General features: G+C 46.5%; 1 protein-coding gene and 1 long non-coding RNA gene across 2 annotated transcripts; one reads left to right on the top strand and one right to left on the bottom strand.

Moving 5' to 3' along the window:
* The first annotated feature begins 48,939 nt into the window (after positions 1 to 48,939).
* On the top strand, positions 48,940 to 107,242 carry MAPK4 (mitogen-activated protein kinase 4). The gene is made up of 5 exons (XM_046671140.1): positions 48,940 to 50,375; positions 93,952 to 94,096; positions 95,983 to 96,144; positions 101,578 to 101,779; positions 104,609 to 107,242. Exons 1-5 carry the CDS (start codon positions 49,830 to 49,832, stop codon positions 105,303 to 105,305), a joined length of 1,752 nt encoding a protein of 583 aa, XP_046527096.1. The 5' UTR covers positions 48,940 to 49,829; the 3' UTR covers positions 105,306 to 107,242.
* On the bottom strand, positions 68,081 to 70,264 carry LOC124244517 (uncharacterized). The gene is made up of 3 exons (XR_006890062.1): positions 70,154 to 70,264; positions 68,286 to 69,035; positions 68,081 to 68,180 (listed from the first exon to the last, which is right to left on the bottom strand). It is a non-coding gene; the product is annotated as an uncharacterized LOC124244517 (long non-coding RNA).
* Positions 107,243 to 144,179: the final 36,937 nt, after the last annotated feature.

Below are 144,179 nucleotides of genomic sequence, written 5' to 3'. Positions count from 1 at the left end.
GAAAGAACTCTTTTTTAACAGAGAAAACAATTTCAACCTTTTCAATCCAGAAGGAAAATGTTTCAATTTTTTAATGCTGCACATGGCAGGAAATCAGGTGCAGAGTTTAAAGCACTTTAAGTAGTTAAAGAGAAGGATAAGCCCACGGAAAACCCCATGATATTACTTTTTGTCAAATTTGACTTTCCAGGGATTAAAACTGCCTTTGAGTTTAGACCCCTGCTTATTCCAGTTTGTTAAACCCTTGACAAACTCCAGTCTGTTCCACTCAGTAGTTCCACATGAGGGGGTCATGTTACAGTGTCCGTCACAGAGACGATGGAGCTGTTTTTCTCAACTGTATGATCCTGAAGCTGAGACAGCTTGGAGATCATTGATTGCAACTCTCCTTGTGGGCCAGCTGGATGTTCTACCAAGGATCAAATGGAAGAAATGTGACTGGACTTCTGATCCACCCTCTCATCTTGTGATTTAAAATGCTCTTTAGAACATTCCTGTTAAATTCTTACTCCGACTTGTAACCATGAGGCCTTTAACCACTCCCCATCCATCTTGTTTTCTAGCTCTGTCGCTATGCTTATTTATAGAATCTTAAAATTTTAGCACTGATGCGATGCTCACGGTGTATCCGGTGCGAGTCTTCTTCTTAGCATCCTTGACGGGTTGTGACCGCTCCTTCTCGAACGTGACCCGTGATGGGGAGCTCATTGCTTTATAAGAAGTCAGCCATTCCTTTGAAGGAGAGCTCACACTTACTTAAAACCTGTCTTACTTTGCCCTGAAACTTGCTTTTCACATATGTGTGTATATACCTGACAGCCCTTTTTTACCCTCTGGATCAACTCCATATAAATTTGATGCCTCTTCCATAGGTAGTCTTTCAAATATTTGAAGCCCACCCACCTTCAGCTCCAGCCTTAACATGCTCAGTTTTCTCATCATCCTTCGTGTGTCATGATGCCCCTCACCTGCCTTGTCATCGCCCGGTGGGCTTCTTTGCTTTTGATAAAAGTGTGCTTGTTAAAGTGAGTTTACTAAACTAGTTATCTTACTCTCTACCTACTCTCATTGTTTGTTTTCTGTTTCTCCCCATTTCACTTTTAAAGCTGTACAAGATACCCCAAATAATGGCTTGATTAATGTTGGGAAAGATAAGAGGAGGAATATATACAGGCTCTTGAATTCTAGATCTCTTCATACATTTCTGTATCAAGATGGCTTTTAAAAATAGTATTACCATAATAATTCAGATATTAATCTGGGGTCCTCCAAGACCCTCAGGCCTTTATTATTGGTCATCCCTGTATTTCAGATCTTTATAATAAAACTAGGGGTAAATGCAGCATCTTTTATTTTTCCCTACTAAATTTCCTTTGGCTTTGAGGATGCTTGTGTTTTTTAATTATCTCTAAAATGTATTGAGATACTTTAAAAGTCTATTTCTATCTTTAGAAGTGTTAGAGACCGCAAGCAATTAGGCCCCATCTTCAAGCCTGATGAAGAGCCTTTGCTCTGTGGATAAGAGGGTCATCATCATAATGGAGTGAGCCCCACATGGGAGCCATGTTTGAAGGGATGGATCAGGATAAATAAGACCATCCCAAACCTTGAGAGAAAATGCAAAGACTATGCCCTACAGAATACTATCTGAAAGTCAACGTGTTGGACATCTGACCCTTCCAAGACTCAGGCTCCTGGCTTGGGTAACCGCCTTTCTGTAACATGACTTTCTATGACCCAAGTGGCTTACAAGTCATTACATGTCACTTATGCAAGAAGGTGAATATAAACTGACAAATGCAAAATGTGTCATTTTAATTAGGACATTTTCCTGCAAAAACAACACAACTATTGAAGAATCTTTTCTGAAGACTCAAATTTCTGTAAACCTGGATTACCATGACCCAGCAGAGACTCCTAGTTTAAGGTGTACAAGGTCTTATATTATATACCAATTTGTCTGCAATTATGACGTATGTTACTCCTTCATCAGAAAAATGAAATGATCAGCAATGATTTGTTTTCCTGTGAGTCATTATGATATTTACCCAGCACATGAACTACCTGATCAAAATTCAGGAGTTTACTTTAAACTGGACCTAGAATCCTTGACTCACCCAATGAGGCATTATCATTAATGACTGCCCCTCTCTTCCATGTCTTTTCAGTAATCTTCCCTTCCCCAACACAGTGAGCATGCTCACACTCATGGACATCTCCTTTTAGGCATTATTTTTCAGCACTTCATGTTTTTACCAGCTCAGAACCATAAACCACCTTGATGTTTCTCTCCCTTTCCCCTCCGCAGTGCTTTCTCTCTGCAGTGTTGGTGACAGAGGAAGTGTAACCTCAGGCTGGTCCACAGGGAGTTTGGTGTGCGTAGGGATCCTGGCCTATGCTGCAGAGTTGCCAGCTGTGGAACAGAACTAGGGTATTGGCTCTCCCAAGGAAATGCAGGCCGTGCAACTTCTTTATTTGGGTTGGCAACAGCAGTCATGCATTTCACTTTTGCTGAGGCCTGATCACTTGCTGAATATTTATTTGTCCCAAAGATTATTTAGTTATCCTCAGGAATCCAGGCTCTCTGGCCAACTTTTCTCCTTTGGCATGGGTTCCCAGTGGGGAATGTGACTGACCCCTTCTCCTTTCAGAAGGGGCCTTAACGATCATCGAGTTGGAAGCATGATAGTAGATAAGCAAAATGGGACCCAGGAGGACACATGACTTGTTAAAAGACAGCAGCAGAGTGAAGACTAGAAGTTGGATCTTCTGATTCCAAATCCAGAGTGCTTTCTAGAATCTCCCAAACTTTGGGGAGCATATAATCAGCTGAGGAACTTATTTAATAAAATGCAGATTCTTAGGTCCCCTCTTTAGAAATTCTGATGTGGACTCTGCTTGTTGAACATACATCTTCATGATCTGAGGTGGCCTACATGCACTAGATCACTCTGCCTTAGCAATGTTTACTTTCTCCTTGTATTCACCTGGGAAGGGAAGTGAGGCTACACAGTTAAATATGAAAATCATCTATGCCCTTATTCGTTTAAAAAAATTATAGCACAAAGACCATGATAACAACATGAAAATAACTTACAGAAAGAAAAAAATCCACCCATAGCCCAGCCCCCACATCAAACCATCTATCTCCTTACCCTTCCATCTTTGGAGAGGTTATCTGTGTATTTAGGTAACTATCAACCTAATAATTATTTTATCCTGTTTTTTACTTCTTTTGAGCCAAGTGACATCTTTGTTACTTGACTTGCTAGGAAACAGGGCCCTCGAAAGCTATTAAAGAAGAAAAATAGTATTTAATTTTATTGAGCATTTGCTCCATTACTGGGGACTGTGCTCAGTGTTTTACCTGCATTCGCTCACTTAATCAAATCGATCTTGTGAAGCAAGTCCTATTATCCCCATTTTCCCGATGAGGAAACCAAAACTTGGAAAAGCTAAGTAGCCTGTATCAAGTTTTCTGGTTAATAAACAATAAAGCTGTGATTCAAACCCTCCAACTCCAAAAGCTTAGGCTGTTCCTCACCACACTGCTTTCCAGACATGCAGACAAAAGACAGAAGACGCCTGACCTTCAGATCCTCTTCTCCATGAAGAAGGGAGACCTAAATAGGAAACAACCAGAGGACAAAAATAACAAGTGTCCTTAAGTTCCAAAATGTGTGCTAGAGATACACAGTGCTGTAGGGAGTGAAATCAGGGAATATCTATTGGGCTGGAAGCTTTGAATGCAAGGGAGAAAAGGGGACTTTATCCTAGGGGCAGAGGCTGCGATTATAGATTTAGGGCAGGGGAGTGACTCAGTGAAATGAAAAGTTACAGAGAGCCCCAGTCTGCCATGAAGGCATCAATTTTGGCTGACTCCCCAAACAGACCCTTTGCCAGAGCCACTAAAGATTTGAGATTTGACGCCTCTTTCTCTCCAGAGCTGTTAATTAGCATAGACAGGACCTCACATGGTAGGAAAGAGGGATGACAGGCTCGAGAATTAAGCTCTTAATAATTCAGGGTTTAGGTGCTACCAGCAGCAAAATTTTTCCTAGAAATGAAATCTCCATTGTTCCCAGTGAGTTAGTTATTATAAAAGTTTTTCTTATGATTTTCCTGGAGTTTCTCCAGTCTCTCTTCTCCAAGTATCCATGACCCTTTCTGTCTGTACCGTTCATTTGGCACTCAGCAGAGCACATGCCGTCGTCTCGTAGGCTACTCATCACCACCGATGACGTCCACTGACATTTACTATCTTGTGTCCTGCACTGTGCTAGGCATGGAAGATACTTAGGTCCCTGCCACTGGGTATTTACAACCTGTCTGGGGAGACAAGATGCATCCATAATACCAATTAATAGCCCTTGTAGATCACTGTGAGCTCAGTGGACTTTATTATAAGGGGAGGCAAGATGTAGACCACAAATGAAGAGAACAGATCCAAGTGAGCCAAAGAATAGAAAGAGGGAGAGGCCATGAGGCATGGGGGTGGCCTGGGGTGTGAGGGACTTATCTTCTAGAGAAGGCAGGCCTTGAAAGAGGCTTAGCAGGAATGACTAGAGTTATGCAAGAGGCAGTGACAAGGGTGCTTCAAGCAGGTCTGTCTGCTTGTCTAGCCAGAGGCTTTGGGCAGGGTGCAGGGTCAAACTAACAAAGATTAGTGCAAAGTGCACTTGTTAGCAGGGCTCTTGGGAAAGGAGAAAGAGAGAAGCAGGATCGAGGATGAGTTGGGCTGTGGGGCAGTCCCAGCAACAGCCTCGTCTGATGCTCTGGGGACTGCTGCAGCCGAAATGGTCCTTCAGAGTTGAACCTCTATACCCTCATGTTGGAGGCCTCTGTACCCTCATGTCCATCTGTCCTTGGATGTGGCCATCCCGGGAAGGGAGAATGCCTTCGGTTGTGTTCGGCCGAGGCAGTTCTTAGCAGGGGCAGCCCCTGCACCTGGTGCAGTACATCCTTCATTCCTGAATGGGGATCTGAGTGGCACCTGCAGGGTCCCGCTCATCGGCTCTCCTTAAACACAACATGTTGACTGAGAACAGTTCACTTTCAGAGGGCACTGGGTCTCTGACTTGTGGCTGCGACATAGAGCAGGTTTGAAACTGCAGTGTTTGTTTAAAAAACGATTTACCAGGCCAAGAAAGACCATCTTGGGAATGGTTGAGTAGCAGCCACCACAAACTGCCAGGTGTATGGGTTTCAGACTTTCTAATACGAGCATCATTCGTAATGAGAGTGAATGGCAGTGTTCCCAAGCCAATTAACGATCGTCGGGGAGGAATTAGTGACCTGTACAGTCAGATAAATGGTATCATTTCAGATACTGTCCTCCGAAGATTTTTTTTCAGAGACAGAACCTTTGGAGTAAGATAAATATCTCCTGTGTACACACAACTGTTAGTTAATTCAAGAGACAGCTAAGGAAACAAAATAATTTATGGTATGCCTCCTTTCCAGAAGCTGAAATAGCTCTCTGGGCATCATTTTTCAGCCTTTAAGAGGGCCTTAGGAGGTAAGAAGGGGGCACTTATTCTATTTATTTTGTCAGAGCTGGGGGAAATCTCCATGGACTGAGGTAAATTCACTGAAGTCTCGGGTCACGACGTAGCTAATCCTGAGGCAGCACTTGGCGAGCCAGTACTCAGTGCTTGTACCACCAAGTTCCTTGGAGCCTGGGAAGAATGGATCTCCAAAGAATTATAAACATTGTGTGGCAGTGTAGAGTTGTCTACAAACTCTTTTAGACTCTTCCCAAATCTGCTCGTCCCCTAGACGTCCCCATCTGTGTAAATGGTACCATAAACACCCAGTCAGTCAAGTGAAATAATTAGGAATCTTTCTTTAGTTCCTGTCCTCATTCCTGACAGTTAGTCTGTCAGCAGATCTTATTAGTTCCACTTCCAGAATGCATCTTGCATCTCTCTCTCCACCCCTCCACCTCGACCCTGACATCCAAGTCCGAGACCATCCTCCCCGACCTGGAGCACCCCAGTGGCCTCCTTACTGGTCTCCTTGTTTTCACTCTTGCCTCCCCCTAGTCTATTCTTCCTATTTCAGGAATCAGCCAGAGGGAACCTGTAAACATGCAAATTAGATCATATCACTCTCCTACTTGAACACCTCATGGCTTCCTAGGACGCTGGAATAAAGTTAAAACTCCTCACTGTGACATGAGACCCTGTGTGATCCACCTCTTCAACCTCGGCCCTCGCTGCTCTTCTTGCTTCAGCCCCACTAGTCTCTTTCATGAATATACCAAGCTCTTTTCTGCCCCAGGGCCTTTGCACTTGCTGTTTTCTCTGCCTGGATTGCTTTTCCTCCAGCTGTTACGTGGACAGCACCTTCTTATCTTTCAGGTCTCAGCCCAAATGATATCTTTCCACAGAGGCTAAAATAATCCTCTCCCCTGAGATATGCTGTTATATCGCCTACCTCTATTTATTTTCTTCATGGCCCTTATTGAAATCTGATTTTATTTTGTTTATTTCTGTTTCCTTATATATTGTCTGGCCTCTCTCACTGCAGTGTTCCACCAGAGCAGGGACCTGTCTGTTTACTGGTTTACCATTGTATCTCAGTGCTAACACAATGATGGGAACACGGTAGGCATGTAATCAGCACATGGTGAAAGAATGAATATATGAATATATGGGTTTTTAGGGCCTGTTGTACAAATGGAAGCAGAATATAAGAGCACCAGCCAAATTATGATTTCCTAATTACATTGCTAGAGATTTGTACATTGTTATAATTTGCAAATATTTTATTTAAGTTTCTAGAAGAGTACATTATTTAAAGGAAATTAACACATGAGGAAATTGTAGCACACTATCTGATGATGCTGTGGGGCTATTAAGTGATGTAGCAATGTCCTTGTTTACAGAATTTTTTTTTGTAGTATGTTGCTTATAAAACAGTATATACTGTGTGGTCCTATTTTTCTTTTTTAAAAATGTTATTATGTGTGTATATATTTTATATATAAGGCTAGAAGAATGTTACCAGAGTGTTAACCAGGTTTATTTGAGGTGTTAGGGTTATTCTTTCTGTTTTGTTTTTCTTGTCTTTATTATCTTATTTTTATACAGTGAATTTGTAATTTTAAAAAAGCAGTAATTATTTTTTTGCTTTTGTTTTTAAACATACCAAGGATGAATCCTTTTGCGCAGTAAAGAATGAGCATCATATGTGTCTTTTGCCTAAATCCAACTTCTTATATCTTGGTTTACCTGCTTTTTATATATAAGCTCTGAATTAAGAGTTTTGTGGAGGTGGTGGTGGCAGTGTCATTGATATTAATATTGTTTTAAGACAAATCCCTTCCAAGATATGGAGGGGTCCTTCCTGGAGGGCCCTGTCTGGTACGCTCTCCTGGTGCAGCCTCCTGGGAAGTTTTGGCTGCCTCAGGGTCTTTGGAAAACTTGCTGTGTTCAGAAAATGACACTTGAGAGCACCCAATGGCATTCTTAAAGAGTGTTGAGTCAGCTGTAAGTTTTGTCAAAGTACATGGCTGGGCCAGAGAGCCATATCTTCTCTCTCATCCTGTGACACTGAATATTCGAGTTCACTCTCTGGGGTACCTGGACGATGGAAAATATCTGGAAATGAAACTGACATCCTGGCTGACTTGTGCTCACGCCAGCACACCAGCGTGAGAAGCTGAAGCTCAGGCTGCCCTGAAAATTCAGCGAGCTTTGTGCTTCCCTGAGCTGACTCAGAGCACAGAGGAAAGTGCCAGAGAGGGTGCAAGTCAAGAGGAACCAAGGCTGGCCCTGGAAAATGCATGGTCTGCATCAAGGATGGCTGCCCTCTGTGACCTCAGGACACCGAGACTTGAGTGACCGGTATCCTGGGATGCTAAGGGAGCTGGGGCATGAAATGTGGCTAGATTTTCCTCCTTCCTCCCTTCACCCTTGCCTCCAATCTTTCTCCTTTCCTAGGTTCCCACCATTGTTCTTTGAGAGCCCCCATCTAGCCTTCTCCCTCCAAAGACCCACAGGAGTCAAGAACCAACGTTCTGTGAACATCAGGAGTTTAGTGTGCACAAGGGCTATGACATTGACTGCAGAGGAGGCCGGGGAGTGGAACTGTTCCCTCCTTCCTAGAGCTTATACCTGAATTCAGGAAGGAGATGTGCTCATGTGGGCCAAAGTGTAAGGCACAGACACCAGGTAGACATGAGGCAGTAAATGCCCACATGAAAAGCCAGGCTGGTCCAGGATTGGTGAGACCTGAAGTTTACACCATGTTGGAGGCCCTCCTAAAAAGAAGAGCTATAAAACTGCTAAGGCCCCTCCCAGGATTCTGGAAGGGGCCTCTGAAAGAGAGGAGCTCTTAGCTTAATCTTCATTAGTATCCTGTATGTCAGTCAAGGTTCTCCAGAGAAATAGAAATGTATGTATAGGATATGTGTGTATATATAAAGAGATTATATATATATATAAAGAGAGAGAATATATATGTATATATATAAAGAGATTAAGGAACTGGCTCACTTGATTATGGAGGCTGGCAAGTCCGAAATCTGCAGGGCGGGCTGGCAGGCGAGAGCTGGTGTTGGAGTTGAAGTCTGAAGGCAGTCTGGTGGCAGAATTCCCTCTTGCTCAGGAGAGGTCAGCATTTCGTTCTGTTGGATGAGGCCCACCCATATTATGGAGGGCAATCTGCCTTACTCGAAGTCCACTGTTTGAAATGTATATCTCATACAAAACACCCTCCCAGAAACTTCCAGAAATAGCATTTGACCAGATATCTTGGCACTGTGGTCCAGCCAACTGACATATAAAATTAACCATCGCACTTGGTAAATCTGCCTCTGAATGTGAGGTCAACGGAGGGAAGGAATGCTGTGGACCAAGTGGTCAGAGAAGGCTTCTTGGGAGAGGTGGACTTGAACCAGCCTTGGTAGATGGATTGGGCTTTGTGGTGCCTGCTGTCCTTGCACATTAAGCCAGGGGAATCTGTATCCTATAGCCCTCCACCAAACATCTCTCCCTTACCAGAGGCTGGGAGGATTCTGGGATGGCTAAAGGGGCTGGTTGCCTTTGGCCCAAATGGTCATCGAGGTCGTTACTTGTGGCCCACTTGCCCCCATACTGTCCCAACACAGGAACCTGTTTTTCCTTTTTCTTGTCCTCTTTCCCCTCTGTTTTCTCTTCTTCACCTTTTCTTCCTGTCTTTGCCCTCCTCCCTCAGATTAGACCTCAGGGAGGGAAGGCCTGTCTGGCTCGCTGGAGGTCACAAGAGGCTTCAGCAAATGAGCTTCATTCCAAATCTTCAGAACGAACCACAGCCTCGGTCCATGGGGTTGCTCATGCACCCAGGTCTCTGTGATGTTCAGAAGGAGGCTTTGTGCCCTATTTGCCGACCCTGTGCCCAAGTGGCTCTTTGCTAATATTAATTGGTGTGTGATGTCGTTCATTGTGTAGGTATGATTTAGGGGAGCCTCTCTGCACTCCCTGCACAGGGAAACCAGCCTCCTGGCTATCCTCCACCCCCCCATCCATCTGCAAGACAAACAGGCATTTCATTAGGCCCTATAACCAAGGGAGGGAGGGAGAGCATCAGCATTGCAGCTGGGCACTTTTGCCTTCCCCCTTAGCCAAGTCGCCTCCATTTCAGTTCCTATTGTGTTTCCTCAGCTGGATCCTGCCAGACCTCCCTCTGGGGGAGGTTCTGAAAGCAAGGAGCTGACAAAAATCATCTGAGTAGGGTACAAAGGATAGCAAGGGCCCAATGAGGCCACAGGCACTCCCTTCCGGAACATTGCTTTCCGCTCCCCACCACCAGCTTCAGAGTTGGCCTGGACTCCAGAGAAAGGAGAGGCTTCAACCATATTTTCTACTCCATGCCAAAACCCAGCCTTGAGATCCTTCTGATTTGAAAATGGAGCCAAAACACCCTACCACTAGGGCGCATTCACACCATAGTCATCTGGTTGTAATGGTCCCCTGAACCAAAGTCTTCTTGTTGTAATTGTCCCTTGCCTGCATTTAAGTGCTAGCAGTGTTCAGTGTTCACTGTTCTTCCTCATGGTAACTTGTTGATGACAGAGCATGTTATCATCCCCATTCTAGAGAAATGAGGCCCCCAGGTGCCAGACTTGAACCAGATCCCTTGTCCAGTGTTGCTGCCCACAAATGATGCAAAGGGCCGGGTCTCACTTGGCCATGAGTTTGGATGGTATTTATAAGCACACCAGAGACCTGGCTACATAAGGTGCTCTCTCCCAATTGCATGGGGCCGAGTGGGAGAATCTTCATGAAGTTAGTGAAACAACTGTGGTGACGGCAACATTTTCCCTGAGATGTTAAATTCTGAGTGTGAGCTGCAAGGCCTGGGAGTGTGTGTGGTGTCAGCATTACCGTGGGAGAGGTGATACAGGGCGTTCTCTCAAAGCAGAGGAAACAGAGATTTAGTGACTGGGGAATGAGCTCCCACATTCCACCCCCACCCATCTGTCCCCCATGGTGACTTCTGACTCTCACACTGAGGTAAGGTTCCCCTGTGGTGGGGATTGGGGAGGAGGGAGGCCCGGTTCCCATTGTAGCTCTCCCCAGATGCCAAGTTGCAGCCAGCTCAGCTAATTGGCAAGAAAAGGAGAAGCAAAAATAGTGAAAAATCTGTGAATTAATAAAACAGCCTTGAAGCCACTGCCAAAATGTGTACAAATCATGAAGTAATTAGAAGTGTGAAGAATTCTATCGGGTTGGCTGTTTCCAAATCCAGCATCTGATCGCTTTAGGAGGCCGAGGGCTGGCAGGCCACAGGGAGTAGAAATTCTTTCCATTGCATTCTGATCTTGCCTCCCTGGAGCCTGGGTTCCTTGAAATCCTTTCAGGGGCCTGGCAGTTGCCCTGGGACCTGCTGGAATCAATGGGGACCTTATGAAGGCCCATTAAGTATGTATGACATCTTGTTCTAGTAGCGTCTTATATTTTAGAATAAAACTTTAAGGTTTCACCAAGTGCTTTTTGGATCCATGATCTTATTTAATCTCACTATCACCAAATATGTTTATGTCAGTGTTTCTCAGAGGAGGAAACCAAGGCCCAGAGAGTGAAGTGATATAAATCCAACTCATGAGCTAATCAGTAGCAGAACCAAGGGTACAACCAGGGTCTCCTGACAACCCCTCCACCCACTCCCTCTCTGGCCCACATTCTTCCTTTGGACGCTGCTGTGTCTCTCAACAGTGCCAGATATTTGTGTCTCACAATTCTCATGTCTAACAGCCAACTGCTGTTGTGTTTGGCCATGGTATTAAATTTAGATAAGTTGTTGTTAACCCATTTGTTTGACTAGTAAACTAAGGTTCAGGCACGATTAGCTATTTGTTGACTTTAATTTCATTTTATATTCAGATTACATTGGGGAGGAGAGAAGGATCCGTTTTCTTTATCTTTTTGGAAACACTTTATGGAAAGAGATTTCAGGACTTAAGTCTTGTCGTGTACCTGGTGTGGAAGGATGGAAACAAAATGTGATTAGAGTTTCATTATTTGGCTTTGTTCTTTCTGATGTGTGTGGACTTTTATAAGAGTAGGAGCTCACTTTCAGTAATTTGAGAGAGGGCGTTGCTCAGGGCTGAAATGCAGCATGCCCAGGGTTAGAAATTCTGAGAGCAGAAATCGGAGCAGAACGCTGAGGGAGTCATGTAACAAGCTTGACGTGTGTTGTTAATTCCCCAACCGGTAGCAAAAGCTCCCGGGAGGATGGAGTTTACGTGGTTTACAGCCAGATTGAGCAAACAACAGTGTGATTAAGTTACACGCATTTGTTGGCTCCATAACCAGAATAGAAATATACGTGTTAATTTGGGATGGAAAGTTTTCAACAAAGCAGTGCCTGCTTGCACAGACTTGTCTTGGGTCTTCATATTTGGCCAACAGCAAAGTGCTCTGTGGGAGAGGAGATTGGGGGAGTCAGGAGCAGGACTGGCTATGGAATTTGAGGGGCCCAATGCAAAATGAAGGTGCTGGCCCCTTGTTTAAAAATTATTAAGAATTTCAAGATGGCCACAACAGATCATTAAACCAAGTGCAAGGTCCTCCTGAGCGTGGGTGAGGTGCTGTGGGACTGCATAGGTCACACGCCCTTGAAACTGGCCCTTGTTGAAGCCACTGGAGAAGGGAAGATAAGAGCAGGGGCTCCTGGGTTCTGTGTGCACCAAATGCCACTCGCTTGGAAGGTCAGAGATGAAAGTCCTTCAGCTTATATTTCTGGAGTCGCTTGCATGCCCCAACTCTGTTCCAAGCTGCAGGGACTCAACAGTGAGCAAGCCAGAGCTGCCAGGTCTGTGGTTACGGCTGATGACTCCGGCATCAGACCATCAGCTCCAAGAGTTGTAAGAGCTCCACCTAAACTTGTCTGTTTCCTATCTGTAAATGGACTGGATAATAGTAACGCTCACCCTGTTGCGAGGACTAAGCACATTATCAGGCATGTGCAAGTATCTGGACACACAAGGGTTTTAATGAGTGTTAGCAAAGAAGACAGGCAGGTAAATAGCCTTGAAGTGTGCTGGGGTGTGAGGGGACACATAGGAGGGAGCCAGAAGACGAGGGCATTTGGCCTGCCTAGATCCTGGCTCTGTTCCTCTTGGATGGATACTGAGACTTGGGGGTCTTATATCATAAGGCTGTTTTCTCCTCTCACTCCCAGTAGATCAGCCTCTCATCACCATCCTGGGGACCTAGGGGTGCCCCCGAGGTAGGTGCTGACCTGATTTGACCCTCTGTACACAGCATCCTCTCCTGACACATCCTTCAAGGTCCTGAAATTCTGCTCTCCTCTGGTCCTGCACTTGCCAGGTTCTCAGTGATCTTCTGGGGAAAGCTCATTCTCCTCCTGACATTCACAGCCCTCCCCCATCTGACCACACCCGCTGGTCGTGCCCCTTCCAGTCACTCTGTTACACAGAATCAGCTTCTCTCACCTCATCAGCCTCCACATTCATTTTCTCCACCTGAGAGCCTCGCCTGTTTTTGCAGTTTCAATTCAATTCCATAGATATGGATGGAGTGCTTCTCCTTACATCCTTCTGGAACAAAGTACAGTCGATCTTCATTATTCGTGGGTTCCGTATTAGCCAGTTCACCTACCTACTAATATTTATTTGTAATCCTAAAATCAATACCCATGGTGCTTTCACTGCTATTTGCAGACCTGTGCAGGGCAGAGTGGAAAAACATTTGAGTCGCCTGACGTGCACTTTCCCAGCTGAGATCCGTGGCCGTGCTATGCTTCTTGTTTCAGCTCTTGTACTGTAAACAAGCATCCCTTCTGTGGTCTGTTTAATGCCACTTTGTGCTTTTTTGTTGATGATTTTGCTGTTTAAAGTGCCCCTAAGCCTAGAGCTGAAGTGCTGTCTAGTGTCCCTAAGCACAAGAAGGCTGTGATGTGGCTTACAGAGAAATACGTGTGTTAGAGAAGCATCCTTAGGCATAGGTTATAGCATTGTTGACCATGAGTTCAATGTTAATGCATCAACAATATGGTACATTCAGAAGGAGGAAGAGAAAATTCCCCCAAATGTATGTGAGGCTGCTCCGTTGTTTTGACCAGGAAGAAACCTACCCCTGAATTTCCCCTGGGAGCAATAGTGCGGTAGTCACTAATTCAGTTTTCTTGAACTTTATAGGACGTAACTGTCTTGAATAACGAGGACTAAGTGTACAAAAAAAGTTTGTTTCTAGTAAGTATCAGGCGTTCAAACCCCTATGGTACTTTGTGGCTTCCTGCTGGCCCAGGCCAGTGCTTTCTCTGTCCTGTGAGCTCATTTTGCATCAGTGTTTGCCCTTTTTATTTGATACTCACTCAAACACTGCTTTCTGATGCCCCTTCATTGTTATTTTAACTCTCCAAGTGTGGCCCCCAGATTGACAGTAAGTCCTTTTAGGGCAGAAAAACCATTGGCCCTCCCAGTGTCCTGCCTGGGGACTTGGACAATGAAGACGTGCTGAAGCCAGAGGTGGAGAAATTCTTTGAAGGGAATGTGCTTACGGAGAAATACTAGGCACAGCAGGAAATCATACAACAGAACCTTTATCAGCAAGAAAAACTTCAGAGCGCCTGCCCTCTCAGGGATGTGGTGAGAACCAGAGACATTTGTAAAAGCACGAAGCAAACTTTGGAAGTGCCATGTGAGTGTTAGGTGTTCTTTGCTGTTGACATCTGTGGGTGGCCTTGAGGAAGGGACCACCAGGGGGCTGTCGGTGATCTCCAGGCTGATGGGGCCCTAGTGTGGCTTGGAGGGGCTTACTGGGCACTTTTCCAGCCAGGACCCCACAGTGTCAAATCCGCCAGCGTTTCATGCTGCTGAGGGGAGAAGTGTGAGTTCAGATGGCCCTGAGTTAGATGTCCTCAGCAGCTGCCTGCTGCGACTGCCTCCTCCTCTCTGGCGGAGGCTGTGTATTTTCCGGTCAACCTTCCTGTGGCCTGAGTGGTGAGGGGAGGGGGCTCCGCTGCCCGGTTACTACAAGGATTCCTGAGAGCCAGGAGGCTGCCCTCGGGGGGCGGCAGAGCACGGACGCCTGTGTTTCTTTGTCTTTTCATTCTGGAGAAGTCAATTTTTCTTGTTGTTTGATTTCTGTGTAGATTTGCAAGGTTTTTCTTTGTGTTTTGTCAGAATCTACTGCCCGCAGTCTTTCCCTTTGGGATGAGTCACTTCAGTGTCTCCTCTGCCTATGGTATTTCCCTCAACTGTTTCTCTGGGATTCTGTCATGTTCTGTCATATTCCATCTCTCCTTATGGATATTTGTGAATAATGTTAAGCACCTTCCGGACTTGAATCATTCTTTGAGGACACAGCCTGGGTCTAGTTTGTTTTTTTTTGTCTATACCACCATGCCTAGTACAGTGTCCAGAATGTTATAGATTTATTATTATCATGTATTGAACTGATGGAATAATTTCATGAAAGCCTTAACAAAAATTAAGGTTCTATACCGGGGTCCCCGGGGCAATAAGGAAATGGGTGTGTCTAAGTCACACTGCTCTTCAGCCCCAGGAGTCTGTGGGACGGCAAAGAATTAGCTCTGCTCCTCTTTACTGTGTGGTGAGGAAGAGGCTGGTTGAGGCACCAGAGAGGTGGGAAGGATGCAAGAAAGCTCTTCTTGAGCCTAGAAACTCCTCGAGGGCACTGAGGAATCCGTTTCACTGGAAGTCTTTGGGGAAAAGTGACATCCATTGGTCTGGAATGGTTGCCTGGAAACAGGGGCCTGCTGAGGAAAGGACAGCTACTCTCATGCAGCCTTGGCTGGGCCCAGCCAGGGCAGTCTGGGCCTGAGCTGTTGTGGCAGAAGGATCGGAGGAGGTCCGGCTTCCTGGAACGGGGAGCAGGTACCCTAACTGACTTAAATATCGTAACGTTCACTGGCTCTGAGAATGTTCTAGTGCATCTCTGGTATACTTGATGACATGTGGGCTTCTGAGAGTTTGATTCTTGTCTGTGCCTCTCTTTGTTTAGTGGCTTACCGGGCCAAGCCACTTGGGCACAACACTGCCAGAATATTCTCACTAACACCCCTGGATCCTATCACTCAGAAAACGTAAGTGGCTTCACATGGACTAAGGGATAAAATCTAAACTCCTTAAATCTTACTCTAAAGTCCTTGAGGTCAGGGCCTCCTGACACTCCTTACTAGTCGCCTCAGGACACTTGACCTGGTCCATGATGAAAGGCTAAGTGATGGTTTGATTTTATCTGTGGTCACTTCCAGAGAATTATGAGACTATGGAACTGCCTGTCGGTCAGCCAGTTCTCCACTGTAAGGTGGAAAGCACAGTCCAGCTTGTGCAGGGTTTCACTGTGGGGTGTAGGTGGGGACCTTAGGAAGAATTCAGGAAACGTTGGGCAGTAGGCATACAGTTTGAATTGAGGGCAGTGTGGAGACCAGTAGTTCTATTGGAAGTTGAAGTTCAGGGTTTGTTTTTTCCAGATCCCTGGTGCTCCCTGGCAGATATGCCTTTTTCTTTCTCCCAGGTGCATCATTTCTCTCCTTTCCAAGTAAGCTTAATGAAAACCGGCTCCTCCCTTCCCATCAGCCTGCAGAAAAGATGAGTGGGAGTGTTCTGAGCAGGGCTGGGGCTGCTCCTGGAGAGGACGTGATGTGAGCACCTGGCACAACAGTTGAAGTGTTGCTTGCCTGGCACATGTAACGTTTTTCAGCCTGGCTGTCAGGTTTTTTCTTTCCAGGAAAATTGAGGAACGTGTGTTCTCAGACTGGGTTTAAGGGCAAGGTGAATTCAGTTCTAGAGGTGAGAAATCCACGTGCTCCATGTAGTGGCTTGGAAAGAGCAGTAAAACACAAGAAGTCTCTTGCTTCTCTGACATTCCTTGGCAGTTATTTTGCTTCTCGGTCACTGCACTGCAGCGCATCCTGCCTTGTGTTCCATTTGACTGATATCTTGTATTAGAGCACTAGCTCTCTTAGAGAAGGGATCATCTGTCTCTTTCATTTTCTTATTCCCCTGTAGGCATAAGAGGTCTTTCTATGTCATGGAAGAAACTATGATCTGACACAGCCAGGCTCAGTTTTTAATAAGGGAGCCAAGGACAACTAGGAGCCAGGAATTAGTAAGGATGAAAATGTATTGCTTTAATATTCAAATAATATTATTCCCATCACACCCATGTGCTTCAGTATTTCAGTTCTAAATCGAAGGCCTAAGACCTTGAGTCATTTTGCTACTTCCCCTTTCTATGTGATTAAATGCAGGCCACGCTGGGTCTTGCAACCTCCAGAGCGGTGGTTCTCAACCCTGACTGCATGCTGGCATCACCAGGGGGGCTCTTACATGCCCTGACGCCCAGTTAGCTGACCCTCCCTGCGGATGGGATCCAGCCATCAGTGGCTGTCAGACTCTCAGGTGATTCCAGTGTGCAGCCAAGACTGAGCATGAGCTCTTTGAGGGCAGGGCATCTGTTTTGTTGATCACTTTCTCTCCAGGGCCTCATAGAGTACCTGGTGCAGAGCGAGTGTTCCGCAGATGTCAGTGCCTCCTATCAACATTTCCTCATGGGCATGTTGATATTTAAACAACATGATTCTGAGACTAAGCCTGGAGCCTGTTCCTCTTCCAGGGTTCCCTGTCTCAGTATTAGCATCCTGTCCATCTAGTAGTACAAGCCAGAAACGAGATTCGTCTTTGATTCCTCCCTCCCTTCTCCATATTCTGTCCTTCACTATCCTTGGTAATTTTACATATAAAATCTCTCTCATATCTGTGTGTTTGTTTCCACACTTAATCCACATCTTAATCCAAGGTACTTTCCACAGTCCCCTGAATTACCTGCCTATGTGCAGCCCAGCCCCACCAATCCAGTCTCCACACCACGGTCAGAGTCATCTTCACAAAACACAAATATGATCTGTGATCCATTGATTAAAACCCTTGGGTGACTTTCCACTGCTGTTAGGAGACTAAACTCCTTAATCTGGTTGACAAGGTCCCATGGTCGTATCCACAGGCCCCTGGAGTTTGATACACAAGGCCTCTGTGGTCTGGTCCTCAGGTCTCTATGGTCTGCTCCACAAGGCCTCATGATTTGGTCCACAAGGCCCCATGGTCTGGTCCACAAAGCCCTATGGTCTGGTCCTCAGGTCTTTGTGGTCTGACCTACTTTCTCAGGCTCAGCTCTCTCCACTCTCTGCCACATTCTTTGCACGCCAGCCCCCCTAGCCTTCTTTCACTTCCTTGAATTCCATGCTCCCTCTAGCCTTGGGGCCTTTGTACATGCATTTCCCACGGTCTGGAACACTCTCCGCATCTCCCTCTCTCTTTGCCTAGTTAATTGCTGCTGTTTTTTCAGTTCTCAGCTTAAGTGCCCTTATCTTGGTGAAGACTTCTCAGCTCCCAGCCCCAAACTCGTTTGTCTGTGCTCTTGTGGCATCAGGCTCACCTCTCTGTAAGTGGTTACCTCAGTTCGTAGCTCACCTTCCATCTGCGTGGTTATGTGACCCATGTCTCTCTGCCCTCCTCACTGAAGCCCCATGAGGGCAGGGGCTCTGGCTGACTTTGCTCATTTTATCCCCTGGGCTGAGCAGAGGGCAGAGCACCCAGAAAGTGCTCAGTAAATACCTGTTGACTGAACACCTGGACCTCTTTGGTCCTGGAGCTCTGTGACCAGGTGTCGCTGCCGGCTTCTCTTGTCCCCTCTTCTCTTAGGCAGGGGCTGCCTCTCCTGCCTGCGACCCCTGTGGTGGTTCTAACAGCACAGTTATGTAGAACGTTCCACAGGACATGTCTTCTTTGCCCCATTTTCATCAATCTCCTACTATAAATATCCACGTCCATCAATTGCCTTTCTGTGGGGTTCTTTTGGTGTTTCTTACATGCCTTAGAAGTTTCCCAAATCTTAATTCTTAGGGTCTTAACCTAAAGTGTATCCTCTCTTCTGCCCTTTAGCCCACAAGGAGTTTCAGGAGTTGCTCTTTTTTTGTTTTGAATCCCATGCCATAGTGTCCTGTGTCATCCAGGTACTTTCACATATTAGCGTTTGTGGCCTCAGTGTTGCTGGGGTGGCCGGGTGGATGTGAGAGAGTATTTCTGTTTCAGATGAGTACACAAGGCCCAGGGTCACAGTTCCATCTCCTATCCCAGCCTCCTGATGGCCTTTACTCCACTGCACATCCTCCCTTCATCTTAAAGGCCACAGGAAACTAAACCTCCCATCTAAACATTTGTTTCATTGAGCACCCCCAAAACAATGGATAGAACATTGGGCTAGGCCTTGATTCCCTGGTTTTCTGACCTTCTAAGATATTTCCCGTCTGGGTTTCACTTTACAGATTTTGTAAAATGAGAAATTTGGACCAGATTATCAAGGATTCTTCAGTAATGATAATGGTAATAGTAATAGTAATAATGTTAATAATGTTAGGAATAATATTAGCTAACATTTATTGGGCACTTACGATGTGTCAAGCACTAAGTATTTTGTGTTGTCCAGGAAAAACGCAGTATTTTTCCCTTACCCTCACTCACAACACTTCTGACACCAGATGCATTGGGGTTTCCTCCCACACTGACCAATTCTGTGACACCAGCTGGGCGTCCTACAGTTCAGTTCAGTTCTGACACTGTTTACCTGAAGAGAGCATCAGATCTCATAGGCCAAAGCTCAGTCCCACAAGACTGCCACCCATCCCACTTCAGATGCCAATTTCAAGTCTAAGTTGTCATCTGTGCTTCTGACCAACTGGCTGTAGTGTGAAAGTTCCCATGACCCCCTCAGCTTCAATTGATTTGTTAGAACAGATCACAGAACTGAGGAAAACAGTTGCTTACTAGATTACCAGTCTAGTCAAAGGATGTGAATGCAGAGCCAGATGAAGAGATAGGTAGGGTGAAGTCCAGAGGGTCCCGAACACTAAAGCTTCTGTCCCTGTGGAGTTTGGGGTGTGATACCCTCCCAGCACATGGATGCATTTTTGTTTGCCAACCTAGAAGCTCTCCAAACCCCGTCCATACTTTTGGGATTTTTCTGGAGGCTTCATCATGTAGGCGTGATCGATTATTAACTCCACTCCTAGCTGCTCTCCCCTCTCTGGAGAATGGGGGCTGGAGCTGAGAGTTCCAAGCTTCTAATTATGGTGGTTGGTCTTTCTGGTGACCAGCCCCCATCCAGAAGCCCACCAAGAGTCACCTCATTAGAACAATAGATGCTCCTATCACCTGGGAGATTCCAATGGATTTTCGGGAGCTCTGTGTCAGGAACCAGGGTCAAAGAGCAAATATTAGCAGGAACCGGGTACAGAGACCAATATACAGTCATCCCTCGGTTTCTGCAGGGACTTGCCTCCAGGACCCCCCAAGGATACTAAAATCTGTGGATGCTCAAGTCCCTTATATACAATGGCATAGTATTTGCATACATTGCATACAACCCAGGCACATCCTCCCGTATACTTTAAATCATCTCTAGATTACTTATAATGCCTAATACAATGTAAATGCTATGTAAATAGTTGTTATACTGTATTGTTTAGGGAATAATGACAAGGAAACAAGTCTGTACATGTTCGGTACAGATGCATCCCTTGTAGGCCTTTCAATCCGAGGTTGGTTGAATCAGCGGATGTGGAACCCACAGATACAAAGGGCTGACTGTTCATATTTCTTATTGTTTCATATACATGTATTAGCTCGATTTTTAAATTCTTTAATCCCCTCTACAAGCATCAAAGTAGAGGTTTCTGTGTCTCCATTTTCTAGATATTGAAACTCACCGAAATTAAGCAACTTGCTCATAGCTGCAGAGCCAGGAAGTGCCAGAGCCAGGATTTGAACCCAGGAACACGCCTCCAAAGCACCCACTCTTCACCAGCTAATGTAGAGGATAGAGACTGGGCTTTGGAGTCAGGTCTGGCTTGAGGACTCATTCCGCCACTCACCAGCTTCGTGACCCCAGCCAGACTCCTCCTGTGCACGTGCTTCCTCATATGTAAAATGGGAATCATACCTGCCTCGAGGTGTCTCGGTTTGCAGGGCTGTCATAACAAAATACCACGGACTGGAGACTTGAACACCAGACATTTATTTTCTCACAGTTCTGGAGGTTAGAAGTCCAAGAGCAAGATGTCAGCAGGTTTGGTTTCTCCTAAGGCCTCTCCCCTTGGCTTGCAGATGGCCACTTCTCACTGTGTCCTCACAGGGTCTTTCTACCGGCTCGTGCATGTCTGTGTCCTGCTCTCCTCTTCCGATAAGGACACCAGTCATATTAGATTAGGGCCCACCCATATGACCTCATTTTACCTTAATCACCTCTTTGAAGGCCCTATCTCCAAATACAGCCTCATTTTGAAGTCCAGGGCGTTAGGACTGCAACATAGGAATTTGATGGGGGGACACAGTTCAGCCCATAACAAGGGAGTTTTGTGACCTTCAAGGACATCGTGTTGTGTAAAGTGCCTGACAGAGTGTAGGCACTGGGTTTAATACTGAGTCCTTCCTCTCTCGCTCCAGTTCTAACTTCATATCCATCCCTTTACTCCTGGGTAATGATGCGATGTGATGCTCTGTTGGCAGCATATGAGTGAGCATTGGGTGGAATCTGTCTGTTTGGCAGCTATTTCTAGAGTGGAAAAAATCTCTCCTTCATTTTACATCACTTATGACATGGTTTACAGTCCTAGAGTTAACACTGGAGGCCTTGAAATCTTAGGAAAATATTATGATAAATCACAATCCTTCAAACTTGCATGACATATTTTATCCAAGGACGTTAGCCTGGCTTTCATATGTGAATTTATCCTTCTGCCCCGAGTAAGGCAGCATCTCCTTCCCCTCGGAGCTAAACAGCAGAGGCGTAAGCACTTTTCATACAAACAACAGCATGCGTCTTGGAGCTGCCAAGAGCTGCTGTCCCCTGAAGGTTCCTGTGTTTACTTCAGGCCTCACTTTCCCTCCTGGAAACCCACCTTTCCAAAGTCGCAGAAGGTTAGAGGTGAACTTCTGAAGAGGAGCCAAGAGAGTTGAAACGTAATTTAGCACTATTGAGTTAATGAAGCATGGTGAAGGAAACATGAAAAGAAATGTGGGAGCCTTGTAGAGAAAGATCAAGTTCTGGAAGGAAGAACCGAGAATCAGCAAGAGCATTGTAAGACTAATAGCAGCCAATGTTGACTGACTGAGTGGCTGTTACATGCCAGGCACTGAGCAAAGCTCCTTAACAATACTATCTCCAACCTTTATACCCTGAGAGTGGGTTTAATGTTCCCTGTTCTTCAGAGAAGACTGAAGCTCAGAGATGCTAAACGACTCACCCAAGGTGCCACAGCTTGTAGCCAGCAGAGCGAGGATCCAGAGCCAGGGCTGCTTATCTGCAGACCTCCGCAGAGGAGGAAGGCCGCTCAGGAGGCACAGCTTGGGAATGTGACCAGATGGATGCAGGAGAACAGTCAGAAGGGAATGCCGTGGTGCCCAGACCTGAAATGACCTTGCCACTTCCGATATCTGGGGAATGGAGAAAAACACAGCTCAACCTCAGCCTGTGGGTAGAAGTAAGCAGCCTTGAAGAAACTAAGTTCCGTAAGGGCTGGTGCCAAGCTTGATGACTGGAAATGGGAGTGAACCTGGAAAGCAGAAATCTTTACACTTGAGCCAAGTTAGCTAAGTTCTGAGACAGGAATTTGTCATCTGTTTTTCTGTGTGTGGTTTGCACCCTGAAAGGACTCTATTCCACAGTTGTTCATTTGAGTCGGCTCGGAGAGTTTGATGTTCTATTAAGGGAGGTTGGGAGGAAATGGGGAAAAGCTGTAATCTTAATGTCAAACCATTTTTCTTTTATTAAATTTTTTTCTGGCTGTAAAATTGTGATCATTCCAGAAAAATCGGGAGAAAAACAGAAAACTATAAAGGAAAAAATTTTTATAATCTACCACTTGCATACAACCATGAAAATTTAAAAAGACCACACTTCCAATCTCTTTTCTAAACAATTTTAAAACAAAAGAGGAATCATACTTTGCATCATTGCTTAACTTTTATCACTTAGTACTATATCATGCACATTTTCTAATGTCTTTAAATGTCCTTTTCGAACAGAACTTTTTCTCTCCCTTTGGATGAGGTACCATAATCAAGTTAGTCCTTCCTTGTTGGATATTGGGATGGCTGAGAATTCCTTCTCTTGATTAGCTCACCTGGTAGGATACCCCGTTAGGAACCGCCCAACAGCAGAACAGGGTGTCTATTTTGGGAAATCTATGCTACTTCTGTACAGTTCGCTCTGTTAATAATTATTTTTAATAGCAACTTACCGAGGTCTGAACTAGTGTCCATATCTGGTATTTATAGCCACTTCACATTCTTTTGTCCTCCTAATAGAAACAGTTCAAATGTGTCACAAACCTTTTATTCTGGAAGTGCATATTAAAGAAAGATGATTCATCTTGGAACTGCGGGCACAGCCCAATGTTATTTATATACATCCACGCGCATACGTGATCTTTATATGTGCACATATGTAGGAGCAAAAGGGCAAGTGGCAAAAGCCACCACACTGGGAATAGGAAACTTCCCGTAACAATGAGGTGTTTGGAAGGAAAGGGACAATCAGAGACATACCACAAATAGACTTTTTACCCCCTTGGGGTCCATATTAGCAGTGGGCCATCCTCTGCCACAGGGTGTCACACCAAGGAAACTTGGGCTTATACCCCAATCCCAATTGGCTCTGGTTTCCAGGATATTCTTTTTGCTTACAATAAAGTCAAGTGAATGACCTTGCCAAAGGAGCAGGAATTATGACTGCTTTTATCCCTTCCATGGGCCTTAACACACGCACACACGCACACACACACACACACACACACACCCTGCAATGTGTTAATGGCTGAGGAACCATTTGCAGACTGATGCAGCAGACCTCTTGACTGTATCTGAAAAATAAGAAAAAGGCAAAAGTCCTATAGCAAACAAAAATGCTTTGCAAATTCACAAGTCAGTGCTGTTGTTTTTTTAACTTTGCCCAAGATTTGCTATTGCCCAAGATTATTTGTCAATTTCAGGAGAATCATATGAGCTGCCACCTGAAAAAAATTGTTGGTTGTATGAGAAGTCCACTTTGTGACACACAAAATCAGGCTCCGTTCTTTATTCTTTCACTAATTCACTGAAGACCCTGGAGGAGACACTTTCCATAAAAAATCTCCTTGAGGGGCTGGCCCGGTCGCGCAGCGGTTAAGTTCGCACGTTCCGCTTCTCGGCGGCCCGGGGTTTGCTGGTTCGGGTCCCAGGTGCAGACATGGCACCGCTTGGCATGCCATGCTGTGGTAGGCGTCCCACATATAAAGTAGAGGAAGATGGGCACAGATGTTAGCTCAGGGCCAGGCTTCCTCAGCAAAAAGAGGAGGACTGGCAGTAGTTAGCTGAGGGCTAATCTTCCTCAAAAAAAAAAAAAAATCTCCTTGAAGCATTTCCTCTCTGAAACACGGAACATAAAAAGTAGCCTGAACGTATTGTCAGGAGAAATTGGTTCTAACCTCACCCTATCACTAAAATCCAAGTCTCCCCACCTTTCTTGGGCCTCAATTTCCTCCTCTATAAAAAGAAGTTCACATAGATTTGAAGTTTTTAACTTGTATTTGAAAGGCACTTTGGTGTCCCATAGATGTTTGATTTGAACTTCTTTTAAAATATATATTTAATTTCTTTTAAGAATTATAACTGAAAAACACAAACTCAAATGTGTCGCTGATCAAATGTTAAATATTGAAACCCTCAATGTATTACTTTGGTTTTAGCTGACCTCAAAGTTTATTTTGCCATCTCTCTGTTTTTTTTTTGCTGAGGAAGACTCGCCCTGAGCCAACATCTGTTTCCAATCTTCCTCTTTTTTTGCTTGAGGAAGATTAGGCCTGAGCTAACATCTCTGCCAATCTTCCTCTATTTTGTATGTAGGTCACTGCCACGTTGTGGCTAACCAAGTGGTGTAGGTCTGTGCCTGGGATCCAAACCAATGAACCCGGGCCACTGAAGTAGAGCATGCCAAACTTAACCACTGTGCCATGGAGCTAGGCCCCCTGCCATGTCTTTTTAACTTGAAAATAACTTGAGATTGTTGATGTGAACTGGTTTTTTCTTTTTTATTTTAACACTTTTTTTTTCCTGAGGAAGATTGACCCTGAGCTAACATCTGTTGCCAATCTTCCTCCTTGTTATTTTTTATCCCTAAAGCCCCAGTACATAGTTTTGCATCCTAGTTGTAGGTCATTCTAGTTCTTCTATGTGGGACACCACAGCATGGCTTGATGAACGGTATGTAGGTCCACGCCCAGCATCCAAACTGGCGAACCCTGAACACACAAACTTAACCACTTGGCCATGGGGCTGGCACCAATGTGAACTGTTTAAAAAAAAAACAAAAAAGGCTGTCAAACATTTGCCATAACTTCTCTCTGTGAATCAGGATTTTCTCAATAATATAAATTAGACAAAATTTAGAAATAAACTGGATAAGTATTACATAAGAATCAGGTTCAGTGTTCTCATCTATCGTCTTTATAATTAAATGGTTAGAATTTATACTAAAAATGGAGTAAATTAAATAGCATAGCCCAGTGTCTGTCTTACAGTAAGCATTCAGTAACTGTTAGAAGTTCTCCACTGTATGTATTTGGATTCCTATAAAATTTTATTTTTTTTAAAAAGGTGTTCTGCAACGTTACCTCTGAGAACCCCTCAGACCTGACATTCTATATAAATTATATTTTTACTTGTAAAACAAAATATATTTGTGGCCCTCCAGACATGACAGTGTATACTAATGACCATTAATGGTTTTAGTAAAAGGCAGGGGATTAAAATAAGTAAATGGTAACCATTATAAAAGAAGTGTAAGCAGTATGTTAATTAATGAATTTGCTGATTATTTTTCCACTGTTTGGCTGCTGTTGGGTGGTCAGCGGAAACGTGATTGTATGTTTGGGAAGCGGAAATTGACTTGAAGACTAGGAAGGCTAGCCTACCAACCAGAGCTAAAGAATTCCACCCCAGGGCATTTGAAGGACTAGGTTCTGGGTGATTGCTCAATCGATCATTCTAAATTAAATTACTAAGTACTGACTCCCAATTTGGGTTAGAAAAACTTTGCTGGTACCTGCATTTTGCCTGCCTTCCTTTATCTTATTTTATAAAACAACCACCCCAACATATTTAGTGAAGAAAAACTCCAAGAAACTGCCTAAATTCAAGTAGTCAGTACTATCAGGACGTTGTTTTCAGGAACAACTTTGCCCTATAATATAAATTCAGTGGAGCATGAAGTAGAACTCCTTTTTAAGGTGGTGTCCCTGGATGGGGATGCCCCTCATGTGATTACCTTTTTTTTTTTTTTCAGGAGTCAAATGATGCTGGGGTGTGGAATCTAACATGGCATATCTGAACGGAGAACATTGTAAATGGGTTCAACGTGCAGTGTTGAAAGCTCAGGTGGTCCCTCTGTGATAAACGACCTGCCGGGGGTTGTTGGTAATCAATCAACCTCAGTCTTGAGCCTCTAAAGTGAGACTAGAGGGGCTATAGCGCCATCGTCATTTTGATGACTGCCCTTTTGCCTTGGGGAAGGGGGGTGTCTGCATGCTCTCCTCCAAGTCCTCCTAGGTCAATGGTTCTCGAAGTCCGGTCTTGGGACCAGTAGCATCAGCATCCCCTGGGAACTTACTAGAAATGCAGATTCTCAATTCTCTCCGCAGACCTCCTGAATCAGACACTGTGGGAGTGGGGCCAGTCATCTGTGTTTGAACCAGCTCTCCAGAGATTCTGATGATCACTCAAGTGTGAGCACCACTGCTCTGGGTCATGGCTCACATGGGAAGGGTGACCATTGAGGGGACGGGTATGCAGACTTCTGTTGATGTCATACCAACTGACCCTTGAGGAAACTTGGGCTTCGACCTTAAATCCACTTGGTTCTTGTTCTGGACAGTCCTCTTCTTGCTTACAAAAATGATATGAGTGATCTTGCTGAAGGAGAAGGAATGGTGCCTGCTTTGATATTGGCCTTAATACACATGCGCGCGTGCGCACACACACACATACACACACACACACACACACACAGACGTACACCTACACCCACCAGGGCACTCTATGATTGTCTATAATAGTGAAAGAATAGTTTCCTCCCTGCTGCATGCTGTTTAAGAGAATAGCTGCTCTGTAAGCCAGTCTTCATCTTCTGCTGTGGTCCTCAAACTTGGCTGTACATTGGAATCACTTGGGGATCCTGCTCCCTAGAAATTCTGATTTAATGGTCAGGGTGCAGGCTGGGCTTTGGGATTTTTTTTTTTAAGAGCAGTTTTAGGTTTGCAGCAAAGGATTGAGAATCTCTGAAGAGGTTTTTGAGAAGAAGGATCAGAGATTTCCCATATACTCCCTGCCTGCACACATGCATAGCCCCCCACCCATTACCAACATCCCTGACCAGAGTGGTACATTTACAATGGATGAACCTACACTGGCGCGTCATCATCACCCCAAGTCCATAGTTTACATTACGGTTCACTCTTGACGTTGTACATTCTGTGAGTTTGGACGAATGTATAATGACATGTATCCATCATTATGGTATCATACAGAATATTTTCACTGCCCTAAGTATTCTCTATACTCCACCTATTTATTCTTCCCCCACTCTCCCAACCCCTGGCAACCACTGATCTTTTTACTGTCTCCATAGTTTTGCCTTTTCCAGAATGCCATATAGTTGGAATCATACTATGTAGCCTTTTCAGATTGGCTTCTTTCACTTAGTAACATGCATTTAAGGTTCCTCCATCTCTTTTCATGACCTGATAGCTCATTTCTTTTTAGTGCTGAATAATATTCCATTGTGTGGATGTACTACAATTTATCCATTCACCTACTAAAGGACATCTTGGTTGCTTCCAATTTTTGGCAATTATGAGTAAGCTGCCATAAACATCCACGTGCAGTTTTTGTGTAGATGTTAGCTTTCAACTCCTTTGAGTAAATACCAAGGAGAATGATTGCTGGATTGGGTGGTAAGAGTATGTTTAGTTTTGTAAGAAACCACCATTCTGTCTTCCAAAGTGGCTGTACCATTTTGCATTCACACCAGCAATTTATGAGGGTTCCTCTTGCTCCACATCCTCCCTGGTATTTGGTGTTGTCCATGTTCCCAATTTTGGCCATTCTAAAGGTGTGTAGTGGTTGTTTTAATTTGCATTTCCTTGATGGCATATGATGTGGCACATGTTTTCATATGCTTATTTGCCATCTGTATATCTTCTTTGTTGAGGTATCTGTTAAGATCTTTGGCCCATTTTTTGAGTTGTTTGTTTTTTTATTGTTGAGCTTTAAGAGTTCTTTGAATATTTTGGATAACAATCCTTTATCAGATATGTCTTTTGCAAATATTTTTGCCTGGTCTGTGGCTTAGCTTCTCATTCTCTTGAGGCATCGGGATTGTAAGAGCTTCCCAAGTGGTTCTAATATGCCACTGAGTTTGAGAATCAATGAGTTAAAATCTCCAGGGCACCTGATGGAGGTGAGGATGAGGATGGGTTAGGCTGTGAGGGAAAAGCCCAGTCACTGAGAAGAGGCACAGGTTCTCCAAAGCTGGTCCCCAGGCAGCTCTCATAGGAACACTTGAAGGAACCCAACAGCAAAACTTGAACTGGGTCCTTCCCAACATCTTGTCCCACAGGACAGAGACAGCCTCCTATCTCTGGAACATCCTTCCTACTTTGCAATGGTGACCATGAGGTTGATAATAAGTGGATGACTCCTAGGTCTTCCTAATTTCAATCAATGCAAGTTATGGTTTTAAAACAAAGTTCAAAGGGGGTCTATAATGAAAAGCTGCCATCCCCTGTCCCATCCCTGACCCCAAACTTTCAAGCATTTCTTTATTTTAGTTGTTTTGTTGGTTGGTTTCATGTCTCCGAATAATATACTTCACTTGCTTTTTTTGTGTGATTTTGTTGTTGTTGTTGCTGCTTGTTTTTGTTGTTGTTTAAGGAAAAAAGAATAAGAGAAGGAAAGGAGTAATTTAAATAGGGAGGGCAAATCTGCTAGCCTCCCCGTTAAACGATCTGATTCTTATGTTGTGGGTATTTCTTGGTGAACCCTTAATACCTCCCTCTCTACGACGTTAACATCATGGTCAGCATCTTTATTTGATTTGGATGATAATTATCACTTTTTAAAGTGCTCATATTTAGTATCTTTAAACTTTAAGTGCTTATGTTCTTCGTCTTTAACTTCCTTCTCTTTCCATCAGCTTTCAGCAGTAGCTCTCAACTCAGTATGAGAATATTCTATTTCTTTCCCTTCCCTCTTGCTTCCCTTCCACCCTCCTGACATACTGAATCTTTTCTTTTACGTCAAAGTTAATGACATCTACATTTTGTTTGTGACATATTTATTTATAGATTTGAGTCAAAGTTGAAAATCGGTAAATAGCATTCACATTATGAATTTGTAAAAATACATATGGATGTGTTTATTTCCCTCCTCTAACTCTCATCCCGTCCCTTATTCTCTATTGCAGCTCTCAACACTGTCCCCTCAGAATTGCCACTTGGGGTTTAAGGAAGAGGATGGGAAGGGGAGGGAGGCAGGAGCTGCCTGCTTTTCCACTCACAGAAGTTGGGGTGGTGGGCAAGGGCATCCAGTGATTTCACATGCAAACCTTCAAGTAATTCCGGAGTTTCAGGCCCCTCCCATCTTTTTGTTGACCTCAACCTGGGGCCTCTCCAGTTGTCAGTGGAGCTGCTGAGCATCCTCCTCAGCTGCCCCCTGCTCCTGCCCCCCATCCTCACCATGCATTCTGGGCTGAGATTTCCAAATTCTCAACTTTTCAGAAATGTGTTGAAATCCCCTGTCTTCTGGTTGTTCCCCTCCTGTTCTCTTCACTGTTATGGGTTTATATTGATTTGAAGACCCCCCCCCCTTACTATCATTTTAATGCCATCTAAGTGGCAGGAGAGATGAATGCCTGCTTGGTACAGCATCTGAGTTGCCTCCCTCTCTCTCTGCAGCTGCCTCCCAGCAGGACTTGGGTGCACAAAGATTTGGGATTTCTGCATCGGAGAGGAGACCTTGCTTAGCTAACTTTTCATTTGGGTCGAGGGGGAGCGAAGGGGAGAATGGAGTATGATAGTGTAAAATAATGTCCACGTTCGGTTGCCTTGGTAACAGCCTCCCTCTGTAAATAACACCTGTGAGGTTGAGGGAGCAGAGGAGAGCTGCTGTCAGCTGGTCTGGCAGGGGGACTGATGGGGGTGGGAGAAGGGAAGATAATCACCATATTGGAACCACTCAGTGCCTCGGATCAGCTAGATGGCTGGTAACAAAGTCATGCCTGTCATTGGTATCTGGAGGGCCCCAAACCTGTTCAGTCATGCAAGCAAAAGACTAGGGAGTTGTTTGAACAGGGAGAACAGACAGCAGTGCTTTTGGGGATGGGACATTGCTTTAGTTACATTATCCTTTACCCTCCTGCTCAGAGGGGCTTCTTGACCCTCTCTTCTACTTTTTCCTGGCAACCCAGGAAATGACCTCTGTGATATAATTTTTAAGGTGCCAGGAACCATTCCCCCAAAATGCCCAAAGTGATGCCTAACCTTTCCAGGACACTGGTTTTCATTCCATGGTTGAGACAAAGCTTAAAATACAGACTCCCTGGGAGCAGAAACTGGTATCTTAGTCATGTAGAAGAGATGGCTGGACTCAAAGGCACTAATGGGGAAGAGTGTGAGGGTTTGGAAAGGAGGTAGAGAGGACACTGCAGAGAAAGACAAGGAACAGAAAGTGACCTTGGAACCACACAGGTAGATGTTTCTTCACCATTTGCCTACAATTGGCTGTTCCCCCATCCTCCTACCCACTCCCACTTCCCATCCTCTTCTCTAGACTTGCAAGTGGCCTTTTGAGGGAATACTGTTCAGAGTTGCAGTGGAGAATATGGGATGGATGAGGGTTAGCAGGGGAGAGCCATCTGGAGAGGGGGAGGACAGAGACAGCAGGAGAGAACGGTGCTCACAGAGGGAATGGGGTGGCTAGGAAAGAGTGGGAGAGAGGAATGATGGAAGGTGGGATATGGCAAAAAGACAAAAAGCTGGAAGGTGAGGGAGCTTTCTGCTGAACATTTAAAGCTATGGGATTAAAGATGAGGGATGAATGCCAGCATGCCATCCAAAATGGCCCTAGAATTTGGCAGAGTGCCACGAGATTCAAAGTCAGCAGAGATGATTTTGCTGTGTTGGACTGGAAGGAGAGATGGGTTTGTGAGAATCCACACAGGATCTTGCTGCCGTGTGATGATTAAACACTATATATAGCCATTTGATACTAGCAGCGGGAGCCAGTTACCTTTTTGGGGTTTCCTACGACGAGCTCATTAATCTGATTGCTGTTCCTGCCTCACAAAGGGAAACAGAAGGCAGGAGAAAGGCAGCCCCTTGTCAGGGGCACATGGCACACTAATGGCAATTTAGTGGTGTCACTCAGCACACCAGCCCCATAATCTGATTGCAGGACAGCACTAAGCAAGTGTCTGGGGCATTTAATTCACTCAGGCAGCATAGCCTGACGGTAAGGGCTTGGGGTCTGGTGGTAAACTGCTGGGGTTTGAAGCTCAACTCTGCCACCTCCCAGCTGGGTACACTTGGGCAAGTTCCTTTACCAATACGTGCCTCAGTTTCCCCACTTGTAAAACGGAGGTAATACTACTGATAGGTTCCTAGGAATATCATTGTGAAGTTAGATGAGATAAAGGACATTGTTACCTGTTACTGTTTAGTGTAGGGAGGCGAGTAACGTCCATGTGATTAGTATTTCAGCATTCTTTTGTATGGTATTTTTACTTTTCACGTGGCCTTCGTGGCTACTGTTTTTAACTTTGACAAGAGCCCTGTGAGATAACTATGGAAGACATTAATATTCTGGTTAACAGATGAGAAAACTGAGGCTGAGGTCAGACTTGAACCCAGAGTTCTTTTCCTAAGCCAGAGGTTCTCCATTCCACCGCACCTTAGACTCACCTTCTCCCAGAGGTCCCATTCCCTCAGCTGAAGCCAAGGCAGTCCCTAAAGACTCCTTTCCTGGGAGATTCTTCTTCCTCCCATGAGCTTTCAACAAATTACATGAGGCTCTTCATAAAAAATTAATGGGAGCCCTCAAGGGTCATTTACCCTTGCCTGATTTCTGGTTGTTGGAGTGACTTTGTTCTGCTTTGAACCTGCGTCCTCTGCACCTGGGAGCTTACCTGGAGCTGGCCGGTCAGAGTGAGGGGGTCCCACCAGGAGCATGGAATGGAGCGGAGCGGGCCACCTCAACAAGCCCTGAGCCCAGCCCAGCTTAGACTAGTGGAGCACAGATAAGGTAGAACCACAGCCTGTGGGTTTATGCAAGGACTGTCAGAGGACCTGCGATGGGCTGCTCTCCCCAGGGCGTCCAGCTCCTCCAGACCAGGCAGCACTTGGGAGAAGGCGACCTGGAAACTTTTCCTCCTCATAGGACAGATGGGACCACATCTCCTGCTCAAGCTCTCATAGAGGAGAATGAAATACATCCTCCCGATCCAGCCTCACCGTCCTCCCTGGCCTCATTTCCCACCACACCGCCTGTGGCCCAGCAGATCCACCCCACCGCCCATCTTTGCCCCTCCAGCATCAGACTTCTCAAGGTGCTCATGTACCTGACCTCCTGCCCGGAGTGTTCTCCATCTCCCCGCTCCATCTCCTGAGTAGCCTCTACTTACTTTTCAGGTTTTAATTTAAATGTCACTTCTTCAGGGAATCTGCCATTTTCCCGAAAGTGATTGTCTCCTTGTCACCCCTGCTTCTAGGACCCTGTACTTTTCCATCGTATGTTTATCACAGTCATAATCATACATGTGTGTTATTTATGCCATTATTTGTGTCACATCTGCCCTCCACCCCTGGAATGTAAATTCCTTGAGACCAGGGACCGTGTCTGCTTTATTTGCCCCTGGGTCCCCGCTGCCTGGTACATAGCGATGCTCGATAAATATTACATGAAAGTATTAAATATTAAATAATACCACAAGCAAATGCTTTGGGCAGTGGAAAGTTGCTTTGCAAATGTGTTTTCATCTTGATTTTATTGCTAACCATGGGGTTACCAAACAATAAAGGAACTGTCTGCGGCAGCTGAGGTTTCCAGAAGAATCAGGTTGATAAGGAGAAGTCTCGGCTACGCAATTTGTGGTGTGACTGTTACTGAAGGAGGGGAGTAGACAAGGGAGCCCAAGGAGGTAGCTTGTACTCAGTGTCAGTAAACAACCCAAATTTAGCATTCAGAGTTTGTCAGTGCGATGATCTAAACGCTGGGAGAAGGAAAAAAAAAAAAAGAATGAACACCAAGGGAATGACATGTGGTCTCTGTCTAGGTCTATTTTTGCTTAAGTTAGTCTGTTCCTTCCGTGTTGATGACGCCCTGCCTTCAGTGTGATGTCCTAGAGAACGTGCTCTTACCAGGATTCTACCAGCAAAATGCCTTCTCTGGTCCCGGTTTCTTTAAGTTCTGCTGGGCTCTCTGCAGCACTCCTACTAAATCTGCTATCTGTTTTCACACCTCCGCTCAGCTCCCACCTGACCTCACTGTCATCTGCACCCTTGCCGCAATTCTTCTGTGCTGTCCCATTGCAGTCTGTAAGCCCAGCCTGGTCTTCGGTGCTCACCCATTCAACTGCTGCCTTGTGTCATTCCACCTAAACATCCTGCTCTTGTCCTAGAGAGCTGACTATGCTTCCCCCAGCAGGTCACCCCTCCAGGGGAATGCACTGTTATGAATCCCTTCTAAGCACCTCTTCCAGACATTTTCCACTCTCAAGTCCCTAGCCCCATTCCCACCCCCGTCTCTTCAGTTGTTCATCAACTTTTTGTTGAGCACCTGCTGTATGCCAGGAACTGTACAAAGATGAACCAGCCACTGTGCTTTTGCTCTTGGGATTCCCAGTTGAGTGGGAAGAAAAATCCACAGGGAGGTAGAATCCCGTGAGATCACTGCTATAGATGTAGGCATTGTGCTCCCTGAGCTCGGCGAAGGCAGAGTTCACTCTGAAGATGGCAGAGTGACATTTGGGCACAGCATGGATAGGGTTGCTCCAGGAACGCAAAGAGTACAGTATCACCAGCAGACGGGTTGCATGTGCTGGGGACCTGGTGAACCAGGGACGATCGCCCCAATCTGTGTGGCTGCAGCGTGGGGTGCAGTTTATGGGAGTGGTGGACATGAGGTGGGAAGACAGATGCAGGTCTGACATGGAGGCTGTGTGAGGAGCTGGGGCTTAAACTCTGGGCAGTGGAGAGCTATTAATTTTTTTTTTTTAATGGGAGAATGAAATGATCAGATGTGTTTTAGGAATAACTGGAAGCAGAAGGGAGAATGGATTGGAGAGGATGCAGGAAGGTGGCAGAGAGCATGTAGAGGCTGTTGGGACTCCATTCATTCACTTGTCCATTCTAAACCCATTCACTGAGGGATGCCACAGATGCTACAGTGCTCTCAGCTACAGGGAAGCAAAAGTGAATGGATCTGATGCTCTGCTGCTGCCATGGGGGCAAAAGCTCGAGGTGGCAGGATGCAGAATCTGGACACGTAGGGATATGCAGGACCTAAGCTAAGACAGTAGGGGTGAAGAAAAGGAGACAGATGGCAGTATTTCTAAGACAAGTTCTTACTGCCCTCTCGTATCACCACCTTACCCTGTTCTCCCTGGTCCCGGCCCTCACCACGCTTCCCCTGGGAGGTGATCTCATAGCGAGGCCTTGGAAGGGGATAGAAAGAGAAAGAACAAGTCCAGGCTGAGAGAACATCCTAAGCGTAGGCACAGGGATGAAAAGTCACCAAGATTTTTCCTAGCTTTAGTCCCAGCTGCTTTATCTGACAATTCGAAAGAGATCAGAGCAGATCTTTGATCCTTGGAGCCTGGGTGAGTGTGGCGTTGAAGCTGGCACTCTACCCCTCTCTGCAGTTGTGTCAAAGAAAGACCGAACAAATTGATCCACGGGGTCAAGGAGATCACTATCGAAGTGAGTGTTTTGTTTTGCTTTTTGTTTTATTTCAAAGAATGACTTGCCTTATATAACTAAACAAAGAGACAGGCGGTAGGCATTGGATCCCAGACCCTCCACCTCAGTTCCGGTTGATCAGAACTCTTGGCTCGGTCCTGATGAGACTCTCATTGTATTTCAGGCTTTCTGAGGCCAGGCCTCTTGAGTTGTCCCAAGACTCTGTGTCTGCCCACACTTGGGATCCTAATTTGCAATTTAGGGGTTGAAACAGATTCAGAACTAAAAACAATTGATATTGCTACTTGAAAAAAGAAAGTGGTTTTGTTATTGGTAATATAGAGCCTTAGTCTAAAAGCAACCTTCTTCCCACCCAGAAGGTTCTTACTGGAAGAGTAGGGATTCTGTCCCCTCCCACCACCCTCGGTGAGCAGCGCCCTCTGAGTGGGAGGTGACCAATGCTGGAGCTCCTTCCAGCCACCCCTTCTCACTATCCAGCCTTTGTCTCTTCCCTCATGTTCTAGAGGGCTGCTCTGTCCATGATGCATATCTAGTCAACTGCCTTACCTACTCCTTAAAGCCTCAATTTGCCCTGGGCCTGTGGCATTGATAGATATTGAGGGCACTGTCTATCAAGCAGCCTTCCTCCCAAAGGGTGGCTTGGAGGCTAGGTCTGCCTATAAGCCTGGGGGTGGCTGAGACCTTCCACAGGCAGCCCCCTGCCCAGACCCACTGACTTCCCTCTTGTTCCTAGCACTTGAGAACTCCACATCATAACAAGGAAACAGAGCCTGGTTTATGCTGGTTTTTCAGAACTCGTTGAATCCCGAGGTTCCTTTATCTGGAGTGCGTGGAGAAAGGGAGAGGCAAAGGAATGCTTTACTGCGTCACTCTCCAGCCCAGGCACTCACACTGCATCAGCTGGGGTGCCAGCCCTGCTCTGGGTTTCCAGCTAACTACATTGTGCAGGTAAAATCCAGTTCCTACCCCAGGACTCCCTGTACCTCGGAGAACTGTGGAATTCTTGGCTGCCGGCACAATTCCATTTGTCAAGTGAATGTGCTATATTATGTTGGTTATGCTGTTGCTATTGTCAATGTTCCAGGATTTTCTGCAAGGAGGACTTTATCGATGTGTATGTCTAAGGCTCCCAAGCAGTGAGGATGGGCTGTGTGTGCCAAGCACTAACAACAGCTGAGCAACTCAAAAAGACAGCAGGCAGCCGCCTCTGGGAACGGAGGTGGGGTCCCTCTTTCTTCTTGTTACTCTCCCTTCCTTTCTCCTCATTCCTCCTCTCTGATCTCCTCCCTCTCTCACCCTAGTTCCTCCTCTTCAACCCTGCTCTCCCTCCTTGGGCCCACACGTTGCCTTGTATCCTCAGGATTCTGAGTGCTCAGTTTCTCCCTGATGTATATAAGCTACATATAAAACAGTCCACATCCCCATGACTCATTCACTGTCTTAGTTACATCTCAACAGACAGAGGAGTCTCTTGCTCCTGGCCTTATGGGGGCCCAGCTCTCCTCAGACTAAAATGAAATTGGAGCTTTCCTTACTCAGCAAACACAGGCTCAGCCCCTACGGAGATCCACAGGATCAGGGACCAATTCACAATCCCCTCCTTCCTCCACCCTGCTGGATCCCAACTCTGATCTCAGTGAAGGGAGAGGATTCCAGTTTGGAGGGCTGACAACTGCTGCCACATGGTCCATATGTGACATTGTTTACCTGATACAGGATAATTACTTAATTATTTGTGGAGGACGAGCTGCTCCTTCACAGCTAGCCAGTCCTGGCTGTGCAGTGCTCTCAGCCAGCCGGGTCAGGAGCCCTTTGCTCATATGATAGAGGGAGGTTGGACAATCCACAAGGTCATCCTGAGGTCCACGAAATGCTTGGAAGGGCCTGCTTCAAAAAATGGCAGCTTGGGCATTCTCCCAAGCATGATGGTTGCATGACCTGGAAAGAGTCATTTCTCTTTTCTGGGCCTCAGTTTCCTTGTCTGGCAGTGGAGGGAGCTTTGGTTCCTACTTCAATTAGTATGAACTGACCTGGCACTGATTTGACACCCAAAGGCCAGGATGGTCATCTTTCTCCAAATGAAATAAAACCCAGCTAAGAATACACATGCCAGCTGGCAGGAAACCCAGTGTCACCATCTGGCTCCTGCTCCTTGCCTCATTTATCTAAGAACCCCAGGTGGGGGAGGGGCGGGTTCTTTGGTCCTCTGCCCACCTCCCTGGTTCCTCTTCCTCTATTGCTTCTATTGCTTTCTTTCTAACCCTCCTACACTCCCATCCCAGGGAGTGGAGCCATCTGTCTTCTTCTCCAGGGAACTCATAATCTGAAGGCTGATCACTTCCTTCCTCTCCCTTCCACATCCAGTGGGGTTTGGTGACCTCCCATGGGGTCCTGACCATCAAGACATGAGAGGCTTATTTGTGTGTGGAATCCCTCACAGGCTTGCAGGGGATTCATTGTTCCTAAGAGACCAATGACAGTCCCAAGTATCTTTCCTGGTACAGCAAGGAGGTAAATGAAAGAGCAAGCACCCAGTGGCACACGTTTCCTCTCCAGTGGTCATGTTCCTAAGATGTGATCTCCATCATAGGAGATCATGTGGTTCTGGCTCCTGGGGTCTAATAGCCTTTCAGGGAAGGAGGCACTCACAAGGAAAGCAGAAGAGAGGGCGTTGGACACTTGGCAGCAGAGGTCAGTAAGTGAGAATAGAGCCTAATGGACTCGGTTAGCCCCTTGGTGAGTGTCAGTCAGTTTGGGCTACTCTAACAAAGTACCATGGACTGGGTGACTTATAAATAACAGAAATTCATTTCTTATGGTTCTGGAGGCTGGGAAGTCCAAGATCAGGGTGCCAGCATAGTTGGGTTTTCATGAGGGCCCTCTTCTGGGTTGCAGACTGCCAGCCTTTTGTTATATCCACTCATGGTGGAAAGAGGGCAAGAGAGCTCTCTGGGGTCTCTTTTATCAGAGCACTGATCTACTCATGAGGGCTCCATCCTTAGGACCTAATCACCTCCCAAAGACCCCCTTCCTAATACCACCACATTGGCAGTTTAGGATTTCAACATATGAATTGTGGGAGGACACCAACAGTCAATCCATCGCAGTGATTCATTGTAGCTTCATTCCCAGACAGTCCGTTTCAGGCTGGATATCTCAGTGTGTGTTGGGTCATAAGAGGAGACAGGGATAATTTAACCTAAAGTTCCCCCATACCTGCCCCCCACCACAAAAATGACTCAAAACACATGTGCAATGGCAAGTGGACCAATACTCAGCTCCTCCCATGTGGAAGCCACTCAATATCGGAGGAATGTGAAGGGATGAGCCCGAGGGATGAGAGCGGGGAACTTTTCCAACCCCCTGGAGTCCAGCTAACATCACCGTGGAAGTTGCTGATTTTAGCGTAATTGGGTTGTGGTCATGACTTACCTCCACTTTGTGCTTTATACTTTTGAAAGTATGTTCGTATCACTGGCCTCTGTTTGTTCTTATCCGCGTGGTAAGTAGGGCAGTGTGGTTATTCCCATTTCACAGATTTGAAACTCCTTGCTGGAGAGCTTACAGACGGCAGGAGGACTAGAACCCAGGACTCCTGGCTCCCAGCCCGTGACTTTCCTCCTCAGCTGTGACAGCCCTGAGCTGTTGAAATACCACTTCTGTCATTTGTGAACAGGGAGATGCAGTCGCCAGGAGAGGGAACACTGTTTCTGCTCTGTGAATGATTTCTTTGTACCTCTGGGCATAACTCCTGTACGTGATTAGCGTCCATGGGAATAGGAGGGGGTAGCCATGTGCATGCATTCACTGGATGATGGGCAAGAAGCAGGGCTGCTGAAAGGCAATCGAACTCTATGAAATTTAAAGGGACTGATCGCAGGATTGGAATCAGACAAGACCTGTGAAATTCTCACATCTGGCCGGCATCTCTCAAGGGGAAGAAAGAAGTGAATATTACAAATTTGAATTTGTAAACAGTGGTCTGGAGTGTGAGACTTCTCAAAATGCATTTGTTCTGCCCAAATATGATTATTTTTTATTGAGTAGGTTAGGAATTAGGCACTGGGGCTATAATGATGCCCATGATGAAGGAGTCCCCGCCCTCACCAAGCTTCCAGTCAAACACTGAGGACAAGCAATTAAAGCTGGAACAAAAAGGGAGAAAAGTGACATGAGAGGGGAAGACAGAGGGGACACAGCCTGATAGATAAGCTAGTCTAGGGAGAGAAAGGAGCGTCAGGGAAGGCTTCCTGGATGAAGGGGCATTTATACTTAGACCTAAAGGAGGAGAAAGAATTAACCAGGGGAAGAGGAAAGGGAGCAGTATGTGTGGAGGCCCAGAGGCAAGGGAGAATATGACGTTTTCAATGGGCTGAAAGACATTATATGAGGCTAGTGAGTAGCGTCAAGGAAACCATGAGATCAGAGACTGGAGACATTTAGAAGGGACGTCAGTTCCCAAGATGACTTTAAGGGAGCAAGGTAAATCCTTCTTCAACGAACTGGGAACACTAGAAAAATAAAAGCAAGCACTCAAGTGTGAGAGGGATGTGGGGAGCCTCCATAACGGGAGCCCCTGTGGGCAGTGACACAGAGTGCACTGGTGTTGGGGCCAGGCCTGGATTAGGATCCAGGCTTTACCTCTTTCTAGTGCATGATCTTGAGGAAGTGACTTCAGCTTTGCAAAATGGAAGGAAAAGGAGGAAACAGGCACATACTATGCACAAGGCTCTGTGCTGCTTTTATTCATTTCGGGGAATGGTCACACTTACCTCCGGTGTCTTGTGAAACCTAAGTCAGACATTGTTGAACTGTGTCACTGTCCAGCACGTAGTAGGCCTTCAGTAAGCACTGGCTGAGTTGGACTGTGTGCCTGGGGAACAAGGCAGGGACTTGGTCCCAGGAATGAGGCAAGAGCCCCTTTGTAGCAATGGCAGCATGAGGTCAGAGAGAGTCACACCAAGGATGCAAATAGACTCTGCCCTAAGAGCCAGCTCCAGGCATTTGGCAGAGGTTCTTGGGGATGCTGTTTGAGAAGGGTTCTGGTTTTCCTGGCTCATCAGGAAAGAGAGGGTGATCGTTAATCTTCAGTGTCTGCCCAAGATTGTACCATAGTTGTGCCGTGGGTTGTCAAAGTGGGTTGATAGTAATACATATGACACATACTTGCCATTTCTGGTCTAAAAGCAAGATAACTTAATGCTATATCCTTTATCTACAAACCAAGAATCTTTTAGCATCCCTGCCATGGGCTGACCCTGCAGGTAGAGAGTAAGTGGTCCTGTGTGTGGGCCCCAAAGTTTAGAAGAAAGGTCAGGTCTGAACACTGAACTCCTCAAAGGAACATGATGACTTATTAAATCTGGGCTACAGAGAGTAATCTCCAAATTCAAGGAAGGCACAGGGGCCTGTGGGCACCATTCAATGGGTGCTAGAGCAAGTGTGGGAGAAATTAAAGATGCAGGCTCTGCTTTTGAGAAACTTCGCCCCTGGCTGGGAACTCTGCCCTTTAGAACACAGTCCAAACAAAGCAAGCCCAAACGGGGCCTCACCTTATTTAGCCGCTGAAGTCGTAACTGTCCCGATTTAGATTTTGAAAGAGGCCAACATCTTCTGCTATCCCAGGTTTCCTTCCTTAAAAAAGAGCGAATGAGAAGTTTCCCCTTGAATCTACAAAGGTCAAATGTGGGAGTCATCTAAAATCAGGAGGATTTAAATGCTGACACACACACACGCCCTCACACACTAGTGATCCTGAAGTCTGACTCCCAGCCTCGAGCCTGGGCAGGTGCAGCCTCTGCAGCCGGTGCTGTTCCCGTGGCAACCAGCACCCACACTTCACACGCAGGGACCCAGCATGCCCTGTCTCCCCAGCTCTGCACCGATGTGGGCATGGAGCTCCAATGAGTTCACCGGAATTTCTCTCTGTGCTATTTCAGTATTGTTGGGAGGCCTGGGAAATCTTTGTTCTCTCTGACTGGTTATGTAATTTTCAAGAGAAAAGGCAGAGTTCCCAGAGTTTACTTTTGGGGGAGGAGGTGCACCCCCAGGATCTGATATTCCCTCTGCTAACTTTTTTCTTCCTGGCCTCAGTAGCTCCCCTCTTACCCCCTCTCAGGGAGATGAAGACAAAACAGGTTCCCCTCCTGTTTCTTACTCAGTGGCATCCCCGCTGGCATGTTCTTGAGGAAACCCTATAAGGGAAACAGGCTAGGGTAGGTGGCATCACTGCCTCTCAGGGACGTTAAGATGTTTGTGCATCCCAAGGAAGGATGCTCACTAGGACCTGGCTTGGGGATCAGTGCCTGTCAGTGGTTCCCCTGCTTGAGACATGGTTACATTAATGCTTTTGGCTTGGGTCAGTTGCTGTCCTGCCGCCTGGTGTGTGAAGGGTTATCCCAGGCCATCAGCTGGGGGTGGTACCGGGCATGAGAGAGATGGGGGCATAGGACATGCAGCCTGAGTCGGCATCTCGGGTGGCAACATTAGCAGCAGCCATCTGCCTGTGCACCTGGGTTTCCACAAAGAGAAAGGATTCCTGGGCACGGGCAGGTACTCCTTCAGCCTGCTCCCCTCCTGGGTGGAGGGAGCAGTAATTCATTTCAAAACCTGGAAGACCAGGAAGAGTTGTTTCTCCTAATTCCTGGGAGCACTACTGCTGCCACCTGAGGGTCAGACCCAGCTGAGTCTCAGTGCTCAAAATCAGAGCTAACGTGATGCTAACTGCCTCCAGACCAGCAGTTCCTGCGTAGGTGAGGAAACGCCTCACAGTCACTGTGCTCTTTTGGGGCCCGTGTGTGGCATCCTCGCTTGAACCCCCACCGTCACCCCCCACTCACCGTGGAAGGATTCAAAAAGCTTTCTGACCTAGGCCTCAGGGACAAACTTTTCATTTGTCTTTCCATTTTGGGTTATACTTGGTCATAGCCAAAATCTTACTGCAAACATGGAGCCATTCCTGTGTCAACTGGTATTTATTTATTGAGTTGCTACTCTACGCCAGACACAGGACTAGGTCCTGGGATGACTTCAGTGAAAGAAGAGAGGTAAGGTTCCTCCCCTCCCCGAGGTTCTCTCCGGCTCTGGAATCCAATGAGATTCAAGCCAGGTGAGACCCAGGAGGCCTGGCCCAAGGACTTCTCAAGGTCTCAGGCCAAGGTTGCCTCTTCTTCATCTTGGAAATGTCAAGAACTGCATGTCCCCAAGTTCCTCCTCTCCATTTGTTATCTCTTGCTGTATAACAAGCACCTCAAAATTTAGCAGCTCAAACAGCGTTTGTTGTCACACAGTTTCTGTGCGTCAGGAATCTGGGAACAGCTTAGCCAGGCGCCTGTGATGTAAGGTTTTCGTGATCTTCAGTCGGGCTGTGGCCGGGGCTGCAGTCCTCTCAGGTCTCACCTGGGAGAAGATCTGCTTCCAGACTCTCATGGAGCAGCCGGCGGGCCTCAGAAGATCCACTTCCAAGAATTCCATGGGTCTCCTCACAGGATGGCCTCATGACGTGCCCACTGGCTTCCCTGAGAGTGATCACCCAAGAAGGAAGGCACAGTCTTGTTATGACATGATCTCAGAAGTGGCATCCCGTTACTTCTGCTGTATTCTGCTTGTTAGAAATGAGTCAATAAGTCCAGCACAGTTTTAAGGGGAGGGGATTACACAGGACCTGAAGCCAGGAGATCATTGGTGTCCGTCTTAGAAGCCGCCTTCCGCATCCTCCAGGAGCCTACTCTGACTGACCTGACTAGTCCTGACTCCTACATACTTGCAATGGGAACCATGAAGTTAGCCCTTGAATATTCTTGCCTTGTTTCTGTAATTGTTATGGTTGTGATTCCTCTTTCCCAATAGAAATAGAAGCTCTTGGAGATCAAGAGCTAAGTGTTCTACATCTCTTTATTTCCCACTCAGACTTCCATGTACCTGGCAGATTATATCAGTTAGATAATTACAGCTGCAGGTTAAAAAAAAAAAAAAAAAGACAGTAAAAATGCCTTAAACAACAATGGGGCTTGACAATCTCACTTGGCAATAAATCTGGAGGTAGACGTTTCCAGGCTTGGCTCAGCTACTCAGCAATGTCAACAAGGTCCCATGCTCATATGCTAACTCCAGTGTGCTGGCTTTATCCCCAGGTTTGTCCCCACATGTTCTCAAGATGGCTGCTGTTCACCAATACCACTTCCTCCCACAACTGCATCTAAAGACGGGGAGTAGAGGAAGAAAACTTTCCCCCCTGAGGTCCCCCGCCAGCAGACTTTCCTTAAAGGCTGATTGTCCAGAACTGGATCATATGACCACCTCTAAACTAACCACTGCCAAAGGGGAATTGGATTACCATGACTGACTTAGATTCATGGCCCTCAGCAGGGAGGGGTGTGGGAGACGCCCTTGCCCTCTAGGACTTTAGAAATGTGTGAGGCTGTCACAGGAACAGGAAGTGCTATTGGCATTTAGTGGGTGGGGACCAGGGTTGCTACACTTTTGACAATAGTGCACCATACAGCTTCACAATACAAATGAGTCTTCTGCTCAAATGCCAATACTGTCCCTGCTGGGAACTGCTGCTAGACCAGCGGTTCTCAGCTGGGGGTGATTTTGCGCCTCCACTGGTGACAGTTGTCAATGTTTAGAGACATTTTGGTTGTCACAACTGAGGGGTGCTATTGGCATCTAGTGGATAGAACCAGGGATGCTGCTAAATATCCCACAGTGCGCAGGACAGCCTCACAGCTAAGAGTGATCTGGCTCAAAATGTCAATCATGCTGAGGTTGAGAAACCCTTGTTTAGACCAATCATGAGTGTTCCTTGAGTTGGGCTCAGCTGCTCGATCACTGACCCAGACCTGGTTTCTGTTTGTTCAAAGGAAGTGGGAATGGTTCCTGGGTAGGTAGTCGGTGTCAGCAACAGGGCCTCTGCGAGTCAGCCAGCTGGGGTAATGCTCAGCTCGGTTCGTGTCTGGGATAGTCAGTACCTGCAACCACGGGCTCTGGCTTATCTGAGATTTAGTTAGAGAAGAGGGCAAGAACTGGTATCAAGGCAGGGTTATGGTTGTTTAAACTTGTTTTTTCATTTTCTCAACTCCTAATCTCATTTCAATGTCCACTCTCTCAGTTTGTATTTCCATAACGTGAGCTTATTAACTGTGGCCTCCAAACTAGGGCTGACCCCAAGCCAAAAGGGTGGCTGACTCTTGCTTTAATTTGAGAAGTACCACAGCGTAAGCCTGCCCCAAATTGTCCTTCCCTAGGCCTGGAAGTCACCCTGGGCCTCCATGGTTCTTGGTGAGAACCACTTCCTTGGGCTTGACGCCGGGTACTTGAGGGTTACTGTAAATATTCAATAAGATTACCTTTCGACCTTGTTCCCAACACAGAGTAGATGAAGAGAAGTTAGTCTTGTCAATTTGCTGTTTTCTTGTTTAACCTGAGGTGTGGCTCAAGGGTCACAAGGATTTACGAGCTTGTTTTAGAGAAGAAAAAGAATGCCTTCAAGGAAGTTATGATCACCAGATAATAAGCCCTCAGCTGCTGTTGACACCCAGAAGTCAGATTGCCCAAAGGCTCATCTGGAGTGAAAGAAACACAGATTACCCTTTTGTTTCTCTGCAACTGCTCCTGCCAAGCCCTTAGCTCTATAAATCCCCCTACTTTCTTCTTTGTGAAGGTGGATTTGAGAGAACCTATCTTCCCACCTTCTTGTTTTGGCCAATTGGAATAAACCTTTCTCCATCTCCAAGCTGCATGTCTCAGTGATGGCTTATTGTGCATTGGGCACAAAACTGAGATGAAGAGGTTCAGTATCAGGCTCAGATAATGTGTTACAGTGACAAGAAGTGTGGGCTTTGGGTCAGACAGACATGAGTTTACATCCCAGATTCATCGCCTGCTAGTCATATGTCTTTGGGCAAGTCACCTCACTGTGGGGGCTTTATAGGAGAATGATACCCACAGCACAGGGTTGTTGTGAGACCCAATTGAAATAATCAGGCAAAGCCCTTGGCCCATGGTGAACCCTCAATAATTATAGTGACCCCATCTTCTTCATGTCATCTTCGCCACCTCTCCAGAAAGCCTCTGTTAAAATGCAAGTGGGGTTTAGGAGCGAGTCACATCAGTGGTACCATAGAATTGCAGAACCAGAAGGTAGCTTATGGAAAACAGAGATCTGGGCCCTGAGGGCGTGAAACCTACAGATGAGTTTAACTAAGCCTGGGGCAGTGTCCCAAATCCAGGGTACCTCCCTGGGAGGGCAGGCCTGGGAAAGTGAAGGGCAACAGGAAGACTGAGTCCAGGGGGGAGGAGATGATGTGGGAAAGCTGGAATGGGGCCTGGGTTGCAACACACTTCAGTGCCTCCTTGGGAACAAGCTAGAGGATGTTTCTACACAATCCAGAGCAGGGGTCAGCAAACTATAGCCTCTAGGCCAAATCTGGGCCCCCACCTATTTTTGTCAATAAAGTTTTATTGAAATGCAGCCATGCCATTCAATTAAGTATTGTCTGTGGCTGCCTTTGTGCAACAAGAGCTGGATTGAGTTGTTGTGTTGAGTAGTTGCAGCAGAGACTGTCTGTCCTGTAAAACCTAAGATATTTATTCTCTGGCCCTTTATAGAAAAAGTTTGCCAATCCCTGGTCTAGAGGACTTTGTTCACATAAACTATAGTGATTAGGATCATGAACCCTAGAGTCAGACAGACCTGACTGTGATATGAATCATGCCACCTAGAATTGTGCAGTGCACAGCCTGTTCAACCGTAAAGATCAGCCTCACCTAAGAAGGATTTCCTATGAGTTTTTGGGTGCTCAGGAGAGGGAAGAAAGCAGTGTCTGTGAAATGTCAGCACCTTGCTGGAGGCCATAGTTCCTGCTGAAAATTGACAGCATGAGGTTTGGGAGGATCTGAGCAGGCAGTGGAGCTGAGTCTAAATTTAAACTTTCCAAAGCCTCTTTGTAAACCAGAGCCCCAGGAATCCCACAATGGGACAGTTGGCACACACCGTCTTGTCTCTGGTTTGCCTCCACATGCTAAAAGGCTGGATGTGTGGGAGGGTAATTAATTGGACTCAAATAAGATATTGCTGGAGAGTCAGTGAGAAATCAGTGGTCAGATGAAGTGCCATTGTTAGGAGACTTGGGGGTAGATATTTCTACTCCTGTCTTTCATTACAGTGTTCACTATGGACTCGTGAGAGCCTGGGCTGCCCTGGTAAGAGTTGCATGTGTTCTCTTTGGGTGTCATTTGAGCACAGCTAGACCAATGAACTTGCCTTCTCTCAAGGCGAATGCCAGCTCCCTGGTTTGAAATTCGGAGCAGTTCTAAATGGAGAATGACTGCACTTTGCCCTGAGAAGCTGCATCACACCAACAGCTGCCTCACTCCTCTGCCCAGGCGGTCAGTCACATCAGATGTTGGGTCTGCCCCTCTCCAGGGCTGACGGGCCCATGCCTCTTGGCATATCATGCAAGAAATGAACCACTTATCTGAGACTTCTTAGATAATAGATGTTTCACAATCAGTCCACCTATGGCAAAAGGCGAAGGATTTACAGTAGAAATGATAGAAAGAAACTTAGAAAATGAAGAGGTTTGAGAAGAGATGAATAGCAGTACACTCAAGTGGGACTAGAGAAATGGTCAGACTAGGGCTGACTGGCTAGTGTTAAAATTCCAAGAGAGGCAGCATCTAAGCTGAAGATGATGCTAAGAGGGTTGAAGTTCAGAACTATCGGCTTGTCTGAGTGTTTGAGGCTTGATGTGAGGAGAGCCCTGTTGATCAAGTTGCATTAGAGCAGCAAGATGGGCTTGGGGGAGGCTGACTGTCTGGGAAATGTGGGCATCCAATTTTGTAGACATAACAAATGTTCCTCAGGTTTTTCCAATCCCCAGTTATTGTCTAAGCACTACTTTGTGCCCTGGACTTGAGAAGCTTAAAGTCTGGTTGGGAGATGGACATGTATAAAAAGTTAAATAACAGCCCAGATTAGTATATGGTAAATGTCAAGTACAGTAAACACACAAACACACTTCGGGAGTTTAGAAAAGGGAGAAATGTCGCTGAGACTGGGATGGAGGCTTTAGAGAGGAAGTGAGACTTCATCTGAATTCTGAAGGATGGGCAGGATTTCAACAAGTGGGGAGGAAGCCGGAGAACATTTCAGGAACTGGGAAGGTGCAAGCCAAGAAACATGGCAGGAATTGAAAGAGTATATTTAGAGGCCCACGAGGAAGGTGGAGTGGCTGGAACCGAGCCTTCCCAAGGTGACATGGTACCTGCCCACTGAAGCTGACAGCATGTTGGGAAGACCACACACACACAAGGGAGACAGTCCCTCCCCTATGTGAGAGGAAAAGGGAAGAGTTTTAAAAATAAATAAAGCGCCTCTTAATTATTCACAGATTATCTGCATTGCAGCTGATCTCAGACAAATCCTGCTTTCGGCTTCCTGGTGATGTCATCTCCTTCCTGCTTAGGTGCTTGTTCCTGTCTCTGTGTGCAACCCAGTGGGAGCTGGAAAGGGAAGAAGGCTTGAGCATCTCTCTTCATGAAGCCTCTGTTTGCTGGGCCCTTGGGAACCAGACCAGGCTCATAAATGGAAAGTGAAAGAAGTTCCAGTTTAGTTTCCCTTACCAGACTTGGGCAGCAGGAGTCAGAAGGATGGGTTGGGGCACTGGGGTGGCTCCTTTGTCCCCCAGAGTTAGATATCCAGGTGGACTTCACTAGCACAGGCCATAGACTGTGGCTCAGTGGGTGGTCTCAGTACTGTCTCCAACTGGCTAGGCATCCTCAAACAGAGTGGACGGTCTTCATTTATCTATTCATCAAATGTTTATTGACCCTGTCTATACTGGAACACTGAGCTGGTGCTCTCTGAGCCTCAGTGCCCTCATCTGCAAAATGAGAACTTAGACTAGAATCATTGTCTCTCAGTGGAAGTGCTGTTGGCATTGGGGATGGATGTCAGTTATTCACTGATGGGGATGTTCAGCAGGATGGGTAGCATCTCTGACCCTGCCTCTGAAAGGCCAGTAGTGACTCCTTGTCAAATGAGCCAAGGATGGCAGGTCCATCCCCAGCTAAGGACCACTGGACTTCCCAATCTGAAATTCTGTAAGTCTATGATTATTTTGCTGCTGGGCCCAACAAAACATGCAGAGTAGCATTGCTGAAGATTTGATGAAACACCAGAATAGTAGATACATCTTATTCAAGTGTAAGGGAATTTTTAACAACAGCAACAACAAGTAACATCTGTTGAACAATTACGATGTTCCAGACCCTTGGCAAATTTCTTTCAATGGAAGCCTCTAGAGAGCATCTCATTATTTACTATTTTAGATCATTTGTGTCTTCTAATTTGCCCCCTTAATTTCAGAGCATTGAGTTACCTGTTATTTTGCATCATTTATCATTTGCAGAGTTGTGCAGAGTTCAGATATGAAAGTATTCCTACGGAATGAGCCCTACAGTATGATGAGAATTAAGCAGCAGCCCCAGCTAGATTCATTTCTTTGTGCTGGAGACAGTATTTATTTTCGGTGTGTCTATGAACTTAATAAACTTATAAAGCCTGCCACTCCCTTAGAAGCTATGATATTGCCTTTACTTCAGAGGTTGGAATTTCTATTGCTAGTTTTGCAGTTTTTTCTCCCCACTTAGGTCCTATGCCTGTAATTTGAGGCAGCAGCCACCAGGGGCAGTTGGGCTTGGATTCAACCCATTGCTTTGAAGAGCTAGGTCTCTATCATCAAAAAGAATAAAGCTCGCCATGCCAGTCCTGGTGTCACCATGTGCCCTGGTTTGCTGGGCAGAGAGTCGCTTTTTTAGGGTGGCAATATAATTTCCTTGTAATTTGGTATGTGTGCTTATGCCACCTACGTGGAAAGCAAGAGATACAAATGTAATTAAATCTCTGTACATGGCAAATTGTCTCTTGGAGTATTCAAAGACATTTGCAAAAGAGGGAAGAAAAGGGGTCCAAGTGGGAACACAAGATTATTGACCCTTTATTTTCTGTCTGCAACTAGTTACTTTTTTCTCTCACATTTCTCAGCTAGGGATGACACGCGTTTGAGGAGCAGAATGTATGAATTTCGCAAAGGTCAGAACTGATCATTCCCACCCACAATTTGTGTGTGTGAACCTTTGGGGAGCAGGCATTTACAAGAAAGGCACACCATTTGATGGTCTTATCAAATCAATTCATCTTCTCCCCCTTCCAGGGAAACGCTGCACGCAGCAGGAGGGGTGACTGGGCAGCGCAAAGCTTGGAATCCCCTGAGCAAGCAGTGTTTCAGCTGGCTGGACAGATCAAATAACACTTGGGCTGGTTAACAAAGGACACGCAAGTGGAAAGGTGTTGGAAGCCGGAGTGTGGAAATTTACCCAACGTTCTTTCTTTGACAGGGAAGGAGACGTGGTCTGAGAGATGCCACCTTCCTGCAGCCTCACCGACTCCAGCAGAACACAGTCTCCTTTGAGGTGGCGTGGATGAGGGCGTGACAGAGGATGCTGCCCCCATCTGAAGCCTCCGGAGGATCCTGGCCTGGCAGCTGAGCTCCCCGCGGCTTTCGGACTTCAGGTGTAGAGCTCATGAAAGGTGCTTGGGTTTCTCCAGCTTTCTTCACCAGTGCTCAGCAGACTGGTTTGGGTTTTCAGAATCGAAGATGAGCTGGTAGAAAGGGGAGCTGACAGAGGTGGAAAGAACCCTCTGGAAGCCTCCAGAATCCGTTATCGAAATCCCTTCATACTGCTTGGGACGCAGAGAGCAGCTATCAAGCTGCTGGAGGCTGTGATACAACTGAACTTTGGACCATCATAACTAAAGGAACACAGCTTAGCAACAGCTTCACGTTTCAGCCAGAAGGAGCCTCTTTTAACAGAGATTTCAAGGGAACAGTGTCTGCATCTTTACTTAGAGATCCGTTATGATAGGAAATTTTACGTTCACATAGATAACAGGACCTGTTTTTCTTTCCAACATGCTATATTTGAAAGAAGCATGAACCTTTCGAAGCTTCGAGGAGGGTTCAGGATACGCTGGAGTTAGAGGACAGCCCCCTCACTGCAAGTTAAAAAGACAGTCTGAGCTCCGACTTCTGCAGCTCAGCGAGTGTAGACATATGCCACTCTTGTCTCCAGAGAGCTGGTGGCAGTGACATCACCAGGAGAAAAAGCATCTTTCAGCTTTGGACTTGACAGAATGAGGTGTGCTGGGGAAGCCACTAGCTGTAACTTGGGCTTTCGTGACTGCCCCTTCATCATTCGGGCAGCCCCTGACCACTAAGCCAACAATGGCCGAGAAGGGCGACTGCATCGCCAGTGTCTATGGGTATGACCTCGGTGGGCGCTTCGTTAACTTCCAACCCCTGGGCTTCGGCGTCAATGGGCTGGTGCTGTCAGCCGTGGACAGCAGGGCATGCCGGAAGGTGGCCGTGAAGAAGATCGCCCTGAGTGACGCCCGCAGCATGAAGCATGCGCTCCGAGAGATCAAGATCATCCGGCGCCTGGACCACGACAACATCGTGAAGGTGTACGAGGTGCTGGGGCCCAAGGGCGCTGACCTGCAGGGCGAGCTGTTCAAGTTCAGTGTGGCCTACATCGTCCAGGAGTACATGGAGACTGACCTGGCTCGCCTGCTGGAGCAGGGCACGCTGACAGAGGAGCACGCAAAGCTGTTCATGTACCAGCTGCTCCGCGGGCTCAAGTACATCCACTCCGCCAACGTGCTGCACAGGGACCTGAAGCCCGCCAACATCTTCATCAGCACGGAGGACCTTGTGCTCAAGATTGGTGATTTCGGGTTGGCAAGGATCGTGGACCAGCATTATTCACACAAGGTATGTCTGTCTGGAATGGCTGATGGGGTTGTCCATGGAATCCTCAAAAATGCTCACAGTGTTCCAGAGGCACACATTCTTATCTCCATAGGAATCAGGGGGCTGGGGTCAGTATCTGAGGGAGGCTGGAGGGTGCTGGAAAGATCACTGGCCTGAAAAGCTGTTGTGGTGGGGTTCTGCTTCTTAGTCTTGGCTCTGCCACGTGGCCATGACCAATAACTCCAGGCTGTACAGGAAGGGGTTGGACTAAATGATCTCTAAGATTTCTTCCAGCTCTAAACTCTGTGGCTTTAAAATTGTGTGGCAGGTGAATTTGCCTCTAGCATCCTCTTATCCCTGCTGTCCACCTAACCACCTCCCCCCGCTACCGTCTGCTCAGGACTCCGGTGAGGCTTCTCCCCATACGAGCCTTAAGCTCCAGTTCATCTCGCCGCCTCCTCCCATCAAAGCTGGCCCATTCTGTGTCCCATTCTCTCTGTCAGTGAGCAGGGGGCACGAACAGTTAATCTGATCAACTAATCCTCAGTGTATGTTGTCCAGCCAATGGCTCAGCTCTCCAGGGTCCCGGATGCCCTGGCTCCTCAGTGTGATACTAAAGCTACGGGTGTCTGGATGGTACTGAGACCCCATGTGGTGGATGGCTAACTGCTCCACCAGCTGCAGAGATCAGAGCTGACCTGGTCACTCTGGTGGAGACACTTACACTGGTTCTCAAGGCCCCAAACCTCTTCTTACCTAATCCACTGCTCCCTTCAGGAGCTGAGAGTCCTCTGAAATTCTATTCTCCCACCCCCAGTTCCTGCTTCTGAGCACCTCAGCTTGAGTGCGTGTCACCAAGTGCTCCTCAACAGAGCTGGGGGGGGGGGGGGGTGTCATTTCCAGCCTCCTGCTAAAACCTTTGTACCACAAATTTTTTTAATTAGAATAAAACATCCCCTGTGAAGTAGGTGCACCATAAACGGTTATCAGCCAAGGAGCTGGGGTGGGTCATGAAGGGGAGGGTAGCTCTGACCTTCAACAAGCTTCAGCTTTCTCTGAGACCCCATTTCCCTGCTCTCCCTTGCCACCCTATTTGCCTGTGGCTAAAAGGTCACAGATGCAAAGAAAGACACTGACCTGTCCGGTGCAGCTACAGTGGGAGGATGTCTAGGGGTGGGGGGGCGGGCATCCCTGTCTCACCCTCTCTGGCTGGAACTTGGGCTCCGGCCCAGATTTCAGACCCCAAAGCAGCCCAGCTGGCTGTAGCTCCTTGGTGCTGCCTTAATCATGAGCTTGCCCTCTGCCCCTCTCCTGCAGCCAAGCCATCTGTCAAAACTGACAGGCAGCTCTATAGGCAGGAATGTCCATGGTAAAAAGAAAAAAACAAGAAAGCAGTCCCCTCCTCTGTCTTCCTAAAGCCCTGTGCTGTTTCTACCTTCTCTTTCTTCTAAGGAGTAATGGCTTAAATGACTTTGGAAGTTTTAATCCAAATCAGTTCTTGTCTGGTAAAAGGACCAGAGGATCCATGACAGTCTTGTTGGGATGCACAAAACCATCTTCTGAATTGGAATAAACCAGTACATTTTGGAATAATAATAGGACCTCCCTTGATGGAAGGGTCTGATTAAGTGAAGGATTGCAGGGAAAGTACTCAAAACAGCACGTAGTAGGCCTTCAGTAAAGTCAGGGAAGGTGACTAGCTGGGGCGAAGATTGACTGTAGTAGTAGTTCCTAGGAGATGACATGGTGTGAGGAAGTGATGCTGTGTGACGAGACGAAGTTTTGGCCTCCCTTCTGACTGTTCTAGCTTGGGACATGGACACTCATCCTCCGGGAACCTCAGTTTCCCCATCTTTGACAAAGATGATAATAGGTGCCCTGTCTGCCCCACTGGCTTGTAGTTGCAAATCAAAATGGAGCATGAATAAGCCCCTTGGAAAGTAGAAGGAAGCCCATCCTTTCATTCATGAGTACTGCTAATTGCATGCTGGGCCCAGGGAGCCAGGGAGGAGACCCAGGTTCACCGACCACTGACCGTAAGTGGCTGCTATCCTGTTATTCAGGGTGGCAAGCCACTTCTCTGGTTGAGACTTTCATTTTCCTGATGCAGAGGAATTTAGACGTTCTGACTTACTCTTCTTGGCTCTCTTCAATAAAATTAGCCGTGGGAGTTTTTAAAAAATTGCTGGAGCCAGTTACGAGCCTGGTAGGTGTTCACATCAACCCTGGGTTTGGCAGGCACCACCCGCCCCACCCACCTCCTCCCTCAGAGGCTTTCTGCTTTTAGCTTCCTCCCCACGCTTCCCCGAGTGATGACGAAATGCTTTATATTTGGTGCTTTTGTTTATCTGATGTGCATTTAAATGAGTTCTCATTTAATCCTCATAATGCTGTGAGGCACTTAGGGCAAATGCTCCATTTTAAAATGGAAAGAACTGGTTTTTTCATTACTTGGCTGACTGGCCTTCTAGAACTTGGGCCTTCCGGCATCTTTGATGGACGGTCTCTCCATGTGCCATCTCCTTCATGAAGGCTTTCTGGGTCCCCAGTTGAAATTAATCTTTCCTTCCTCTGAATTCTCAGGTCACATTTTCCCACCTCATAACCTGGATCTTCTAGCGCTGACCATTCTCTGTTCTGCTTCTGGGTGTTTGTGTCTGTGTCTTTTGTGCTCTGCTAGGCTGAGAGCCCCTTGGTTCTTGAAGGTCATGTTCATCTTGGTTTCGCCCAGGCAGTTTAATCATTGTGCCTGAGACATAGCCCAGTTGATTCTGTTGACTGTCCTGAACAGATGGAAGGATTGTCACTTACCAGCACAGTACAGATAGGAAGCTAGTTGGATTCATTGATTCCATGTGGTTAGAAGGTTTGACTCTCGGAAAGAGAGCACATAATTCTTCTGGTCAGTGGCTCAATTGGGGTCACATGGGTGCATCTGTTCTCCTCAGTCTGCTTGGAGGATGATGTCTACATGCCAACTGCTCTAAACTTGGTGCCTTCTAAAGTTCTATGGATCCTGTACTTGCCTTGAAGAAGACTGTGCTCATTGGGCCGCTGCTAGCACCTTTGTGTGAGTTGCAAAAAAGGCACTCCTTTTTGCGGGCCAATTCAGACCTATGCCAGGTATAGGCTTCAAGATCCGACTAGGGGCTGAACCTGGCCCCTTGGTGGACAAGCACAACCTACCCAGCAATATGCAGGAGCTGGGTTCTCACTCTCCTCATCGTGACTTTCTCACGAGTAGACAGTAAGTCTGCTTTGCTTCCACATCCCCTCATCTATCAGAGGGCCCTGGATGGGGTTGGTGCCCATTGTGTCTGGTGAAGAAGATGCTAAAGGAAATGGCCTTCTCCTTTCTAAGCAGCTGGCAGCACTGGGGTTTCCAGTCACAGTCAGGGAGCACTCTGGGTATGTACCCCTCTACCGTACCACCCCTAGGGGTCTTGGTCTTTTGATGCTCAGAGGCCAACTAGAGGCCCCAGCAGCCCAAACTGTTGGGGAGATGGCAGTGGTGGCACTGGAGGTGCTCTGAATTCTCTTTCTCAACAGGGACGGCATGGGGAGCATTGGTCTCTCTGTGTTATTATGACTCACCTCATTAATTGCATGACCCCAGGTAAGTCCTTTTCCTTGTGTGGCTTATTCCTAGAATAAGAGATCTGTACAAAGACCTCACAATCACCTTGTCCATCCCCTTCATTTCACAGATGATAAAACCGAGGCCTAGAAAGGGGAAGAGAGCCGCTCAAGGCCACACGATGAGTGGCTGAGCCAGGAGTACAACACACATGTTTCGACTCCATGTCCACTGTTTTTTTCTGAGCCTCACTTCTCAATTGTCTGATCTGTCAAATGAGGTTGTCATTCCTCTTCTGCTGATTTCATAGGATTCTTGTTAGAGTCAAAGTGCTTTCAGGCATACAAAGGGCTAAATCACTAACAGAACTATCTGCCCAATAGATGCCGTAGTAATACCAGGCAGACACCTCAATACCAGTTTCCCCTCCATTGAAATATGGAACCAACTCCTGACATGATGACCAAAGTCAAGAGTCCCTGCCTGAAGGATGGCTTCCCAGTCTAGGGTCCTGTTAGGAATCCCTTTCTGTCTGCCTCCTCAGTGGGCCCACTAATTAGTTCTTTATTGTTTGTGTCGAGAAGAGGCAGCTGAAAGATCAGAGCATGTTTTCCTTTGAATTTATCCTATTAGGGAGTAGATGATCTCAAAAGAGAAAAAATATATAGTTTAAGACTTCACTGAGTTCTGTGTAAATTCTAACAAATGTCAAGAGCCCCTGGGAGACTGTGCAGAGGGCCAAACAGCACATTGACAGCTTGATTAACTGTGTGAACACTTCCCTCCAGGAAAAGGCCACCTGTGGCTGGGAGAAGGAACCGCCTTTTGTCCCTTTCCTGAGGGCAGTAGGCAGAAAATATCCCCCAAAGAAAGCAAGAGGAAGAGGCCCCCAGAATTTGGACAACCAAAGGCTCTTGTGTTTTGGTGGATCATTGGAGCAAGTCTAAGTTTTCTGCTAGGCTGTCCTGCCTTTGGGCCCTGACCTCTTTCTACTTCAGACCCCTGTCTTCTCACCTCCTTCATTATCAGCATGCTTCCACACTTTGCCTCCATATCTCATGGAGTTTCTTTAGAAATCAACTAGTACAGTGGTTCCCAAAGGGTGGTCCTGACCAGCAGCATCAGCTTCACTGGGAACTTGTTAGGGATGCTAATTCTCAGGTCCCATCTCAGACCTACTGAATCAGAAACTCAGGATGAGGCCCAGCAAGCTGTGTTCTAACAAGCCTCCAGTGATTCTGATGCTCATTAACGTTCAAGAACCACTGATCTGAAGACGTGAAATAGCTTGTCTGTGGACAGAAAGCTGATGCTGCTGATGTGTTTACTGATGTTTGCAGCTGTGCTTCTCAAACTTCAGCATAGTACAGAAGACTAAGAATGCCTCCCAGGTAACACAGGTGTATTTGAAGCTGGTACCTTAACGTAAAGGGGTAGTTAATGGTGGAGATATCAGGCACTGAGACGGAATTGTGAAGATTGTCTTAGGCAAGCTGACTGTTAGGGCCTCAATCACATCACGTTGGAAAGTGCCTGTTTCACCATCACTCTAGTTTGGCAGAAAGCTACAGAAACCAGAGACCTAAACCAAAAGGAGTCTTGGTTCTGTTTAGGTTTAATTTTAACAATAGTTAAGTGATATGAACAGTGACTTTAGAAAACATAAACTTTTCATTCTGCGACTTCTCTAGATGTTATTTTAAAACGAAGACATAGGTTTCACAGCTCAGTGAAATTGAGTGTTTGATTGAGGGCTCAGCAAATTGTTGTAGTTTGTTAAGGCTTGTGGTTCAATTCGAGGCCCCAAAGGAGGCAAAGAGGTCCATGATGCTGAACACATACAGCCAGCTTCCGAAAGCTTTGCATGGAACTGTGCTGGGCAGCATTTATGCTGGCTTAATCATGTTGATCAACCTCACCTCCTCCCTCTCCTGCCCACTCTGCCTTCGTTTGGTGCCTTCTTGTCTGTCTAGGCCGAGATAACCTCCCCTTGTCTGCCTGGGCAGACACGCAGAAAGCTCTGCTAAGCACAAATTCCCTTGAAACTGAACCTGAAATGGAAGAGGAGGAAGAATAGTCTTTTCTGTGGCTGAAATAGCATTTTTGCTGGTGATCAAGAAAGTGTCCATTTGGCATTCTATGTGCTTATATTTCAGATGGGCAACCTCAAGGTACAGGGGGTGAGGAAGGACTTCCCAGGATCCCAGAATAAGACTGGGGTCCACAGTGTTGACACTGGAAGAGGCCCAGGCATACTCAGAGCCCAGGGTTTCATGAGAAAATGGGCTTGTGGAAGGACGATTTGCCGAAGGCCCAGCTAGAAGTTCTTAAGCCGCTAAGCGTGTTATTCCAACTCAGTGGAGCTGAAAAGATTTATTTAAAAGGCTATGAAATATCCCCTTTTAAAAGGGGAAAATATGACCTAGGGGATTAGAACAAAGGTTGTACTAGAGAGTCAAGTGTCCCTGAACACTCAGGCAGGCTTGGAAAGCTAATTTTATTGGCTTTAAGTGCCTCCCTTCCCCTTCCCACTGCAGCCCCACCCCCAGGAGCAGGGTCTACACTCTGTTCCTGGGTGTGCTGGGGTCCTCTTCTACCCGCTCCAAGAATGCCACTCCCCAGCCTCCCTTCATGGGAATAACCCAGCTGAGCTCCGGGGGCAATATTATAAATCTTTAACAACTGGCATGGCCCAGGCACCAACCAATCAGAAAGGAAGCCAGCCAGAGTCCTAAGGTAGGGTCCTGGAGAAGCCCTGCTTGCCAGGAATTGACCCTTTATTGCCAGATCATGGGGCAGTCTGGGAGTATCTGGGAATGAAGCCAAGGTGATGAATGAGGAAATCAGGGGCTTGGAGGAGTGGCTATTTCACAACCAGTTTGCAGATATTGCATCATTCTAACAACTGACCTAGCTGTACCAGTGCACAGCAGCCATGCTCTGCTGCCTTCCTCTTCATATCAAAGCTCACCCTTTTGCCTGTCCCTGTGTGTCTAGTTCTCTGCTTGGAGTGAGCAGTTGATTACATAGATCTTTAACTTTCAGCAGTTTGACTGTGATGTGCCCAGGTGGGGTTTCTTTACACTTATCCTATTTGGGGTTCATTGAATTTCTTCGATCTGTAAGTTGATTTTTTTTCTTACCTTTGGGACATAAATGTCCTGGAGAAAGGACAATTTTCTTTTTCTGTCCCACTTTCTCTCTCTTCTCTTCTAGGCTCTGATTATATGTATGATAACTCAGCTTGGTATTGCCACAAAAGATTGTCCAATCTGTTTTCTCTCTTTTTTTCAGAATGGGTAATTTCTGTGGTTCTGCCTTCAGTTTCACTGACCCTTTCTTCTGCCATCTCTAATTTGCCATTAAGCTCATTTGTTGAATTTTTTTCATTTTCGGTAATGTGCTTTTCCCTCCTAGAATTTTCATTTGGTTCTTTTTTACAGTTTCCATTTATGTGCTGAGATTCCCCATCTCTTCACTCATTGAGACCATATTTTCATTTAAGTCCTTTAACACATTTCTAATAGCTGCTTCAAAGTCTTTGGTAATTCCAATATCTGGGACATCTCAGGGTCTGTTTTTCTAGTGACTACTTTTTTCTTAAATTTGGGTCACATTTTCATGCTCCTCCACATTTTAGTAATTTTTGATTGTTTGTGGACATTGCAGTTGATACTCTGAAAGGAGCCCAAATTATATTGTCTTCCTTTAATGACTGTTGAATTTTGTTCTCGCAGGCAGTTAATTTACTGATGGTTCTCCTTGACTCTGTTAAGGCTTAGTTTAGGTTTTGATAGGGCAGTCCTAGAGTAGCCCTTACTCTAGAGCACGGTTCTTACTCCTATGGCATGTCCTTTCTGTTGTCTCACCTGAGTGCCTGGAATGTTAACAAGGTGTTTCCTTTCTGTTGAGGCTGGAACTTCTATGGATCCAAAGTCTCTGCAATCCCTGGTCTGCTCTTAGTTCCAAAGTAAGTGCTTTCTGCTAGACCTTGCCAGAGTCTCACCCTGTGTATGTGCAGCCCAGCCCTCAGCCAGAGATCCATGGGGACCCCCTTCCACAAACTTCTGGACCCCTACCCTATGAAGCTCCTTCCTCTCCAATATCCTGCTTTGTCAGTTCCAGATGCTTCAGCTGTTTCAGACTCCAGTCTCTACTTCCTCAGCTTAGTAGGACAACTATGTTCTGCTTTGCTCCACCTCCCTATGCTGTGCTTGGGAAATCTACCCAGGCAGAGTGCCAGGATGAACATGAGGCTCACCTTATGAGTTTCCTTCCTGTCTCTCAGGGATCCTGCACAGCATATTGTCCAGTGCCTAAAAACATCTGCTATGTAGGTTTGTTGAGTTTATAGTTGCTTACAGCAGGAGGGCAAATCCAGTACTGCTTACTCCATCATGACCAGAAGAGGCCAGTCCTAACATTCGATGATGTCATGCTCTATGTGGCTACTTATCTTTTAATGCTAGATTGTAAGCACCTTGAAGGAAGTGTTGATGACCTACTTATCTCTACATCCCCTGTAGTATGCTTAATGAAGACTATTAAGTGGAATTAAGTGGAGAACCTTGGGGGATAAGTGTTGAATAATATACTCCTCCTTCTCTTTATACCTGAGTGAATGTGCTGGTAAGGGAACTCCTTTTCAGATAGTATCTTCAGTCTCGGTGGAAAGGATCCCAACTGCTCCAGTCCTTGCTGCAGTCTCTCCACTTGGGTACTCCAAGGTTGTAAATGTTCCAGGAACATGACACTGTCTTACTCTACAGGCAAATATTCCCACATTTATACTGAAGAAGGATGATTAGAAAATTGAATCAAATCCTTTTCAGTTTTCTCCTGAAACATTGTTTCTTTATGCAGCTTTTGCTAGGGTTACCTGTTAAGAAGACAGTAGTATTGAAATAGAAGGCTCGGGGGGAGTATCACATTGCTATGATTATCCTGACTTTCCTGGCTACCTTCTATATCAGTACCACATTCCTTTGATCTGGGAGAGACCAGCCCTTATCTCTGGCTTCATTTGTTGCCACGCCACTCACCTTGTGCTGTAATGTCACTGACTTGTCACCATTCCCTGGAAAATACCATACTTAGTGACAGCTCTATCCTACACTCTGTTCCTGCTGCTCCCACATAAACTTTTATTTATCCTTGCAGATATTGCTCAAAAGCCCCACCTCTGCTAAGCTTTGCCCAGCTCCCCAGGGAAGGATTTATCACACCTTCCTCTGCTTGCTCAAAGCAGTTATCCCCACACTATTGTGAGTACCTGTCTACACTCCTCTTCCCCAATAGACAGTGGGGCCCTTAGGAAAGAGTATGGATCTCATTCATCTCTCTATTCCTAGCACTACCACAGTATCTGACCCATAATACATGCTTATTAAATGCTTATTGACTAATGAAGAAGACAAACCTTTGCCTTTTCGCTGAATTGAGCATGGTCCTCAAGAGCCTCTCAGGATAAAACTTTCAGATATTTGAAGTCGTCTATCATACTTCTCTAAAGCTCTGCAGCCTAGAACCCCGTCCTCTTCGCATAGTAATATTCAGGCACTGTTCTAAGTGTTTGACAGGTGTTAACCTATTAGTCCTCATAACAACCTAATAATAATAATAATAATAACAAATGCTGCTGTTGTCCCCATTTTACAGATGGAGACACTGGGGCACAGAGAGTAACTTGTCCAAGGTCACCCAGCTAGTAAATGGCACAGTTGGGTTTCAAAGCCCAATAGAAGAGCTACCCAATAGTGGCTTCAGAGGCTATATGAGCTATATGGCCTCATTGGCTATTTAGATGACAGTGTTCCCAGAGCTCACACTATCCTGACTGTCCTTTCATTGACCTCCTACTTGTCAGACCCTTTCTTAAAATATGTGTTCCAGAACAGTTACTAGGTGATTTAAGCAGCAGAGTCGGTGGGAATGTGACATCTCTGTTCCATAAATGACTCGCTGTTTATGCTGTGGTGTTTTTTTGGCAGCCATTGTCAACTATTGCTCATATTGAGATTGTAGCCAACTAACTTCTGTTAAGCTCAGAATTCTCTATTTGACATTTATGTGGTTGATTTTTTAGCCCAAGTACAAGACTTTACACTCACCCCTAATAGATTTCATCTTGTTGGCTTCAGGCAAATATTCCAACCTGATGACATCTTTTGGGATCTTTGTTCTATCGCATAATCTTATCCCTTATAGCTTCATAATTCATAAGCCTGTCTTCTAGGACTACACCCATATCACTGATTAAAAAATGGGTAAAGAGATTACATGAAAGACTTAGCCTCCTGCCACTAGACACCTCCCTCCAGGGTGACACTGACCCTAAGTTAGCATTCTTTGGATTTACTTGTCCAACCAGTTGTGAATTTACATAGGTAAATAGTTGTCTGACCCGTGTTTCTTCATTGTCCACAAAAACATCCTAAGAGGTTTAGCTAAATGCCTTATTGAGATTCAGGGACACTGTCTATAGAATCCTCTTATCCTACCTCAGTACCATTTTAAACTCGTCCCAAAGTAAAAAAGGCAAATTCAAACCGTGTGATCCTCTGTGACACTTTAACTTCTAGATACACAGAGCTCAGATGTTGGCAAACACCACTCCTTTACTTAGAGAAAACCTGACCCATGAAAACCTAAACTTAACAAATTCGTGTTGGAGATTGGGGCATAGTTAAGTGAACTATGGTTCATCCGCTAAACAGAATGTTATACAGCTATTTTCAATGGTGTTTTTGAAGAGTTTACAATAACATAGAAAATGTTTATGTAATAATTATTAGGTTTAAAAAGCAAGATGCAGAATTGTATAGATGGTATGATCATAACAGTTTAAAATGAGGAGAAAAGGCTGACATAAAAAAGAGACTAGAAGTAAAACCTCCAAAATGTTAGCAATGATTGGGCAACGCTTGGCTTTTTTCCCATTTTTATTTTTCTGTAATTCCCAAAAATGTGCAACATGAACATGCATGGTTTTATCACAGTCACCTTTTCAGGTGGGAGGTCGGAGAAGTTTGTTGCAAGAGTAAGTTTACCAAAAACATGTTTGTTACAAAAAGTGTGATTAACCTGAATTATTCGGTGCCTGAGAGAGAAGGGTCAAGCACACCGGCATCCAGCCCAGGAGTGTGTGCACGCCGACCCTCGACTGCATTCTGCTCTTTGGTGCCCATTGTGTCAAAAGTGTACATCTTACCTCCCCACCCAGAGTGGCAGCCCTGCCTTAGCTGCTGCCTCTGCAGGGACCATGGGGTGGGCTCATCTGGGTGTGTCATGGCCCTGGGAAGCAGGACGACCCTCTTCATAGGTGGAGTGAGCAGATGATGACTGGTACCATGTGACCCTGAGCAAGGTGCTTACCCTGCCTCAGGCTGGCTCTGTCCCCTCATAATAACAGATTCTACTTCATAGGGCTGTGTGAGGACTAGATGAAATGATGTGTGTGAAATGCTTAGCACTGTGTCAGACAGCTGAGAAGGGCTTGGTAAATATTAGCTCTATGATTATTAATCACTATTGGAGGACGTTTCTCTGTTCTCAGATACCTGAAATTCCACCACTGACAGTAAATTTTATGGAGTCAATTGACCATGCCTAAGTTTCTCTTCTAAGATACAAATTGAAGAAGTGAAGCAGAGTGGGAACAAGTCAGAAAACCCTTATTTGAAAAAACTTGTCAAAATAGATCGATTAGGAAGCACTGGGCTTGGGGGAGTGTGTTTAACCCAAAGGATACCAGAATAGGGAGCCCCCCTAAATTTTGACATTCTTGCAATTTGGCCAAGACTAGTTTGAGTACTGAGGTTATACACTAGGAGTGCTATCCAAAATATTTAACAGTTGGTAAGCTTTGGGACCAACCAATCAGACTAGACATCCGTGGTGACCAATCAGAATGGGTCCCAGCTGTGAGCAGCCATCACCCCTACCCCTCCACTCTTCACCCTGCAGAGACTAGAGAGCAGGGCCTGGCCTCCCCAGGGGTGCTTATTAGATGTCTGCCATCGACTTTCACATCCAGGCACATAGAGCAGCAACCAAGAGGCCCGCCCTGGCTAGGCTGGTTTGGGAAGAGGTAGGGCCTTGTCCTACAGTGCCCCAAGGCTCTTATTGTTCCTTCCTTCTCCTCTCTTCTAGCATGTTTGCCCTCTATCATCCATCATGCACCTGACAAGATCCTCTTGTTGTCTGAGGCAGCAGGAAAAAAGGAGCCATCCTTATTCTCCCTACTGCACCATACTGGCCCCTCTTGTGTCCCCAGCTGACCTAGACTGCAGGTGTCCAAGGCATGGGGACCTCCTGGGTATGGTCATGAAAATTTCATTGCAACATCTTCAGAAACCATGTGCCCTCCCAACAGTGAGCTCAATAAACCACTTGTGATCTGCAGGATGCATCTTCTTGGGGATGAATTTTTCCCATTTTTAATCCCTACACCTTTTGTTCTGGGGTTGGAGTCACAGTACCCTGTGCAGGAGGACAAGTCCAGGAGCAAGGAATGACCTGCCCAGCCTGGCTTCATAGGCCTAAGGAATCACAGTGTAGGAAGGAGGTTGTCGGAAGATCACAAGCTGAGCTCGGAGGAACCCGAGACCAGAAGGACCGAGTTGTGTGTCTGGTTCTCTGTAGGCTTTTGTCTTAGCTGTTATGTGGTCATCAGCTGTCCTCAGCCCTGATCCCAACCAATTTGCAAAGGCTGTGTGGGTCAGAAGCTAATGAGAGAGCATGAATAGCCAGTGGTTCCTGTTGCTGGGGGCAGGGGGCGCGGGGTCAATATCACATCCACCCTGATATTTTTCCCACAATTCGCAATAGTGCGCCTTGGGAGTTCTTTCCCACCCGTGGTAACTCTGGATCCTCATATCAAGCCTCTGAGGGAGGCAGGTCGGGTTGCTTCTTGTCTTCACTTGATAGCTGAGGATTACAGAGCCCCTGGGGTTGAGGAGCCCATCTAAGGCCCACTGCTAATGAGAGGCAGAGCCGGAACCAGAGCTGCCTCTGGGGACCTGGAGCAGCTGATGCAACTGGGCTCAGCTCCAGAACTCGAGGACTCCCCTGGAACCTTCTGAGATGAGAAGAAGGAAGAGTCATGACACAGGGGGCACTTGCTTCTGCTTTCCCCGTGATGATACTTGGAGAACAGAACAGTTCTGTGCCCTTCCCTGGCCCCATAGTGAGCTGCGATGGAGCCAGGACAGGAAATTATAATCCCTGTGTCCTGGGCCCTTCCTTCTCTCTGTGGGACCCCACACAGTCTCCCGCCTTCCTGCAGCGCTCCTGCCTTCCCGTGTCCCTCCTGCTGCCCCCACCACTCCCACACCACTCTCTCCTTCTGTCTCTCCCCACTGGAAACTTACTGAGGCCCAGTGCCTGCTTCTTAGGAGCATAGGTTCCCACAGAGGGACCCAGAGCTTGCTGCCCTAGCACACAGCCGGTTGGAAAAAGGGTACCAGCTAGGGTATTCCTTTCAGTAGAACAATGGTTTGTATTTGCCTCTAAACTCTTTTCTTTAAAAACAATTTTATTGAGATATAATGAACATACCATACAATTCACCCATTTAAAGTGTACAATCCAATGGCTTTTGGTCTATTCACAGTGTTGTGCATCAATCACCAGAATCTATTTTAGAATATCTTAATCACCCCAAAAAGAAAGCCTGCTCCTCTGAGTCATCATCCCCCAACCACTAATCTACCTTCTTTCTCCATAGATTTCCCTATTCCGGACATTTCGTATAAATAGGATCATACAATATGTGGTCCTTTGTGGTTGGCTTGTTTTACTTATTATAATGTTTTCAAGGTTCATCCGTGTGGTAGCAGGTGTCAGTACTTCATTTCTTCTTAGTGCTGAAAGCCATTCCATTGTGTGGATAAAACCACATTTTGTTTATGTATTCCTCAGCTGGTAGATGTTTGGGTTATTTCCACTTTGTGGCTGTTATGAATAATGCTTCTATGAAGATTCATGTACAAGTTTTTGTGTAGATTAGGTTTTCATTTCTCTTGGGTATGTACATGGGAGTGGATTTGTTGGGTCATATGGTACTGTTTGAGGAACTACCAGATGTTTTCCAAAGTGGCTGCACCCCTTTACATTCTCACCAGCAATGTATGAGGCTTCAATTTCTCAAAATCCTCACCAACACTGGTCATTTTCTGTTTTGTTTTGTTTTTATGTTCTTTCAGTGGATGAAAGTGATAGCCATTTTGCCAAGCCTATAGTGACATGTTTGAAAAGGCTTATATTGAAGATGTTCCCAAATGGCTAATTGCAGCTAGGATCAGCACAGTGTTCTCTAGCCATCCTAGAGGATGTGAAGTAGTGTGTCATTGTAGGTTTGATTTCCATTTCCCTGATGGCTAATGATGTAGAGCATCTTTTCATGTGCTTATTGGCCATTTGTATATCTTCTTTGGGGAACTGCCTATTCATATCCTTTGTCCATTTTTAATTGGGTTATTTGAGTTTTTTATTATTGAATTATAAAAGTTCTTTATATATTCTAGATACAAGTACCTTATCAGATAAGTGGTTTGCAAAAAATTTTCTCCCATTCTCCGGGTTATCTTTTCACTTTCTTGATGTTGTCCTTTGAAGCATAAAAGGTTTTCATTTTGATGATATCCAGTTTATTTTTTTCTTTTGTTGCTTTTGGTGTCAAATCTAAGAAACCGTTGCCTAATCCAAGATCATAAAGATTTATGCCTATGATTTCTTAAAGTTTTATATGTTTAGCTCTTACATTTAAGTCTTTGGTCCATTTTGAGTTCATTTTTGTAGATGACGTGAGGTAGAGGTTCAGCTTCACTTATGTGTCTCCTGTGTCAGTAGTACACTCTCTTGATTACTGAAATTTTGGAGCAAGTCTTGAAATCAGGAGTCTAAGTCCTCCAACATTGTTCTTTTTCAAGATTATTTTGGCTATTTGGGTCTTAAAAAGGAATGAAGTGCTGATACATGCTGTAACGTGGATGAATCGTGAAACTATTATGCTAAGTGAAAATAGCCAATCACAAAAGGCCATGTATTATATGATTCATTTATATGAAATGTACAGAATAGGCCAATTCATAGAGATAAAAATTAAATTAGTGGTGCCAGAGTCTGGGGATTGGGAAAAAATGGAGCATGACTTTCAAAGGATATGAGATTTTGTGTTGGGGTGATGAAAATGTTCTGGAATTAGATAGTAACGACGGTTGCACAACCTTGCCAGTACAGTCACATGCTGCATAATTATGTTTTGGTTAACTACAGACTGCATATACAATGGTAGTCCCATCAGATTAGTACCATTTAGCCAAGGTGTATTGTAGACTATGCCATCTAGGTTTGTGTAAGCACTGTAGGGGAGGAAGAAGTTTTCCTCTACCCTTCTAGGTTCTTCTGGCTGATCTAAGAATTAAATTGACATGAGACAGAATAACATGAGAAAAACAAAAGTTTAATAACATGTATACATGAGAGAAACCCAGGAAAACTGAGTAATCGCCAAAATGTCCAAAGCCCTCACCTTAAATACCATCCTCAGCTAAAGACAAAAGGAGATGTTGGGGGTGAGGAGAGTCAGGGACTCAAAGGGAAGAAGGCAAGTCACAGATAGGTTCAAAGGAGCAAATGTTTGGAAAGCAAGTGTTTGTTTGGCCACACAGAAACAGAAGAACCCAGAGAAGCCCAACAAACAGACTTTCTAGGTTGCTCCCTGTCTACCACCTAGTTCATGTTATGCCAGGGTGATAGCTCCCTTCCTGAGATGGGTTTTTTTAATCTGAATTCTTTTTAGGCAGTTAAAGGGGAGGCAATAAGAAAAACTTTGAGTCTTTGTTTCTTAAAAGTAATCAGCCTAAATAATCCTCATGTTAAAGAGACACATTTTGGAGGTGGCAAATTTTGTTCCCCTTCAGTACACTCTATGATGTTCACACAATGACAAAATCACCTAATGACGCATTTTTCAGAACGTATGCCCATCGTTAAGTGAGGCATGACTGAATACTAAAAACCGCTGGACAGTACACTTTGAAATAGTGAATTTTATGGTAGGTGATTTATATCTCAAAAACATTTTCTTAATAAATAATCTGAATATCCATATATTTATTAAAGAAATTGAGTTAGTAGTTTAAAAACCTTCCCACAAAGAAAACTCCAGGCCCAAATAGCTTCACAGATGGATTCCACCAAATATTTACAGAAGAAATAGTACCAATTCTACAAACTCTTTCAAAGAGTTGGAGAAGGGAATACTTCTCAGCTCATTATAAGCATTACTGTGATACCAAAACCTGACAAAAAACATTACAAGAAAGGAAAACAACAGGTTAATATCTCCCATTAACACAGATGCAAAATTTCTTAACAAAATTTAGCAAATTGAATGCAACAATATATAAAAAGGAAAATGCTTAGTGACCAAGTGTGTTTTATCTCAGGAATGCAAGTTTGGCTTAATATTTGAAAATCAGTGTTCTAACCATTTAGAAAATGGTTTGGCAGTTTCTTTAAAAATTAAACTTAAATCTTACCATATGATTCAGACATTCCACTTCTATATATTTACATAAGAAAAATGAAAGCATATGTCTATACAAAGACTTGTGTACAAATGTTCATAGCAGCTTTCTTTTTCATAGAGAAAAATTGGAAGCTACTCAAATGTCCATCAGTGTTTGGACGAACAAACTGTGGCATATCCGCACAATGGAATTACTGCTCAGCAATAACAGGGAAGGAACCAATCACAACAATATGGGTGGATCTGAAAATAATTATGCTGAGTGAAAGAAGCCAAACCAAAATGAATGAATGAATGAATGGAATAAATACTGCAAGATTCCATTTATGTAAAACTCTAGAAAATGTAAACTAATTTGTACTGACAGCAAACAGGTCAGTGGTTGCCTAAGAATGGGGAGAAATTACAAAGGGTATAAGAACACTTTCGGGGTTGATGCATATATTCGTTATTTTGATTGGTGATGGTTTCACAGATATATATATATATGTCAAAACTTATCAAAAATGTACATTTTAAATATATACAGTTTGTTGTATTTCAGTTGTAATTCAGGCAACAAATATTTGAGCACCAGCTATGGTCTAGGTGCTAGGGATAGAAGACTGAAACACAAGACTCTAGACAACCTCTCTGGCTTCATGGAGTTTATATTTAAGTGGGGAGCTTATATGGACTGGGTGTTTGTAACAGCCTCAGAGTTCACCCACACAGCTCCTTCAGCCCCTCCCTCCCAGAAGTACAGGAGCAGTGGCAGCACAGCTGGATACAGGGCTGCGTGGAGCTGGAGCTCAGCCACGAAGAACAATAATTGGACTTTTTCCTTTCACTCTGGATGTCCCCATTTAGGCATCTGACTCACCATCCACACTTCCATTCTGACCTGCAGGAAGGGGGTCAGGCCTGGTGGTCCCTCTTGTCTGAGAGCAGAGCAGACAGCAGCACAGAGAGCTGCTGAGCTGGAGAGGGCCACATGTGCAGACAGAAGGTGCCAAGTAAAGAGGGGTTGAGAGACCAGAGAGAGGGAGAGAGCGAGCTTGTCCTCCCTGAGCTGAGAGCCCTCTGGTTAATGTTTTTAGTCCTTTGGAAGCTTAACTCTACCCTCACCCCTGATCTCCTTCAAATACCCTTGGTGGAGCCTCTCTTTTTCCTCAAACTCCTTTGAGTGGTTCTGTTATTGCAACTCAGAAGAGCTTTGACACCCTTCATTCTCTTGAGTGGCCTCTGTTTTGGGGAGGTGGGGAGGAGGAGACAGCCTTTACCCTGAGCATCACGTGGGTATGGTTTGGATCAGTTCGTTAGAGCAGTGCCCACTGTCTTCAGAGCAGCCATACCAGAGGGAGGAAGGTCCATACCAAGGAGTACAGATGAAGGCAGGCCTGGGTGAACACCCCTACGTGAGCTCTAGAGAAGCCACTGGCGGGAAAGCACTGGAATGAAGCTGAATAGGTTGGAGACTGTTGGAGAGATAAAACAGTAGGTTCCAGGCAGGCATACAGGGGTTAGGGCCAAAGGGTGGGGAGCAGTGTATGAGGTGACCTGCAGGCATCTTCACGTTCTGCAGGCTTGGCACCCAGGAGGTGGTACCCGCCCCAGATTTGCTCACCTGCCATTACTCTCTCTTTCTCTTCATGTCTCCTGCCCGCTGTCATGCCTTCCTGCTTCCTCTTCTGAGCCTCCTTGCTCATGGCGTTCATGGTGAGCATTCCACAACCTGCTAGGAATGCACAGGGGTGAAGAAATTGTTCATTTGGAAACAAAACCCTGGTCTTAGGTCCAGACAATCTGATTTCTAGTCTCCATTCTGCTCCCAACTCACCAAACAGTCAGGAGCAAATATCGCTGTGCCTTGGTTTCCCCATCTGGAAACAAGAACGATGGCTGCTGTTCGTCTTTCCTAAGGCCGCAGAAGCAGGATTAGAACTTAAAGCAATGTGGGGTCTTTTCAAAGACAGGAAGAAAAACAATGGGCTGGGGTCTGGTGCCTGGGTTCCAGCCCTGCCTCCCATGCGGTACCTGTGTGACCTTGAGCAAATGCCCCCACCCGTGAGGCTCAGCTTCCTCACTGTCAAATGAAGAGAATACAGGCCTGCATCCCACACACAGCTGAGGGGAAGATCAGCGTTCAAAGACCAAAACACAGAGATGGGAACGTGCCATGTGTGTGTGAGGAGGCCCTGTGAGCACGTAAAACCAGCCCTGAGACTAGTTATCAAGCCAGTCAAGGACTCTCATCCCAATGTCTTCCCCTGCAGTTCATCTCCAGACAGAGACCCCAAAATTCTAGATGCAAGACTGTGTGAGATCAAAGCAGCCCTCATCCCCGAACTTCTGGTCCTTGCCCTGCACCCTCAGCCTTCCCAAGGAGGGCCAGTTCTGTTCACGTCTCCCTCAGACTGTGTTTGGGAGAAGGAGCCAGGTTTAAAGACTGTCATCTTCTTGAGTGGCGCCAGATAATGACACTTGGCATGTCCAGCTCCCCTGAAGCTGTTGTTTCAGTGACGTATGTCTGCTGCCTTCACAGTGAGTCCTGCCGAGGGAGCCAGCGTGTCAGTGCTCTGTGACTTTCCTGATGAGATAGGGGCATACAGCAAAGAGCAAAATATCAATTAACAGAGCTCTCAGCTAACCAGAGCAGCTGAGTTCTCAGAGACACAGAATGTGAGGGCCATGTAAGAACCTAGAAATTAGCTCATCGCACTACCCAGAGAGGCCCCCCAAAATAGTGACTTGCCTGAGTCTGGATTTGGCTTTGAGAAGCAAATCAAATGACAACAAAACAGAAACGAGCCTTGTGAGGAATTCCATTGCTCTTTGGTTTTTCACTTCAAATTGGTTCCTAGTCTGAACGTTCTGTAGGCCAAAGGTCTTCCACATTGTCTACACTTCTCTCTGTAGCCTTGTACCAAAAAATGAACTAAAATTCAGAAAGACCCGGAAGCTAAGGAAGTCATTCAGTCATCAAAAATTGAATTCTGTTCCCTGGGTGCTATGTACCAAGGCAGGAAATCGAACGGGGACATTTTAGAGAGATTTCCAGCAACAGAGATTGAAACAAAAAGTCTTTTCTGCTTAACTCTCATTTAGCCAGAACACAAAACCACCTCCTAAATAGCGCCGAAACTTTGTCCACATATTCTTTGCAATGTTCTGCTTCTTTTTGAACAATGGATTTCCTTCTCAGATGTCACTCCAGACTCAAGCACACCCAATCTCCCCAGCTTTGTACTTGCTGGATAGCTAAATAAGGTTTGTTTGTTGACATTACAAAACCACCCCTCATGTTGTGAATGGACTCCCTGCAGTTTCCTGTAAACTTGTGCCTTTTAAGCAGATGGCGATTTTTCCTCCGTCCAGTGTGGGCCCCGTTTTTCAGGGATCGTCTGTTCTACACAATGAGACTTTCCTGAAATCTTATTATTTAGCCACATGGGTGCCCAGGGCCATCCAAGAAAGGGGTACTGGTTCCTTCAGCTCCACTTTGGCTGACGGCAAGCAAGGGGAGCAGAGTTTGGACCCAGGTTGCAGATTCTGAGCGGTGAGACCAAGGAGGCAAGATAGGATGGATCTGATGTCCCTGGCAAATCTGCTTTAGTCTCTGCACCCTAGTCTTCTCCACAAAGCTCAGACAGGGACAGCTCAGAAGGGAGGGGGTGCTGCCCTGCGTGAGAACCCCCGAAGGCTCACCTCTCCCCAGCTGGCTCTTCTGCTTCGCCTGCCTCGGCTGTTTCAGATCCTTCAGGTGACCTCCCTGGCCAGCAGCTGGGACTTTGCTTCTCTCCAGGACCTGTTCTTTACAGATAGTAGAAAGGGGAAACGGGAGCTGGGGCCCTGTTTTAAAGTGAGACTATTCAGGCTCAGCTTCCACATTCCTAACCTACTCGCTCTCCCACTTCTTTAGATCCAGGTGTGAGTTTGCATGCAAACTATACCAAATTCCTTCTCTGAAGAGCATCTTGCTACTGACAACTGCTTGACACGGTGAGTTAACATAGGCTGATGGATTTTATAGGACCTAAGCTCACAGAGAGAAGAAGACATTTGGAATAAAAATTTAAAGAGCTTTGAACAGAGGTTTTAAACAACAAAGGGAATCTGTACTGTGCAACCATTTAAAAATTTCTTTTTATCCTAATACGAAGTTGTCTGTAATCGATGAAGTGAAGAAAGCAGGTTAAGGAAAAGTATGATAGAATTATTTCATTTTTGGAAAGAAAGGATATGCGTGTGTCCATGGAGAGGTGGAAGGAAAAGCGGACATTCTGCTAAGTTGTGACTCCCTTTAGGGAATGGGGTTTGGGGTATCTTGAGAATTGAGGAATGACTTTGACTATGAAGTTTCCTTCTTTAATGTTTGAAGTTTTTGAAAAATGAATCTAAACCACTTCTGTAATTAAAAAATAAAATACAAATCTGTCCTGTAAGACAGTGAAACGAAATCTCCAGAAATAACTCAGCCAGGATGGCAAAGCATGGCTGGGAAGCGCGAGTGCCCTAGAGGTTGGGAGAGAGCAAGAGTCTGACTGTATTTCTGAAGAAGTGATTCGTGGTCAGTTGGAGTTTGACATTTTTTTGCTTTCTGATGAAAAAAAGATTATGAAAGCCTGTGCCGCCGAACTTAACAAATCCCACATGTGATGTGTAGAAGCCGGCTCTATGTAGGTACGAGATTTCCTACCCACATACACCTTGTCCTTTAAATGCCCATGTTATTCAAGTAGAGGCAGTTCATCCTGGAAAATTCTTTTGTAAAATAGATTTTTATCATTTTCAGGTTTTACCTAAAGATTTTCAGTGGGCTCTGACCCAGTGCTCCTTTGTGAAGAGAACAGCTCCCAAAGTGTAAGAGAGTGAGAGCGTTTGGAGCCAGAACTGGTTTTAGACAAAACTGCAGAGTTGGTAGGGTCTGTCTTTTTCATCTCCCAGCCTTCCCTGTCTGTACCCCTTTCTCCACGTTAGAGCGCCCATCCAATTTGCTGTCCCCCACCTCCCTTTCCCATTTTCCCTCACCCCCACAGGAACACTATTGAGTGCTTTTTCTTTCTCTCAAAACCTTCCATGGATCTTAAAAAGGGAGCTGGTGTCAGTCATTTACACTTTAGTGTGATTTTTAACACATGGCCACACAGCCCAGTGATGCGTATATTTTAAGTTTTACTCTTGATGGTGGGAGGGTTGAATCCCAGGGAAAGGAATTTTCAAGCATCAGCCAGCAGATGGAGGCAGTATTTCTCAAGCAACCTTCCCGTGGCTCCAGAAATCATACCAGCTGACTGTTCTCTGCCTGTAGCCTAAGTCTTGGATTTTCTCACCCAGATAGAGCCTCTGTGCAGGGCCGCACCGGGTCCTGGTGGGCCCCCATCTGCTCCCTGGGGGAAATCTTTCATTGTTCTCCTTGGACTAAATGATGCGTATGAGATCTCTGGTGCAGACCACTGCCCTTTTTGTAGGAAAGAATCTGGACGTTCAGGACTCCCCAGGACCTTGAATTCACCATTGAGAACCCAGGAGAAAGAACTCTGGAGAGTAGCAGTTGGGGTACAAGCCCTGCTTCTATTCCTTAAAAATTGTATGACCTTCTAGTCCGTAAAAATTGCATGACCTTGGGGCCAGCCTAGTGGCACAGCAGTTAAGTTTGCATGTTCCACTTTGGCAGCCCGGGGTTCCCCAGTTCAGATGCTGGGTGCGGACCTAGCAAGCTGTGCTGTGGCGGGCATCCGACATTTAAAAAGTAGAGGATGGTGGGCACAAATGTTAGCTCAGGGCCAATCTTCCTCAGCAAAAAGAGGCGGATTGGTGGCAGATGTTAGCTCAGTGCTACTCTTCCTCAAAAAAAAAAAAAAAATTGCATGACCTTCTATTCCTTAAAAATTGCAAGTTATTTATCCTCTCTAAGCTCAATTTTCCTACCTGTAAAAAGGAAGTAGCAGTGTCTCTTTTACAGGGTTGTTCTAAGGACTGAATGAGATGAAGCATGCAGAGTGCTTAGCACAGTGCCTGGCAGGGAGGGAGCACCAGTAGACGTGCGCTCTTCTGTTACTTAGTGTAACGGAGCCGGGGCACATAGAGAAGAGAAAACCAAAGGACCAAAGCTAGCTAGAACTGGGGTGGGAGAACCTGGGGCAAGGACACCTGTTTCTATCAACTCAGCTTTGCTCTAGTGTGTCCTCTGGTGTCCCTCGGCAGGAGAGCCCCGGGTGGGGTTGACTGGCAGCTCCCAAGTGGAGTCCAAGTTTCAAACTCGGGAGTAAAGATGGCAGTCCCTCTGTTTTTAGGCTCCTCCATCTGCCACAGGTAAGATGGAAGTTCAGAAGACCCTCACCTGCTCACTTGATGGTGCACAGCCCACACTCGAAGTGGATGCATTTTACCTGAGGCTGTTTATCCTCACTTTACACATGATTCTAGCAAAATTCCTTATCTGGTTGTCAAATCCACAACGGATTCAAGGTAGCAAAACAGGGACTAGACAGGTACCCTAGAGCGGAGAGAAGTGGCAGCTGATAGCCTGACAAGTAAGGAGACAGACAAATAGAAAGGCAGCCATCAGAGTTAACAAAGAGTCACAGCCGGCAGGCTCTTGAGAGGCGTGCCTGCCTCCCTTCCCTTCTGGGAGCTGCGGTGTGTGATGACTCAGAATCATGATGTTCCAAACCTCGACCCTGCAGAAGGATGTTAAATCACACTGAGGCTATTTTAAGGAGCCAGTTGTGTGTGTAATGTGAATGACAACAGAACCTTGCGAGGGGAGCAGTTTCAAGTGTGCGTGGACTTTCGTGCATTTGATTATCATTTGATTCCCATGAGAACCCTGTGCTATAGGTGGGCTCATATTATTGTCTCCCATTTAATAGATGAGGAAACTAAGGCTTAGAGTGGCTGAGAGACTTGCCTAGGCTTATATAACTAGTGAGTGGTAGATCTGGGCGTCAGTTCAGCACTTCTGACTTGAGGTCCAATGCTCTTTCCACGATAGATGTTTTCAGACTGTGTTCCTTGGAACCTCAGGGATGCAGGGGAGGCTCCCCAAGCAGGGCTGTGGCTTCCCACCTCTGATTTAATAAGAAGTGCTCAGTATTTATCTGCAAGAGACTTTGAATGGAGAAAATCAAAAAGGTCCTGCTGCTTGGGGAAAAAAAAAAAAGAATGGGAGAGAAAGAGAGGGAACTTTGAAGCTGCTGAAAACGGTGGCTTAATATTTTGGGAACATTTCTATCCAGAACAATTAAAATCAAAAGCAAGTCATGGGGCTCTGTGCTGACAGTAAGGCTTTGGCTCTCTGGAAGACTCAGCCAGCCAGAATGGCTTCCCCCAAGGAGGTCCCAGTCCTGAGGATGCAGGTTCTCTGAGGACCGCCCCAGGTGGGCTCAACCACTGACCTTTGATGGAAAGCTCTCAGCCTCCATGCTCCACTGTCACCCCCTGCCCCACACGGGGTCCTCAGGCCACCCAGGGCCATTGACGCCCTTTACAGTCCCTGTCCCGTGGGCCAAACCTGTCCCTCCTCCTCACCTCTGGTGTCCTGCTGAGAGACAACTGACAAGCTCCTAAATGATACTCAGCTGAAAGAGCCTGCTCGTTTCACATGGCGTCCTCCCCATCCGGCAGAGCCCTCTCCTGAACTCTTTAAAGCAGGCTCGCGTCTGTGTCTCCCCAACTGCGAACACTTCATACTCATTGAATGAATGACAGTGGCCTCCTGCACGCCCACAGTATTACCCCATATAATTTCTCCTAAGGTGGGAACATCAGGCCCCACAACACTCGCCCAGGAAGTTATTTGCATAGAGAGAGCTTCAGTGACCATAAAGGTGGCCACTAATTCACCCAGGAAGAGCTGGCCCCGCTCGCCTCGTTGCCAACCTCCGGCTCTGCTCCCTCCTTCACTCTGCAGCCACACCGCCCTCACTGAGAGGAGAGAGTGTGACAGTGGCATCCAGATCGTAGTCATCACCAGACGCTGAGTGTGTAAAGTCTGGGCTGGGTATTGTAAGAGGGAAACTTCTCCTCCTTCACCTGGTCACTCTGAGAAATCAGTCTGAATCGAAAATGCTGGATAAAAGAGAGTGTGTACTATTCTTCTGCTCCCTGCCTGTTGGGAGTGGATGATCCAACTGGAAAGACAGAACATGGATTAAAATCAGACAAGGTGGCATAAGCCGTGAGGAATGAGTGACAGAGTTGGGGGCTTTCGTTGAAAACTTTCCTTTCCCCTCTTCCCTCTCTGACCTCATTTTCCCTCTCTGGTAGAGGTCACTTGGAGCTGGAAGGATGAACCAGGACATCCTAAGGAGGTGGGGCTTGAAGGGAGCCGGTGGGCTGTTAGGAGCTAGATAGGAGGGGGGGAGGAGGCATTCCAGGTGAGGGCAACTGCAAGACAAATGTGGTGGACATCTCCTATACAGTAGAGCATGACCCCAGGGGAGAAGGGGGCAAGAAGTCTGGGTGAGGCAGACAGATCAGGAAGAACCCGAGAAATGAGGCTGATGAGTTTGAACATAATGTAACAAGTAAAAGAGAACCATTAAAGTCTCTATCAAAATGGAAGCCGAGAAACGGAGGGCAGCGTAGCATCTATTTAGAGCTGGGTGCTTCTCGTGTGTTTTCTGTTTAATCCTGACAGCAACCTTATGAAGTGTTATCTCTGTTTTGCAGGTGAGGAAACTGAGGCTCAGAGAGGTTAGAAAAGTTGCTTTAAGTCACCAGCGAGTAAGTTGCTGGCCCAGGATTTGAACCCAGGTCCAAAGCTCATGTTCTCAACAAAGCTACGTGGCATCTGAGGAATCTTTGTCTGGCAGGGGAGGGCAGGCTGCACTGGGTGAAACCAGAGCCAGGTCCTCCTGCCAAGAAAACCCAAAAACGTTTCAGTGCTTGTGTAACGCCAGTGCTGGAGCGCCCAAGAGGCTGGCCACCAGCACAGCAAGGACACCCAGAAGGATTTGTAAAGAATTTTATTTTTGCTATTTAAAAAAAAAGCGAAGTAATCATTGTGGGAAGAAAATTGGATATTTGTTGGACTTTGTGTTAGTTTGCTAGGCCTGCTGTAACAAAGCACCACAAACCGAGTGACTTGATAACAGAAACCTATTGCCTCACGTTCTGGAGGCTGGCAGTTCAAGATCAAGGTGTCAGGTTTGGTTCCTTCTGAGCGCTGTGAGGGAGGCTCTGTTCCCTGCCTCTCCTGTAGCTGCTGGTGGTGTGCTGGTCATCTTTGGTGTTCCTTGGCCTGTAGAGGCATCCCCCGGATCTCTGCCGTCGTCTTCACGTGGCGTTCTCCCGGCAGGTGTGTGTGTGTCCGAATTTACCCTTTTTGTAAGGACACCAGTCATACTGGATTAAGGCCCACTCTAATGACCTCGTCTTAACTAATTACATCTGCAATGACCCTCTTTCCAAATAAGATCATATTCGAAGGTCCTAGGGTTAGAACTTCAACATAGGAATTTTGGAGGACACACTTCAGCCCCAAACAGATTTCCTTACACTTGTTTTATAGTTTGTGTGGGTTTCGCTTGAACTGCATACAGGAGAGGGGCACCCTGATAGCATCAGTCCTAAGGGTCTCTAAAGAGCTTCTCCTGGCCCCGTGGACCCACCGAGCAGAGCAGCGTGAGGAATACAGACGAGGAGGTCCCAACCGTGAGGCGGAATGAGGCTCAGATGCCTGAGAGCCGAGAGAACGGTGTGGGACCATCCTCCCTGATGTTGAACCCCTCCATCCGACCACAGGGGCTGCTGAAGGAGCGAATGGTGTGGGCTTCCCTGGGGGGCACAGGAGTCATTCAGCAGAACCTACAGATCTGAGAGAACAAGACTCAGCTGCGCTCACTCTGAAAGACTGTGTGGTTCCAAACCCGGGTCTTTCCTGGCTCCTCCTGGAAACTCCTCGCGATCGGGCTGAGAGCCAAAGCAGCCAGCATCAGTTGGTGTGATGTGTGTGTTGCCCATAATACAGCCCAAGGAATCAGGAGCAAGAACAGTCCTTTTTAGCGGCATGACTTGTTTACATGGATTGTAAGTGAGAACCTGTTTAATTAGGGTAACGGTACACATAGACACAGACGGTGACGGCAGTGCACGCCAACGCGGGCTGGCAGCTGTGGGGTTGAGGTCCTGGGATCACGTAGAGAGTTGGCCTGGTGTGGGGTCCCTTGTACAGGCATGGAGGAGAGATATGGTAAGGAGAGAAGGAAGTTGGGGGGTGAAAGAAGCAGTAAGGAAGACTCAGAAGACATGGTTCTGTACACAGAGCAGTGGTTCTCAAAGTGTGGGCCCCAAACCAGCATCTTCACCTGGGAATTTATAAGACAGGAAAATTCTCTGACCCCACCCCAGACATACTGAATCAGAAACTCAGGGTGGGGCCCAGCAATGTGAGTTTTAACAAGCTCTCCAGCTGATTCTGATGCGTCCTTCAGTTTGCGAATTGCTGACGTAGAGCATAGCGTAGCTGCTCAAAACAAGACCTGAGTTTATTCACAGCTTCAACATTTAACTAGCTGGGTCACCTTATTTTTTCCTAAGCCTTGCTTTACTCATCTACAAAATAGGAAGAAAAACACCTACCCTACAGTAGCATGTGGACGCCAGGGCATGTCCTGCTTCGTTCACACAAGTTATCTGCTTTGTTCATTGCTCCGTCCCAGCACCCAGAAAAGGAGCTGGAACAAAGCTACTAGCTGTTTGCTCTGTTACTAATTTAATGGGCTATTGTGAAGTATTCATTGAAGTTCTTTATGTAAAGTACTGATATAGTGCTTGGTGGCTCATAGTAAGTGCTTAGTAATCACCTCTCTTGTTGACGATGATGCTGGTGATGGTGAGCATCAGGAGTTCCTCTTCTGCAAAATGAGACTGGATCAAAGTGACCTATAATGTCTCTTTTAGAGGAGGAGATGGAAGTTCAGATCCACAGCCTCTGAGGTTTCTAACCATACAGCAAAATATCTAAATGAGGAGGGGAAAAGGGTAGGGTGTCATTTGGTCCACAGAGGAGAACAGAAGGGTCCCCTGAATAGCTTGGATGTTTCACCAGCCTGAGTCATTCATATCAGCTGTCTGAGTCCTAAACCTTTAGCATGAGGCCCCTTAGGGCCAGACAGCCTGTAGTTACAAGGGCTCGGGGCCCTGCCCAGGGAGCAGTTTTCCAGAACTGCCTTATGGGATGGGCTTGTCAAGACCTCTTTACTCACCTCCATTAGAAGAGTTCACCCACATTCCTCTGTCACTCTAAAAAATACTAAATTGTAGTAAGATTGCAAAAATCAGCTCCTTAAATGACAGTAATACTCTTCACCTCTGAGAATCAAAAGAATGGTTGGTCCTGGTTTTCATTCTCCTGAAGGAATGAATGAGGAAACACAGTCACGGCCTAGATTACGTTTCTGTTCTCCTATTTGTGGCATATCTTTGATCAGCATGAAATAAAATAAAATTGAGCAGTGAGCCAGCAAGCTTCAGAGTGTCAGCCTTCCACAGAGAGGCCAGCTGGCCATTCAGACAGCCCTCAATTATCAGAGGATATAACCACAGATGCAAGAGACTCAAAACTAAGAGAATACTAGGAGCCTGTGCCTATCGATGTTCATTTGTTAACTAAATATATACATTAAATAATATACAAAATAAGTATGTACTTATGTATTTTTACTAAATAAGTCTATATTCTTAGAAAAATATAATTTTATCAAATTCAAAAAGAAACTGAACACCTAAACATGCAATAACTATTTTTAAAAAATCAGTAATTTTAAAATCTTCTCACGAAGAAAACCTCAGGCCCAATAGTTTTGTAGGCAAGTTCAATCGAACTTTTAAATAACAAATAATTCTGATCTTATTAAACTCCTATAGAGAATAGAAAAAGAGGAAATACCCTCTACGTCATAACCTTGGTACCAAAACCAGACAAGTGTAACATGGGAAAGGAAAATTACAGACCCATGTCACTTATGAACATAATTGCAAAAAACCCCGAACAAACCAAATTCAGCAATATATAAAAAATATATCATGTCCAAATTCAACTCATCCTGGCAGTGTAAAGTTGGTTTAACATTAGAAAGTCTATTATTTGGATTTACCAAAAACAAATTAAAGGAGAGAAAAGAATCACATCATTGTCTCAATAGATGCAGAAAAATATTCCAGAAAATTCAGTATCTGTAAACGATTAAAAAAATGATAAAAATTCAATATCTGTAAATGATAAAAAAAATCTATTAAAAAAATGATAAAAAGAACTTCCTTCCTCTAAAAAGTGGTTTCTACCAAAACCTTCAGCAATGTTATGCTTAACAAGGAAATGTTAAAAGCTTTTTCTTTAACAACATGCTGAGGATGCCAAGCACTTCTCTTCATCCTTGTACTGGTCCTGGTGAGCAAAATAAGACAAGATTGTTATTATTCACAGATGACTTGATTGCCTAAATAAAGCCTCAATCTATAGGCAAATTAACAGCTATAATAAAAAGACCTTAGCATTGTTGCTGAATATAAGATCAATATACAAAAATAAATTTCAGGGCAGCCCAGTGGCATAGTGCTTAGGTTCACATGCTCCACTTCAGTGGCCCAGGGTTTATGGGTTTGGATCCCAGGTGCAGACCTATACACCGCTCATCAAGCCATGCTATGGTGGCATCCCATGTACAAAAATAGAGGAAGATTGGCAACAGATGTTAGCTCAGGGCCAATCTTCCTCACAAAAAATAATAATAATAATAATAAAATAAATTTCTGTATACTGGTTGAAAGCAGAAAACATAATTTTAAATAATATAACATTTATAATAGCAACCAAACAATATTTGGTAATTTGGCAATTCACTTCTGACCTGGAGTTAGGAAAACACTCACAGGTTAAGGGCATTCCCCCTACAGGACTGTCTTTATTTCAGTCATCAGTCACAGACTCAAGGGTTCCCAGGCCACCTGCGTGTCTAATTGGCTACAAATTCAGGGGTCCCCATACGCCCTCACTTGAATGATTCAGAGAACTCAGGAAAGCCCTGTACTGAAGACTACAGTCTTATTATAAAGGATACAAATCATGACCAGCCAAAAGGAGAGACCCACAGGGCAAGGTCTAAGAGGGTCCCAGATGTTAGGTTTCTTTGTGGGACATTGCACCTCATAGCACACTGATGTGTATCACCAACCAGGGATGCTCCCTCAACCTTCAGGGTGCAGAGTGTTTATTGGGGTTTCATTACATAGGCATGGTTGATTGAATCACTGGCCACCTAAATGAACTCAACCTTCAGCACCCCAATCCTCTAATCACATCGTTGGCATCCTGGGCATGGCCAGACCCATCCTGAAACTATCTAAAGGCCTATGATGAGTAGCAAAGACACTTCTGTCACTCAGGAAATTCCAAAGGGTAGAAAGGCTTCTTCCCAGGAACAGAAAATAAAGACTAGCCCAATTCTTTATTATATAACAGATAGCCAAAAGTAAACCTCACAAAAGAATACCTAGTGCCTCTCCACAATCTCCCTCTATAAATAGACTGGAATACTATACAGCTATGAAAATGAATAAACTACAGGTTCATACCTCAACTTTTGCGTGTGTTAGAGTTTTGAAAACCAAATTCACTGGCAGTGCTTTGTCATAAACAGGGAAGCAAAGATCACCACTCTTCTGTGGAACCATCTGCCAAGTCTGGGCAGGACCCACCAGGTAGTGTGGTGGAAAATGGTGAAGAAGGCAGACTTTATCTTTGGGGCCCACTCCCACCTCTTGTGCCCCTTGCCATCCTCAGAGCCCCACCTCCCTCTAAGTCTCCAAGGCTCTTGCATCCTCCTACCTCCCTTAGCTCTCCTCCAACCTTGCAGATGTATTGCTGAATGTGGAGAATAAAATCCCTGCATATTCTCTCAGGGGAGGCAAGGAATTTGCTTGTCTAGCTGTTCCTCTAAAAGTGAAACCAAGGGGTTTTGGCTCTTGGTAAAGGAACTTAAGGGAGCAAGTGGCAAGGGGAGGAGATCAGAGAGACCTTTTCTGGTGGCGAAAACTTGGACCAGCTTATTTGTGTGAGGAGGGAAGGAACCATCCTTCAAAACCACAGTAGCTTCCTCCTTGGGCCTCTTCACAAACTCTCTGGGGTGACCAGCTCTCTGGACCATTTGCCAAAGCCTGTGAGAAAACAGTCCCTGCCATGGTTTCCTTCAAGGAAGGTTCCTAGAATATGCAGCTGCTTTCCTATCTTGAAAATCCTGACAACCTGCCTCCCTGTCTTCCTCAGCCACTGACCTCTTCTTTGGCTCTTTTTCAAGAGCCGAATTTCCCATGGAGCTCCTGAAACTCAACTCAGGGCCTCTCACTTGGGCGACCCCTCCCAAGGCCTTGGGAGGGACCCTAACAATGTGTTCACATGGTCACATATTTTTGTAATATTGGCAAAGTAATATATTTTGGCAGCAGTTTGTCAGGAAGTGGTCTATTTCCATTCTGACTTGTCCTCCACCACTCTTCTCATGTTGGGTGGTGCTGGCAAGGCCAGGCATTTGGAGGATCTGACTAAGGGGAGGTTGGGCTGGGGATACGCTGAGTTTGGGTTTAGTGGGATAGATTTACACAGTTTGTGGTTGGCTCTGTGTGCAGTTAAGTTATTGCCAGTTGGTGTGGAAATAACTTCTAGGAAACCTTCTGTGGCTCATCAAATCAACTCGTGGAGTGTCATGACACAAAAGAAGCAGGGCCCACCCTACAACCCGTCATAGGTGACTACAGCCAGGACATCATGGACATCCTGGCTAATGAGTGTCACCAATTCAAAGAGAACAGAAGTTCAGTCACCACATAAGAAAACTGAAAATGCCCCCAAATCTTGCAGCTCATATACAAAAGAATTCGTAATAGAGTTTTCCCCACATTTGACAAGAACCCTGAAAATTTTATGTTATTACCGATAACTAGTTTTGAAGGTGAGAGAAACTTCTAAAATACCGCCCGTACTAAAGTGCCAACCGTATTAGAGGACAGATTGAGTTATCTTTTCAATTATCTTTCAAAGGCTGAGTTAACTTTATTTCCTGTCTGTGAAAAATTATATTACAAGACTGTCATAGAAGAGATGATCAGTGGTTATGCAGTACATGCACGTGTTAGCTACCTGCAGTTTGCCAAGCAGCTAATTAGTAAAAATGCTATTTTTATGAATTTTGCGATGTTTGTGGTATTTGTCAGCTTTTTATAATTTTTAATTTGCTACACTTTTCTGATTCAAAAATATTCACTTCCATTCCTAATTTAGTGTTCATAATTTCATATATTTTAAGAGGTCCCCCCCAAACCTGGATCCACCCTGGCCCCCTTTCTGCTTCTTCTTCACAAGGTGGCTGCCCCATCCTCGCCCCATCATCCAGTGTTGACCTTCCCCGGTTTAATGATTGTCTTCGGAGTCAAACCAGCAAACTCATTGCCCAGAATTGAGTTGTAAGCTCCCTAAGGAAAGTCCCCCAACTCAGAGCACAGTACTGGAAACACTTAAGAAATACCTGTCAACAAAGCCTCTGAAAATGGACCTTAATTCCCTGGAGCAGCCTCTCAGCAAGAGGGATGTGTAGTGGCGAGAACCTGTTTTTCTAGGAAGAGAAGTGTTTGCTCAGAGAAAGGATGTGGTCTCTGATTAATAATGGGACCTGGACAGGCTTTCCGGTCACTGGTCACCTAGGAGAGAAGACCCTTCCCCATGTCAGGGTGGGACAGGGTTACTGAGCCAGGAGCTGGGTTCAGACCCTGACAGAAGCAACACTGGAGAGCGGCTGGAGTTGGGCTCAGGGCCTTTCTGCCACCCTCCTCTCCATCCCCACGCTCCTCCTTTCTCCTCTGCAGCCTCTGCTTCCTCCCTGCCTGGGGAGTGGCGTGGGGTGGGGTGGCCTCACCCAGCAGCCTGCACTCCCCACATTTCTTATGGCTTTTGTAATACGCAGCCGCCCTGCCTTTAGTATCTTCTGCCTGCAGGCCCCAGAAGGCATGGCAAGTCCCGTTGGTCCCTGCCCTTGGGGGCTCAGAGATAAGTGGGGGAGACAGTGTGAGTTTCCATTCTGTTCAGCAGGAGCTGTGTGACATTAGTCTTTGCCAATATAATAGAAGGCAGTGGGCTACCAGGTCAATGTGTTTCCTCTCCCAGGTAAACGTGTTAAGGACCTTACCCAGCCTTTCCCACAGTGCATCCTGAAAAGAGTGGTCCTCAAGATGCACCTAGGAAAAAGATGATTATGTGGACAAAGAGGTGTGATGAGTATTGCATCCTAAATCCCTGAGACTCTCTAAATAAACAAGTTGCTGCCAACCTCTCCCAAGGACGTTTGTCCACACACCGCTATCTCCCCCCATGAGCATCTTTGGGACATGAACCCTTTTCGGGAAACACTGCCTTCACTAAAAGCTGTGACTCTGTGGGTGAGACTTTCTCCAGGAGAGGCAGGTAGTCAAATTCAGCAGGAGCAGGGCTTTTCCGCCTCCTTCTGCCCAGTTCTGCAGGCAGCTCCTTCCTTCCTACACATGGGCCAGGCCCTGCTGTCCCCCTGCACTGACCAACGCCTCCTTCCCCAGACGCCCCCGTTCCCAGGACCCTGGGAGAGAGGGACTTGTAACAGCTTTAGGGAAGCTTTCTCAGGCCCAATGCCAGTCCCCTCCCACAGCCATCTGTGTTATTGAGCCACCTGGGGACTCTGAAACCTGCCACACCCTTCTGAGTTCCACCTGATCCTGGATGGAAAACAGCAAGACGATGAGATGCAGTCTTTCTCTCTTACTTTGCTTGGTCTATTGATTCCGTCTTGGTTATCTTCGCAAGGGTGGTGGTTCATACCCCAGAGCCCTCGGGGAAGGGCGAGCCCAAGAAGGACCTTTGATTCTGAGCACACTCTGCAAGTGTGAGGACAGTGTGAGCAGAAATGGGTGTCTGGGAGCAGGAGAGGAACTCTGGGGACTGGACTGTCCTCTGGGGGACTTGTGACGTTAGTACTGTGTGTCGTTGACCTCCCTGCGTCAGCTCCCCCTCCCCATGGAGCAGGGACGGTGCCAGTCAGTGCTCACCTTGTGAGACCATCGTGATAATCAAATGAAAGAACACGGAGAGAGCTCAGGGTGGTACCCAGCACGTGGTCAGCACCTGGCACATACCCATTGTTGTTGTACACGTTACTCAGAAGGGCTTTGGAACTCCTATTCTCTTTCTTTTTGAGAATAGAGGTGGAAGGGATGCAATAAAGTGCTGAGTGTCACCTCTAAGTTGGCGCGGGGCAAGATCACTGGCCCAAAGAGCCCAGCTGCTACACTGTAGCATCATGGTAATGCCACCTAGAAATCTACAGCCACACCCCATGCCTGCAGGAGCCCCGAGATTTCAGAGGGCAGGACTGGAACATGGCGGCTACCTTTGTGCTGCGGTTCTAACGTGGCCAACAAACTTCAAAATAATCTCTTCTTGACGGGTGGTCAGTTCCTGAAATTCCACCATGGGCATATCAATCAGGCTTTTTGCTTAAAGTTTTTATTCCATTCATTCACTGCATTTAAAGTGAGCACCTGCCCTGCAGACTGCAGACAGAGATAAAACAGCTGGTGTTTGCCTTCTGGGCCTCCCCTACTATGGAGTTAGGAATTTGGAGATGGAGTCCAGGAGCACAAAGGCTTGCCAGCTAAACCAGGCAGAGGGGAGGGAGCTGCAATAATTTCCCCAGTTATAAAATGAAAAAATAAATACTTACCATGAGGTCACCTGAGCTAATGCTGGCAAAATCCCTTGTGCATAAAGAGTGCTCAACAAATAGTTTTCTCCCCCTTCTAACATGTTCTCAGTTATTTATACCTGGGTGTTAATGAGGGATCTGAGAGGAGGGTTTGCTAAGTGGGAGGAGAAAAACAAGAGTGCTGCCTTCATTTGGGGACTAGAGTGGGGGGCGGAAAGTGAAGACTTGGAGCTCAGAGATCAACTTCTCTCATATTCTTCACCCACATGGCCACATGGGCCACTCCCTTGATTGACTCTGATCTCTGCTCACATGTCCCTTTATCATGGAGGCCTTCCCAGACCACCCACCCAGTCAATCACTCCATCTCCTTACCCTGCTTTATTTTTATTTCTAGCATTCTTTCCACCAGACATAGTATACATTTGTTTGTTCAGCTGTCTTTCCTACTAAAATGTATGCTGCACAATTACAGGGACTTAGCTTGGTTCACTGCCGGGGTGGAATCTCATTGCTGACAATTATTAGCTGATTTGGCCTTCGTCAAGTTATTCACCGGTCTATACTTTTTCCATAGGGTCATTCTGATAATTAAATGCACTCATAATAAAGCAGCACTTGGCACAGTTCCTGGCAGAATGGAAGTTCTCAGTAAATGGCAGCTATTGTTATTTTGTTTCTTTTTCAGTAAATTTTTACTCCCGTCAGCTGTCTGGAGAAGACCTCTGTGCTTACTCAAGGATTCATCTCATTAGAGTGGAGCTAGAAATAGAAGCCTGCGCTAATTGAGGAACAGTGAAAATATTGCTTACTTTTCCAAAGCAGATGAACCAAAGATCTCTAGGACACTGGTTCTCGTACATGGCTGCACACTGGAATCACCTGGAGAGTTTTAAATCTTACGCCCAGAGATTCTGCTGTAGGTGTTATGGCGGGTGGCCTGAGCATCTGAATTTTCTTAAGTTCTCCAGGTGCTAACATGGAGCAGGTTTGAGAGCTGGGGCTCCAGGAGCCACCAGATTTCCCCGTGACAGTCAGCGAGACAAAGGTCTAATTATGGCCTGGCAGTTAATGCATCCTCCGAAAAGGAGCCATTTGCTCACAGACTGACCCATTAAAAATTAATCACTTTGGCCCAGCAGGGCCCCTCACTTAAAGATCGCTGTTGATTGTGATGCACCATCCCAGGACTCTAGCGCCCAACAGAGGAAAGCTTGGGAGACCAGCAGATGGGAAAACTGAGTCTGAAGCAGCTGAACAAAGCCTCCCCTCCACCCAGCTCTCTAAGCAGCCCAGCAGCTGGTGGTGGTGAGAATGGTGGTGTTAGAGCTGATGATCCTGGTGCATCTCCAAACAAACAAAACATTTTGTCACATCTTTGAACTGTAACAAAATTTAGAGTTCGTGATTTGGACCCCATGAGGATAATGTCCAAAGCTTTTATCTGTGATGGTGAGCTCTAGTTGAATTAGAAGACAACCACATTTCAAGAAAGTGCTTTTCAAAAAGAAGCCCAACTGCATTGCTCCCAATTTCCTGCTGTTTAAAAACAAGGTGGGTAGGGGGGCAGCCAGCCCTGTGGCCGAGTGGTTAAGTTCACGCCCTCCACTTCAGTGGCCCAGGGTTTCGCTGGTTCGGATCCTGGGTGCGGACATGGCACTGCTCATCAAGCCGTGCTGAGGTGGCGTCCCACAGGCCACAACTAGAAGTACCCACAACTGAGAATATACAACTATGTACCGGGGGGGCCTTGGGGAGAAAAAGGGAAAATAAAATCTTTAAAAGTAAGGGCAAGTCCATTATGCTGAGTGAGATAAGCCAGTCACAAGAGGACAAATACTGTGCGATTTCACTTAGATGAGGTACCTAGAGTAGCCAAATTCATAGAGACGGAAAATAGAAGGGTGGTTGCCAGGGGCTGGGGGCGAGAGGGATGGGGAGTCATTGTTTAATGGGGACAGACTCAGGTTTGCAAGGTGTAGAGTCTGGGGATGGAGGGTGGTGATGGTTGCACAACAGTGTGAATGTACTTAATGCCACTGAACTGTACACTTAAAAACAGTTACGACAATGAATTTTATGTATATTTTGCCACAATTAAAGATAAGTTATTTTTTAAAAAGCAATTCTATCATAATTTTAAAAAAATAAAGAGAAGTGACCTCATGGGGGCTGTGCACCTATGGGAACTGAACTGGGCTTTGGTTGATTACCATGGAAACCTGAGAAAAGATGGTGAATTTCACTGCACGGGTCCCCCAGAGCATGGAGTGGGGAAGGGGCAGCCCTGAGAAAGGAGGGCAGCAAAGCAGCATGTAGGACATCTAATGAAAACCCAGTGCAGCTCATTTGACTGCACCATTTCTTCACCCATGTGTATTTCAGCTGCATAAACGGAATGTGCCAGATGACTTACCAATGACTTGTACGCTGGGCTTTGAAGAGTGTGTTTTCCTTCCCTCAGCTTAAGAGATCCCCTGCTGCATATTTTCCTGGAAATGAGTTTAATAGAATGAGTTTGGAATCAGCAATAAGAAAGGCTATTTGGCTGTGGTGTCCTTTCTTTTTAAAAAGACTTCTACCATGCCTGATATGGACAGTGGCATAAATAAGAATTATACCTTCCGAGGAAGAAGACTGTGGAGAGGAAGGCCATATATTTCTGTTTAAACTGGGCCTCTGGGAGGGTATTGTTTTTCTAAATGATCTTTTGATGAGTGTCTGTAATATGAAGAATTAACCCCTATTATAGGTCAGTCTGCTGCTCGGTGGGAAAAAACTCCCTGGCCTGTGAGCAAGGGGGATCATAAATCCTCAGGGCAGGCAGGATATTAAAGACCATCTAGGGCCTTCTGGTCCAAGTGAGGTCCTCTGACCTGCAGCGTTGGCATCGCCTTATTCATCTGATAAGTGTAATCAGCATTTCATCCGTCCAGGTCCCCAAGTATTCGAATGTACACCAACGTCTGAGAAGCTGTGCTCCGGAGCATCCACCAGGAGAGTGGGTGCTAGCGAGCCTCTCCACGAGCTTGTCCATTCTGTGCTTGGACGCCTCTGCCTGTCTAGGAGCCCAGTCCCTCCTTGCACAGCTCTGATGGCTTTAGAGGGCTCTCTTATGTGAAAGGCAGATTCGGGTCAAAGGTGCTACATCCACACAGCCTGGGGTTGAATCCCGGCTGTGCCACTTACAGCCTGTGTGACTGTGAATAGGTTGCTTACCTTCCCTGTGCCTCTGTTTCCTCACTGTAAAATGACTATAAGGAGAGTTCCTACCTCATGGGGTTGTTGTGAGGATGAAATGAGTTAATCCACATAAAGCAGTTAGAGCAGTTAGAGGAGCTCAGTAAATGTAGGTATTATTATCAAATTGCATAGATTTCCGTCTCACACTTTGCCTCTCATTTGTCCCCAGAGCCTCAAAGAACAAGCTTCACTCCTCGTCCATGTGACAGCCTTTGCAAATGATGTCTAAAGGCAGCTTTTGTGCCCCACCCCATGCTCTCCAGGCTGACAGTGCCCATCTTTCCCATTCTTTGTGTAACATGCCTTTGATTTCCACAGCACATCCACCAGGAGGTCTCCTGGGAACCTGCGCCTCTACAGGAATCACAGCATCCATGCAACAGCCCCCACTGACCCCCCTAAGGCTAAAAGTTTTACTTCCCATAGCCTGATTTCTTTTTCCCTTGACCCAGGTTCTTCTAGATCAGACAGGAGCGAATATGTGCATTCCTGCCCCCTTCCAAGGAAGCGTGGTACCCAGGGGCCTCCTGAGCCCATTAATCCCCTGCTATCCAGACAGCAGCATCTTTGCTGCCAGCCTGGCTTGCAAACCTCTCAGGCTGTGAGTGACAGAGTGCAGAGCCAGCAGCCGCCTTGCTCCGCGAGCACACCACCCACTAGTAAGAATCAGCAGGGGCCCTACCACAGGGCAAGCCTGCCCGGGGCTAACCAGAAAAGCAGAGAGGCATGTGGCCCTTCCACAGCCTACACTGAAACTCCACTATGCCTCCTTCCCCGCTCTGCAACCCTCCACGACTCCCTTTGTCCTTCCTGGGGTTCTCAAACTGGGAGGGGGCATAAGGGTTCATTCAAGGTGGAGATCTGAGGACTGTAATTCAGTAGCTTTGGGCAATCTGCACGTCTTGCAAGCACTTCTCCTGATTCTCATGCAGGGACTGCTGACTTACAGAACAAAGGTCATTCTCCTCAGCACCCCCCAACCATGTCCCATTTGTCCACATGTCCAAATGTCTCTCTGTCCCCTGAAAATATTCTTGGTCTTCTCACTTCCCTCAGCTTTACCCACGCTGGCTCTTATCACCAACTCCAATGTTCCCCAGCACAACTATCTAAGATGTCCCCATCCATCAAGACCAACTCACACCTCACCCCCATGAAGCCTTCACTGACCCTTTTTAGGACAAAATATCACCCCTCTGCACTCTGAGCATGATTTTCCCTGCCTCCATAGACTCTCATGCGTATGCACAGTGGTGAAGGTCCAGCAGCATACAGGTTAGAGTATGGGCTCTGGAGCCAGATACCCTGGACCACTTCCTAGTCATATGACGTTGGATGAGTTGTGTTACTACCCCATGAAGAGCCTGCATCAAGAGGCTGATGGAAGGATTGCTGAATGGACTCATGTAAAATGCAAACACAGAGCCCAGCACAGAGCAAGTCCTACATAAATGGTGCCTGTGATCATTTCCTGGTCTTTCCAGTTGTCTTTTCATATTGAACATCTCGTCTCTTTAACCACAGTATACACTCTTTGAAGATAGGGATGATCTTAATCATCTTCGTTTCTGCCACAGAGGGATTTTTACTGGACCAGTGTGGGTCTGCTTCTTGGTGAGTTAAAATCAAAGTCTTCACCAGAAGTAGTTGTCACACAAAGTAAAATTTTATTTGCAGCAAATAAGGAGCCTACAGGGAATATTTCACAAAGTTGTGGCTCCCTGAGCAAGGGGAAGCAGGTGCCTTTTATTTGAGGTAGGGAATGAATATTCAAAAGGGGAGTTTGGGTGGGAAATGAATATTCAAAAGGAGAGTTCTGTCATGGCCTGTGGAGGCAGGGCAAAGCTGGTGCAGGCACAGTTGCTGTTCACACCTACTTGTGCCTAAAACTGTGGTATAGCTCCCCCCGGGCAGGGATTTTACTATGTTAATGAAGCAAAGGTTACTCTTGTACACTTCTCTGCCCATGTGCACAGGCATCACTCTGGCAGTGGGGTTTTGGTCCAGTTTAAGGTGGTTGGTGTTTAGATCTTCCTGGAACATACCTGAAACTGACAACCTCAAGGACGCACGTCTACTTCTCAGCAAAACAAGAGAAATAGGTCAGAGTGTATGGCTGGTGACAGGATGACACATGTTGGGCTCCCAGGACATATGCTAGAGACTTCTGCTTGGGAAGGTGAGACTGTCAGAGCCCCACACCATCCAGGCCTGGAAGCATCCATTCAGTATGAAGGGTGAAACAACCCTTCCCACCCTGTAATCCCCCCCACCACACGCACAGAGCTACAGTTGACTGGGCTTTTATTTTTGGGAGAATGTTGTTCACATTTAAATTCACCCTAATCCTGGGAGGGGCCAGCAGGCATGTTATCATTAAAGAGTAGATGGCTTATTGGATCATACCTTCTCTTCCAGCCTTCAGACTCCCAGACCCAAGAGATCAGGCTCAGGGCAAGTGGAGGCATAGTGAAGGCAACCAGAACAGAACTGGAGCCCACTCAGTGCTGGCTCGCCAGAGGAGCACATGGGTGCCCACCCCTCCAGGTTGAGTTTGAGGGAGGCAGTTCTGAATTCCCTGGCAGGCAGCTGGGACTGAGTCCACACTTCCCTGCTCCCTCTGCAAAGAGAATGCTCAGAGCTTTAATAATGCCTTCCCTCTGGATCAGTTGGGGCCCCTAATTACCCTCTTCCCAGGGCAGCTGCTGCTAGATTATTTCCCAAACACCTCTGAAGCTTTCAGAGTCAAAGCCTCCCCTTGGCTCTACGTGACTCTAAAAGGACAGCAAAATGGGCTGGTTGGAGCAATCACTGAAGAAGACCTAAAGGCCCCCGTGACAGGGTCTCGACAGGAAACCGTGTCCAGCTGCCTTCCGGTGGGGCCTCCAGAGTTGGCTTCTTACTTGGAACACCAAGGGACAGGATGGCAGGAGGAAGGGACACTGGGGAAAGGGCAATTCCAATCTCACTTGCATGCTGAGAGGTGGCCACGGAGAATTGCAGGCATCCTGTCTCCTCAGAGCAGTGATGCCTTACAGCTCACATGACATTGCGCCATGCATGTGCCTGCCATCCCACCCATTCCCTCCTCTGTCAGCCTGCCGATGGGCGAGCCCCCCAGGGAGACCGGGTCTGACCACTGAGGACAGGTTCCTCTATATGCAAATAGAGCTGAAACTATGCTCACACTGCAGGCTCGGGCAGGAAAGCCATTTAAGGGTTTCTGTTGAGCCAATACACTTGCCGATTTATGGGCCCTTCTGATAAAATGAAGACTCGACTCCTGTGTATTCCTTAAAGATTTTTTTTTATTATTCTAGAAAATTCTGACTTTCACTCCATCCACTCAACTGAAACTCCTCTCTTGAATGCAGATCACCAGTACTGTGTTGTGAGCCCCAGAGCCTCTCCCGCTCAGACACCCAGGGCTTATCTCAGCTGAGGGCAGGACTCCTGGCCTCCCCACCCCACAGACCCAGGAATGGAGCCTCCCATTTGTTCCCAACCCTCCTTCCTCAGGGCTCCTCTTGCTGCAGAGCCTGGCAGAAGACACCACATCTTCCCAAATTCTCCTCTGCCCCATGGCTTCTGAAACACGTCACTAAATCCTCTATGTTTTCGAAAGAGCTCAAGGGATGAGTAACCATAGGGGAGCTGCTAGTGGTTAACAAAAATCCAGCAGGTTCTTGGTTTTCATTCAAAGGTAAAGAAAAGCCAGCGTGAACTTTCCCAGCTGCTCTCATGGCCTCGCCCATAATTCCAGAGGTAGCCTTGCCCATGAGAACATCTTTCTTTTACTTTCAGGGCAGGTGTTTCAGAAGGAAGCCCCCTGCGTCCCCACTTTAGTCCTAGATGCTGCAGACAGACGAGCGTCAGTTATAGGGAATTCCATTCCATCAAAGACTGCTCATCTATATTTCAGAGAACACTCCCCTTATGTCACCTTCCCTCTGGATACTCTGCTTTAGTCTTCCTCTGACAGTCTCAGCCTCCGACTGGAAAATAAGATCAGCCCATTCTTTATTTATAACCCCCCCACCCAGAAGTGAACTCTACAGACAGTTTGGTTTGTCCCTTTAATTTTTGGAATCAAACCTCAACTCCTAACAAACTACTGTACATGCAACAACATGGATGAGTCTGGATTCATTATGCTAAGTGGAGGAATTTAGACTCAGAAGGCTACATACTGTGATTCCATTTCTATGACATTCTGTACCAGGCAAAACTAAAGGGACAGAAAACAGTGGTTGCTGGGGGGCAGGGGGTGGAGGGGTGACCAGAAGGAGGCACAAGGGAATTGTTGAGATGATGGAATTGTTATATACCTTGATTGTGATGGTGGTTAGCTGATTCTATATTTTTGTCAAAACTCATAGATCTGTACACTAAAAAGGGTGAATTTTACTGTATGTAAATTATACCTTAACAAAACTGACTTTTAAAAAGTTACTTATAATTACCAATCCTTTTTGGAACAAGGCAAGGCGTAAGTGGCTGTTAACTTTTGTAAATTCCTCACCTGCCTTTGAAAGTGGGAATTGGAACTCTCCGTAAAGTCAAGTATGTCAAAGAAGAGGATGTCAGTGGTCCCTGCAGAAGATGCCTCATTTTCTTTTTTTTTTTTTGTCAGGAAGATTCATCCTGAGCTAACATCTATTGCCAATCCTCCTCTTTTTTTGCTGAGGAAGAGTAGCCCTGAGCTAACATCTAAACCAATCTTCCTCTACTTTGTATGTGGGATGCCTCCACAGTGTGGCTGATGAGTAGATCCACACCCAGGATCCAAACTCATGAACCCGGGGCTGCCAAAGTGGAGTGTGCAGAACTTTAACCACTGAGCCACCGGGCCAGCCCCTAGAAGATGCCTCATTTTGAAGGAAGTTCAGACCACAGAAGACCTTCCTTACGCATTCATTCATTCATTCACTCTACAGTGTTAACTGAACACTTCCTAGGAGGCAGACTTGAGACTTGGCAAATCAGAAATGGCTGTGGAACAAGATACAGCTGCCGCCCATGAGGTGTTATAGTCTAGTGGTCCTAGGCAGTGGGGGACTGCAGAGAAGTAAAGAAACAGTAAGAAAACAGGGACCGTGGAGCCCCTGGGAAGAGGCATCAGCCTCATGCCAGAGTTGGGAAGCTTTTGAGAAGAAGCCAGCCTGAGTGTGGGTCAGCCAGGTAGGGCATGGGTGTGAGGACATCCGTCCATGGAATGGACACAGGCAGATGCCCAGAGAGAAAGAGGGGCACATTTAGAAAACTGTAAGAAGTTCATTTTGGTTGGAGCATTGAGGCCAGGCAATGGGTATGTGTAGTCATTTCCAGCTAAGGAGTTTTTTCCTCTTTTCCTCCTTCCTTCACTCGTTTGAGGGCCTACTCTGAAGAAATATGTGTCCCAGAGAAGAGAACCTGCTGTCATAGTTGTGGGGCTCTCAGAAGGTTTTAAACACTTCGTAAATTTTTGCTCAACAAATAAAGAGATTTCAGATTAATCGATCAAAAACCCCTGGGTCCTTAGGCTTCCTAACTTTTCGTGTCTCAGCTTGGGTCTGTGATATTTTTTACATTAGTACAAAGGAGAATTCGGATGCTAACAGGAATTGCATCAGCAAATAACAAGACCATCCCTAGAATCTTGCATGGGATCCCCTTGGTCTGAACTGTCTCACCTTGACTCAAAACGGGTGTTTTCTCACTTTAGAGAGACTATTCCAGGTAACCCAAATGGACATTTCCCAGGTTTCACTGCTGGGCCAGATTTCTGAATTGCGTAGAGAACAATTTCCAAATTGCCTGGCTAAACTTCCTATCTGTGCTAAAACACCTGTGTCATCACGCTATCCCATAATAAGGGAGTCCATCCAGACCAAGTCATGGAGCAGTGGCTGAAATCAGCTAGAACATCTATCCTCCAAAAAGACCCTCTGTAGAATGCCAGAATCCTCTGAGCCGACCAAAGCTGTGTCCACTGTGTCATTCTGAGGTGCTTCCATAACTCCCTTCACCTACACCCATTATGAAGCTGGCCTTGTCTGTTCTCGCCAGGAGCTTGGTGTCTGGCATTGTAGCAGCATTAATTCTAATCATCAGCACCAAAGCAACTGGCTTGATGTCAAATGTATGGCTATTTCTGAGATTCAGCCACCGGATAAGTGAAATTCCAGTGTCTCATCATTACTCTGTTGATGGTGGTAATAAACTTGAGTGTGGCTCCTATTTATCCATCTTACTTGTAGATGAGGGCAGATTTGTTCTACCTAGTTACATCAAGTTGGGATGGGAAATCATCCTTTTAGAATATTGGTATCCTGGATCCAGAGGAGAACTCCAGGGCCTCATAGATTCCCCCACCAAAACTTTGAGCCCCACAAACCAGACCTCTGTTCCCTAATGCTTCTTCCAGGCAAGGACCGAGGGTGAAGGGGATCTTGAAAGGCGTCCTGTCTCCGTGTGAAGGGAAACGAGAAGATGCATGGGAGGGAGGGTATCTGCAAAGGGCTGATCTTTGGAACCGGGGATTTCATCTTCCAGGGTCATCTGTCAGAAGGGTTGGTAACGAAGTGGTACCGCTCACCTCGCCTGCTCCTCTCCCCCAACAACTACACCAAAGCCATCGACATGTGGGCCGCCGGCTGCATCCTGGCCGAGATGCTCACGGGGAGAATGCTCTTTGCAGGTAAGTTGCTGACGGTGCCACCTCCCTTCTCCTCTGGTGTCCTTCTATAAAAAGGGAGAACTGACTGCAAAAAACATGCTAATCCCAAAATATACTAGCCTTTCTCTTTGAAATTACCCCCGTGGCTTTTATGGCACTGCCTATTCTCATTTCAGACAAAATACTAGAGAGGCTGAAAAGAGCCTTTTGAGCACAGAACTTTGAAAATCAAGTAATCACTTGCATTCCAACACTTTGAGATTAACCTCTGAAAACACCCACCCTACGTTTTCAGCCCCTTCCTCCTCACTCCCTGCCACTGTGAATGGTTGGTCTGGAGTGCTCATTTGGAGAGGGGACCCAGGGGGGCCCTGAACTGACCCTCCATGAGCCCAATGCAGGGAGAGGCCAAAGGGACCTTCGGGGAGCAGCTTGCGCAGAGGCCTCTCCAGTCTCAGGCCTCTCCTCCTCTCCCGTCAGAGCAGACCCTGCTGCTGTAGGCACTTGCTGGGGCAGCGTGCACAGCACTCACATATGCTTAGTGCCACACATGGCATCCTTGGGGGACACGGAAGAGCCCCAGCCTAGGCCACCAGCTTCTGGCAGACTAGAATCCATGGGGAACGGTGGTAAGGGGAGGCCCTCCATGCAGCTGGAACAGGGAGAGGCTTGGCTGGATTTATCCTAGGAGAGGTAAGTAGAAAGCTACTCAAGGGAAAATGGAAGGAAAAGTGGAAGTCAGAACAGCCTGGGAGTCAGAGAGGGTAGCAAGGACACAGACCTGAGCCACACCCGTGGTGCCAAAGCCTGACCCAGCGGTCAATGATTGCCTGGGTGTAGAAGATGAGTTAGTTTATTCCTTCCTCCCTTCCTTCCTCCCTCCCTCCCTCCCTCTGTCCCTCCTCCCTTCCTACCTTCGTTTCTTTCCTTCTTTCCTTTTGGGTGGGGACGATTGGCCCTGAGCTAACATCTGTTGCCAATCTTCCTCTTCTTTTTTTTTCCTCTCCAAAGCCCCAGTCCATAGTTGTATATCCTAATCTAAGTTCTTCTAATTCTTCTATGGGGATACCGCCACAGCGTGGCTTGATGAGTGGTATATAGGTCAGGATCTAAACCAGCAAACCCCTGGCCCTCGTAGCGGAGTGCGTGAACTTAACCACTACACCACCAAGCCGGCCCTTGATGAGTTAGTTTCCGAGACACATAGAGACTGAAGCCTCTTAGGGATGAGAACAGTGTCCATTTCCCGCATCCACCATGATGCCTGGCAGGGAGAAGGTGCTCCACAAATAATTATTTGTTGAATGAATAAATGAATGAGTGACTGAAGGAGTGAATGAATGCTTGGCTCCATGCTGTCCCGCCACACTTCTCCCACAGACCTGGCGTAGCCTGTCTTCCTCCCTCTGCCCAAAGGAGCACAGAGGTACTGTGTTCAAGATTCATTCCAAACCCAATTTCTTATTTCTGATTTTTTTCCTCCTAATTGGAATCCTCCTAATTGGAGATCAAAAACTAAGGCTCATTCCTAGCCTTAAAATCATTTCCATCCCCAGCCTGGTAAAGAACAGGCAGAGAGGCATATGGGAAGGGGCCTTCGAAAGCCTTGGGCCAGGCTGTTCCCATCACCTTAGCACTAGCTGACTCAGTCTATGTCAGAGTGGTCCATTCCAGAGGCAGAGACATGTGACAAAGCCAAGCCTCAAAGACAGCAAGCAGCCTGCCCACAGTCACACAGCAAGTTAGTGGCAGAGTGACAACAGGAACCCAGGGCCCCTGGCTCCCAGCCTACTGCTGCTCCCACTATTCTGTGTTGCCCTTCCCAGGCTCCTGGAGCCACTTTGGGGCTTCCATACACTGCAGCCACTTGGGCAGCACGCTTGACCATCTGGTGTTTGCCTCCCCAGGGGCACATGAGCTGGAGCAGATGCAGCTCATCCTGGAGACCATCCCTGTGATCCGGGAGGAGGACAAGGACGAGCTGCTCAGGGTGATGCCTTCCTTCGTCAGCAGCACCTGGGAGGTGAAGAGGCCGCTGCGCAAGCTGCTCCCCGAAGTGAACAGCGAAGGTACCTGAGCCTGACAGCCAGGCCAGCGTCTGGAGGCTGCGCTCTGGCTTCACCTCGGGGGAGTGGGGGCGGTGGTGTCCTTCCAAAAAGACCAGTCATAGTCCCTGGATGCAGAAGCTGAGGCTCCCTGGCAGTGGCATTTGTCCCAGCTGCTTCACGCTGAGGATGACTGGCCTTGGGTTCGGCCATCAGGCAACTCTGGAGGCAGTCATCAGTGTCCTCCATATTCTCAGAGTGGTCCCTCTGGAAGGTTGATGTGGAGGTTGGCTTGGCTGAAACATGAGGAAACTTCTGGGGGTGACGGAAATATTTGATATCTTCAGTGTGATGGTAGTTCCAGGGGTTCAAAAACATCATTGACCTGAACACTTAAGATTTATGCATTTTACTGGTTGCAAATTATACCCTAATTGAAATCAACCCTGAATTTTCTTCCTTTTCTTTCTTGTCTTCCTCATTTGCCTTCCTCCTTCATCTCCCTTTACTGTTTTGCCCTTGGAAGGCATGGTGTGGTGCAGAGAACATGAGCTTTATCAGCTTGAAAGCCAGACCCAGCCTCAATGCCCAGTTCCACCAGTGACTAGCCATTTGGCCTTGGGCAAGTTTCTTAACTTCTCTGTATCTCAGTTTGCTTGACTGTAAAATGAGTGCAATAATATATGTCACATAGTGTCATTGTGACGAGTAAGTAGAATAGTATTTTTTTTTTAAAGATTTTATTTTTTTCCTTTTTCTCCCCAAAGCGGCCCGGTACATAGTTGTATATTCTTCGTTGTGGGTCCTTCTAGTTGTGGCATGTGGGACACTGCCTCAACGTGGTTTGATGAGCAGCGCCATGTCCGCGCCCAGGATTCAAACCAACGAAACACTGGGCCGCCTGCAGCAGAGTGCGTGAACTTAACCACTCGGCCACGGGGCCAACCCCTAGAATAGTATTTTTAAAGCTCTTGGCATAGGATAGTTGCTCCATCTATCTTAGACATTACGTTATGAGTGGGCCTCAAACCTGCCAGAGGCTTCCTTATGAAATCCCCATGTTAGGTAGGATATAGGTTCAGCCAACTATAAGAGAGACCCAAATCCACAATGACTTAAATAACATTTATTTCATATTTAAGAAAAAAGAGGGGCCAGCCCGGTGGTGCAGCAGTTAAGTTTTCACATTCTGCTTCGGTTGCCCAGAGTTTACTGGTTTGGATCCCGGGCGTGGACATACACACCATTTGTCAAGCCATGCTGTGGCAGGTGTCCCACATATAAAGTAGAGGAAGATGAGCACGATTTCACTCAGGGCCAGTCTTCCTCAGCAAAAAAGAGGAGGATTTGGTGGCAGATGTTAGCTCAGAGCTAATCTTCCTCAAAAAAAATGAACAAACAAAAAAACTAAAAAAAAAAAAAAGAAAAAAAAAGTTTACTTCTCTTTCATATAATAATCCAAAAGCAGACAGTCCAGGGCCAATATGGTGGACCTGCCCTACAAAGTCGTCCAGGGGCCCAAGCCCCTTCTATCTTGTCATTCTGCCATCTTAGGGTGCTGCCCCTACCCCCTGGAGAAAGGTGGGGAAGGGGGGCGCTCCCCTTGCCCTTAAGGTTGTGAGCCAGAATTTGTACACCTCACCTCCATTCACGTCCTGTTGGCCAGAACCTAGTCACATGGCCCCATCTCACTGCAGTGGAAGCTGCGAAGTGGATATTTATTCCATGATACTTTGTGTCCATTATTGTGAAAGAGAACAGACATAGGGTACAACTAGCAGTTTCTGCCACCCTCCTCCCCATCAAGAAACCAAAAACTTGGACTAACAATGTCTTTGGCCATGATCCCCATTCAATCAGTAAACTGCCTCAGTTTGCCCATCATTAAAGGGGAAGAGGGATAATTTGATTCACCACAAATTAAGACTCAGCCCATCCATATTTACTTTGATTCCCAGGCCTCTGTAGAAATCCCACCATGACAAGAGGCGTATTCAACTCTTAGGAATTCTGGATCAAGGATGTGTCTACCCATGTCCCTTCCCCCAAGCAACCACACACATAGCAGCCCCTTGGTGACTTGGCTCTGAGAGTGGTGGGCCTTGTCTCGATGAAATCAGAATTGGTGCCAGGTGGAAGATAAAGCTCCTCACTGTCATCACCAGCATCAGCCAACATTTATTCAGCCACTGTGGCTAGAGAACTGTGCTAGGTTTGGAAATTCAAAGAGGCCTAAGAGATGGTCTAGCTGGGAAGGTAGGGAACGCCCATCAGAGATGAGTATGAAGGTTAAGGAGCACAGCGAGAGGGGCCAGCGAGAGCTCCAGGCATTTGGAGAGGGGAAGAGAGCCCCCGAGCACTGACAGGCACAGGGAGCTGCCCTAGTGGAGTGGTGAGGGCTCAGATCAACAGGACAAGTCACAAACCTGATTGTAGGACGTGGAGCTGGACAGGTGAGAAGGGCCGAGAGGCCCAGCTGCTGGTGAGTGTGGACTCGATCCTGTAGCTGAGCAGATGTTCTCTAACGCCAGGCTTGCTTCACCCTCCCAATGTGCCAGCTGCAACCAACATTTTCTGATTGGCCTCTGGCCTTGAAAAGTGGCCTCAATCAGCCTCCAGCCTTAGGGTAATGAGGTGGCACTGAAATGAAATGTCAGCAGGAGAGAGGGCATTAAGCCCCTCTGCCCAGAAGAGCCAGCTGGTGACCCTCGGTTCACTCCCCCACTGCATATTTGATGCCCCGCGGGCCTGGTGAGAGGCAAGCAGGTGTCTGGCTGAAGCCCTCAGAGGCTCAAAGGACGTGGTCCAGGTGGACTGGGTCCCTCAGCAGCCGAGACAGCCATGACGCCACAGGCGCAGGACAAGGGAGCAGGCCCTGAGACTGCACTGGGGCACTCAGTTCTGATCTCCGTCTACTATAAGAAGTAAATATAGAACCAGTGACAAACCCGATGAGGAGACCTAATATACGGAACAGGTCACAGGAGAGCTCGGGGTGAAGCAGGGTTGAGGGGCTCAGGACCCTGCCCACCTGCCTCTCCATCTCCAGAGATGCCCCTGAGAGTCTTTCCAGGACCCCTAGGCTCTGAGGAGTCCAGTCTGGAATCCACTAGGCCACAGGAAGGTGACAAGATTGCACAGAAGCCTCAATATGCTAGAAGCACCTTAGAAACATCTAGGAAGGTTGAACTAGAGAAAAGGAGTTGGGGGGTGTGGTTTATGAGTTAAGGTAAAGCTAGAGCTGCAGCAGATAAACCTCAAGTCTGCACGGCTCCCCGCCCCCAGCAGTGGGTCACTGCTCTGCTCAAGGCCAGACAGAGTCGGGGAGCCAGAGGGCCATGGCTGGGACTCAGGCCATCCGCCATCTTCAACACATGGCTTCCAAGGTCCCCCTGGGCACCAACTCCCAGCTGAAGCCAGAGGCAGAGAGAGCAGACACTCTTGCAGGATTCTTTATAGGTCGAGCCTGGAAGCGGGCTGCACATGTCACTTCCCCCTGTTCCATTGGCTCCAGTCACCTAGCCACACCTAACTGCAGGGGAGGCTGGGAGCTATAGGCCAGCTGTGGGCCAGGAGGAAAGGGGGCTTGCATGGGGTATGGCTGCTGCCTTGAAACATGAGAGGGGCAGTCATGGGGCAGAGAGAACATGGTCATTGGGGGACCACAGAGGGAGGGCTAGGCTCAGGGGTGGAAGTTCAAGGGGGCAGATTTAGGTTTGATGTAAGGCAGGATTTCTACTATTCCCAGAAGTGTCTGGGTACCTGCAAGAGGACCAGCTGTCAGGGAGAGGAGAGAGGAGATTCTCATCCTTACTAGAATCCGTGGAGTGGCCTTCGGGACTGGCACTTTCCAACTTCAGGGTTCCCTGGGTCTTTTTTAATAATGATGATAATGGTGATGATGCCTGCCAATGTTTAGAGCTTTTAACTCTCTCATTTCCTTGTAAAAGGTCCAGTGTAATAGATGGAGCCGAGGGAGGGGCCAGGGGCCCAAAGAGGAAAGGCTTGCCCAGCCTGGAGCTGGGCAGCGCAGAGCTGGGCCATGCACCAGAGTGCCCGATTCTCCCCAGTCCTGAGAATTTGTGAGGCTGATCCTCCTTCAGGTCTGCAGCCCTGGGCCCAGAAGCATCCCCTGAGCCCCCAGAGCATTTGGGGGTGATCAGAGTTACAGCTGCCTAACCGATCTTTTGGTCTAAGGTTACAGAGCAGCACCGCATCCTCCTGGGAGGCCAGTGACCTTCTGAATCCATCAATTTCCTGAATCGTTGATGAATTTCCTGCAAAGAGATCCAAGACTAGTGTGAGGGGCAGGGTAATGGCACGGGCTGAGGCCCACCGGGAGCCCCTCTGAGGGGACAGCAGCCTGGGCCTGGAGCTCAGGGGCATTCCTCCCTTTCCATGTGGGCTGTAACCTGATTAGCCAAGTCATGATTTTAGTGGAGCCTCCAGCACTGAGAACTAATACAAAGTTCCAGGTTAGACCTTGCCCTGAGATAACCCAAGGCCCAGCTCACAGGGCAGATGGGTGCCCCTACTCCTGCTTAGGAAAAAGGGCACCAGGACCTGTGTGCACAGCTGATGTTCAGCCAATACACCCCCATAATGCCCTACTGGCTGCTGACATCTTGATATACCTTCATGCTGGTTGGCAAATAGCCACTGCACAGGGCTTCCAAGTGTCCCTTCCTGTCCCCAGGTTCCAGCTTCCCAGGACCTCCCTATGGCCTGGCCACTAAAGGTCACTGCCTAGAACAGCAGAGGGGCTTCAGCCTGGTGGTTAACTATGTTGAAGATCAAGCCTGCCCGCCTTTGTTTGTCAGACCTCCAGGGATAGCATATGGCAGGAAGAGCTCTGGGCTGTCGGGCCCTGTCCCGCTCACCCACCTCCACAGTGGCCTTTCACACTGAGGCTCCTTACTGCTGGCTCCTGCACAGCACTCAACCTGTGACAAATGGGAGGGGTGGAGAAATACCCCAGCTTCCCCACCCAAGTGGAACCATCTTGGAGCTGTGTCTCATGCTGTCTCCTGGAAGACCCCAATGGTACTGAGCCCCAAAGAGGCATCTGCTCATTGGTTCATCTTCCATCAGCTTCTTTCCCCTCCCCTACTGGTGCTTCCTGCGATCACTGCCACATAAACTACCTTCCCCCCTAACCCTTGTCTCTGGAGAAATCCAGCCTAAGGCAGACCCCTGGACCCCTGTAACCTATGGTGACCTTAAGCCAGACCCTTTATCCCCCGGGCCTCTATTAATTCTTTTGTGAAGTCAAAAAAGCAGCATCAGCTCTGAATTTGTCACTGGATTGTTGTGAGGATCATGAGAAAGAAAATGGCTAAAACCCTTTTTACCAATGGAAAAGTACAAACACCAGGGAACATCACCACGCTGAGGAGCCTCATTCTCAGCTTGGCAGGGGCAACAAATGACCTTCATGTCCTGCTTTACTCCCCACAGCCATCGACTTTCTGGAGAAGATCCTGACCTTTAACCCCATGGATCGCCTCACAGCCGAGATGGGGCTGCAGCACCCCTACATGAGCCCCTACTCATGCCCCGAGGACGAGCCCACCTCACAGCACCCCTTCCGCATCGAGGATGAGATTGACGACATCCTGCTGATGGCCGCCAACCAGAGCCAGCTCTCCAACTGGGACAGGTGCAGTTCCAGGGGTGTGCAGCCCCGGAGTCTAGAGCCCACATTCCCATCCTCCCTTTTCTATTTTGCCTCCATGACCTTTCCCTCCTTCTCTCAAGTTCTATAGTCCATGGGGCGCTTTCCCCCTACTTAGCTTCCTGCCTTTCTCTCTCCTGTCCCCTGACACAACACTCTCAGTAGATGACCAGCCGTGTCTTGCATATGTAGATCAGGGGCCTTCCTTTGTGCCACACAGCCACCAGCTTCCTCCCCACCCTGAGTATACTGAACACAGGGCTCGATACAATGTTCAGGAAGTTTTTAATTGAATACCCACTGTAGGAGCTCACATCTAGCAGGCTGGGAATTTTCCCTTGAGAAGTCAAATGCAGCAATGCGAGGAAAGAAAACAACATGAAATTTACCACTACACAATACTTGCATGTGGCTGACATCATTTGCACCTCCTGAGAGTGCCATTAAGCGAGGGGCCGTTATTATTGCCCATTGACACATGAGGAAGCTACAGCTCAGAGAGATTAGAGATTGGCATTGTGTCACACTACTAACACCTGGCCCGTTTGGGGTCCTCGCTAATCTGCATCCATGTCAGACACTGCTAAGGAATCACAGGACCCTTTCCCACTAACCAGATGAGACCTGAGAATCCTTCTCTACACAGTGTCTCCAGAAGTCACTACCAATGAATCAGAGTTGGGTAGAAGATACGTTTTTTACCAATCTCTGCATGGGCACATAATGATCTCTTAGGTCCTCTCCTTTTCTGATCTTCCTAGCTCAGGCAGCTAAACTTTGGGGCATCTCCATCTGCTAATCCTGGGAGGGAGAGCTGAGAGCTGCTCCATTTAGAAATAGAAGTCGAGGGCTTAGCAACTAGGGCTCCGAGGGGTCCTAAACCGGAGCCCCACTGTTATGGGAATGTGACAGCTAGTTACATAAGTGACAGATGAGCAATTTCTCCTTTTCAGTCATTTGACAGATGATGGGTTTCAGATTAAGGAGGCACTGAGGGAGGGCCAAGGCAACATTGCTATTTTTGGACAGGTTTGTTGTCATCGACTGTTGTTATGAAGAGTTGCCAGCAAATAGAGATTAATGACGATGCTTTTGCCACCCCCACGCTAGGCCTGCCCTTGCCTATGGTCCCTGCAGCCCCTCCCCTTCCACTCCACAGCATCTAGGGGCAGGGAGTGCTGGCTCAGCGAGGTTCATCCTGTGCTTATCATGGCTGCGGCATGGGGTTGGCACCAGGAAAAGCTGTAGCAGGCTTCTTCGGCCGCTGCCCCTCAACTCTGACCATCTCCAGACCTCGTGCACTTCTGCTCCCAACCTTTCCCATCACACCTGCATGAAGGAGGAGCATGACAAAGACCATGACAAACCTCGTGCTACAGGCACTGCTGCTTTAGGCAAACTGCATAACTTCTGAACACTAGTGTCTTCGTCTATAAGGTGCGGGTGCTACTACTAACTCCGCGGGGTTGCTGTGAAGACTAAAGATAACTTACTTTTGGCCTGTGGCCTGTGGCAGCCAAGGGTTAGGGTCTTCACAAGTTCTTCCTCCTAGAAATCTCTGCAGTTTCGAGGACCCTCATGAGAGGAGGCAGTGTTCGCCTCCAGGAGTGACTCCTGCCCTAATGGCGTCACTGGGAAGGCGGGCGGTACTGAGGCTGTCCCATGCCTTGCAAACCATACCGTGTGGACTGCCGCTACCCGTCCGCCCTTCACACGGCCAAACCTGCCTGTCCTTGGTGTGTTGGTTTTTCCTACGTGAGTGCTAGGCCTCCTATTCCGAGAGCAGCTGGCTGCTGGCTGCTGCCTCCTCTGTGCTCCCTGTCTTGCTCCCCACAGTTCTGCAAAAAGCACCTGGCACAGGGAGGGACAGCTTAGCCCAAGCGGATGGCCTGCCCGCCTGCCAGCCTGCCCTTCATTTGCTCTTGGCTAGCTGATTTCACTCTCCACAGCTGCCGGACAGACGACAGAGGGCAGAATTCTCTCTTTGGATCTCTGGCCTCTCCTGAGGGTGTCTGTAATCTTTCCGCAGGCCTCACCTGCTCTACATCCGTGCAGGGTGCTGTGGAGCATCCAACCAGATCCACTAGGGCAGGAGTTCTTAGCCCTGGCTGTACCTTAGTATCCCCTGGGGAGGTTTTTAAACCATGCTGATGCAGGACCCCACCCTAGACCTACTGAATCAGAATTTGCGGCATGGGGTAGGCTGGAATTTTATTTTTAGTTCCCCCAAGTGACTCTAATCTGAGCCAGGGCTGAGAAGCACCCCCACTAGGGCCTTGCTACTCAAAGTGTGGTCCCTGGACCAGCAGCATCAGCAGCACCTGGGGGCCTGATAGAAATGCAGAATCTCAGGCCCCATCTCCCATCTCTTGGATCAGGATCTGCATTTTAACAAGGTCCCCAGGCAATTTGTGTGCATATCAGAGTTTAAGGAGCACTGCATAGTGGATCAGCTAGAAAGAACGTTCTGTGAGGACAGGGGGTTTGTTGTTTTTTTCACTACTGTGTCTGGTAATGCCTAAAACAATGCCTGGCACATAGGTGCTCAGGAAATACTTGTAGGGGATTGAATGAATATAAAAGAACACAGAGTTAAGCTAAACACTTGGTCCCTCTACCTGAGCCCTCAAGGCTCACCATTACCTTGTCGCATCACCCTCCCACCTTGGGAGTGGAGGGGACAGGAGCTGGAGGGACTGGGAAGGAATGAAAAGCCGGCCTGTGGGTGGCAGACAGGGATTAGGGGGTTTGGCTCCGTCCGCGAAGCCACCCCGCCTGGGGGGGTCCGATCACCGTTCCGTCTGACCCTTGCAGGTACCCTGTGAGCTTGTCGTCGGACCTGGAGTGGCGGCCCGACCGGTGCCAGGACGCGAGCGAGGTGCAGCGCGATCCACGCGCGGGCTCGGCGCCGCTGGCGGAGGACGTGCAGGTGGACCCGCGCAAGGACTCGCAGAGCAGCTCCGAGCGCTTCCTGGAGCAGTCGCATTCGTCCATGGAGCGCGCCTTCGAGACCGACTACGGGCACTCCTGCGACTACAAGGTAGGGTCGCCGTCCTACCTGGACAAGCTGCTGTGGCGCGACAACAAGCCGCACCACTACTCGGAGCCCAAGCTCATCCTGGACCTGTCGCACTGGAAGCAGGCGGCCGGTGCGCCCCCCACCGCCGCGGTGGCCGCGGACCCCGGGGCTCGCGAGGATGAGCCTGCCAGCCTCTTCCTGGAGATCGCGCAGTGGGTCAAGAGCACGCAGGGCGGCCCTGAGCACTCCAGCCCGCCCCGCGAGGGCCCCGAGCGCCGCCTGTCTGCCTCTCCGCCCGGCCGCCCGGCCCCAATAGACGGGGGCGCCAGCCCCCAGTTCGACCTGGATGTGTTCATCTCCCGCGCCCTGAAGCTCTGCACCAAGCCGGAGGACCTGCCGGACAATAAACTGGGCGACCTCAACGGCGCGTGCATCTCCGAGCATCCTGGGGATCTCGTGCAGACCGAGGCCTTCTCCAAAGAAAGGTGGTGAGGGCGGAGGTGGCGCCCCAGGCCCCCAAGCAGGAGGCCCCACCCGGGACAGCCTGGGCCTGGCAGGAGGGGGCCACCTCCCTGGCACCTCCACCACCCCTTCCACGCCTCTCTGCTGCCTTGAGGTTAGCAGAACACAGGAAGGATCCGAGGAGTGAGAGGAATGTCCATTTCTTAAACTGCCTTAATAACTAGCCTTTAACCTCTGGGAGCGGGTTTGAACAGGAGCCTAGATTGGGGGCTGACTGCTCTCCCAGTGCAGAGGAGGCCCTGGCTTTTTATAAGTGGTGGTGTGCAGGGAAGAAACATGTCTTCGGCAGCAGTGTCTGCAGGCCGTGCCTGGGTGGCTGGGTGCAGAGGAACCTTGCAGGCACAGTGTTGAAACCATCTCACCCAAGTGGCCTCAACTGACAGGTGAGGAAGGACAGAGAGCCCCAGAGAAGCAAGTGACTTAAGGTCAGGGCCTAGTCAGTGTCCCAGAAAGCCTTGAATCCCAGTCTCCTGCCCCCAGGCCAGTGTCTGTCCACTACATAATGTCTTCCTCCGCTGGGGTCACTCTGGCTTTTCAATCAGAAAACATGGTCCAAGGTGTTTCTTCCCTGTCCATTACCATCTAACCCATTCTATATTCTTTTATTCAGAGCAATGTTTCTTGTATTCCAAAATTGGAAACTGAGCCAGTTTTACCCTAGTCACCAAGCATACTTTTTCTGGCTCTTCAGGTCCTTAAAAATTCCCATCTGCCACACCCCTGTATTTGCCTCACCCCTGCATGGTCTGAAATCTTTATTTCAGACCAGACCAGTTTGGGGTCTGTGGATAAAATAACTCATTCTCTTGGGCCTGTGCACACACCTCCTCCAGAACTCCCTATGCACTTTCCAGAAATGTGCGCAGACACAAAGACACAGCCCTACTTCCTGAGGGGACATCATACGTGGGTGAGCTTGAAGACAGCTATTCCAAGACTCCCTCCAGCCTGCACCCCACTCCCCCATGCACGTATACACAGCTCCTCTCCAACCTGACACTGGGAACTCATGTTGTCAGCATGAGGACGAAAACAGTAAGATGCCCACCATAGAGAAACTGTGTTAGGAGAGAAGATTTCACATAAGACCTATCAGGCTTCATTAATACCACCCTTGATTTTGATTGCCCTTTTAGCCTTGGCAAAGAGCAGCCCCTAAAGAAATGCACTGGAGAGCAAGTGGCCTTGGGGGCAGGAATCCAGAAAGATAGGACGGTATGAAAGGTGGGATGCCAACAGCGAGGGCCCTCAGGGGTCAGGCACCAGCATGGGGACCCCATGACAAAGGAAGGGACTCCAAGCCACCATGCCCCTCATCGCTTAGGCTAGGATGAGTTTGGAGCATGCAAACCCAGAGGTGTGCTGGCACACAGAACCTGGGGTGATGGTGTGTGGCCCAGCAGGGGCTCTGCAGAAGCATAGTCCACCCCCTGGAATGCTCTGCCATTTCCATCACTGGTGTTCAGCTCCCCATCCCCAAAGATACCCACAGGAAGTCTAGCCAATCTGTAAGCAGAATTGTCCCCAGTGTTGGTCTTGGGCTGTGGTCACCCTCACCTCAACAGCACCTTAAATCTAATCAGCTAACTAGGATTTGTACATTGAAACCTGCTACACGTTAGAAACTTATATTTAAAAACAGAATTAATCACACTGACCAATTTTTAAACGGAAAATATGTAAATATGAAGTGTTTTGGTTTTTCTTTCTTTTTTTTTTTTAAAGAAGAGGAAATGTACACCGCTCCTCATGTGCCATTTGTCCTCAGAGGGCGGCTTTACATTTTTGGTAAAGGAACAAGCTGCTGACCTTGACTAGGAGTTCATATATAATTGTTATTACAGAGGAATTGTTATTACTACTCATGTTTTAAAAAGATCTATTAAACGTTATTAAACTTGATCAGGACGGGCCAAATAAAGTTTTATTGGAACACAGACTCACTTATTAAGTATTGTTTCATTCATTTATGTATTATCGGAGTCTGTCTTGGCACTGATTGATTCATCGGAGCCTGACTGGCTTCTCCCTGCACCCCTGAAGGCCAGTGTTTTGAGGGGTTGCAGTTGGAGGGGAGAGGAGAATCTCCACAGGTTGGAAATCAGGGAAGTGATTCCAGAATCTCCTGGGTCAGGCCTGGTGTCTGTGTTGTAGATTTCAGACCATGTCTTGGAGCCAAAACTCTGAATCTTCTGACCAAGGCTGATTCCTTCCAGTCACAAAAGGTGCCAGCATCATGGGATTTTGGGGAGCCAACCCCAAAAAATACCCACAGAGCCACACCTCCCAGATGCCTGAGAGCCCACCCAGCTGAAGCCCACCCCTTTGTAATACCTGCCTCAAAGCGTTAGCCCAAACTTCGTTTTTCAACAAATGTAAACATAGACAATAGAGAGGGGTTTTAAAATTTGTTTCTGTTTATTTTGGCTTTCCTGAAAGGCCCTTTAATTAAAAGAACTTTCTACTGTTGCAATGCATTTGAGCCAAGAGAAGCACCCTCTTAAGCCAATTATGGGGTTCTCACCAAAGTGTCGGCTGAGAGTGACTATCTCCCTGCCAGGCGACGGGAGTAAAGAGAGTGGTCCGGAGCTGTGGCAGAGTCCTGGTTGAAATCTTAGATTGGAGAAGCCTTGAGGCCCAATTTGAGGCTTAGGCTGCTAGAATACAGGAAATAAGGTTTGAGGTGGAGGAAGTTCAGAAGCCCCAACAGCAAACAGCAGCAAAAGGAAAGAACTAAGAGGAGGAAGGAAGGCTGCTCTCCTCATGCACTCGTGTGTTGTCTGATCCTGTCACCTGTGATGCTGTGTTTCTACTCACAACGCTTCTGACGCTAAATGCAAGTTTTCCACACCAAACAATTCTCCAGTTCTCTGCAGACTGGCCTTAGAAGCTGCTCCTCCGGGCAGCTTCTGCCTGACTCAGGGCCTCATCTATGCAGTAAGGAAAGTAGGATGGGGCACTGGCTTAGTTTCCTTCAGAAGCAAACCTGAGACAAAGAATCAAGTGCAAGTAATTTGGGCCTAGGAGGAAGGACCTCAGGAGACACGGAGAGCAATGGGGAAGTGATGGGGACAGGAAGGAAGCCAGCAAAGGATGAAAGTCAGCGCTGTGGGCAATGGCAGCTTAATCCTGGCGGGGAGCTCCATTAGGCAGAAGGAACGTCCACCTCGGGGCCTTCCCACCCAGCCACTCCTTGGCTGATGATACTCTCCTGGGCTGCTACTTCCCCACCACCTTTGGGCGTGTCCTGGGGCAGAACAGGCTCCAGTGGCCAGAGAAAGGCCACAGGCAAAAGGACACAGGTGTTGGCAGATAGGAGTTGGGCTGGCACGCACAAAGGCGAGGGCAAAGGGATGTCGGTAGAGCGCCTACAACACCCACAGGTGTCAACAATAGAATAACATGAAGAGGCTCCAGGACCCATGCAGAGTATGCTTGCTAGTGTTGGCAATACCTTTGGTTTTGTCAACCCTTCCTCCCTCCCTACAAGGATTAAATTGGCCACAGGGCAGGAAGCCTCAGCTAAAGCTCCAGTAAGCAGAGGTGAAAGTAGCTGGAGGTACTAAGTTGAGTTGCTACCTAAGCAGCCCATGGCTTTTCCTTTAATCCCTGGAACATCCCAAGCTCACCATCAGTGTCCCTGCCAATAGTCTCACTAATCCAACTCTGGCATCAGCAATCCCCATCACTGTTGAGAAGTTCAGGTATCAAACCAATGGGGGTCTTTGTGTCAGAACCAACTGGTGGGCCTTTGGCTTGAGTGCAAGAGCTGTGTTCTTGCCTGTGCTTAGGACCGTTTTGATCCTTGAGACTTGAATTGTTTTCTTTTACACTGAGAATTTCACTAAGACCACTAAAACCCTTCCAGATTTTGACATTCAAGATCTCAGAGTTCAAGTTAATTAGTCTCCACTGATGTCTCTTTCTTGCTCTGCACATTCTTATCTAACTGGTGCATTAACACTTCTATGCCTTGACACCTTTTAGCACCCAGTGGCACACATGGAAATGACAATGTGGCAGGATTCTGAGTACAATCCACAGTCAGAAAACAGAACCCAATCCACCAGAGGACTGATCCCGTGGCTCCAGTCTCCTCGGCACGGTGCTCTGGCCGGGCAGCTCAGCTGAGCTCTGAGTCATTCCGTCCCATTAGTAGTATTGGCTCTGTTTCCACTCTGAAACCAGGAAGAGCCATCTCGGCATTAGAAGGATACCAGACTCAAGGTCCTCACGGTGCATCAGATTGGCCCTTCAGAGTGCCTACCCAGCCCAGCCCTGCGGTCAAGATTAGTTGACAGATGTGGAGCAAATAGGTTCTGTTGTGGGAAAGAGGAAGTACACAAATGACAGGTTTGTGACTAAGAACAAAACCTCCTCTTCAACAATTGTCTCACCCTCTGTCTCCCAGAGCTGCTAACAAGTGGACCAAAAAGGTTTATATTTTCTCCACTCTAATTCATAGACTCAATACTAAGATAGAGCTTTAAGTGACTGAGAAATTCCTTTGCAGAAACAAGGACACTGTGAGCCATGCTGAGTTGGTTAAGTCCACTGCCATTGTTTTAAAATATGGTCTTGGGGGTTCCAAAGGCTATGAAAGCGTGTTCATCACTCTTGACTTGGTTCCCTGAAATTTGTCCCTGAGGTGGAGATTCTTGAAAAAGTGGTTGATTGAGGGAATGCCCTAAGAAGAGGAAGAGTACAGGAAGCAGTTAGGGCTGAAGAAGGATGCTCAGCAAGCACATGGTCTGAGTGGAGACCAGCTTCAGCCTGATCCCACAGAATTCTCTGGGGCATGAATTGCACTGAGGAGTTGGTCCCACCTGGAGGAAAAGAGGGCAGCCTTTTGTGCCCCCATGTCAGTGAGCCATTGGTTCTGGCTGTGGGGGTTGGGGCCGGGGAGCAGGACCCATTTGGCCAAAGGCAGTTCTCCTAGGAGTGGCTGTGAGCCACTTAGCAACCAAAACCCACAGCAGCTGAACAATGGGCACACTCACTGCTGAAAGGGATCTGGGCAGGGTACCATCTGCATTGCAGGGCACTGCACTAGGCCCTGTGGGGCATAAAGAGGCAGAAGAAGGACCTGCCCCAGTGGCTTTTTATGGTTTGGGTGGATCAATGGGAAAAATATATAAAACCTCTGAGGTGCAAGTAAGAGACATTCAAGGTTCCTGGTGAGTACTCCAAGATCCAGTTCCAGCCCTTTCCTTATTAACATGCTCTTCTTAACATTCCCAAAAGTTCGCTTTCTGCCTCTCCTCCCCACCATGGAACCCTCAGCCAAGTGACTATGTTGGAGGTCCCCAAGACCACCCTTAGGCTCAATAATTCACTAGAAGTACTCATAGGATTCAGAAAAACTGTTATACTCATGGTTATGGTTTGTTACAGTGAAAGGATACAGATCAACAAAAAGAAAAGGCCTGTGGGCAAAATCCAGGAGAAACCAGGTGTGAGATTCCAGGTGTCCCCTCCCAATGGAGTTGACATGCTTAATTCTCCCAGCAGCAATGTGTGACAACACATGTGAAGTATTGTCAACCAGGGAATCTCACCTGAACCTTGGTGTCCAGGGTTTTTACTGGGGATCAGTGATGTAGGACTCTGACTGATCTCAGTTACACAGTCTCCAGTCCCCCAGAGGCCAAACTGATGCAGCATGGACCAGAGGCTCAGATGTACACTGCGAGGGCTCAGAGGTTGTCACCCAGGAGCCAGTCAAGGACCAGTCCTTCTAAAGAAAGGCCTTCCTTTGGAATGTACAGCATCTGAGAAACTAGGGTCTGCTGAGTTAACCCTCTACTGCATGGTGACATTGAATATAGTCGTGTCTCCTGCAATTCTAAAGTTTGTGAGAGTTTGTCTTGTGTGAACATTACAGCAAAGCTGAGGCAATACAGCTGTTTATAACAGAGATCTTATTAGGTAAAATATACCTGCACATTTTTAAGGATATGCAGCATTATTAAAATATAGTAATAATCAAAGCAGGCATGCTAAGGCAGATGTTAAGCAATCTAACGCCTGAGATGCCTTTTCTTATTGAATCATGGTCTGCTTATGAAAGCCAAGCCTGTCGACTGATTTGTGAGTGAGATCGCTGCTCATTCTGTCAGCAGGGTTATTGCTACTGGGGCAATTGTGCCACATGCATGATGGATTGCTTTGGGAGTCAGTCATTTCCAGCTACCCCAGAGCTGTACTGAAACGACAAGCTGAGGGCCTCTGAGTTCTGTAGCTGAGGGTGCTCTCTGGCTGTGCAGCTGCCTAAGGGATGGCCAAATGAAGCAAGAGGCAAGATTGAGAACTGAGGATGTCAACAGTCAGGCTGAGCCACACACAGCACCAACCCTTGAAAGATGGTTCTCTGGGGGCCCTGGAGGTGAGAAGGAAGGAAAAGATTCAGATTTCTCACATATGGGCTCCTACCAGTTATGATTAGGGTGTGTGGTTAGGTTAATTTTATGTGCCAACTTGATTGAGCCATGATGCCTAGATATTTGGTCAAACATTACTCTGAATGTTTCTGTGAGAGTATCTTTAGATGAGATTAACATTTAAGTCAGTGAGCTTTGAGTAAAGCAGGTGCTGTCCATAATATGAGTAGACCTCATCCAATCAGTTGAAGTCCTCAGTAGAACAAGGACTTGACTTCCCTTGAGCAAGAAGGAATTCTGCCAGCAGACAGCCTTCAGACTTCAACTGCAACACTGGCTCCTCCCTGGGTCTCCAGCCTGCTGGTCCACCCTACAGATTGCAGGTTTGCCAGCCTCCATAATTGTGTGAGCCAATCCTTTAAAATAAATCTCTCTCTCGTCTCTCTCTCTCTCTCTTTTTCCATATACATGTATTGGTTTTGGTCCATCTTATTCATTTTGTTTCTCTGGCGAACCCTGACTAATGCAGAGGGGCAGGGCTTCACGTGTGTCATCCATTTTAATCCTCAACTGAAGAGGCAGATGTCGTCAAACCCATTTCACAAATGAGGAAACTGAGGCACAGAGAAGTTAAATGACTTATCCAAGGTCAGCATAACATAGGGATTCAGAGCAGGCATAATAGAGCCAGACAGCCTGGGTGAAATTCCAGCTCTCCCACTGACTAGCTGTGTGACTCGGGGCAAGTTGCTTAACCTTTCTATGCCTCAGTTTCCTTATCTGTAAAATGGGATGATGATGGTAATAATAGTAATAATACCACCTAACTCATATAATCATTATGAGGATTAAATAAGTTAAAATATGTAAAGCACTTAGACCGATACAGTGTTTGGCATGTAGAAAATGCTATATAAGCGTTTGATAAATAATTAAAATAAAAACGATTATACCAATAGTAAATGATGGATCCGGAATTCGGGCTTGATAACACTTTCAATATTATGTGTTCTCTGGGGTTTTTACATTGCTCTACATCAAACAATGTGGAAAATCTACTTTCCCATTAAAAATGACAATCAACAACAAAAACACCAGCATTTGGAGTATTTGCCCAGCCCACACCCTCCCTTCTCTGAGAAGTATACTCCCCCGCCCATGAGAGGGGCCCCTGCATCCAGGTGTGAGCTCTGGTGACGCTCCTCCCTCACCGCTCTCAGCCCCAACGTAGTGGCTGGACCAGGGCACACACCTGACCCAGGTTGGGCCGATCATCTATCTCTCCTGGGAATTTAGATGCAATACGCAGAGATATGTGTCAGTCTTTGCTGTTGCTTGAACTGAGGACAAGCCAACGTCAGAACTGTGGGGTGACCAAGTTCATCAAGTGTCCTTAATCACAGAGGGAGAAGAACAAGGCAGGAGGAGAGAGAGAGAGAGAGACAGAGAGAGAAATTTCCCTAGTGCTGCTGGTCGGGTTTCTCCCTGTTTCAATCCCTTTGGAGACCTGACTGCACCTTGTGCCCCTGGTTCCCATCAGATACCCCAAGACCTTGGAATAACACCTGGTCTGGCCTGGCCTGCAGGAGCCCTGTGTTGAATACCCAGACCTGACCTGGATGTGGGGGCCGCCTTAGCGCCCCCATCCATTCACACATGGTATAGGTAGCTCATCACAGCAGCCCCCTGTGAGCAGTGCTTTGAGAAAAGGGGGGGAGCTGAGTAGTTCCATGGGGTGAATATCTCTGGGAAGAATTTAGACAAAGCCCAGAGTCAGGTGAACCCACCTATGGGAGCTAAATGAACACCAGTTGGGAGGGGAAGATGTACAGGGACCACAGCAGGCCAACCTCATCTCCTCCACAGTCCTGCCTGGGGCTGTCCCGACCTGGGCAGAGCGGAGGTCAGTCAATGCCAAGAGAAGTCCTTTTGGCTTAGCATATACACAGCATCTGATGTTCTCACTGAGAACAGACATCCAGAGACCGAGGACACCAAGCTGTTGGTGTAATTAAACTTCCATCAACATTTGTGAGCATGAGAATTTATCCAGCCAACAAATGTCCCTCGGACCACAGGAAGGAGAAGAGCCACAGATGTTTTACCAAATGGATCTCATTAAATTAATTACATTACCACTGGACAGCTCATTCAAGGCCCTCAAGGAGTTTTAATAACGTCAGCAGTGTCAGAGCAGAAAGAGACTATCTAATGAATTCAATGCTCATCCTAGAGATAAGGTTGTAGGTTCAGGCAGGCTAGGTGACAGAGGTAAGGTCATACAGCAAGCTGATGGCTCCTGACTCATGATCGACTGCTCTTCCTTCTATAGTGTGATGCCTTACCCTGGGGCCTTGAGGCATTCACTGTGGTTCACTGTCTGAAAACCATTTCCAACACCCTTTCTTCTTGTCTGTCTCCCTAGAAGCTGAAAACTTTATTTTCCCAACTTTCATGGAAGAAATCCACAGCCATGTGACCCACTTCTGGTCAATGAGATATAGAGGGATGTTTCCGGAGAAGCTTCTCAATATGTCAGTTAAAAGGCCATCATGAGAAGAAAATCTTTTACCTCTGCTTCCTGCTTTTGAATTTGGATGCAATGCTGGAGCTGCAGCAGCCATCTTGAGATCGCAAGGCAACAAGCCAAAGGACAAAAAGTCAAATAGACCATGGAGATGAAAAAGTGGGATAGAGAAAGAGCTCAAGTCCATAAAGCTGTCATTAAGCTACTGAACCAGCCCTACCACTGCCTACATTCAGACTTTTTGTTAAGAAAACAGTAAATATTGTTATGATTAAGCCAGTTAGTCCTCAGTTAGAAGTTTTCTTTTACTTGCAGCTGACGGCATCCCCATGAATACAAGACTTCTTTGCAGGTCTCTGATTCCTCCACTATCTTGTTCTAGCTCATCCCTGTCACAGTTGCAGTCTGGGCTCCTGCAGCTTGGGAAACTCTTGGTGCAGACTCGCTGTCTAGTTCTCTAACATCTGCAGTTGGGAAACTTTGCTATATGCTTGTCACCACACTGGCTGATCGCAGGAGGCTATTTCTGCCCAGGGTTCTCCTTTCATTACAAAGAACCTAACTTTTCCTAGAACATTTGAGCAAAAGTTCCAAAGCACGGTGACTGTTTGGGCTCTCTTAGAGACTGTATCTATAGTCATATGTTGGCTCTCACCCTCTCTTGTTACTCAGGGAAACCTTCTTGCTGTATTGCATCCTTAACCTACAGTTCTCCAGCCACCCCATCTGTCCAGCCTATTTTTTGAGATATTTACTGGACACTTAGCCGTCTCAGGAACAGCCGCATTTCCCCCTTTTCAAGTCCTCCTCCCTGTTTTTCGCATCTGCTCCTATCTCCCACCTTGCATCTGCCGAGAAATATAGACATCTATCCAGAGAAGCTCCCATCTGTAAGCCCCATTACTCATGATTTCCAGTCTTCTTTCTCCTTCAAAGTGAAGGGTAAGGAGCAGCTTTGGTGAAAGAGAAGAGCATGAGGATGAGTTGCAGGCTCAGCCCACAGAACACCACACTCTCCATTCTGTCCTCCTGCCCTAAGCCACTCGCCCTTTAGAGCAGACACAGCTTAGAACTAAGAACTGCACAAGACCAAGAGGCATTCCTCTCTCAGCTGTTATTTTGATGGGGCCTTTTTCTACCTGCTTCTCTTCCCATCCAAACGTCCTTGCTCTACCCTTTTGAAATTCTGATTGGCGGAAGTTCCAGATCTGCACTGGCCAATCCAGTAGCCGCTGGCCACTTGAATGTGGCTAGTTTGAATTGAGATGTGCTGTGTCAAACACACACCAGATTTCAAAGACTTAGCACTTCCCCCCAAAAAGAACGTGACATCTCATTCATAATTGTTTAGATTGACTACGTATTCAAATTAGAATATTTTTGATATCTTGTATTAAATAAAACATATTAAAACTAATTACACCTCTGTCTTTCTACTTTTTTAAATGAGGCTGGCTAATACAAAAATTTTAAATTACATAGATGCCCCACATTGTACTTCTCTTGGATAACACAGTTCTAAAATGCTGTGGGCTGATTATGGCCTTAATCCTTTTACAATAATATTTCATTTCAGCGAGGTCTCCATCCTCTCAGACTAAAGAAGTGAACCTCGTGGTAGCACTCCAGGTCCCATGCAGTCTTTGTAGGGCAGGTCCCTTTCAGATCAAATCAAATCATAAAAGTGTTGGGCTCTTGTCTTAAAGACAAGACTTTGCAAACCCACTTAAACTGCCCTCAACAAAAAAGGGGAGTTTGTTAAACAGATACAATCATGTCTCTTAAAATCTGAAGGCAGGAAACAGAATCGAGCCTCATGAGAGACTGAACACAAGCCCTTGAGAAGCCAAGAATCAGGGTTCTTCTCCTCATCTCCCTTTGCAAAGGTGTTATTATCTTATCTCTTGTCCCAACCACTTTCATTTCACTTGGAGCCCTGAACCTGAATGTCCTTCTGCTTCATCTGAGTTTAGCAAAATCAATCACTGAAGTCACCAGAACAGAGTGGAGGATCAAGATGACCCGCTTACCAGATTACAGGTAATTTATTTTATCTCCACTGGTGCCAGACACTGCATTTTACAGTTGGGTCCTGTGGCTCTGAGCTGTGATTTATTTATTAGACTTGATAATGAGATAAGTCTGCCTTGTGCATGCAGAGGAAATTTCAGTCTGAATCAGAAGGTGGAAGGAACTGCTGTCAAGGAAGGCCACTGATTTAAAGGGGGGCGAGCCTCCTCACTCTAGGGGAGCTCAGCTTTTGGCTTGCAAAATTAGGTCAAAAGGGATGGAACATCCTTACAATAACTCGTAATTACAAAGATCTGCCTATATGGAGGATTATGGAAACAAAACTTCACCCCTTAAAAACATAATGGGACCTGATCAGATAAAAAAAAAGCAGCTAAGGCTAGACCTCTCGGGAGAGTGCATACGTCCCCCAAACGGAGTGAGCAAAGCTCTGTAGAAAAGACCCCTCACGTGCCCTCTACTCCAGTCTGTCCCAGAGTGCCAACATCTCTCACATCAGTCATTCCGTTGTTCCATGCAACCTGGCAGGAACATCGCCTTGCACTAGCATATCCTTCACCAGCTCAGCTTGATTTAGAGCAAGGCCCAAGAGAAAGGAACAGAGGTCATAGCAGTTTGGATGAAATGGGCAGGAAAAGTGTGAGCCTGCAACAGAATGAAAGGTTGCAGACTATGCCACCCAAGATATGCCCTTTGGCATACAAATTATTTCAAGCTGAAGGCAATAAAGCAGCTGCAAATGCAGGACAAGCTCTCTCTGCCTTTCCCTTTTTCTACATAAAGGCAGGATATAAATCCTCCTTTTACTGGAGACAGAGTCTTACCAGCCCAGAGACGGCACCAGAGGAATCCATGAACAAACCATACTCCTTAGGTTCCTCCCACACAGTTACCTTCCCTCGGTTTGTAGCCGTTGGAAGTCTACGACAGCTTTCCTTTGTCCTGTTATTTCTCTATAGATGTTTTGTTGTTCGTTGAAGATAAGCCAGAGTTCTAAGCCATCACTTTGAGTTACTCTTCATTTTAGGTTTCTCCCATGTGATATGCACTGCATGTGTTAGTAAACTGTTTTTCTCTTGTTAATCTGTCTTTTTGTTAGAGTCCCAACTGAAAACCTAAGATAAGTAGAGGTCAAGTTTTGCCTCCTCTGTGAGAACCTCTCTTCAAAGGAAGAGAGATGAAGACTAGGTGGGAAAATCACTGACCATTGAAGGAGGTTGAACTGGACTGAGAATGAAGAGGGGAATTTCCATAGGGAGAGGTGGGGGAAAGTCCTCTAGGAAAAGGTTTTTTTTTTTTTTCTGCTGGACAGGGAATCTGAAATCACTCCCAGGGATGGGAGAGCCAGGTCAGGACAGGAGCAGACCCTGGGCTGAAGCAGAACCTCACAGGACGCAGAGAATACAGACGGGTGGGGATGATGGAGGAGGAACATTCAGATCAGAAACCCCTTGAACCACGGGGCCTCTGTGTACCTGACCATGGCCCCAGAGCTCGACCTTCACTTCTTTCATCCTGGGAGCCTTTAGTGTTTCAGATGTTGTCCCTCTGGATTGGCCTGGTTACTAATCTGAAGCCCTGCTGTGGCTCTTTCCTTGGTAGTAAAGCCAAGTTGGTCATTTCTCCTTCTAAAAACTATATTGCCACATTTCCCAGGCCTGGCAGCCTGAGAGCTAAGCTGGCCTAGTGGCATCAAGAGCCATAGGGATGGCATTTCTTTGTCTCTTCTCTAGCCTGATAGTGCAGGACTTCCAGCCTTAGCCAACTTCTCAACACATGCACCAAAGAAGCCATCCTTGTCGCCCTGTGACACCTACCATGTCCTGCCTCTCCAGCTCAGGCTCTGAGAGGCCATGTTTGCGGCGGAGTCCACTGGGGCCCAATGTCCAAGTGGCAGCTGCGAGGGCTCAGTAGCTGCAGGGAAGTTGTGGCGAAGTCCTACTCAGAGCCCCTTCCCGTGGCTGCCAGAGGCACTCATAATTTCTATAAATACAGCCATTTACCTTTACCTGCCTCTTCCTACTGCTTCATGGCTCCCTTCCCTTAGAGGAAGGGACGAGGAGGAGCTTAGTCCCCTGAAGCAAACGGACTCCTAGCAGGGCCCTCCACACCAGCCTCTGAGCAGGTGCAGACCCGTCACCCTCTCCGGGCTCAAGCCGGAGTCTCTGCTGTGCAAGCGAGAAGCAGGTCACTCCTGGGCTTCTCTCTTCTGGAAAGTCTATTGACTTAAAAGAGGGAGGGGGGAAAGCCTGCTAGGGTTATAGAATTAGGCTCTGTGGAGCCATCATTAAAGATTTATGACCACTCAGCGTGGCTGTGAGGGCGATTACCCCGCAGCCCACCAGCTGTTCTCCCACCTCCAGCCTCCCCCAGCCACTCTGCTCCGGGAGGGTGGAGCAGGCAGGATTCCAGCCCCCTGCCCAGAGCAGTTCCAGCAGGGAATTCTCACTGTCAACACCTCTGGCTGCTTGCTGGGAAGTTGCTTTGTGTAATTTTTCCTTTCCCTTCTCTTTTCACAGCCTCTGTGGGGGCCCCTGGCCAAAATCAATCACCTCAGTGTCTCCTCATCGCTTGTTCTCTCACCTGCTCCAGCCTAGCCTGGGGGAGACACAAAGGAGCGGGATGACAGACCAACGATCAGAATTCAGGGCCTGGAATCCCAGGAAATGACTCTCTATCAGGAGGATTCCTGGGTAGGCTGGGCTGACAGCTCAGAATCAAGCTCAGAATTCTCTACTCTCAAGGGCCAGCTCAGGCTTATCTGCTGTCAAACAGGTTTCAGCCCCACCTGCAAATCTGGACGACTGCCCTGATGTGGCCAACTTGCCCCAGAGCGCAGGGTCTTCCACGGGCTGATTTAGCAACAGATTACCCACAAGAGAAAGGACCAAGGAGGACACCCAGAGGGATGTTCGGGAATCCAGGCGCCCTGAAGGGATTTCCATTTGAGGGAATTTGTTTATTAGGTAACTAGCCCTGGGGTAATCCCGAAAGGTGGTTCCACCTTCCCGCTCCTGATCTGCACTGCAGAGTGGTCTTTCTTGAACCAAAGACAAGAACGATGATAATAGAGGAAAGAGTTGGAAGCCAGAGACCGCCCACTGCCCCCAGCATCTCACCCTCCCGAAGACCACCACCCACTCCATTGTGGGGGACCAGCCACTGACCTTCCCCAGAAAGTATGATGTTTCTTTTTAGTTGTCTGTTTACACAATTTGCAGCCCTACAGAGGTTTTAACCAAACAAGTGATGGTTAAAAACCATCAGATTGGGATTTGGTGACAAACTCTCACTTGTCAGAGGCCTGGATTTTAACAGACTGTAACTCTAGTGCAGGGGTGCTGTGAAAAATAATGTTTGTGAGCATGGATTGTTGTATGTAAAGGTTATAAAGCAGAAAGATTATAAAGCAGTTTTTTATTATTATTATAAATAAATCCACCTCTGTAAACTACCTGAGATGAAGGCTAAATATGTTCACTTTAGGGACTGAGATAATGGGCAGCAAAAAACTGTGTCCTTCTGAATTGAAATCATCTACAGTAGTCCAGAGAAGGGGAGTAGGGTGTCCCTACAGGAAGTTGGGGGTCCAGGAAATGACTCCCACGAAGACCCAAGATTTGATAACTGGGACCAGAGTCCAGTCTGCTGGCTGGACTCTCCAGATTGTGACCTGAAACTTTCGGGGAGGAAAAATTTTCCTCTCTCCCCTCTTGGGTCCTGGCACTGGGGCCAGTGAATTAAACCAACAAAAAACAGATTAACAGGAGAAAAAGGTTTATTTGTATACATACGAGAGCCAACAAAAGAAGTAGCTGGTTTATTAAATAGTTGAAGTTAGAGGATTATATTCCTAATTTAGCAGGGGAAAGGGAGGGGAAGAAAGGCTTTTGTGGGCTTTAGGGGAAAAAAAGTGTTTTAAGGAGTAGAATCAAGAGATTAAGTTTGTGATAATGTTTGTCTGTCCAAGCATGAGTGAACTTTCAGTCTCGTTCAGGGCCTTAAAACTCCCCTGGAGAGGGATTTGGGGTAGATTTTATTTGCATTCTCCCTTCTGGGGGTAGATCAGCCCTGAAGAAGGAATTTGCGGCAGCCTTATTTCTCAGAATTTGCTGCTTTTAGTTAGATAAGGGAAGTTCCAAGAAGGTTTCTTTCTGTATCTCTTGATTCTCAATTGCCCTCAGCACAAAATAATCTTTATGCCAACGCGGCACATTTTAGAGTGGCGTGTTCTAGTCTCCTTCACATCTGAGAGAGGAAAGTTCTCAGCAAACTGCCCCAGGATAAAGCGCCCCAAAGAGCCGTCACTCTAGATTTCCACCTGGAGCACCTTGCCCCCACTGGGCCCTCACCTATCTAGGGCACCCTTGACCTTCCTGTAACTGCGCCCCTGACCCCAATGGCTCCCAGCTGGGGTTGGGGAGTCAACTATGAAGGAAAGTTAAATAATTTTAATTAGGGCTTTGAAATGCAAACCCCAACACACAGAGTAGAGGGGATAATAGTTCAAGATACTGGGAGGAGGTATATAACTTTTAGATATCTCAATAAGCTAAAAGGGTGCTAGAAAATGACCACCCTGGGTCCACCAACCCAGTGTCAAAGGAGAGGAAGGGGAGTTAAAGAGAGGACCCATTTTCAGGATGGAGCCAGACGACAGCCTCTGCTCTGCTGAGAGGGATGTGAGAGCAGAGATGGGAACTCTGGGACTGTCAGCCTGCAAAGCGGAGACTGATGGGGCCCTGGTCAACGTTTGTGAAATCTCAGCAGCTGGGGTAAGGGGAGCCAGGGCTTAATCTTCCATCTTCAGGTCGTGAGATGCAGGACTAAATAGCCCGGGTTGCAACCTAACACACCTGGTTGGGACAGAGGAAGGGAGAGGGATTCACCCTCAGGCGAGGTGACTATGGGAAAGCAGAAGAGTGGTGAAGGTTTTTGGTACGTGTGTAGTAGCAAGAAGACCTCTGGGCCAGGAGACAGGAATTCTGGGTCCTTCACCTGCCCAGCTGCATCATGGGGAGTGTAGACCCTGCCTATCTACATCACGTGCTTAAGATGATCCCATGAGATGATGGATCCAGAAGTACAACATATTATGAAGTCCTACACATGTGTATGGTGTGATTACTTAAAAAAGAGTTGAGCCAGCCCTGATGGCCTAGTGGTTAAAGTTCGTTGCTCTGCTTTGGTGGCCCGGGTTCGTTCCCAGGCACAGAACCCTACCACCCATCTGTCGGTAGCCATGCTGTGGCAGTGGTTCACATAGAAGGACTAGAAGGACTTACAACTAGAATATATAACTATGTCCTGGGGCTTTGGGGAGGGAAAAAAAAACCAGGAAGATTGGAAACAGATGTTAGCTCAGGCAAATATTTTCCAGCAAAAAAAAAAAAAAAAAAGAGGAGTTAAGGTAGGTAGACACACTCCTGGATGGATGGCTCTAGTGCCCTCAAGAGGTTTCCTCTGGGCAAATCTCTCCATGGCAACAAGAGCCTCAGGCAGGACAGGACAGGGTTAACACAACACCATTGATGAAGGGCTTGCTGTGGGCCAGGCCCAGTGCTTAGACCTGGGGATGCAGTTTTGACCCACTCTTGCCATGAAGGACCTCACAGATGGGTGAGTCAGAAATTTATCCACCACCTATGCTTTGAGCATCTTCAGTCCCAAGCCAGCTCTTCACTTGGGGACTCTGCTGTCTTCCATCTGCCACTCCCAGGAAACTGTGGACCCAAAATTGGATCAAATGCCCAGTGATGGAATTACCAGGAAGTACGAGGAGTATTGGGGGTGTTGGAAGGGGGAGAAGCGTGGGCAGCAGGCAGGGAGGGGAGGAGTTGGAGAGAATGCAGTCAGCAGCGGCTGCAGAGGCCTGGAGGAGAGGATAATGAGATCTGACTCTGAGCGAAGACAAAAGAACCAGCAGGAGGAGCACCTGTCCATGTCTGCTGACCACCTGCTCCAGGCTGGCCGGGGGCAGAGAGCAGTCCCACAGGCCCACAACAACGGCCCTTTCCCACAGCCCCAAATGATTCTACTCAGCTGAATTCTGAATTTGCCAGCCATGTGGGCAGGGTCTCTGGGATATGATATCAAGGACTCCAAAATAGGCCCAAGCACAGACAGCATTCCACCCACACATTAGAGACCCCTTCCCCTTTGGGTGGGGTCTTTGAGATGCTGTTGTCTGTCAAAAGGCCAATATAGCGCCCTTGGAAACCAACAGGTTTCATGGCTTATCAGTCGTGTACACCTCAGTGTTAATGAGTTTATCTTAAAGGAGGGGAGATACACTGCCTGAGCATCTTGTCAGAAGGGTCCTGGGGAAGGAGAGAAGATGCCCCCAAGAGTGATGGAGAGAGAACAAGGAGGAGCTTAACCTGAGACTAAAGTAGTGCGGAGAGGGAGGGAGGCAGTAAGGGGTGATGGAAAGAGGAGACAGGGAAGAGGGGAGGAGGGAGGGGTGCCAGAAACAGAGGGAGGAAGAGAGTCCTGCCTGAACAATGTCATCATGTTTTTCCACTTACCTCATCTGGCACAAACTACCCAGGGGCTTGTTTTCAAATGAATTAGAATGTTACTCAATTTGGTTTTGTGTATTACCCCCACGAGCAATCTGTCTTAATGAGTGTCTCTAACAGCATACTCCCCACCAGCTCAACTAATTCACAACCTGCCCTTCTGGAGGCCGAGAACAGACATATCTGGACACATGCAGAATGCACCCATCAAGGGGGAAAAAGAGAGGATGTCAGGGGAGCTTTTCACGCTCTTGGAACTAGGCCCCTACAGCAGAAGTCTGCATGATGGTTTCTGACATCAGCACTTTCTCCAGCAGGTTGGCCTCTGCTCTTCCCTGAAATGTGCACTCTGCCTCCAAAACCCTGACCTGCAAACCCGGCACCTGGAGCCACACTTCCATCAGGATCAGGCAAGAATGAAGTGAGCACGAACTGATCGAGTTTAGGAGAGAGAGGTGCTGAGTTTATCAATGTTGCACTCTGTTGCAGCCACGGTTTGAGTTTGATCCTCTGGCCTCATTGTCTCAGCTGACATGGACGATAACAAATGAGGACACCTGGAGGCCAAGACACAACTGGCAATTCTGCAAAGTTGGTCTGAAACTTTTCTAGTCTCTCAGAGTTTAAGGCAGACCTCTCATCCTTCCATGCCTCTGTTACCTGACCTGTAAGACCAAGCAGATTAAAAATCACTTCAATTATTCCCTTAATGAACAAATATAGAGTGTAGATCTACTATATCCCGGCAGCTGGGCTAAGGGCTGGAGAAATAGATAAATACGACAGCCCTGGAACTACTAAAGGTACAGGTGCCTACCCCCGTTGAGAAGACTTCTGAGCTTGCGGAGAGGGCATCCCACTTATGACCTCAACAGGAAGGAGGTAGGAAAGTTCCAGATGAGAACTCCGAGGAGGGGGGCTTCAGTGCCCTGTGCACGACCTCACTGCTGGTCCAGGTCTGCAATGGGCTGTGGAATCCGGCCTCCTGGGTCAAAGGCGTAGGTGGCCCAGAGGTTTGAGGATAGCCTATGGCGAGGGGTGGAGGGAAGGTGGATGCTACAGACTGGATGTCTGTGTCCCCAACATTCGTATGTTGGAATCCTAACCCCCAATGCGATGGTATTAGGAGGTGGGGCCTTTGGGAAGTGATCGGATGGGGGGCTGGCCCCACACGGTAAGGTAGACTCTTTGATGCACGGCAAGAGAAAGTGGTTTGAGCTCTGGGGGAAACTAAGATGTTCTGGTGCCATGAAAGGTGAGGCTAGAGAAGGGGGAGGAGGGACAGTTTGCCAGACCCTCGGACTTCCTAACAGTGGCAACGTCAGCGCTCCCTCGGCAGGTCAGTCTTCCAATGCTGTTCTGCAGCCCACTCTTCCAGCCTTTTCGTGGATTTTGTAAGCACCCGACTCCCAGTGTGATATCCTTTTCTGCAGGCACGAGCCAGAGCGGCTTCTGATACCTGCAACTGCGTCTGCCCAGGACAAAGTCCACCTCCCCTCTCAGACTTCCAGAGCCGACTTGACTCCTGTCCACTGCAGAGTCTGGATCTCAACCTTTTCTCTGATTCTCTGAGCTCCCCAGAATTCTTCCAGTAAATTCCCTTGGCTTGCCAAAATTGATTTCTGTTGTTTGCAACCAAAGAAGAACCCCAGCTGATACAAAATTCAAGTTGCAAATTAAATGGATATCTTATATTTATCCTACTTTTGAAAAACTCACTTTTCAGATGAGCAGTATAGAATGATGATTTCCATAGGATTGGAAGACATAATTACAAATTTTTTCAGTCGCTAGGAATGGCTTTTTGTACAGAAAAGAATATTCAGGAACTACTTTGCTATTTAAAGTTAATATTCAAATCATTCAGAGGCCTCATTTTCCCTAAATTTTTAAGTTCAATTTAGAAATAAATCCCATTCATAAATCTTGCAAATTTCCACCATAATTTTTAAGGAGACTTTTATAGCTTAATTAAATTCATTTAAATATTTTAACTGTATTGATAAATCCAACATACTCAATTTCCATTCTGAAGTAGTTCAGTTGTTGGCAAGCCAAAACACTTTCTGAAGCACTCAAATAATTCTTACAAATCTAATAAATTAAGTTTATAAGTATGATGGTTAATTTCTTCTAAATGTTTCAATGCTGTTTATAGACTAAAATTCTCTTGCGCTTTTCAGCTTAAAATCTAAATTAATGACTCAGTACTGTGATAAGCCAAATTCTCCAAATACTTCTGGATAACTCTTGTGCCCCCCCTCATCCTCTCAGCCTGTGCTCTAGCCACTGCTGTAGCCACTGGCTCCGCACAGCTGTCTTGCTTCTCAGGCCCATGGCAGCTGAGCTGCTCTGCATTCACACACGCAGAGACTCCAAAGGGTAAGGGATTTGACACCACATAGGGGAAATCCAGTGGGAGAAAGAAGCCAGTGCTTCTTGCAGTGCTCTTCTCTACCATTCCTTGGGCAGATAATTTTATGGCACATTCCACAAGGTTCCTCAGAGATACCCAGCAGGATGGAGACTCAATTGGCCATAGCAATGAGCGACTCAATTATGCACCCAATTGTATTGTTTTATTTCTATTCCCTGGGATTCCTTATCAAAATAAACTACTTACCCAAGAGGCATCATTGAAGCCCCGCTTTCTAGGGGGAATGTGGGCTGAGACAAATGCCAATATGCACTAATTATTCCCAGATTTCACACCGTGGTAATACCATGAGTTTGATTTGCTTCATAATTTCTGTTCTCAATTCTAAATCATCCCCAGTTTGAAAAGACCCACGAGAGCTGCTGTAACAAAGTCCCACAAACTGGGTAGCTTAAAACAATTGAAATTTCTTCTCTCACAGTTCTGGAGGCTAGAAATCTGAAATCAAGGTGTCAGCAGGGCCTTGCTCCATCTAAGACTCTGGCTAGACTCTTTCCTTGACTCTTTCTAGCTTCTGGGGGCAGCTAGTAATCTTCAGAGGTCTTTGGCTAGCGTCTGCATCAGTCCAGTCTCCGCCACCATTTTCACATGGCGTTCTCCCTGAGTGTCTTCATATCATCTTCCCTCTGTGTCCAAACCTCCCCCTTTTATAAGGATGCTGCTTAGATTGGATTGGGGCCCACCCTAATGACCTCATCTTAACTTGATTAAATCTGCAAAGACCTTATTTCCAAATAAGGTCGCGTTCTGACGTCCTGGAGATTAAGACATCAGTTTATTTGTTTGGAGGACAAAATTCAATCCATAACTCCCACTAAGGGAACAATTAAGTAATTCTAATCAATCAAAGAGTTTCCAAGCAAACTTTGGGTTTCCTTTCAGCTTGCCATTTTGCAAATTGAGCAGAGATTCTGGCAGGTTATGAGAACAGAAACTGTGGGTCTCCAGGACAGGGAGAAGCAGAGCCATCTTCTGCGGTCAGGATGCCAATGCGAATCTAAAGGGGATGCCATGCTTTCTGAAGTGGATTGTGGAAATAGAGATCATAAACTACAAATTCTTTCATTCAACTTTGGCTAGAAAACGTGGGGGGAGGCAGAATCTCCAAGATCCCAGTTAGCCCGTTGCTAAAGAAGAATCCTGAAAAAAATCAGAGATCATGCATACAGGTGTTCTGAAAAAACAAGCCCTGAGGGTGTGTCATTAAATCTGCTGAGGCAGATAAGGAAATAATAATGAATATTTGCACACATGTGAACAAATAATGTAAGCTAATTCTACCCACATTCTGGATCTTGTCATCAGAGTTGAAATCCTGTCTAGTTTGCTAAAAAGTACAAGAAGCTTTGCTATAATATTGAAAATTTTATTCTTATAGTTCCAAAGATTTGACTTGTTAATCTTTTTTGGGGGGAGGGGGAGATTAACCCTGAGCTAACATCTGCTGCCAATCCTCCTCTTTTTGCTGAGGAAGAGTGGCCCTGAGCTAGCATCTGTGCCCATCTTCCTCTACTCTATACGTGGGATGCCTACTACAGCATGGCGTGCCAATCAGTGCCATGTCCGTACCCGGGATCCGAATCAGTGAACCCCGGGCCGCCAAAGCGGAACGTGCGCACTTAACCGCGGCGCCACTGGGCTGGCCCCTGACTTGTTGATCTTAAAACTAACATATTTGTTTTATGTAACTATGTTTAAGAGAATGTTTATTGTAAAAAATGGCGTTTGTTTACTTGGAGTTATAAACTACATTTGTTACAGGAAGTTGATTTTTCCCAACAATCTTGGTGACTAATTCACTGTGACATCACTTGTCTGGCTCAGATTAACTCAACTCATATAAAAGGATTGAATTGGTTTTCTTAACATTAGGAATATAGCTAAAGGGATATTCCTTCTTGCAGTATGCACTTACTATTAAAGTCGTTCTAACCTTAACCACAATTTGACAGAGTGATCTTACTGATTAAGTTGCTTGAATTCAATTGCATATTACCTCATTCTTAAATCTAACGATCATGTACCTAACTCAAAGCCAGGCTGGCAGCCTCTTGATGGAATTCGACTATCTCTCTTTTTTTCTTTAAAGATTGGCACCTGAGCTAACAACAACTGCTGCCAATCTTTTCTTTCATTTTTTTTTATGCTTTATCTCCCCGAATCCCCCTGGTACATAGTTGTATATCCTATTTGCAGGTCCTTCTAGTAGTGGCATGTGGGATGCCACCTCAACGTGGCCTGATGAGCGGTGCCATGTCCACGCCCAGGATCCAAACCGGCGAAACCTCGGGCCGCCACAGTGGAGTGCGCGAACTTAACCACTCGGCCACGGGGCCGGCCCGCTCGACTATCTCTTTACTGGATTCTATTATGAATTTTTTTCATAGTCACCCTACAATCCATGAATCCATCAAAATGATGTTTGATTGGATTCTGCAGATCTCTTTGACTTTATCTACCTTAATAGTCATAACCTCCAAGGTCATACACATGACAGGGAAGAGGTCAACTTCACAAAGAAATATTGTCAGATAGGGACCCACTTGCACTGTTACCATAAGAAATTTCCAGCAGAAAAATAAGTAATGAACCAAGAAGTCTGATCTTTACAATGAATAGTTAAAACCCCTTAAAGAAAATCAGTGGTCTTTGGCAAACATTGTGTATTCCAGTTTTATTTATATAAAGAGGAGAATACATATTAAATTATATCAGAATGAATTCTATTAAAACCATCAGAGCGCTCCACGCTCAGATTACTCTGAACAAAAGGACCCTGTCTCTGGTCTTTGGGAAGTAATGAAGCAAAGAAGCTGCGTGTTAGATTCTGGCTGAGCAGTGCAAACGATGACTACGTTAGCGTGAGTTATCTGGGCTGCCCTCTGACCCAAGTGCTGCCAGTGGAGAAGGCCCCCAGCCTCTGTCTTCTTCTTCAACAGCAAAGTATCTCTTAGTGTTTGACAGGACTCTGAGATAGTCAGAAGATCAAGCAGGGGAAAAGTGGGCACTTCTAAGACAGAGGAGATGCTCATGGCTGGATGGAGGGGGTGGGAACTGAGCAGGTGGTCAGTAAAGATGGCTAATCCTCCTAGATTTCTTTGGAACTAGGGAGTGTCTAAACAAACACAGGTGAAGAAAGCAGAGGGGTATTGAGGGGAGCTGATGCCTCTCTGGAGGGTTTTTGCTCCCCCTGGTTCAGCTATTTGCCTCACCTTTTCCCATCCTGCCTTCAACACATGGGGCCCACAGCCCCTCCCTGCAAGGGCTGTCTGGAGGTAGAGCTGGACTGAGAGGTCTTTGTGGCTCCAGGGTTGGGAGTGGGAACCACCTTCTTGTGTTTGGCACAGACCACCTGCCAATTTGATTGGTTCTAGAGGCTCTCAGAGCACCTAGGCTCCATCTCCAAAAGAACCAGAGCCCCTCCAAGCCATTCAAGTGAAATAGCACTCGACTTACCTCCCATTGGGGGAACACAGCTCTCAGGCTACCCAAGATCCCCTTCTTCCAACCCTTCCTACTCCTGGTGGCAGTTCTGAACCCAAAAGAACTATCATTGCCCCTTTCTGTCACATCCTAATTCTGCTCCTTCCAGCACAACTGAAAATCTCTCCCGCTGTTTCGGATCTACTACTGTTGACAACTGGACATGGGCTCAAGGCTAATGCATTATCCTCTTTCAGGACTCATTCAGGAACTTGCTAAGCACTGGGGGAGTTACAAGTTCTCACGCCTTCTTTCAGGATTCTCACTGTCGCAGTTTCTGTTCTGCTATCTAGGTTAACTCATGCACATTCCTGTGGCCCACAAGTGTCAGATGGGGACACTCTAATGGGGACACATTCAGTTCATCCCTCAGCTTCAGTTCTGCTCAACAAATGTGATCCCCAAGGACTTTCATTCTTCCCAAAGGGACCCTCAAGTTTTTGAAATAGGAGACTAGGTTTTTAACCCCTTCACCTTGGGAAACATCACAAAAAGTCATATACTCTCAAGCTGTAACCCAACCATGCTCAGGAGTGGCCACAACGTGGAGGGGCCCTCGCCTACCTTTTACTCACCTCCTGGGCCACTGGATCCCTTTCTGTGAACCATGCACAGTGAATTGGAAGATAATCATAACAGAAACACCACTAACTGGTAGGTCAACCACTAGGACAACTGCCAAGAGTAAAGGAACACTAAAGAAGTCATGTGGCAACAGGGGTGTCATGAGCCACTTGATAACACATTTACAACCTCTTATAATAAAGACAGCTATTAGAACTACCAATAATAATTATTATAGCCAACATTTTATTGTCTATTATGTCTAATACAGTTGCACTGCTTTCTCTTGGTTTAGCAACTTCAAACATTGTCTATTAACTTCGTATTATAGTAAATAAAAATTTGAGATCTTGTCTCTCATCCCTTTCTGCTCCTTCCATCCCAATGAAGTCATGACTTTGAATTAAGTCTATGCGTAGAATTTATGACTGTGACAGTGTTCATTGCTGAGCTAAGTGGAATTGTATAATTATATTTCCTTTCTTATGTTTTGTTTGTCTTGGAGTTAATAATCATCTCTTTTTTAATTCAATAATTTTCTTAAACCTATGTTTGTCTTCCCACAAACTCCAACTGCTCTGTGAAACCTCTCAATCAAAAATTCTATACTTTCAAACTTATCAGATAGTTCGTTCCATTTTCCCTTGGGGATCCCTCCGAGTGCTCCCCATCCTCCCGCTCCACTCTGCACCATCCCCGACTCTCTAGACCCGCTGCACAGCCATCCTCCTCACACATCTCCCTTCTCCTCTCTCTTGAGTTGGATCCCCAGACATGGCAGGGATGCTGGATTTATCAGTCCAGGAATTTAAAATAACTATGATTAGTATGCGAAGGGCTCTAATAGATCAAAGAAACGGCACACAAAAACAAATGGGCAATGAAAGCAGAGAGATGGAAACCCTAAGAAAGAACCCACAAAGAAAGGCTAGAGATCAAAAACACTGTGACAGAAATGAAGAACGCCTTTGATGGACTTGTTAGCGGACTGCACATGGCTGAGGACAGAATCTCGGAGCTTGAGGAAATCTCAATAGAAACCTCCAAAATGGGAAAGCAAAGAGACCAAAGACTGAAAAAAACAGAACAGAATATCCCAGGACTGTGGGACACCTACAAAAGGTGTAACATTTCATAAGATCACACCAACTTGAAGGAAAAAGAGAAGTTCTCAAAGGGAGAAGGGAAATTCTTGTTGAATAGCATTAATGACTACTGCAGGAGATTAATTTTTAAAAACAATTTGCATGTCCAAAAAGTCTTTATTGTATCTCGTACTCAATTAATAAAGTCTGGGAATAGAACTCAAAGTTGGAAACAATTTTCTCTCAGAACTTTGGGGAGAAAGTCACCCGTGTCCCTCAGCTTCCCGCGTTGCTGGAGAGCGTCGCATTCTAGTCTCTTTGCTGGTGCCTCAGATCTGACCTGCCGTTGCTGTGTTTTCTCTTTCTTTCCCTGGTAGCTTTTAGGATTTTCTTTTTATCCCTGCTGTTAGGATATTTTACAATGACATGCTCTGATATGGACTTTTTCCCCCCATTTATCATGCTGGGCCCTTGGTGGGCACTTTTAATCTGACATTTATTTCCTTTCTGGTCAACATTCTTGCGCTATTTGCTAAGTTCCCTCTTGATGTTTGTTCTAGTGTGTCTTTCTGGAGTGGCTGTTCGATGCCAACCTCCTGGAATAGCCATTTATCTTATCTTTCCTTTCCTACTGTTCTTTTTGGTGTTGTTTTTTCTAGTACATTTTTCAACTTTATCATCCTATCATTTTACGTAACTTACATATTTTTATTTCCAAGGGTTTTTTCTTGACTGATTCTTCTTGTGATGCTGCATTCTGTGCCATTCTGTATGCAGCCTTTTCCTTAGCCTCTCTCTTTTCTTTCTGCCAACTCCTCCTCCACTGTGTCTTGATATGTCACCTCGTGACAAAGCCATGTCCCCATTGTGCTCCTGGGGATTCTGGTGCCCGGATGTTGGTTAACCTCACCCCCCCCCCCCCGACCTCCACTTTTTCTGATTAAGATGAAGTTCCAGTGGAACTTCTCACATCTCCCACATCTCATTATTCCAGGCTTTGAGGCTGTTCCACATTCAAGAGAATTGGAGCCAGAACCCCAATCAGCCAACATTCCTGATCACTGTGAGGAGAACAGAAAGAGGCAAAAATAATTGATTAATTAATTATTTTATAACTCCAACTCTTTAAAAGACACATTTTCTTTTTCTTTCTTTGCATGTCTTGAGAAAATTCAATGTTCCTGATTGTAGATTACGTCATTTGAGTATTTACTGAACATCAGGCCATGTAGGTACCGATAATACAGCGATGAAAAAAGTGACAAAGTCTCTGCTCTACATCCTAATGAGGGGAGACAAACAAGAAACAGAATGTCACATGCAGGAGGCAGTAAATACTAGACAAAATCAAAGAAGGCAGCGAGGCTGGAAAGTGCTGGCAACTGGAGATGGGGATGCTGTTTTATTTTAAATGGTCTTCCTGAGCAGGTCTCTGCTCAGATGCCACCTTGAGGAAGAGAGGGCACAAGCCCTGAGGATAGGTGGGGAAGAGTGTTCCAGGCTGAGGGAACAGCGAGTACAAAAGGCCCGAGGCGGCAGTGTGTTAAGCTTTCAAGGTCACACAGCGGATCTGTAAGCCCAGTGACATGCTCCAGTGTCTGGAAGGCCGTGCCAAATTATCTGCTACTGGAAAGAACCCACTTCTAGTTAGAATCATCATGAACACATTCAGCCCTCAAAAGGTGATACAAAAGACTTCCTTATGACTCGCATTAAGTCACCTCCCAGTCAAAGGGATAACCTCAGACGACCAGGGGGAGGCTGGGGGAAGAGAAGGGGAGCAGACATTTAAGGTAGTGCCTTGACACAGCCTTCACAGAGACTAGATTGTAAGGTATTTAGAGGGAGCCATTGTGGAAACAAAGCCATGAGACATTTAGAGACAGGGGACACCTTTTCTCACTTACCTCTGACAACCAAAGTGAGGGTTACACCCCTCAGCCCAGCGCCCTCAATAAGACCCCCACCAGCCTTCCCCAGACCCCCACCAGTGTTCCCACTGAAAGTAGAACCTGGCTATGTCTCTGGAAAGAGCAAATCCCACCTTTGATAGCTTCTCTGTAATGGAGTTCTGACCAATCCCCTGACCTCTTGGACCCTGTGTGGCCCTGACTACCTCAGCTGACTTCCTTAGAATTGACCTCTTGCCTATAAAACCACTTACATTGCCCTTCCAGCATTGTTGGTCTTCTGAAATCTAAACTTTCCTCCCAGATCTGTGGTACCAGCCAGAACCCTTGTATCAGTCAGAGTGCTTTCTGTTCCAAATAAAGGAAAATGCAATGTAAAATCTCTTAAACTCTAGGAGAATTTATAAACTTGTATAACCAGAAAATCCTAAAGTAGAGAGATTTCAGGCATGGTTTGATCATGATTGGGCTTCAATTGTCTTTGATTCTCTCAGCCATATTCTTCTTAATACATCAGTTTCATTGCAGGCTAGCTTCTTTCATGAAAACAAGATGGCAGCCGCCATTTGGGGCTTCACATCTGAATGCCATATTGTGGAAAGCAAAAAAAAAAAAAAAAAAAATCACCTATGTCCAGACTCTCCACAAAAGTCCTGAGAAGCATTCTAATTGGAGTAGCTTAGCCACTCAAAACCAACTCATCTGGCCAGGGAAGAGCATTCAGAAGAGCTTAGCCCAAAACCATCTGGATCCTCAGTGGAATTTGGGACTCAGAGTGAAGGAGGAAACGGAGGCTAGAGAGACAACCAGAAAGTATCTAGTACAGCTCACCCTTTGGCTAACTGACCTCCATTATGTCCTTCCTCTAAGAACATTTTCCAAAAAGCTCAGGCCATATACTACATGCTCAGCCCCTCCCCAAATGAGAGGACCTCAAAGTGGAGCTAGTTGTTTCATCCACCTCCAAATCCAGGATCTCTGAGAGATGAACAATACTCCGAGTGACCTTGGTGGAGTAGGTCAATGGCCAAAGGCTAAAGAATAAGCAATCTACCCCAGCATGCCCAACATCCAGTGGTGAAGAGAACAGGGTAACTGTAATATGAACTCCCATTTGGAAAAAGGGAGAAAGTTGAACCACACGCGGGGGTCACTGGAGTAGAAATAGCAAGGACTCCCTACTCTGGTGTCAGCCCAGTCTGGCTGCCCATGGTCCTGCTCCCTGAAGGGATTTCCCTTGAAGCTTGTCTTTCACGGCCACTTCTCAGGTGGGCATTGAAAAGAATGTTCTTTCTGGGGATCCTACAGGTTTAGCAGCCCATTCTCTGTGAGCAACTTGAGGATTGACCTAGGGATTGTCTGCTAGCTCTGGGATTTCTTTGGCAAATAAAGCTTCCTTAAAATTTAATAGACTTCTAGTCTATTTCTAGTCAATCCCACATGCTACTAACTCAAAACAAGAGTTCTCGGCTAGTTTTAATATTATGGTCTAGAATTGAGCCTGGATTTGGCCTTAGAATTCTGTCCACCCTCTGGCCCTCAGTTTAATGGTATTCCAATTTTTTAAGCCACACCTGTAAGCTGGGGTGACCAGGCTGGGAAATGATGATTCTACCCTCCAGGCTGCATCTCAGCTACATCTCCACGACAAACGAGACTTTACCCTTTGTCTGGTGGAGGGCCATTAACAGGAATGGCTTGCGTGAGGTCTGTGTAGTTAGAGTATATAAGTCCTTATTTTGGAAAGAGAAATATAAAATCAGATGAGTGGGTCTCTTTAAAATAGGATAAGCTTTTCATTAAAAGAGAAACTATGAAACAAATCATTTAGACCTAAAGTGCTTTTTGTTACTTTGTGTCATAAATCCCTTCTGGAAAAAGGAATCAGAAGATAGAGAATATTTACAACCCAGGGAACTAAAAGAAAAACAATTTGCTTGCTAATCAGATTGACACAAGGTCTCAAGAAAGACAATTTAATTACACTCTGTTCAAACAACACACATTTCTTTTGTGTTTCCTTGCAATTCAAAACAAAGAGATAAGAACTCTTGCTAGCAAATTCTTTTGTTCCGGAATCATTGTTTACCCATCTGAAATGTAAGTCTAATATTTGTATCAATGTCAAGATTTGTAAAACACACTTTAGATAATTGTGGAGAATCAAAATATGGCTCACATAGGGGACAATGTATTAAGTTTCGCATAACAAATTACCACAAACTTAATAGCTTAAGACATCACCATTTATTATCTCATAAATTTTATGGGTCAAGAGTCCTGGCACAGCTTAGCTGGGTCCTCTGCTTAGGGTCTCAAGGTTGTAATCAATGCATTAACTGGGTTGCATTCGCATAGAGGCTTCCCTGGGGAAGAATGTGTTTCCAAGCTCTTTTGGTTGTTGGCAGAACTCATTTCCTTGAGCTAAATGATGGAAGTGCCTGGAGTTTTGCTTGCTATCCTCAGGAGGCCACCCTCAGGTCCTAGAGGGAGTTTTTGCCTCTCCAACAGGGCCGCTTACTTCATCAAGCCAGGAATGAGAGTCTCTCTAACATCTTTGCCACGTTCTGTTGGTTGAAAGCAAGTCACATATCCTGTCCACACTCAAGAAACTACACATTAGATTGAAAGACTGTGGAGCATTTGGAGTTAGGAAAACTAGGTTTGAATCCCGGGCATGCTACTTTCTCGCCGTGTGTTCTTGGACAAGTAGTTGAATCTCTCCTAATCTCAGTTTACTTATATATAAAATGGGCTAACTATACTCAGACATGAATTAGAATGTTTTCAACCACAGGTAAATGAAGATCAATTAAAAGTAATAAACAATCAGATTTATTTTCTTAGAATAAGAAATCTAGAGATGGAGCAGTTTCAAGGTTAGTTAATCCTACCCTTCAATATCTTCCAAGACAGGATTTTATTTTTTTTTATTCTGTTCACTTCAGGGTGTTGAATGTTGTTTTCAGCCTTATGCCTTCGTGAATCAAGATGGATACAGTAGTTCTCAGCATTCTACTCACAAGTAAACAGCATTCTAAGAAAAGTAAAAGGAACTATGGCACAGAAGCTTTCACTAGTCTTTTTCTTTTTCTTTTTTGTGCTGTTGAGGTTTTAAAATTTTTTTGACTAATAGAGTACTTCTTAGAGCAGTTTTAAGCACAGAGAAGAAGTGAAGTTCCCATATGCTCCCTCTCTCCTCTCCAGTTTCCCTTATTATTAACATCTTGCATTGGCACGGCACATTTGTTACGATTGATGAATCAATATTGATACACTATTATTAACTAATGTTTGATACATTATTATTAACTAATAATTGATATATTATTGATAACCATAGTTTATATCAGATTTGCTCTTTGGTTTATACAGTTCTCTGGGTTTTCACAAATGTATAGAGATATGCATCCACCATTTAGTATCATACAGAATAGCTTCACTGCCCTAAAAATCCTCTGTGCTCTGCCTATTTATCTCTTCCTCCCTCCCATCAAGCCCCTGATATTTTTACTGTCTCCATAGTTTTGCCATTTCCAGAATGCCATATAGAATCATACAGTATGTGGCTTTTCAGATTGGCTTCTTTTACTTAGTAATATGCACTTGAGTTTCCTTTGTGTCTTATTGTAACTTGATAGCTCATTTCTTTTTACTGCTGAATACCATTCCATTGTCTGGATGGACTCTAGGTTGTTTATTCACCTATTGAAGGATATCTTGGCTGCTTCCAATTTTTGGCAATTATGAATGAAGCTACTATAAACATTTGTTTGCAGGTTTTTGTGTGGACATAAGTTTTCAACTCAGTTGGATAAATATCCAGGAGTATGATTGCTGGATCATATGGCAAGACTATGGTTAACTTTGTAAAAAAAAAACTTCCAAACTGTCTTCCAAAGTGGCGGTACCATTTTGCATTCCCACCAGCAATGAATGAGAGTTCCTGTTGCTCCACGTCCTCACTGGCGTTTGATGCAGTCAGTGTTTTGTATTTTAACCATGCTAGTAGGTGTGTAGTGGTAGCTCATTGTTTTAATTTGCGATTCTCTAATAAATATGAGGTGGTAGTTGGAGCCTGGGATTTCTGAAACGATGAATATGGAGAGTGGAGTTCTTTGTGGCAAAGTGAAGGGAATATCAGTGGGAGATGGTGGCTGTGGTGGGGTGGGGGAAGATTACCGGAGCAGAGGAGGCTCAAGAACTGAGCAATCAGGTCAGAAGTAAAATTGTCCACGTGGACATTGACATTGCAGAATCTTAGGTTAAGGTTTGGAGGGTAGCACATGTGAATGAACAGAAAGCACCAAGAATAGTAACTAAGAAGAGTGACAAAGAGTTGGAAAATAGAAGGAAAGCACACTATTCTCAAACAGTCTAGGAGAGTTTAAAAATGAAGACAATGGAATTGGGTCCAGCTCTGTGGCCTAGTGGTTAAGTTCAGCATGCTCCACTTCAGTGGCCGGGGTTCGGTTCCCAGGCATGGATCTACACCACTCGTCAGCAGCCATGCTGTGGCAGTGACCCACATCAAGCAAAAAGAGGAAGATTGGCAACAGATGTTAGCTCAGGGTGAGACTTCCTCAGAAAAAATAAAATGACCAAAGGGAATGGAATAGAATGGAGAGTCCAGAAACCATACATCTTTGGTCAACTGATTTTCACCAAGGGGACAAAACCATTCAATGAAGGAAAGAATAGTTTCTTCAACAAATGGTGTTGGGACAACTGGATATACACTTACAAAAGAATAAAGTCAGACCATTACCTCATGCCATATACAAAAATTAACTTAAAATGGATCAAAGGTACAAACTTTGAATCATTATGTTGTAAATCTGAAATTAATATAATGTTATGTGTCAATTATACTTCAATTTAAAAAAAACTATGGAGATAACATTTTAAACAATGGATCAAAGCCCTGAATATAATTACTAAAACTATCAAACTCTAAGAAGAAAACATAGGGATTAATGTCACCTTGAATTTAACAGTGGTTTCTTAGATATGACACCAAAAGCACAAGTAAGAAAAGGAAAAAAAGGTAGGTAAGTTGGATATCATCAAAATTAAAAAAATTCTATGCACCAAAAGACATTATCAAGAAAGTGAAAAGACAACCTACAGAACAGGAGAACATATTTGCAAATCGTATATCTGATAAAGGTTCTAGTATCTAGAATATATAAAGAACTCTTAAGATTCAACAACAAAAACCCAAACAACTCAATTTTTAAAAAATAGTCAAAGGATTTAAACAGACAATTCTCTAAAGAAGATATACAAATGGCCAACCAAGCACATGAAATAATGCTCAACATCATTAAACATTAGGGAAATGTAAATCAAAATCACAATAACATACCACTTCACACCCACTAGGATGGATATAATAAGAATATGAAAAGAACAAATGTTGGTGAAGATGTGGAGAATTTAGAACTCTCATACCTTATTGGTGGAAATGTAAAATGGTACAGCCACTGTGGAAAACAGTTGGACCATTCCTCAAAGAGTTGAACAGAGAATTACCATATGACTAGCAATTCCACTCCTAGGTATATAGCCCAAAGAATTGAAAGCAGGGACTCAAACTTTCAATTTGTAAACCAACATTCATAGCAGCATTATTCACAGTAGCCAAAAGATGGAAACAACCTAAATATTCATTAACAGATGAATGGATAAACCAGTGTGGTATATCCATGCAACGGAATACTATCCAGCCATAAAAAGGAATGACGTTCTGATGCATGCTTATCAAGAATTTAGCTAAGCTACTCCATGATATGGCTTCCTCTGCATCCATTTTGTTTGGCTAAGTGGCCTACAGGGACCTCAAACTGACACTAGCCCCCTGATGCAAGTGCATGACCTAGATGGCAGCCACAGAGTCACAAGCAAATGTACGTTCCTGATATGACTTCCCCAACAGCCCTTATGCTCAACAGTCTCTCCTGCCCCCCAGTGCCTCTATGCCTTATGTGCTCCTTAGATAAGACCTTTTGGGGCTTACCAAAACCATGCTCTTTTCGTTTGAACTGACCGATTTGGCCCTAGCCCAGGCACCCCAAAGCACTCCACCTATAGACCCTAATAAAGGCATGTGCCCCAGGTCCTGCCTCTCTCTCTGCCTGCACTCTGCCCTGACCTCCCCGCACGGCCCCTCAAGCCACGCTGTGTACTCCCTCCAGGACCTGTGAGTAACGAACTTCTCTATTTCAATTTCTCCTATGGTCTGTTGAAGAGACCTCACAGTCTTTCGGCACCCTGCGCTCCACCTAACAAATATTAATTCCGCAAAGTCATAACAACACTACAACATGGATGAACATTAGAAACATCATGCTAAACAAAAGGAGCCAGTTACCAAGAAGAAAGATACAAGACCATATATTGTATGCTTCCATTTACACGAAATATCCAGACTAGGTGAATTCATAGAGACAGAACATACATTAGTGGTTGCCAAGGACCGAGGGGAGGGGGAATGGGAAATGGGAGAGTAGAGTTTCCCTTTGGGGTGATGAACAAGTTCCAGAACTAGATAGTGGTGATGGTTGTATAACATTGTGAATGTACTAAATGCCACTGAATCGTACACTTTAAAATGATTTAAATGGTGACTTTCATGTTATATGAATATTACCACCAAAAAACAAAGGGAAAGGAGCTTGGCGTGGAGTAAGAGGGAACTAGTCAGCCCCAGGAAACAGGAAGAGGAGGCACTTCCCTTGGGGCAGGCCAGGCCAAGGTGAGCCACACAACAGGGGCAACTCAACAGTCCAGAGGTGCACCTGCAGCTCCCACATGACAAGGCAGGTGGCCCTTAGGCAATTACCACCTAAGCCCATAAAAAGGCTTCCACAAATTCCTATTGAAAGGCTGTGAATGAGAGAAATTCCCTGCCTTTGCTGTGAAGAGTGATACCTTCCTCCACCCCCCTCCAACCCCCACACCCGTGCCAACCCCACAGCAAAAGAACAAAGCCTTTCGTTCCATGAGAATTCCAAGTGTGGCCTGGAAATCCTAAAACCATTCTTTGCCCAGACCCAAAGAACAGCTCTTACAAGGTGAAAGGCGGGATGTTGTTGCCCTCCTCTGGTCACTGAGCAGCTTTGATTTTTCTCCCTCTGGCTAAGGCCAGTACAGCGCTAGTCTGCTTGCTGTGTGTGCAGGACCAGGGTCTTGAGATGTTCCGGGAGCTGGGTACAGGAGTCACGAAGGGAGCACACCCTCTGCTGTCCCCTCCCCTCTTCACACACACACTGGTGTCCTGCACACTCCATCCTCCAACGCAGCAGGCTCCTGGGTCTCAGCCTGCCCTCCTCTCCCATACGACCCTGCAGACACCCATATCCTTTTGCTTACTGCTTGAAAGACAAGTTCACACCCTTTCCATGTACAAGGTTAATTGCTAATCGCTACCAAGAACCTGGAGAAATTACAGAGATATAATGCTCCCATTTATACTGCCAGACTTCCTCCTTTTGGAGGTGATAAATTGGGCTTCTACCCCAGCTCTCATTCCTGAGGCCACAACTCTGCAACATCCTCTCCTACAATCTTCCCAGACATAGTGAGGGCCGGATGGACTCCTCACCAAGAAGATTCCTCTTCCCAGGCCAGTGATAAAGGTCAGACTTGAGGGGGTAACAGGTGTCCCCTTTGTCTCAAGTGGTCTAATCTCACTTGTGAAGACTTAAAGGGTTGCTGCCTAGTTCACCAGAACTACCTCTCTACCTGCTGGATTGGAGACGGCCTGGACCTTTATGTAGATAAAGAGCTGCCTGCTCAGGGTGGCTGGAGAGATCTTGAATAGCTTGCCCTCCCAAAGGTATTTCCCTTACCAGCTGATCCCTTTACCTTGATGTATCCGTAAACCATCAGAAAGATGCCCAGTCTCACAACTGACAAGAGAAATGCAAAATAGAACTGCAACGAGATGCTATTCTTTACTACCAGATTGGCAGAGATCAAAAAGTCCGATAATTCGCCATGTTGGTGAGCAAGTGAGCAAACACAGGTACTTTTCTATTCATTGCACATGGGGGTGCAAATTGGTGCAGCCTCTCCGGAGAGCACCTTGGCAATACCTGTCAACATTTTAAATGCACAGATGCTTGCACCCAACAATTCAACTTCTGTTTATCCTACAGATATACTTCCAAGTGGATGAAATGACAAGGATGTTTATTGCAACATGGTTTGTAATAACAAAAGACGGGGGAAATCCTAAATATCCAAGAGGAGACTAGTTAAGTAAATCAGAGTAGAACCACACAATGGAACAAGATGAATTTATTTTTTTTATGAGAAAAAAATTGTTTTGTACGTTCTAACAGGAAAATGTCTCCAAGGTTTATTAAGTAAAAAATATAGCATGCAGAATGGTTTAATGTTTCCATTTGAGTGGAAAAAATACATATATTCATATGTGTTTGTAAATGCATAGAATGTGTCTGGAAGGATACTAAATAAACTGGTAATATGATTTTTATGGGAAGGAGAAGTAGGGGATAAGGAAGAAAACAGCACATTTTGCTCAATAACTCCTTTATTGTGATAAAATATACATAACATAAAATTTACCATTTTAATCATTTTTAAGAGTACGGTCCATTGGCATTAAGTACATTCACGTTGTTGAGTAACCAACACCACAGCCCATCTCTAGGACTTTTTTATCTTCCCACTGAAACTCTATACTCATTAAACACTAGCTCCCATTTCCCTCTCTTCTCAGACCGGGGCAACCACTATGAATTTGACTACTCTGGGTACCTCATACAAATGGAATCGTACAGCATTTGTCCTTCTGTTTCTGGCTTCATAACGCTTTCATCAATGCCTTTTTATATCTTTAAAAGCACCGGAGGAGCTTTTTCAAACATGCTGCCGCCTGGGTCTTACCCCTAGAAAGTCTGATTTCATAGGTCTGTGGTGCAGCTGGCACCTGGGTCTTTAAGAGCCTCTGGGAACTCTAATGTTCCGTCAGCTGAGCACACTCCCAAACCAGGCTGCACATCAGACTCACCTGGGGAGCTCCCAGACTCCCGTGTCCTGCCTCTGACCTACTCATTCAGAATTTTCAGGAATACGCCATTTTACCCAGCACTCTGCGTGACTCCTATGCAGCCAGGCTGGCCCTGAGAAGCCTCTGGGAAGCGTTGTACGGATCACACTCTGGCCTGGATGCTGGGAACTCAGCGTGCAGCCTGTACCTAGCCACCGTGGTTGATAGGCCTGGGGAGCTGTCCCCACTGGGTAGTGTGGAAACAGTGTAGGAAAAATTTCCTATTTAAGGAGAGAGAGATGAGAGAAGAAGTTTCTTTTATATATATATATATTATATAATATATATAATATATATATTATATATTATTCTTTTATATATATAATATATATATCGTAATAATGACCATTTTCATACCTAACTATGATAGCCCAGATTCTAGGATGATCCCGTTTAGAGAGGGAGGTTGCAGGAGCAGACATTCTGTTTCTGTTTCTTGTCATCTCCTCACACGGAATGAGGCGGACAGCTGTGGGAACCTCCGGCGCTCTAAGCGGCCCTGGTGAGGGCCTTCCGCCGACTGGGCTCCACACAGCAGCTGATGGCTAAGAGAGCCGCAGGAATAAACACATTGCCTAGAGCTCTGACCTGGACACTCTCTCCCCGCTCCTGTGCCCTCAGTCATTCCAGGGAGAGCTGCTGCTCCAGGGGAGGCTGAGGGATGACAAAAGGGGGTGGTCTCATCCCTCAGCTCTCCCACTAATCCTCTCCCATGAAAGCCCTCCTTCCTCACTTCTCACACACACACACACACGCACACGCACATGCATACACACACAACATTCAGTGGCTACTCAGTTTCTAGTCCCAGTTCTGCCCCCTGGAGGCAGGGTGACCAACCATCCCAGTTTTCTCCAGACTCTCCCAGTTTAGCCCTGAAAGTCCTGTGACCCAGGAACTGCTTAGTTCCAGGCAAACTGGGGTGATGGTCATTCTTCCTGGAGGGCAACACCATCAAGAAGTGTTAAACTTTGTGAGAGGCAAGAGAATACTGGATGCAGAATCAGAGGGGGTCCTGTATCTAATACACTCTCTCAATTTAAGATCAGGAAAATGAGGCCCAGAGACACATCCAAGGTCACAGAGCTATTGTCAGCAGCACTAATGCCCCAGCCTGGTTCTATCTTCCCAGATGCCAAGGTGGTATTTCCCCAGAGGCAGAGGGACAAAGTAACCGAGCTGTTAGGCCTCTTCTTGCCCTACCAGCCCCAGCTCCCAGGCGATGATGAGCCCCAGCTCCCACCATGACCAGGACTACAACTGTCTCCTCCAGGTTCAGGGGACTTTGCCACTGGCTAGCTTTGTCTTAATTCCTCCCTCCTTCCTCCTCCCTCGCCTCAATGCAGCAGATTGCTGAGTCAGCTCAAACCCACTCAATACCCATCAGAGCCACCCTCATTCTTAGAGGGAGAAGTGAGCATCGCAAAAAAAAAAATGTGCTTTCTGAGGAATTCCTGGCTCAAAAGCTCTCCCCACCTGCCTGGCTTTTTAAGCTCATACTAGATCAGCACTGTCTGGGAAAAATAGGATGTGAGCCACAAATGCAGGCCACGTGTATCATTTTAAATTTCCTGGAAGGCATATTAAGAAGCAGTAAAAAGAGGCAGATGAAATTTATTTTGAATAGTATCTTTTATTTAACCCAATATATCTAAAATATTGTCATTTCAGAATGTAATCCATGTAAAACAGTATTTAGATGAGATCTTTTACATTCCTTTTTTTCATACCAGGTGTTCAAAATCCAGTGCGTATTTTACACATCTTAACTCAGACTAGCCATATTCGAAGTATTCGATGGTCACATGCGGATGGTGGCTACCATACTGGACAGCACCCACTAGAGGCCCAGGCTACGATGCAAATGTCCCTGAGAAGGATACTGCTGTATAACCACTGCTCATGTATTATGACCCAACAGCTCTGTCTCCTGGGAGGCCAGAGGGAGCAGTACCCTTAAGAAATAGGATATAGAATGAGTGTTTATAGATTGTAGCAGAAAAAAGTCAAGGCCAGGCCAAGAAAATTCACATGCAGCTGCTGCCACCACTTGACTCTGAGCAGGGGTCCCACACTAGATGCTCTCTGCCTGGATCCATGGTCTGAGACAGCAGGCTAAGGGGCTGCAAGGGACATCCACAGCAAGGGCGGAGGGCTCCTCGTGACCAGGAGTTTCAGAAGGAGGAAGTAAGAGGGGTGTCGCAGGGACAGAGAGAGAAATAAGGAGTGCCTCACGCAGGCCTCCATCCCATCCAGCTGAGTCGGCCTCTGGCTGACATCACCATTATCCGTAATCACACCCAGGGCGCCTCTCTTCCAGCGAACCTTCCACAGTAGCCAAAGCAGAGACGTCAGCTCATGCCAGGCCAGCCATGCGAGCTGAATCCTTCAGGCCCCACTTCCAGATTGGGGTCCCAGGAAAAAATCAGCAGTTCTTAATATAGAACACCTTCTCGAAGAAATCAAAAGAATGTGAAGACCCTGGTTGGTCTCTAAGGGCCGTGAATTCTTAAGAATGCAATAATGGATCAGAGAAGGGATTTATCCTCAGAGCCCGAAAGTTAGCTGTCAAATTGTAAGTGTCTCAGAAAAAAACAGAGAGAGAGAGAGAGAGAGCGAGAGAGAAGGAAAGAAACCCTGGCAAGATTGGGCTATTTGTTGTGGTGGAACGCAGGTGGCTTAAAAGCAACTCCATTGAATTTTCCAGCCTCTTTGAAGTACCGGTTCCTTGAGAAGTAGTGTACATTTGGAAGAGTTTCTCCGCAGTTACCCAAGTATACCTTGTGCACACAGAAACACACACACACACACACACACACACACACAT

The sequence above is a fragment of the Equus quagga genome, chromosome 9, assembly GCF_021613505.1.
Source record: "Equus quagga isolate Etosha38 chromosome 9, UCLA_HA_Equagga_1.0, whole genome shotgun sequence".
NCBI lineage: Eukaryota > Metazoa > Chordata > Mammalia > Perissodactyla > Equidae > Equus > Equus quagga.
Note: the sequence above shows the minus strand (reverse complement) of the source record. Positions and strands in the feature narration are given on the sequence as shown.

Coding starts and splice junctions, on each gene's coding strand:
- MAPK4 (XM_046671140.1), top strand. CDS start 49,830: ATGGCCGAGAAGGGCGACTGCATCGCCAGTGTCTATGGGTATGACCTC. Junction 94,097..95,982: donor GGGGAGAATGCTCTTTGCAG/GTAAGTTGCTGA, acceptor TTGCCTCCCCAG/GGGCACATGAGCTGGAGCAG. Junction 101,780..104,608: donor CAGCTCTCCAACTGGGACAG/GTGCAGTTCCAG, acceptor TGACCCTTGCAG/GTACCCTGTGAGCTTGTCGT.